Source organism: Mercurialis annua, linkage group LG2 (assembly GCF_937616625.2).
Source record: "Mercurialis annua linkage group LG2, ddMerAnnu1.2, whole genome shotgun sequence".
NCBI lineage: Eukaryota > Viridiplantae > Streptophyta > Magnoliopsida > Malpighiales > Euphorbiaceae > Mercurialis > Mercurialis annua.
In genome coordinates, this window is record NC_065571.1 from 39,376,900 (window position 1) to 39,521,078 (window position 144,179).

Consider the following 144,179-nt stretch of genomic DNA (forward strand, 5'->3'; position numbering starts at 1 on the left):
CTCGTTCGAGAATGGCTTTCTCGTTCGAGACTCAACCAAAAACTTCATGGTTCCCGTTCGAGAATTGTGTTTTTCGAACGGGAACAGCTCTTAACTGCACAAGTTTCGTTCGAAACTTTGTAATCTTTTCTTTACGACGTTAATTCCTTTGTCCGCAAGCTACGCTTTTACTCCAACGCTTAATCAACCATAAATTAGCTCCAAATACTCGATTTTCACCTAATTTCCTTTGAAACGCTAACAAACACTATCAAACATAAAAATGCCAAATAATGTATAAAATTAATACTAAACGTGATAAAAACCGAGTAAAATCGACCCTAATTATAGGAGTAAAATACTCCTATCAAACCTCCTCACACTTAACCTTTGCTTGTCCTCAAGCAAGAAATAAATTTTACTCTATAAAATATGTTAGAAATCCTTAGCATATAACTTAACAATAAATCAATCAAAGAAATCCCCCAACCTATGAACAATATGAACAATCAAAACTTCTAAACCCGACAACTAAATAATGATGCAATCAAATAACAATAATAATTTATGACATAATTCAATATAACAAAGGTTACTAACTCATTAGTACAAGGTCAAATTGAATCACACTTCAAGTTTCACTATCACTTGCGGGACATGGAAAATAATCGATTTCCCACTTAGGCGAATCATAGCACAATTTAGTAAAAACCGAGCTAATGGCATCAATATATCAACAAGTATGGTATATATATAAAAAAAAGCTCACAATTGAAAACATGAATACTCACCATTAGCTTGCTCATAGTCCCAGACTCTGCTACTTGATTCGGTAATTAACAAAAATCATATGGTCTTTTAATGGGGTTGTAACGTGGCTAAGGTAAAGGGTAGGTAAAAAAGGATAAATCAAAGGCTACATATCAACTTAATAGACTATTTATTACTACTATTAACTTCTAGGTTGATCTAACTCCACTTTTGCGTTTATATGAACTCATAACTTTTTTTCTTTTTGAATTACGCTCTACTCGTTGCTTGTTGTAGTATAGTGATAAGTATTCCCGCCTGTCACGCGGGTGACCCGGGTTCGATCCCCGGCAACGGCGCCAAAAACTTGTTGGCAAATAATCGCAAGTGTACGATATCGCGCAAGTAATATAACTTGGAAGACCAAGTATCGATCCCACAAGGAACAGTGAATTAAACAACTAATTTCTAGTATTCTTTAATTGGCTAGTAGAAAAATAAATGGATTTGTGTAAACTAATTAAAATCTAAAATAAATTAACTCAAGTAATTAGACTAAAAATCTGAAATCAAACAAATAAATCGAGGTTTAAACAATAATGATAAAAAGCTCAAGGATTGATAATTCCAAATAAAGCAGTAAAAGAATGGATTAAAACTTATTTAGTGATTTTATCGCGAATCGAGCTATTCTAAAGCACCGAATCCCGCCCTCTCAAGCCTTAAAGATTCAAATAAAATCACAACCTAATTAACTAATCAATTATTAACTTGCTCTCATAATATTAAAACTGAATTAAATAACTTAATTATAATTATGAAGCAAACTCAACGACTACCTAAATTCCAACCCGCTCTCACGGCGTTTTCCTCTATGTTTTTAATTACCTATGTCTATTTTATTAACAATCTCTGAATTAGTTAATTAAACACAAAATCATAAACTAAATGATCAAATTAATTCAAGCATTAGTCCTAGTAATTAAAATACAATTTTTCTCACTTAATAAATCCTAATCCAATTCGAAAACTAATTTAAGTGTTCATATCAATCCCCGAACAAAGGATTTAGTTACTCATGCTTAAGCTTAAATTAAACAAAGAAAAAGATGAAGAATTAAACATAATTAGAACAATAAATACCGGAGTTGTCAATTTCGGAAGAATCGTCTAGATTAAACTTGAAATCTTCACAATCGTTCTTCGCATAAACTGATAATAAACTACTTATAAACTGCTGAGAAACAGAAGCTAAAACGCTATTTTAAGAGAACGAAAATAAAACTAATGTATTGTAATTCTTAAAACTAGTCTATTACAAAGTCTTTATATAGTAGAGGAAGCTCTGGAATCTTCTAAGTCGATTTATAAATAAAATTTGAAATAGGAGTCACGTTTGGAGTCGTAAAAGGAGATTAAGTCCAAATCCAATTCTGATTAGGCAAATTCAACTCTTTCTCGTTCGGGAATTAGATTCTCGTTCGAGACATATGCCAATTTTCCATGCTTCTCGTTCGTACCTCACTTTCCCGTTCAAGACTCTAGGCAAAATTGCCATAGTTCGTTTGGTCTTTGAAGTCTCGTTCGAAAAAAATAGTTTCCGAGAGCAAAATCTCGTTTCCCTCTTCTTGGTTTCGAACGCCACTTTCACCTTTTCACTTGAGTCTCGTTCGAGAATGGCTTTCTCGTTCGAGACTCAACCAAAAACTTCATGGTTCCCGTTCGAGAATTGTGTTTTTCGAACGGGAACAGCTCTTAACTGCACAAGTTTCGTTCGAAACTTTGTAATCTTTTCTTTACGACGTTAATTCCTTTGTCCGCAAGCTACGCTTTTACTCCAACGCTTAATCAACCATAAATTAGCTCCAAATACTCGATTTTCACCTAATTTCCTTTGAAACGCTAACAAACACTATCAAACATAAAAATGCCAAATAATGTATAAAATTAATACTAAACGTGATAAAAACCGAGTAAAATCGACCCTAATTATAGGAGTAAAATACTCCTATCAAACCTCCTCACACTTAACCTTTGCTTGTCCTCAAGCAAGAAATAAATCTTACTCTATAAAATATGTTAGAAATCCTTAGCATATAACTTAACAATAAATCAATCAAAGAAATCCCCCAACCTATGAACAATATGAACAATCAAAACTTCTAAACCCGACAACTAAATAATGATGCAATCAAATAACAATAATAATTTATGACATAATTCAATATAACAAAGGTTACTAACTCATTAGTACAAGGTCAAATTGAATCACACTTCAAGTTTCACTATCACTTGCGGGACATGGAAAATAATCGATTTCCCACTTAGGCGAATCATAGCACAATTTAGTAAAAACCGAGCTAATGGCATCAATATATCAACAAGTATGGTATATATATAAAAAAAAAGCTCACAATTGAAAACATGAATACTCACCATTAGCTTGCTCATAGTCCCAGACTCTGCTACTTGATTCGGTAATTAACAAAAATCATATGGTCTTTTAATGGGGTTGTAACGTGGCTAAGGTAAAGGGTAGGTAAAAAAGGATAAATCAAAGGCTACATATCAACTTAATAGACTATTTATTACTACTATTAACTTCTAGGTTGATCTAACTCCACTTTTGCGTTTATATGAACTCATAACTTTTTTTCTTTTTGAATTACGCTCTACTCGTTGCTTGTTGTAGTATAGTGATAAGTATTCCCGCCTGTCACGCGGGTGACCCGGGTTCGATCCCCGGCAACGGCGCCAAAAACTTGTTGGCAAATAATCGCAAGTGTACGATATCGCGCAAGTAATATAACTTGGAAGACCAAGTATCGATCCCACAAGGAACAGTGAATTAAACAACTAATTTCTAGTATTCTTTAATTGGCTAGTAGAAAAATAAATGGATTTGTGTAAACTAATTAAAATCTAAAATAAATTAACTCAAGTAATTAGACTAAAAATCTGAAATCAAACAAATAAATCGAGGTTTAAACAATAATGATAAAAAGCTCAAGGATTGATAATTCCAAATAAAGTAGTAAAAGAATGGATTAAAACTTATTTAGTGATTTTATCGCGAATCGAGCTATTCTAAAGCACCGAATCCCGCCCTCTCAAGTCTTAAAGATTCAAATAAAATCACAACCTAATTAACTAATCAATTATTAACTTGCTCTCATAATATTAAAACTGAATTAAATAACTTAATTATAATTATGAAGCAAACTCAACGACTACCTAAATTCCAACCCGCTCTCACGGCGTTTTCCTCTATGTTTTTAATTACCTATGTCTATTTTATTAACAATCTCTGAATTAGTTAATTAAACACAAAATCATAAACTAAATGATCAAATTAATTCAAGCATTAGTCCTAGTAATTAAAATACAATTTTTCTCACTTAATAAATCCTAATCCAATTCGAAAACTAATTTAAGTGTTCATATCAATCCCCGAACAAAGGATTTAGTTACTCATGCTTAAGCTTAAATTAAACAAAGAAAAAGATGAAGAATTAAACATAATTAGAACAATAAATACCGGAGTTGTCAATTTCGGAAGAATCGTCTAGATTAAACTTGAAATCTTCACAATCGTTCTTCGCATAAACTGATAATAAACTACTTATAAACTGCTGAGAAACAGAAGCTAAAACGCTATTTTAAGAGAACGAAAATAAAACTAATGTATTGTAATTCTTAAAACTAGTCTATTACAAAGTCTTTATATAGTATAGGAAGCTCTGGAATCTTCTAAGTCGATTTATAAATAAAATTTGAAATAGGAGTCACGTTTGGAGTCGTAAAAGGAGATTAAGTCCAAATCCAATTCTGATTAGGCAAATTCAACTCTTTCTCGTTCGGGAATTAGATTCTCGTTCGAGACATATGCCAATTTTCCATGCTTCTCGTTCGTACCTCACTTTCCCGTTCGAGACTCTAGGCAAAATTGCCATAGTTCGTTTGGTCTTTGAAGTCTCGTTCGAAAAAAATAGTTTCCGAGAGCAAAATCTCGTTTCCCTCTTCTTGGTTTCGAACGCCACTTTCACCTTTTCACTTGAGTCTCGTTCGAGAATGGCTTTCTCGTTCGAGACTCAACCAAAAACTTCATGGTTCCCGTTCGAGAATTGTGTTTTTCGAACGGGAACAGCTCTTAACTGCACAAGTTTCGTTCGAAACTTTGTAATCTTTTCTTTACGACGTTAATTCCTTTGTCCGCAAGCTACGCTTTTACTCCAACGCTTAATCAACCATAAATTAGCTCCAAATACTCGATTTTCACCTAATTTCCTTTGAAACGCTAACAAACACTATCAAACATAAAAAGGCCAAATAATGTATAAAATTAATACTAAACGTGATAAAAACCGAGTAAAATCGACCCTAATTATAGGAGTAAAATACTCCTATCAAACCTCCTCACACTTAACCTTTGCTTGTCCTCAAGCAAGAAATAAATCTTACTCTATAAAATATGTTAGAAATCCTTAGCATATAACTTAACAATAAATCAATCAAAGAAATCCCCCAACCTATGAACAATATGAACAATCAAAACTTCTAAACCCGGCAACTAAATAATGATGCAATCAAATAACAATAATAATTTATGACATAATTCAATATAACAAAGGTTACTAACTCATTAGTACAAGGTCAAATTGAATCACACTTCAAGTTTCACTATCACTTGCGGGACATGGAAAATAATCGATTTCCCACTTAGGCGAATCATAGCACAATTTAGTAAAAACCGAGCTAATGGCATCAATATATCAACAAGTATGGTATATATCAAAGAAAAGCTCACAATTGAAAACATGAATACTCACCATTAGCTTGCTCATAGTCCCAGACTCTGCTACTTGATTCGGTAATTAACAAAAATCATATGGTCTTTTAATGGGGTTGTAACGTGGCTAAGGTAAAGGGTAGGTAAAAAAGGATAAATCAAAGGCTACATATCGACTTAGTAGACTATTTATTACTACTATTAACTTTTAGGTTGATCTAACTCCACTTTTGCGTTTATATGAACTCATAACTTTTTTTCTCTTTGAATTACGCTCTACTCATTGCTTGTTGTAGTATAGTGATAAGTATTCCCGCCTGTCACGCGGGTGACCCGGGTTCGATCCCCAGCAACGGCGCCAAAAACTTGTTGGCAAATAATCGCAAGTGTACGATATCGCGCAAGTAATATAACTTGGAAGACCAAGTATCGATCCCACAAGGAACAGTGAATTAAACAACTAATTTCTAGTATTCTTTAATTGGTTAGTAGAAAAATAAATGGATTTGTGTAAACTAATTAAAATCTAAAATAAATTAACTCAAGTAATTAGACTAAAAATCTGAAATCAAACAAATAAATCGAGGTTTAAACAATAATGATAAAAAGCTCAAGGATTGATAATTCCAAATAAAGTATTAAAAGAATGGATTAAAACTTATTTAGTGATTTTATCGCGAATCGAGCTATTCTAAAGCACCGAATCCCGCCCTCTCAAGCTTTAAAGATTCAAATAAAATCACAACCTAATTAACTAATCAATTATTAATTTGCTCTCACAATATTAAAACTGAATTAAATAACTAAATTATAATTATGAAGCAAACTCAACGACTACCTAAATTCCAACCCGCTCTCACGGTGTTTTCCTCTAAGTTTTTAATTACCTATGTCTATTTAATTAACAATCTCTGAATTAGTTAATTAAACACAAAATCATGAACTAAGTGATCAAATTAATTCAAGCATTAGTCTTAGTAATTAAAACACAATTTTTCTCACTTAATAAATCCTAATCCAATTCGAAAACTAATTTAAGTGTTCATATCAATCCCCGAACAAAGGATTTAGTTACTCATGCTTAAACTTAAATTAAACAAAGAAAAAGATGAAGAATTAAACATAATTAGAACAATAAATACCGGAGTTGTCAATTTCGGAAGAATCGTCTAGATTAAACTTGAAATCTTCACAATCGTTCTTTACAGAAACTGATAATAAACTACTTATAAACAGCTGAGAAACAGAAGCTAAAACGCTATTTTAAGAGAATGAAAATAAAACTAATGTATTCTAATTTTTAAAACTAGTCTATTACAAAGTCTTTATATAGTAGAGGAAGCTCTGGAATCTTCTAAGTCGATTTATAAATCAAATTTGAAATAGGAGTCACGTTTGGAGTCGTAAAAGGAGATTAAGTCCAAATCCAATTCTGATTAGGCAAATTCAACTCTTTCTCGTTCGGGAATTGGATTCTCGTTCGAGACATATGCCAATTTTCCATGCTTCTCGTTCGTACCTCACTTTCCCGTTCGAGACTCTAGGCAAAATTGCCATAGTTCGTTTGGTCTTTGATGTCTCGTTCGAAAAAAATAGTTTCCGAGAGCAAAATCTCGTTTCCCCCTTCTTGGTTTCGAACGCCACTTTCACCTTTTCACTTGAGTCTCGTTCGAGAATGGCTTTCTCGTTCGAGACTCAACCAAAAACTTCATGGTTCCCGTTCGAGAATTGTGTTTTTCGAACGGGAACAGCCCTTAACTGCACACGTTTCGTTCGAAACTTTGTAATCTTTTCTTTACGACATTAATTCCTTCGTCCGCAAGCTACGCTTTTACTCCAACGCTTAATCCACCATAAATTATCTCCAAATACTCGATTTTCACCTAATTTCCTTTGAAACACTAACAAATACTATCAAACATAAAAATGCCAAATAATGTATAAAATTAATACTAAACGTGATAAAAACCGAGTAAAATCGACCCTAATTATAGGAATAAAATACTCCTATCAATAAGCGCAGCCAAACTTCATCTTCTGTCATGTTACTGAGCTTGAATGTACTGCACACCTCCAGGAAGTTTGAGAGATGCGCATTTGGATCTTCATTTTGTAGCCCATACCACTGACATCGGGCTTCTAACAACTGAATGATACTGGTCATAATCTCGTAATGGTTTGCCCGCACAGGATGTGCAAAGTAACCATGAGTAGTACTTTCTATATTCTGGTGAAAGAATTCCATCAATGTTGGTTGTCTATGCCTGTTGTTATTCTGTCCTTGCAGATCCTGCTGATTCAGTGGGATCACTCTTTTATCCCCCTCATTATTCAATCCTAGCGTATTACCATCTTCGTCTGCCATATTTAGATTCTTTTATGCTGATTTTCTGATGCTTCGCTCAAAAGTTGTGAGATCCGGTTGAAATGTTTATAAAGGTGGACCTTTGCGACGTGTATTATGCATACACTATGAGAAGAGTACTTGTATCAACAAAAACAACAAAACCCACGCGTAAACCAAGAAAATAAAAGACTAAAACAAGCCGAGCTATCCTAACTTAGATGTTAAAGATATGCTTTCCCCGGCAACGGCGCCAAAAACTTGTTGGTTAAAAATGCTGCAAGTGCACAGTGTCAACTCGTAATATAGACTGTGAAGTCCAGATATCGTACCCACAAGGAAAGCAACTAAAATACACCCAATTAAGATACTCAATTTGGATAGCCAAAAGGATAATTTGGTTGAAGTGTTTTTAATTTAAATAAACTGAATTAAGCAGATTTAATTTAGAATAAAATTAACCTTTTAATAAAAAATGTTTTTAAACAATAGTATGGAAGATCGGGGATTATTAATTTTCTTTATGTCATTAATCTCATGGGATATGGATTATGTTGTCAATTTATGGTTCAGGCTAGTCTAATTCATCTATAACTCTCTCTCAAGCCGCTATAGAAAAAAATACACAAATAACCAATTAATAGGCAAATTACTCACTCCCGTGTTATAAAATACCAAATCAAGTGATTAAATGATATTTATTAAGCAAACCTCAAGAACACGTATTCATTAACTCACTCTCGTGTTATTAATTCATACGTTGTTGATTAACTGGTCTATTTTAATTAAGCTCTCTCAAGTCAGAATTAAAACATAGGACAGTGAATGAATTGACCAAAAACATTCAAGCATTATGAGCATTAATCAACACACAATTTTAACAACAATCCAATATCCCAATATGTTTAAGTAAACATAAGTCCAATTAATAATCCCCGAAAATGGGTTTAGCTACTCATATCTAAAGGAAATTCAACAATGACATATGAGGAATTCATGATTAACAAGAACACAACGGTAATTGATCTCTCAATAATGTTGTAACTTAACTCCGAAATTCCAATATGTTTTGTGTAATAATCCCAACCGATAGAGTAGAAATGATAAACTAAACTCTAAAATAGACTACCTCTAATGGCTTAGTCTATGATCTAAGAAGATGTAAAAGTTGTAATCTCTAAGATTAGATGTCTTTTCTCTACACAAATGCAAGCTATTTATAGAGTTGCTAGGAGTGGAGCTCAAGTCAAGAATCTCTCTTCTCTTCATGGAATTTGAGTGATGATCAAACTTTGTATCTCTTCTTTCCATATAGAGCGGAGTAGGGAGCAAGTTCTTCCATAACCATCTCGAGTGAATCATGGTTCCCTTATCTCATTTCCAACGATGACTTGATTCAATCTCATCTTGATATATTCTTTGAGTGCTAATCAAGTTGTTCCATAATGAGCTTGAGAGGATCAAGGTTGACTTATCTTATTTCCAAAAGAAGCTTAAGTGTATCAAAGTAGACTTATCTCATTTCCAAAAACGGATTGATCTAAGTCAACAATGATTTCTTCTTCCTTAATGATCATTTTGTCAACATTTCTTTCTTTGAGTGCAAGTCAAAGAAGATCTCTTTGAGTGTGAACCCAATATATGTTTCTTATGGAAGGTGTATGAGTGTGTTTGCTAAGAATCCCAAGCGATTTTCCAAGAATCAGAAGACGTTTCTGAATCCAGAAGTCAACCGGCCCTTGGCCAGCTCAAAGTCTTCAGCCGGCTGAGCTGCTGCTTGTTGCTCTTTTTCCGGTTCGATTCGTTTTGATTCGGTTTGACCCGAAACTTGGTTGGCTTTCTTGAACTTGACTCGAATTCTTCTGGCTCTGACTATTTTTGAATTTTAACTCTGTTTTATTCCTAAAAACTCCAAAAATATTAAATATTAACATTTTTTATAAAAATTAACAAACAAGTGAAATTAACTAAATAAGCATATATTTTACATCATAAAGTACTAAAAACTAGTAAATAAATGACCTCTAAATGACGTAAAATATACACTTATCATGGTTATAAGCTTTGCAACACCAAGTGGGCTGATGTTCTTTTTCCTATCAACTACGGAAAAGAATGGCATTAGATTTTAGTCCGTCTGAATTTTATGGAAAGGTGCATCAATGTTTATAATTTGTTGAGATCGGCGAGACGCGACCAATTAATGAATGAGTATGTTGAGTGCTATTGCGTGTTGCTTCCACTATTCTTTGAATCGTTAATGTTATTTGATTTTCGAGATGCTATTGGTACTACTACCGGTTCTTATGAGGGAAAGTGTTTAACCAAATCGTTCAAAATAGAAATTGTGAAAAACTTACCTATTTAAAATGATCTGCAAATTTTTTTCTTTCTATAGTTGCAGCATATAACAAGTTAATTGTCAATTCATGTCAACTCAATGTCAATCTTATGTCAACTTTGCATCAGTAATATATTTCTTACTAATTTCTTTACCTTGTTTTTTTAGTTCTAGTGACTATGGAGTTCATATATCTTGCTCTGCTGAGTTTTTTGTTGATGGAAAAGTTATGGGAGATGATTTTGGTATCATTTGGCACCGAGCTTCTTATGCTTTCTTTATTGTATACATTCCTCGTTTAGAAGGAAGAGTCTGTTATTGTTTGTGATAATGAAACTCCTCCAAAAATCAAGAGAACCACTTCTTAGTCGTTGTTTTTACGGTTGTTGATGTGGTTTTTGGATTAAAACTGTTTTTAGGTTTTTCTTAGTATTATACTTTGAATTTGATGGCTTTAGTATGTTTTTTTTTACCTTTGGCTTTTCATACTCTTTTATTTTTACTTTGGAAATCAATTATGAGCTAATCAATTTCATAAGTGTGTAGGAACATCCCGTAACACTCAAAGATTCGAAAGCCTTCTAGTAAAAAACGAGTTTTCTTCATTCTATAGAAACAGATTTTTTATCGTGCCCGTGACATAATGAAGTCACGGGCCCGACCCTCAAGCCTCTAGGAAATCCTAACTTCTTGAAGAACACCACGGGCGCGACGCACATGGACATTGAAGACCCAACATATATGTTTGAAGACCCCCTATGAAGTGATGACATGTGGCACTAGCCGTTAGAAGAATATGTCTGCTAGCTAGGTCGCTGGGGCAACACATAGGGTCACAAGCGCGACCCTTTTCAACCAGCAAAAAACTGTATTGTTTGTTGGCTTTGTTTAAGGTGTTGCATGGGAAATAGGTTAGCTAATAAACCATTAAAACAACAACAGTCTCTTTTCTTAATTCATATTTGTTGTTGTAGATTTGGAGTAAGCTTGTAAACTCCTCACTTTTGTAGGTTCTTAATTAGTCCTAGAGAATCAACTCCTTGTAAGTTAGAGTTTATCTTTGAGAAAACTCACATTAGTTTGTGTTTAACTAAAAAGTACTAAGTTTGAAGTTAGCTTAGAAAACTTCTTGTGAATCCTTATTAGTGGATTCTAAATCTTAATCTTTGATTGAGTAGTGGATGTAGGATCGTTTTGTGATCCGAACCATGCACTCTAAATCTTTTGTCTCAAATCTCCCCGATCTCTAATTTTCTCTAAATTGTTTATTCTGATTTTAATAAAATTTCAGTGTTTCATTCACAATCTCTTATGTTGCCTATTCAGGTTTTTCTTATACCCGGTTTGGAATTTTAATTGATTTAGAGTTTAATGCTCTTCTTTGTGCTTAATTGCAAGATTTCTCGATAAAAAATGGCAACCGAAAATTTCTTCATCACTCTCAAAACGTTTCTTGATGGATCCAATTACACTAATGGGAAATATAAAATGGATAAGTTTCCTGATATTCAAAGGGTAGATCTTTGGAATGTCTTTCTCAATGGATTGAAGCATTCGGTTAAAATTGTTAACAAAGTTGAAGTTCCTTTAGAAAGATGTGAGTGTTCTAATGATCAAATTAAGGAGAATGCTTAAAATAGGAAAGCCATCAATACCCTCCTTTTTTCAATCTCAAGGGAAGAAATGGGTAGAATTCAATATTGTACATGTTCTAACCAAATGTGGAAGACATAGGAGAATTATCATGACGACACTACCCAAGTCAAAGAGAAGAAGCTTGAGTTGCTTCTTAGAGAGTATGAAGGCTTCACATGCTTGCCTTATGAAGATGTATCCATGATGACAACAAGGTTCCTTGGAATTTTTTACAAGCGTTGAGTCTCTTGGAAAGTTTTTTAAGTTAAGGGAAATAAATGGAAAGTCTTAAGATCCCTTCCTCTTCAATTGCTGCAACCCAAGGTGACCGCAATAGAAGAAGTTCGTGACTTGTCTACCTTGAGGACCGATGAGATGATTGACAAGATACTCCTCTATTAGATGTCCTACATCAAGAGCATCCAAAAGGAGAAGCCAAAAGGTGTCATTTCTTTCAAGGTCTCCACAAGTGATCTTCAACATGAAGAAAACAAGAAGGAAAGCAATGAGTAAGAGATCGTGAGGCTCACCAAACACTACTAGAATGTTGTGATTTAATGTATGATTAATATTCAATTTAATCAAAATGATGAGAGTTTAATTAATACAATAACTATTCAAAATGATTAAGAGTTGGTATAATGAGAAACAAATATATTACACATTTTATGCGGAAGCAAAATCTTACACGGTGGAGACCTTTGACTACTACATTAAGGAGCTGGACAATAAAAATAAACATTTAAGACCTTATTTAAAATCTATTGGATATGAAAGATGGACCATTGACGACTAACATTGTCCATCTCCTTAATGTAGTAGTCAAAGGTCTCCACTATGTAAGATTTTGCTTCCGCATAAAATGTGTAACACCCACATTTGAATTACATAAAGTCATGCTCATACATTTCTATTTTGAAGGTGAAAAGTACATATCGTTCATAAGGATTTACGTGAACATTTAGCGTATGATTGATATTCAATTTAATCAAAATGATGAGAGTTTAATTAATACAATAACTTTTCAAAATGATTAAGAGTTGGTATAATGACAAACAAATATATTAGAACTAAATTGGAATGCAAGTACGTCGCTAAACTTAGTTGATTTGGTTAGAATGAAACAAAATAAACGAAAAGGTTTAAGTTAGATTTTGATAATACTTCAAGGACTATAAAGAGATATTAGTATTTAAAATGATTCCATAACGCCATCACTATTTAGTAGGATAAACCATGACTATATGTTAAAAACCGCCTCGTTAGCCTTTTCTTCATCAAAAACAAATCGTACAAGTAAAAGAGAGAAGAGAGAAAAAAGAACTGAAAATCTAAACCTAATTCATGACAAAATATTAAATTATACTACAATTAAAGTTGTGAATCAAGCAAGAGGATATTTGGTAAGTAATTTTAAGTGTTTTGGTTGATTAGGTTAGAGTTCTTCATGTTTAAGTATGATTTCTGCATAAATCTGAAATATTGATCTCTATTGTTTATGAATCATGCGCATACTTTACATGTTGACCCAAAATCCCATATATACAACCAACATACATTATTGGCCTGAATCTCCCTTTAGGCAACCAATAACTCAATCTTACATCGTTTGCCCAAATCGACATTTTAGGCACCCAACAACTATTATCAATTCTCATTGAATATCCAAATATAAGCATGAAATAATTCTTACAACCAAAACATGACTCACATGAAAAATTTAATCATAATTACCAAGCACATTTACATCTCAAATAAATAGATACTTGCAATTTTAAACAAACGTATATACCAAGTATGACATTATCTATTCACTTACTCAATTCACTGAGTCTCAAACCCGTGAAGTTCCTAGCTTATCCGTCGTATTTTTTTTGGTCTATAAGTACATATTCACATATCTAAATTAATTCACAAGATATACTATATTTATAATTTACATAAAGAAATAAATTAGTAACCACAATCCCTTTTATTAGACAGATTACATGTACTGACTTCAAATTGGGATAATTTTTAACACACACATCATCTATGCACAATATTGATATACGTTCTTTGTATATGAGTCTACTTTAATTTAAATTTAAAAGCACATCAATTGAATTATTAAAAAGCAAATTATGCAAATTTTAGTAGAGCAAGGTCAAACTGTGTGGGCAGCTTGAGCAAAAATATGTTTATTCATTTTACTAAATCTAAATGGAAAAATTGACCTACGATTAAAACTAATATGTTTTAGATGATATCCTATATATTCTATTGAATCAAATTTGGTATCATTTGGACATGTATAACTCCATTTATCAATTTTACAAGTAGATAAAGTTGTAGTCATAATTCTACATGTTATCCAGAATATATAACCTATGGTAAAAGTGATACACACTTAAATATAAACATAATTTCAAAACATCCTTCAGTGGAGTTGTAGATATACGAGTGGAGAAGATATAAAAAAAAAAGAACCAACTCAATTAAATATCTATATAATGAGTTATTCAGGTGTTAGTGACACACTATCAATCTGTATTGGCAGACAAAGCAACATAATGACGTGGACAATTAGGCTATCCTAATGACTGCAACCGATGAAACACAAAGAATAACAATTGTATTAGCCTTACTATAGTTTCCGTAGACTCAAGAATCAATCAATTTGGAGTTGTACTATTGGTTATGATTATTACTTATGTTGAATGGATAATCGCTTGAATTATATTTTAGTTACTTGGAATGCTTACGAATGTGTATGTTTAGTATACATATATCTATTTTCTTATTAAGTTGCAGGCTCAATCATCTACGTTATTTTTCAAGATACAAAGAGTTGTATTGAGTCGACATTTGTATCTAATAGACGTTTCAGGTGGGCTAATGGAGAGTTTATGGCACATGCATCTTTTATAATAACTTTGTAGTATAAATATGTATAGTGTGAATAAAAGTTTTTTGGGATCGCTTTTTAGCATGTTTTTTACAAAGTGTTTAAATTGAGATAGTATGAATGTATATGAACATGTTATAAGTTAAAACTTTTTTGTCATAACATGACATGTATGAAATGATATATTTCATGGTAGTATAACAAATGCAAGTTATTGTTCTTATTATTATTTTGTGAGTAAATAATGTTTTAATTAAAAGGGTGTCACAAAATGCTTCTTTTACCTTTTTGTTGACTTCTTAAAGTGTTTTTTAGATAGCTGTACAAATGGACTGTGCATAATGCATGAGTAACTTCACGGAAGACGATAGTGGTTTCTTTATAGATGTTGTCATGTCGATTTGACACTATACACATATCAATTCGCATTTGAAATGCATCTCAAATTCTTCTCATAAACTACTCCAATGATACACATTTTCAAAATCAACTATGCAAAAAGTTAGAATAAATATCTTACCATTGTTGTCTTGTGCTATGTGTTAAAAGTGTACAAAAATAGGCTAACGTAAGTAAAGTACCATCAACAACAACCACTGAAATGCAGAACTCCTAGCCTTTTATAGATGCATTCAATGTCAAAAATATAAAAGAAGCTGTTGCCATCTTTCACTTCTTATTTAACAAAAGAACCGAAATTTTCAACTAGTAGAATAAATGCAAATGAGTCTTTTGGTCTTCCTCCCACTTTTTCTTGAGCTTTCCCTAGTGATCTCCAAGCTTTTAAGTAGGTCAACTTTATTTGAGTCAATTCCATATAAAATCACCATCTTTACATATTTTTTTAATTTTAATCATGTCTTTTAAAAAGTGTCAAATAAATTCACCAGCTTTAATTTTTTTGCAAATCTATCACGAATGTGAAATGTTCGGTGTATCTTTGTTGACTCGACAACCGGACTCAATAAAAAAAGAGTAAATGGAATATTTTTTTTTTGTGTTAATTAGGGCATTAGACATATTAGAACATTTATTTAGGGGGAAAAAGACACCAGATTTTCTCGTTGGTGATAGATTTGTAAGAGAATAAAAGATGGTGATTTTATTTGACACTTTTTAAAAAACGTGATTAAAATGAATAAACGTATAAAGGTGGTAATTTTATATGGAATTAACCCTTTTTATTTTGTAATCATGTTTCATGACCCTCAAAATATCAGCTCGCTGAACAGTTTTGAGATTGATGTACTTCAATTTAATGTATTCTGCAATTACATTTGATGTTGCTTGTCTCTGACCATTTGTTCTCACATGCATTGAACAATGGGGTTTGATATTTAGTTTTCATATGAGAAAAATTTGTATTTTTAATTTTCTTAAAGTATTAAGTTTCCATGTGCAACTTGAATCGAAACAGTTTAAAAATATTGTCTTTCACAGGATATCAAGACCTCGAACTTAAGAATAGTTGTTGATTGCATAAAAGCTCAAAACTGATTTCAAAACCTCTTTGCCTTGGTAGCAGTGTTTTAAAAACCAAACTGGTGGCCGAACCTGTGAGTCCATCGGGTCTCGGTTCAACCGGTTGAACCGATTCAATGGCCGGTTCAACCGATTTAATAAATTTTAAAAAATTTAAAAGAATTGGATTCACCGGTTTTTTACCGATATAACCTCCGGTTCGCCGATTCAATACCGGTTTTTTACAGGCTCAATCCGGTTCGATTCGATTCAACCCGGTCCAACTTGGTTCAACCAAACGATCCGATTTTTGCTGTTTTAGACCGGACCACTGGTCGGATCCCGGTTCAACCGACCGGTCCGGTTTTCAAAACACTGCCGGGTAGTACTGTCCTTCTATGATTTTTTTGTGTCTTCGTCTGTTATTACATCTATATTGTTGCTTTCTATTTTATCTTCATCATTTATGATCTCGTTGGTGAATAATTTATCATATTTAACATAGTTTATTTCTGTTTTTCACTTGGTGATCCAACCTCATATGTTGATATTCATGTCACTGCTGATTGTGTCTTATTTGAATAAATGTATTTGACACATTGAAAGTTGACTCGAAGAGTATTATTTCTTTCCGGTTTATGTAAATGAAATCATAATGGGCACATCATGCAATCTACTCCATTATTTTTCAACTTCAAGCAGAATGACAAATCATATTAGTTTAAAGGTTATAGTTTTCTTATATTATTATGATTTTAGTTTATTTTAAATTATGAGAGATTTATGTAAACTTATTTGTTAAAATTATTACTGCCATCATCAAATTTCTGAATAAAAATAATAAAAGACGTTGTTTTGGGTATTTATGTAGATAGTCCTATTTAGAAGCTCCTCCATCGAAGAATAATCATAAATCAAATAGATTTATTATTTTGATAAATAAACCGAACATTGCCTTAATATTTTTCCAATGTGCCTATCGTTTAGTTTTTGGCTCTTCAGCTTTCTCTGACTCTAACTTGAAGACATCACCATGCTATCCGCATAATATTTTGATTATTTAGAGTAATGCTATATAACCCTCCTTTTTAACCCACCTTCTTTAACCCACCTGACATGGCAACAAACTAGTGGATGTATTAAAAGTTGTTTTTTGAGATATACACTTTTGGAGGGGAATTGGACGAATTAAATGCTGCCACGTAAGGAGGGACAGTGAAGGAGCTACAAAATGGTGGGTTAAATAGCATTTTCCGATTATTAATTATCAAAAAGAAATATATGATTATTGTCGACTCCACTCAAATTAAATTTGATTCTCATATCTTCTATTAAATGGTTATATTTTATTGGTTTAATTGATTCAATTAGGTAGACCAATCTATACATAGCACCGTATGAAGTAACATTCTTAAAATATGAATACAATTAATAAAATCGATCAAAAAACACCAAACACTTGAATCATTTTAAAGTTATTATACTTATGAAAAAGGGGATTCTAGAAGGTAATCAACAAATTGCTTTGATATAATCAAATATGGCTGGAACAGAGAATTGTTATCATAGGATTCTGAGATGAAAAGAAGTGTTGTCTTGTAGCCCAATCCTGTCCAAAATACTATAACTCAACATAAACTAAACTGTTACACTTCAGTTTTAACATGTTCAATTCTCAAAAGCTTGACGATAATTTAACCTCTACTACTAAACATCAAGTAAACATTTATTCCTATCCCCGTTTTGATGATCCACTCTACCATATTATTCACACTCCTCCACTGCAAACATGCTTGCAAGAAATCGCAAAGCTCGACGAAATCACCAACGGAATCCAAAAACCCGACAAGACAAATCAAGATCATCAGTTTTCCTCAACATCACTTCAACTTCTGAAAAATTATAGCCAAGGGATTAAAAGACTGAGCCTGGAGAGAATCATCAAGCCAAGTATTGATGATATAGAAGCTCCGAGTGCTGAGGAATTATCAACTGAAAGAATTGTGAGGATAGCTGGAGAGAGATTTATTCAATGCATCACTACAACAGTGGATGTCGTTTCGATGCTTAATAATCCTTTTCATCTTTCTCTCTCGAACCTTTCTGACGATGACGCGAAAAAGGTGGAACTTGCTGAACTATTGCTCTTTTCTGCTGAGAAAGTAGGCAATCAGCACTATGAACGTGCAAGAATTTTGCTCAATCAATGTGATCTTTTTTCTTCCAGCGATGGAACTTCGGTTGAACGCGTAGTTCATTATTTTTGTAACGCTCTACGTGATAGGATCGATCGCGAAACAGGAAAGTGTTTCACAAACCGACTGCCGTTGTTCAATATTGAAGAAGCAATTATGGCTCCAACCTCAAATAACCTCGCAATCTACCAAGAAGTTCCTTTCTCTAAGGTTCTATTTATTTTTGTTAGACAAAATATTCTTATATACCCACAACTATGCTTAGTTTTGTAAATAAATCACGATTTTAAAATTGTGCCAGTTTGATTCATTGTATATATAAATGATATTTGTCAAAACGTCACTGTTTTGGGATCATTTATCTTATTATTTGAAGCTGGAAGTATATTTGGCACATGTCAAATAATAGATATATTAGGAACATGTCAAAATCGTGGTAGATTTGACAGTCGAACATTTTACCTTTTTGGTATGGTCGACGGTTCGTAGCCTATTTCAAATTGTACTCTAATATGTAATAAATTGACTAACAGGTTGCACATTTTGGTGGAATCCAAGCCATTGTAGAAAATGTGAGGGATTCAAAGAGGATTCATGTGATTGATCTTGGAATCAGAATAGGTGTGCAATGGACAGGCCTGATGCAATCCTTGGCGTCAGAATTCGACTCTGATCTCGAGCTTTTAAAGATTACGGCAGTTGGTACTACTTGGAAACAATTGATTGAAGAAACTGGTGAGAGATTAAAAAGTTTTGCTCACTCCATTAATTTACCATTTTCTTTTAACATAGTAATGGTATCAGACATGTTGAATCTCAAAGAAGATCAATTCGAGATTGATTCTGATGAAACAGTAGTTGTCTACTGTGAATATATTTTACGGAGCCTCATTCCATTGCCCGATAGACTAGATTCTATGATGAAAGTCATCAGAATCCTGAATCCAAGTATAATGGTGGTCGTTGAACCCGAGTATAATTCAAACTCACCGTGTTTCCTAAACCGTTTTGTCGAAGCTCTTTTCTATTTCAGTGCGTATTTCGATTGTCTAGAATCCTGTATGGGCGATGATCCGAATAGGACGATTATCGAATCTTTGCACTTCGGCGAGGGAATCAGAAATATCGTAGCCACCGAAGGGGAAGAGAGGAAAATCCGAAATGCGAAGCTTGATGTGTGGAGGGCATTCTTTGGGCGTTTTGGGATGATGGAGACTCAACTCAGTACATCATCTTTATGCCAAGCTAAGCTAATTGCTAAAAAGTTCGCCTGTGGAAATGCTTGTACACTTGATTTAGATGGTAAGAGTCTGCTAATTGGATGGAAAGGTACAGCAATGCATTCTCTTTCTGCTTGGAAATTCATGTAACCACAATTACTATGTATCCACACTATTGTTTCCTTCTATATTTTAATTTTATATGACAACAACTGAACTCTTTCTTTATATTTTTTATTTTAGGTAATTTTAATTTTCTTACGAGGGCAAAGTAGTACTTTAAACCTATTTCATGGGTGATAGTAATTAAGGTTTTTTTAACAAAAATACCTATTTCCATCTAAGTGTTTGCAAAATTAGTGTAAACTGTAAACACCTATTTTCCGGACAGGTAAAAAGTGATAAGTAATTGAAGCGTCCAATGATGATTTTCAAAGAAATTTGCCCGGGTGACGAGCTATCGATTCGTTTGTTTGAATTCAAACAGACGTGATTAGTGCACAGTTGCGAACTTGAAGGGTTAAAACATGATTAGCCGTAAATAACCCATAAAAGTCCAAAAAAATTGTAGTCTAAGTTTAAGAAATTGGACTAATTGCAATATCTTAGAAGTTTATGTGTCAATTTGTAAGTTTGACGGTCTAAAATTGACCATACCCAAAACCTATAGGGCCCTAGAAGCCAATTTTTAACTCTTGCACGCACCAAAAATGACTCTTAATCATAATTTACTTAGCCTGCAAGATTAAATCCGAATTTAATTAATTAGATGGTAGTCTAGCCTAATCCTAACTCTAACCCATCTCATCACTTCACACTATTTCACATATCTACAACTCTAGCTAATAGTAACCTAAACTAACTTGGACTATAGGAATTCTAACCTTAAATTCACCTCTATAAATAGACTCCTTAATAAACTGACCGAGGGTGGCACCAGCACATATAGAAAAGCACAATCAAACACTAAAAACCCCCAGTTGGCCGAACCACACAACCAAAAAGCGCACGCACACAGTCGATTCCTAGTCTAGAAAAAAAAAAAGCTATAAACGCTTTAATTACTTAAGAATGTCCTACTGCACACTGATCCAAAGTTGGATTCTACATCCAAATCAATAGAAAAAAAAAACAAGCTAAAAACTCATAACAGTACTTCTAAAGATCCATAATATTTCTTTGTCACTTTTATGCTATTTTAGTTATAACTGCTGAATTATGTGTATTTAGGATGCATATTTAGCTTGTTTGACTACTTTTGCCATAAAATTGCTATAATTGACACAACCGCTAATTTCAGCATTCTTGCCATGATTGCCATACAAATTGATTAGAAATATGCTATTATGATGTTTTAACATGTTTTATAAGCCATATCATGTTTTTGTTTGATTCTGACGCTTAAATGCATGTTAGGATATATTTTAGGCAAAACTCATTCAAAGGCTCCTGTACTATACCATTTTTGTTCGAGAGGCCCATACCCCAAAGTTGCTCACGTCTGGATCCCTGTACATACCAAATCACGATTATAACACCCTTTACGTGGACGGAATTCAGCATGTGTATCTCACTCTCCGTTAATAAACAGAAAAAATGATGTGGCTTTCTTTTCCATTTATTGAGATCCATGTGGCATTAACTTTAAGGACTTGTCTTACACACAATTACATTTTAATAAAACTGTGTGAAACAATATAAATTTGATGACTAAACTATTATTTTGTTTCGTACCAACACAAATCTGATGGCAAATTGTCATTTTGACATCATCTTCTTCCTCTTTAACAACTTCTTCCTCCTCACCACCCAGACAGCATCTCATCGACGTCGCAATACCACAGCATCACCAATATGATTTTTTTCTCCGGTGTCGCATGACCATTCTTGCAGCTTTTCACCATTATGATTTCTTCATCTTCATTACCCGTCATGTTTCCAAATTAATTGACAAAATCAGAATGATGGGTCATAAAATTAACATCCCAATCATCAAATTCAAATGTTTGGACATGGTTCTGTCGCTAGATTGGGGTTAAGATTATTCACCACTGTTCTTGCTCAACCATTAAAGGAAATCTTGAAAGATCATCTTCCTACTCCGCCTTGCTTGAATCGAGCGAAAAATTCTCCTTTTTGAGTTAGATCATCATAGTATGATGTTGCTTTGGCTTCCTCCATTTATTTACCTGTTTTCAGATTTTGAGCTAATCCCTCCAAAATCTTTAACAAAAAAACACACAAACTTGATGGATCTGCAGAAATTGAAGTAATTTTAGACTTAGATAACATTGGCGCTGGCAATTTTATTTCTTTTGGTGTTTGTCTGTTTGCTTGTCCGATTGCATTATTTTAAGGGGAATCTTTAGAATATGGCCCCAACTTTTTCAAAGTTTCTCTCATTTGTAATGGAACAATCTATGGATAAGACTGACCTCAAGTAGATCCACCCGCAAGATGCACAGACCAAAGAAGAGAACCGGGTCGTTGCACTTTAGCTGGAAGACGACAGCGAGGAATGGTTGTTTCTTACGAGCAATAATGACGACAAGATGGTTGTTGCTCGACGATGTGGCGATTGAAGGAATACTGACAGAGCCACCTGAAGGAACTAGACAGAGGATTGAGCTTCGGGCTGATAAACTGATTCATGTTGGACCGGTCAACCCGGCTAAGTATCCGATTCCTAAAACTAAGCTCATTTTTAGTTTTTGAGAGACAATCTCCATCTTAGAGCCAGAACTAACACGGTAATGTTACCGTTATTCGTGATTGCTGCTTATGTTTTTCTAGATTGAATGGTTTGAAAATGTTTTAGGCATTTTAATTTTGGCTTAAAGTAAACAAAAGTTATGAAATTTTAATTCTAAAATTTCCAGGTAGCAATGTTGTTCTTAGGTGTGGAATACTGGTTTTGGAGTAAAGGGCGGAGAATAAAAGGAAAAAGTCTACTTGAGGTCCTCTTATTTGATATGTATTTTACACATTGTATATGTGGATTAAAAGTTAAGAAAACTAGGCAAATTTTGTTTTGCTCTCTCATTTAACGGAGAACGATACACACAAGTTCCATCCACATAAGGGTGTTATAATCATGATTTGGTAAGTACAGGGACTCAGACGTGAGCAACTTTGGGGTAGGGGCCTCTCGAACAAAAATGGTATAGTACAGGGGCCTTTGAATGGAATTTGCCTATATTTTACGCTTTTATGCCATGAACGTGTTCTTGCTCAAATTTTCATGATTTCACATCAAAAACATGTTTTTTAGTTGATTTAATGTTTTTTATCAACTGTATTTCACTACATGCCAATGTGTTTTCTCTTCGTTTTTGTGTTTTTGACTGTTTTTTGCACGAAAACCGAAGAGAAACGACAAAACTACTAAAAATGACAAACCGACACCCCTGGGAAGGAATGGAGTCGTCGCCACTCCCTTTGGCATTGGGATCCCCCTTTTCACCCCCACATAACACTTTCCAAATCACCCCAGACTTCAATCTGACCTTGTTTTCGTGTTTCCGGGTTCGTTTGAACTCAGAATTGTGTCATGTTTGAGCCCACAGATTTTTATTTAGTTGTAGAATTATAATATCTGTTGTAATGGGCCAAATCCAATTATTTCAAGCCTCGAAGCCCATAATTGTAATATGCCAAGCTAGATGGGCCTCGAAGCCCACATCCAACGAAACTAGCAACTTCCAGAAGCCATTTCGGGTTTGTTTGAACTCATAATCAACCGTGGTTCAAACCAGTGGATCTGTATTGATGAGATGAAGAACTTCCATATTTTGAGCGAGTTTCGATTTTGACCACCTCGACAGAAAAATCCCATCGAGTGCCAGACACTCCGGTCTACAAGGTTAAAAAGTATTTCTAACCTTGTGAGTTTATCACATGTCCTATGTGTATGTAGATAATGTTTAAAAACTTTCTAAGAACATGTCAAATCCAATCATTAAAAGGATAAAGGACTAATCGCGTTAACTTAGCCAGCAAATCACCTAGAAATCTTAGGGCTGCCATGAAAATGTAAATAGAGGTTGTATAGGTTATTCAAGATGACTAATAATAAAATCAGCCACACATAGACATCCGATTTTTAGGCTTTGTGCATGTAAAACGATCCAGACCATCCCTTATTTGTTATTTAATAGACACTACCAAGGTTAGATGTATGCCTATGAGTATTTGCTACCTGTCTCACATGCCAGATCGAGTTATATACGCGTCTTATATGGGTCCCTTTATTGCTTTCATATGTGTTTAATTTCAAGAAAATTATATTGTTAATTGCATGAATTTGGAGATGAGAATAAAACAAATATGTTTAGTAAATAAACATACCCGATAAACTAAGTACACGAGTTTCGATAGAATATCCACGAACCTAGTCTTTTGGTCTAGCGAACGATAATCTCACCCATAAGCGAGTGAGGTTATCCAGTCAGTAGAAAAGGCCTTTTCTAGATAAGCTAGGTGGCGATTTCACATTTTTCAATCCTTTCCAAAATAAAAGTCAGCCATAAGCCTGGGCGAGCATCCCCTGAACCCTGCTCTGCTCACAAATATGCTCTAATCTTTTCTGTTGCAAAAATACGGTCTTGACAAATTATTGGTAGATTATTGGTAGATTATTAGTAGATTGTTGGTAAATTGGAAAAAATAGCATATTTTTGCAAACAAAAAAAGTATTTTTGTAAAAGCAAAACGTTAGAGCGTTGTTTTTTAAAAAAGATTCAAAAAGAAGCGTACAGAGCATAATTTCCTCTAGTTATCATCCCAATGAGTTAATAGTTAAAATGGCAGGCATTATTGTAGACACTTATTTTCCAGACAGGTAAAAATTGATAATGGGCTGTAGCGTCCAACGATGATTTCCAGAGAAACTTATCAAGGTAACGAGCTAGCAACCCGCATGTCTGAATTCAAGCGGGCTAGATCAGCGCACTATGACAAATTTGAAGGATCAAAGCGTAACTAGACACATATAGCCCATAAAAATCCAAAGCGGTTATGATAAAATTCAAAGAAACTAGAATAATTAGAATGCCTTAGAAGTTTATGGGCCAATTTGCAGTTTCGATGGACTAAATTGACCATACCTATACCCTTATGCCCTGAAAGCCTTTTTCATACTTCCAAGCACTAAATAGGCCTTCTTCCACCTTTTTCATAGCATTCATCACTTACTCCAAATTTAATTTGTTAATTATCCTAATTAGTATGCTAAACCTATCTAAACACACACCTGTAGAGTAAACCCTAAGTTAATCATATTCCAATGTAAATACCATTAACTAATTAATCAGGGGGGACCGGGTGGAAAATAATCTAACACAACATATAATACAAACAACAAAAGCCCTAAATTCTACTAAGGCATAGCATAACCAGCCCCCACCACACACACAAAATATGTTCGATTCTATACCAGAAATCAAGCTAATGGGATTCAATCAATCAAGCACACGCTGTTGCACTTCAATCCAAAGCTGGATTCAACAATTGGAATCCCAAAAAATCGAGCTAACTCAAAACTGTGCTTTTGAGGATCCAATCTTATTCCTATCACATTATTGGATGCTTGGAATTCATGTAACCGCAATTACTATGTATCGACCCTATTGTTTCCTTCTATATTTTAATTTTATGTGACAACAACTGAACTCTTTCTTTAGCATTTTAATTTCATGTAATTTTAATTTTCTTATAAGGGCAAAGTAGTAATTTAAACCTATTTCATAGGTGATAATAATTAGGAATTTTTTACAAAAATACCTATTTCCATCAAAGTGTTTGCAAAATTACTGTAAACACCTATTTTCCGGACAGGTAAAAAGTGATAAGTGATTGAAGCGTCCAGTGATGATTTTCAGAGAAATCCGTCCACATGACGAGTTATCGATTCGTTTGTTTGAATTCAAGTAGGCGTGATTAGTGTACAGTTGTGAACTTGAAGAGTTAAAACGGGATTAGCCGTAAATAGCCCAAAAAATCCAAAGAAATTATAGTCAAAGTACAAGAAACTGGACTAATTATAATATCTTAGAAGTTTATGGGCCAATTTGTATGTTTGATGAACTAAAATTAGACAATACCCAAACCAATAGAGTCTTAAAAGCCTTTTTTTTAACTCTTTCAAGCACCAAAAATGACTCTTAACCATAATTTACTTAGCCTGCAAGAATAAATCCAAATTTAATTAATTAGATGGTAGTCTAGACTAATCCTAACTCTAACTCATCCCATCACTTCGCACTCTTTCACCTATCTACAACTCCAGCTAATAGAAACCTAAACTAACTTAGACTCCAAGAATTCTAACCCTAAATTAACCTCTATAAATTGACTCCTTAATCAACTGACTGAGGATGGCACCAACATATATAGAAAAGCACAATCAAACACTAAAAACCTCGTGTTGACCGAGCCACACAAGCAAAAAACACACACACAACCGATTCCTAGTCTAGAAAACAAGGTAGAAACGCTTTAATTACGTAAGAACGCTCGACCGAGTTTAACCTATACCAAGTGGTACAGTTCTGGGATAGTTCAACTGAGTTTAACTGTACCATTTCTTATATCCAAACGATCAATCGAGATAAATCACGGGATATTTCCGCCGAGTTAACTCTAGATACAAGTCCCGCGATAATTCTACCGAATTCAACCTTTTATCTAATCAAACGAGAAGAGTACTCTACAAAGCTATCGAGACTAATTTTATAATTTAACCGAACAAATGTGATCACACAGTCTATTGACGCCCAATAGGTAGCTTGTTACCCCCGGATCATATACTAGTTTTCACAAGCTAGATATTCAATATTTCGATAAACAAATTCATATATAACGATAAAATAATATAATTTGCGAAGCAGTTTAATACTTATACATACTATATCACAAAATAGCTATTGCATAATAATATACAAAAGTAAAGTGTAACTCACGACTTGCTATCCATTAATGTAATACCCCAAAATATTTGAAGGTAATTAAGTCGTGCCGCGTGTCGAAATTTCCGATAAATTAAATTAAAGAGAATTTAATTTTATTATATCGGGAATTTAGAATAAATTTTAATAAGTTAATTAGCGGGATTTGAGGATTTAACTTCGGAAATTAAAATAAAATAAATTATAAATCCCGTAACGATAATTATTTCGCCAAAGTCCGCGAAATAATGTATAGTATTTATGATAAAAGTTTCGAGTCGATCGGAGATCGTTTAAAATTTGCACGCGGAAAGGTATTGGACTAAATTGATAAAGTGCAAATTAACCAGAATATATATAATTTCCTTCAGATGAAGGAATCACCAGAACCTTCATCTTCTCCTTTTTCATTTCAACGATGATATCATACGATTCATCACTCGATTCCGTTTCTCGTCCGTTTTCGACAATCTATAACTCGAAACTATCGTATTTCAGTGGCACGGTAAGCTTGACGTATTATCGTTTAGACGGACATATTTTTGAGTTATATCGATTCAAAGTTTTAGGCCACGAAACGATTTTATCGTTTTATCGATTATAGGATTGGTTTATAGCGTTTTGAGTTTAGAATACGCGTTTTGGTTGAGTTTGGAGCGTTTTTACGCAAATAGCATGTCGGAAGCCCCGGAAAAGGATTCTGGGGGATCGTGTACGACAGTGCACGATCGTGCACACATGGTGCACGAACGTGCACCATCAAATGTGCACGAACGTGCACCATCAAAGGTGCACAAACATGCACCTATACATGGTGCACGACCGTGCACCCCTCAGGCATGAACGGGCACCCCGATCCTCGTACCCTGATTGAATAAGTTTAATACCTGTGTATGTACACGTGCTGAATTGGAAATCGAATAGCAATTGATCGATTAACGTGAATAGTTAACCTAATGAGGTTAAAAGAAAATTGAATTAGAAAAGATATACGATCCGTAAACGAGTTAGATACCGTTTAACGGGATATGCGTGAGAAGCACGACGGTTAATGAAAGTATAACGTATCGTGTCTCGAATCTAGAGTCAATCTTAGAATAGGAATTCTAATTTGAGTCAAATATTTTGAAATTTTTTTAGATCCGACGAGGCAGGAAGCAGCTGGACCAGGAGCTCGGGAAGCTTGACGTTTTAAGCCCCGAAGTATTTTTGGATAAGCGTTTTCTGTGAGTTTATACAAGTTTACTTTTAAAGTATTTACGCAAGCAATTATTTTATATTGCTTTATGTTTGATTTGCATGTTTATAGTGCAAAATCTTTATATGAATTGCATATACCAGTGATTGGAAACCAGTATTGATACGATGGTACGTGCTACCTATTGAGCGGCAATAGGACTGCGTGATCACCAGTTTTGATTTGATACAGCTGTGAATACAAATAAGAATACGAATTTCAAAGTTGGATATACGAACGCGATACGAGAGTGAACACGGTTACGGTGTAACCTGAGCCCCGTATCTAGTAGGTTGGACCTACCAGTGGGTTGGACCCACCATTGGAATTAAGAGTTTTGTCGCGACTGACGTGGTAGAGTGTGAATACTCCCGGTCGGCCTATTGAATAAGTTTTTCTCTGAGTACATACGTTTAGCGTGCTCGAGGATTAGGGTTTCAATCGGATCTTGTACTTGGTTGCATATGATTGAATACTGTTTTATGTTTTATTTGAATACTTATTAGTAAACATATGAACTCACTCAGTATATTCTCATATACTGACCCCTCACAAATTTCCTTTCAGGTGAAAGACGCTTTTGAAGCAACGGACTTCTATGCTACTTCCAAAAGTCTATATTTTTGAAAGTATGTAAAGAAACAGTACTTTACTCTTAGAGCTGCAGTAGAAAGGTGTTTTGTAAGTCAGCTTGTAATATATGATTTTCTGTAAATATAAATTAAATGTTTTAAAGATAATAATATTTTACGGTTGCTGCATTATTTACATTGTGATTGCCAGAGGATATGTATGCCTGGTATGTGTGTTCAGCATGACACGTGTTATTGTCTGTCATGCATGACGTCTATGTTTTGCGAAAAATTATTTTACGTTTTAGGCTTGCTACGGGTTTTGGAGCAACCACTCCCATTCCCTAGCGCCAGTCTCGGCCCATGATATTGGGTCGTGACAATGTTGGTATCAGAACATGGTCCAATTACCATTGCTTACTTTTGTTAAGTGCTATGTGATTAAGATTTTCCTAGGAATTCTACTGCAGCACATAGGACTCGAGTCTTGTCTTTTCTTTGTTACGTATTCATTTGACTTTCAAACTTTCAGCTTTCCCTCTAGGATGTGAGTCTGTCATACGTGTGTGTTCGCTTGTGATGAGATGCGCGCTTAATACGATATACATTGTGATGATACTTGTTTATGCGGCTAAGCAACGCTGTTTGTCTTGGTCAGGATGTCTGACCAACGACAAGAAGAAGAGCGAGCTGCCACTGCAACACGAAACGTTATATAAGGGGCACATGACGTCCACCCAGAAGCTCAAGATGAGACTTCTGTTCATGGCGGAGGTGGTGGCCAAGAGGCTCAGGCGCAGGCACCTGGAGTGCAAGCGCAAGCCCAGCAACCTAATGTTGTGGGTTTTAATCTAAATCAGTTTCTTACGGGAATTGCGGCTATGCAAGCTAATCAAGCGGAGGTGCAGAATATGCATCGTGAACAACTACAGCATCAACAGCTACGCAATGTTGCTTTTACTGACCGAGATATCGTCTTGGCTTATATGCGTCTTAAGCCAACTAAGTTCGACGGCTCTGACGATGCTCTAGACTTTTTGAAAGAAGTAGAACGTAATGCTCGACGTCTGCAAGCTAATGAGAGACAGACCATCATCATGGTGGAAATGTCTATGAGAGGACCCGCGAAAGACTGGTTTTAGCAGCACATTCAGCCAACCATGGACACTATGACTTGGGCTGAATTTGTGAATCGTTTTAGAGAATTTTTCTTACCGTATGCGGTGACGGAGAGTTACGTAATCAGTGGCTGACCCTGAGTTGAGGTAATCGGTCTGTGAAAGAGTTTGTGACAGAGTTTACCAGAGTGAGTAGGTTTGCACCTGACCTGACTGCGGACCCAGTCAGAGTGAACTCGAGGTTTGTAGAGGGTCTAGGAGCCGAATTTGTGAGCCTGACATCTGATATCGGAAGAACTCTAGTGCAACTGATTGATAACGCCAGACAAATGGAAGTTTCTCTGATTCGTTTTGGGAGAATTCCTGACCCTTCTAGTATTGCACCTGTGAGAGATAATATGTTTCGCAGTGTATAGAGCGCGCCTACCCAGTCATATGTTGGGAATTATTCTCGATTCACACCGCGTCAGCGAGAATGCAAGAGGCCTTGACGTGGAACGCGGGTTAGTGCCTCAGGCGCGGGATTTGGTGCCAGATCTACGAGTAACATGGGAGGCGGAGTTCCTATATGTCTAAATTGTAATATGAGGCACTACGGCGCGTGCCACATAACTACTGGAGCATGTTTCAACTGTGATCAACGGGGTCATTTTGCTAGAGATTGTTCGAGGCAGATGCCCCAGGGCTCGATGACTACTGTGATGCAACCTTCCCATCAGCAGCAGAGGACTGCGCATCAGGCAGCGTCAGGATATGATCAGACAGGAAGTACCTTCACTGGCCAGAGAGGCCTTGGTTATGCAAATCGAGGAGGAAGAAATGGCGGAGGTCGTGGTACTGGCCAGACTTCGCAGGCTGGTGGGAGTCAGGCTAGGGTCTTTGCACTAAATCCTCAAGAGGCTCAGGCTTCCAATGTTGTGGTGTAAGGTACCTTTCCTATCGCTTCTCAAGACGCATTAATTTTATTTGATCCGGGCGCTACGCATTCATTTGTTTCGCCTAGCTTTGCTAGTAAGTTAGGAGTAAAACCGGCGTATCTTAGGAATCCTTTGTCAATAGCTACCCCATTCGGTGAAAGTGTGGAAGTTAGTATCGTTTATCCGTCTTGTCCTGTGAGAGTTCAAGGACGAGATTTATTAGTTGACTTGATTTTACTCGAGGTATTGGCTTTTGACGTCATATTAGGAATGGATTGGCTAGCACAACAATACGCCAATGTGGATTGCCGGAAAAAGACGGTAACGTTCAACACACCTGGGATTGAACCAGTCTCAATACAAGGTGACAAGATGGAATCTCCTATGAGTATTATTTCAGCTATTAAAGCTTGTCGCATGTTTAAGAAGTGGTGTCAAGGATTCCTAGCGATAGTACGAGACGTGGAGAAGAAAAGTGTAAATTTAAATGATGTACCAGTGGTGTCAGAATATCCAGACGTTTTTCTAGAGGAATTACCTGGATTACCCCCAGATCGTGAGATTGAATTTTGTTTCGAATTGGCTCCTGGCACGAAGCCGATATCAATACCTCCTTATCGAATGGCACCAGCAGAGCTCAAGGAACTTAAAGATCAGTTAGAAGAATTGTTTGATTGCGATTTCATCAGACCGAGTGTATCCCCGTGGGGTGCACCAGTGTTATTCGTAAAAAAGAAGGATGGATCGCTTCGACTATGTTTTGATTATCGACAGCTGAATAAGGTGACGATCAAGAATAAGTATCTGTTACCTAGAAACGACGATTTATTCGATCAGTTACAAGGAGCGAAGTATTTTTCCAAGATCGACCTGAGATCAGGCTATCATCAGCTAATGATTCGTGATGACGATATTCAAAAGACTGCTTTTCGAACTCGATACGAACATTACGAATTTCTCGTTATGTCATTTGGATTAACGAATGCGCCAGCAGCCTTCATGGATCTGATGAATAGAATATTCAAACCGTACTTGGATCAGTTCGTGATTGTGTTTATCGACGACATTTTGCTTTATTCACGTTCAGAAGAAGAACATGCACATCATCTGCAGATAGTACTACAGACGTTAAGAAAGCATCAGCTTTACGCCAAATTCTCTAAATGTGAATTTTGGCTAACGGAAGTGGCGTTCTTAGATCATGTGGTTTCACAAAGAGGTATCAAGGTTGATCCAAAAAAGATCGAAGCTGTGATAGAATGGAAGCGGCCTGAATCAGTTACGAAAGTTTGAAGTTTCCTCGGTTTAGCGGGATATTACAGACGATTTGTATAGGACTTTTCGAGATCGCTATACCCTTGACAAAGCTAAGTCAGAATAACGTGAAATTCGACTGGACGGACCAGTGCGAACTCAGTTTTCTGAAACTGAAAGAGTGTTTGACGATAACACCAGTCTTAGCACTACTAGAAGGAACTGAAGGATTCACAGTTTACTGTGATGCATCAAGAGTTGGACTAGGATGCGTCCTAATACAACATGGTCGAGTAATTGCGTACGCTTCGCGATAGCTTAAGAAGCACGAAACAAACTACCCGACGCATGACCTGGAGCTAGCAGCAGTGATTTTTGCGTTAAAGATCTGGAGACATTATTTATACGGCGCCACGTGCGATATCTTTACATATCATAAAACTTTGAAATACATTTTTGATCAACGGGAATTGAATCTCAGACAGCGAAGGTGGATGGAGTTATTAAAAGATTACGATTACACGATACAATACCATCCGGGCAAAGCCAACGTGGTGGCATATGCATTAAGCAGGAAATCAGCAGGAAGTCTCGCGCATGTTACAACAACATGGCGGAGACCATTAATTAACGAGATTTACACGATGTTTGGCCAAGGAGTGAAGTTGGAGATTTCATCTCTCGGAAACCTAATGGCTCAGTTAACGATACAATCGATGTTGATAGATCAAATCAAAGAATTTCAAACAGACGACCCTCAGTTAAAGCATTTAATTGAAGAAGTGCAATAAGGAAAAAGTCAAGATTTCAATATCGTCAACGGAATACTGAAATATGGCAATCGAATGTGCGTACCAGACATTGGTGACTTAAGACAAAAGATCATGGAAGAGACTCATGGAATGATCTATAGTGTTCATCCTGGTTCCACAAAAATTTATCATGACATCAAGACAATGTATTGGTGGAGCGGAATGAAGAAAGATATTGCGAAATTTGTGACTAAATGCCCGACTTGTCAGCAAGTCAAATTAAACATCAGCGGCCTTACGGATTTCTGCAACCGTTACCCATCCCGGAGTGGAAATGGCAGCAAATCATGATGGATTTCAATGTCGGGTTACCCAAGAAGCAAAAAGGTTTTGACTCCATTTGGGTAATCGTGGATCGTTTGACGAAGTCAGCACACTTTATACCGATCAAGACGACGTATTCTGCAGCAAGGTTAGCTCAGGAGTACATTGATAAGATCGTGAGTCTACACGGAGTTCCAGTGTCAATTGTTTCAGACAGAGGTTCCGTATTTACCTCTCACTTCTGGAAGAGCTTGCAAGAAGCATTAGGAACGCGATTGAACTTCAGCACTGCGTTTCACCCTCAGACAGACGGCCAATCTCAGCGAATGATTCAAACGTTAGAAGATATGCTTCGATTATGCGTGTTAGACTTCGGAGGTAGTTGGGATACGTACCTACCTTTAGTCGAATTCGCCTACAATAATAGTTATCACTCGAGCATCGAGATGGCTCCATACGAAGCGTTGTACGGTCGCAAGTGTCGATCCCCTATCTGCTGGGATGAAGTCGGCGAACGGAAGTTAACTGTAGCAGAGATTATCCAGATTACGTCAGAAAAAGTACCGTTGATAAAGCAACGTCTGAATACTGCTATTAGCAGACAGAAGAACTATGCAGACCCCAAGAGAAAAGATATCGAATTTCAAATAAGAGATTATGTGTTTCTCAAAGTATCACTGATGAAGGGAATTATTCATTTCGGAGAGAATGGCAAGTTGGCTCCGAGATACGTCTGACCATACCAGATCGTGGAGCGTATAGGCTCTGTTGCCTACAAGCTAGACTTGCCACCAGACATGTCGCAAGTTCATCCTGTCTTCGAAAATATATACCAGACCCTTCTCGAATAATTCAACCACAAGTGGTGGACGTAAGCGAGGAACTAACATACGAAGAACGGCCAGTGCAAATTGTCGATACGCAGATACGACAACTGCGGACAAAGAGAATTCCGATGGTGAAAGTCCTATGGAGGAGTCAATCCATAGAAGAGTGCACGTGGGAAACAGAAGAAGATATGAGGCAGAAGTATCCTTACCTTTTCATTCAAGGTACGTAACTAAAATTTTAAATTCGAGGACGAATTTATTTTTAGGGGGGGTGAATGTAATACCCCAAAATATTTTAAGGTAATTAAGTCGGGCCACGTGTCGAAATTTCCGATAAATTAAATTAAGGAGAATTTAATTTAATTATATCGGGAATTTAGAATAAATATTAATAAGTTAATTAGCGGGATTTGAGGATTTAACTTCGGAAATTAATATAAAATAAATTATAAATCCTGTAACGATAATTATTTCGCCAAAGTCCGCGAAATAATATATAGTATTTATGATAAAAGTTTCGAGTCGATCGGAGATCGTTTAAAATTTGGACGCGGATAGGTTTTGGATTAAATTGAAATTTTTGAAAAGTTTCAAGGACTAAAGTGCAAATTAGCCAGAATATATATAATTTCCTTCAGATGAAGGAATCACCAAAACCTTCTTCTTCTCCTTTTTCATTTCAAAGATGATATCGTACGATTCATCGCTCGATTCCGTTTCTCGTCTGTTTCCGACATTCTATAACTCAAAACTATCGTATTTCAGTGGCGTAACACGGTAAGCTTGACGTTTTATCGTTTAGACGGATATATTTTGAGTTATATCGATTCAAAGTTTTAGGCCACAAAAGGATTTTATTGTTTTATTGATTATAGGATTGGTTTATAGCGTTTTGAGCTTAGAATACGCGTTTTGGTTTAGTTTGGAGCGTTTTTACCCATATAGCAGGTCAGAAGCCCCGGAAAACGATTTCGTGGGATCGTGCACGACAGTGCACGATCGTGCACCATCAAAGGTGCACGAACGTCCACCTATACATGGTGCACGAACGTGCACCACCAAGGTGCACGAACGTGCACCCCTCAGGCATGAATGTGCTTCCCGATCCTCGTACCCCGATTGAATTAGTTTAATACCCATGTATGTATGCGTGCTGAATTGGAAATCGAATAGTAATTGATCGGTTAACGTGAATAGTTAACCTAATGAGGTTAAACGAGAATTGAATTAGAAAAGATATATGATCCGTAAACAAGTTAGATACCGTTTAACGGGATATGCGTGAGAAGCACAACGGTTAATGAAAGTACAACGTATCATGTCTCGAGTCTAGAGTCAATCTTAGAATAGGAATTCTGATTTGAGTCAAATGTTTTGAAATTGTTTTAGATCCGGCGAGGCAGGAAGCAGCTGGACCACGAGCTCAGGAAGCTTGACGTTTTAAGCCCCGAAGTATTTTTGGATAAGCGTTTTCTGTGAGTTTATACAAGTTTACTTTTAAAGTATTTACGCAAACAATTATTTTATATTGCTTTATGTTTGATTTGCATGTTTATAGTGCGAAATCTTTATATGAATTGCATATACGCGTGATTTGAAACCAGTATTGATCCGATGGAACGTGCTACCTATTGAGCGGCAATAGGACTGCGTGATCACCTGTTTTGATTTGATACAGCTGTGAATACTATTAAGAATACGAATTTCAAAGTTGGATATACGAACGCGATACGAGAGTGAACTCGGTTACGGTGTAACCTGAGCCCCGTATCTAGTAGGTTGGACCTACCAGTGGGTTGGACCCACCATTGGAATTAAGAGATTTGTCGCGACTGACGTGGTAGAGTGTGAATACTCCCGGGTCGGACTATTGGATAAGTTTTCCTCTGAGTACATACGTTTAGCATGTTCGAGGATTAGGGTTTCAATTGGATCTTATACTTGGCTGCATATGATTGAATACTATTTTATGTTTTATTTGAATACTTATTAACAAACATATGAACTCACTCAGTATATTCCCATATACTGACCCCTCACAGATTTCCTTTCAGATTAAAGGCGCTTTTGAAGCAACGGACTTCTATCCTACTTCCAGAAGTCTGTATTTTTGAAACTATGTAAAGAAACAGTACTTTACTCCTAGAGCTGTAGTAGAAAGGTGTTTTGTAAGTCAGCTTGTAATATATGATTTTCTGTAAATATAACTTAAATGTTTTAATGTTAATAATGTTTACGCTTGCTGCATTATTTACATTGTGATTGCCAGAGGATATGTATGCCTGGTATGTGTGTTAAGCATGACACGTGTTATTGTCTGTCATGCATGACGTTTATGTTTTGCGAAAAATTATTTTACGTATTTAGGCTTCCTACGGGTTTTGGAGCAACCACTCCCCTTCCCTAGCGCCGGTCTCGGCCCATGAGATTGGGTCGTGACAGTAAACTTCAAAAATAAGCAAAGCAATGTCACACTCCTTAAATTTCGGACCGTGTCGGTAGTTACGTGGCCGAGTCTATGAAAACACGAGAACATATCGAATTATTAACATTTCAAGTTAACTTTAACTTGTCCAAAAACTATTTTTCTAGCCAACTTCGGTTATAAAAAAACGTTTATCTAAAACAGCCTGTTTACCAAACAAACTTAACATTCCTATAGTCCGCAATACCGTCTACAACTTTCATTTAGACCCGAACTTCATTCGGCATTTCTTTAGCCTCCAAAACTGCCCTTAAAGTCGACTTATAACAACATTTTTATCCTTTTTTTAAATTCATGTTTTTCACTCATTTTCGAGCTTTAAAAACAACCAATCTGATTAAACAACAGCTTGGTTAAATTTTCCAAATTTAATCTATACAATATCGTCTATCTAATACCAATTACTTCCGAGTAAAATTAATCGCAATGTAAGATCAGAATTTGGCCCGAAATAGCCCTCCTTGGCTGTTAGGGACTGTTCAAAACAGTCCCCCTTTTACCTCCATGGATTTTTCTCAATGAGAAGACTCCACATCTGCTCGTGGAGTAGATTTTCATCTGTTGTACGAGCAGAAACGCATTCTGCTCGTCGAGTAGTTCATTTTTGCTCGGCGAGCAGAATGTTTCTGCTCAGTTAGAGCAGCGATGTTTCTGCTTCTTGTGCTGAAACTAGGTCATCTAGCACCTCAGGTTCCATCCCGAAGTACTTTCCTCGACACACATACAAAATCGTATCTAAAACTTCAAAGAATCCATCACAATCATGAGTTTCTAAGGTTTAATCAATTCAAAACTTAAACTCATATGGAAATCTTAGCATATCTCAATAAATACTTAACAGAAATTGAAACCGAGCATCTCACCTTGCTCGTATGTGAGTTATCTAGAAAACCGAGCTTGAATTATTAAAATCGGTCGTCGGAAAATGGAGATATGGATGTTGTCGTGAGTTGTGCGCAATAGAGAGTAAAAGAAGAAGATGATGATCTGTTGATGAATTCTGAAACCCTAACTCAAAACAATCCATGCGGTGGGTTATAAGGTTTATACTTTCTTATGGGAACTTGCTCGATCTGCTTCTTGTATTATTATACTTTGTATACTTCTTTTATCATATGCTAGTTGGTTTACTTTTCTTCTTTTGAGGTGCGATACTCCTACCCCTTTAGGATGCGATGCAATTTACATTAGAATTCTCGTTTTCCTTTCACTTCATAATCTTTCGTTTACCAGTTTGGTTTACAACCAAATGGGATCGACATACTTGTCGTTGAATTCTTATCTTAATAAGATAGCATATGACTAATACTTCAATAAGCTCTTCATGCTTATACTCCCTTTTTCACTTATTTAAATGAGGTCTTTAATCCTTTTTCAATTGTTCACATACACCAGAATGTTCTTTGGTGGTGTTGCTACTTGCATTGCGCTCAATCTTCGTGTTCATACTTTGCATATCTTCCGATATATTCGATAAATCCATTTACTCATTTCCAGTGAGACTCCTCGATCTTTTCAGCCTTTTTCGCCATATGTTGCCTATGGCAGTATCATCACTATTATTACCTTCATCACACTTACTTATCTCATTCATCTTTCATCGATCATCGGGTCCATTAACCCACTCTCATATCTATTCAAATTTATCTTTGTACCCTAGCGGAGATCCTTGGCAATTCTTAAGGCAAGTAAAAACATTCTTTACAATCTTTATGATATGTTGATCCTTGTGATCACTACTATATTCAAATCCTTATTGTCCCCGTATTGGCATTTACAATCTATTCACATCATTCTCTTCTCGATATTTTCTTTCCTTTTATTGAATTCCTCATTATTTGCCTTAGTATGATTTCCTCCTTTGGGACTTCAACATCAATCGTAGTATCAACTCTTAGATTATACTCATCGTTAATCTCTCATTCACTTCTATCTCATCTTATATATACCCATCTTGCTCTTTTGTCATCTTTTGACATCATTCATCTTTAGATATTCAATATACGTTTAACATTCATCGTTACAATTCAATCATTTTCCATATATCTTCTCTTTCCAATAATCGATTTTGGTTTGACTCTTAATTTTCCAAACTATCTCTGTTGCTATCACATAGCTTTATGTTCATCTTTCATTACTATTCATAATATCTTTCTTTTATCTTTGTCGTAGATGTATTCTTCACAATTTCTTCTCTTCATCTATGTTGTAGACGTATTCCTTACGATCTTCCTTAAACTTTTTATTCTTAAATATCCACTAGGATTAGTAGCATCGGTACTATAATCCTACGGAACTCTTTTCTTATACTTCACTGTTGTTTCTATCATGTTTCTTGATCATCTTCTATTATACTTCTTGGCTTCATTTCCATCTTATCTCATTCGTCTCATACTTCTTATTTCAACATCCTCAACATCAATTATCGATAGAGGGTCGCAATCTAGTCTGTTTGAATTCCTCGTCGTACTACATTCTCAATCGCGTGCATATCCTGTTGGATTTTCTAGGTTCATAACGCAGCGGAATTTCAAAAATTTATCAAAAACTCAAACCAAGATCCATGTAATTCGAATAAATAGATTAATAACATAATTAATACTTACTTGTATGTCGAATTCAAACAGCAATGTACACTACTAGAAAAATCACTTTCGACGGATATTTGCGACGGACGCAAATTCCGTCGCAAATTACAATATATAGCAATGGATTTGGCGATAGAGTTTTATTCTGTCGCCAAAACGCCAATTTTTGAGGCGGGATAGCTCCCGCCAATTTAGCGACGGACGTTCCGACGCAAATCCGTCACTAAATTAGCGGGAATATGGAGGGAAATGGAGGGAAATAAGACCGCCAATTATTTTGCGACGGATGAAAACCATCCGTCGCTAAATAAGAGTCTGCACCCAAACGCACTGTTTTGGTTATCACAATTAGCGACGGAAAGTACAATCCGTCGCGAATTGTGATAACCAAAACGGTTCGTTTCATTTAACACAATATTTGCGACGGACAATAAAGTCTGTCGCAAAAATTGTGTTAAATGAAAACCTGAGTCGGTTTCTTCTCCCACTTTTTCTTCTAAATTTTTTTCCGCCGTTCCTCCCTATCTTTTCCGCCGTTTCTCCTTCCCCCGCCGTTTCCCTCCTCCCCCGCCGTTTTCCTCTCTACTGTTTCCGTCGCCAACTGCCGCCGTTCAGTTCTCCCAGCCGTCGTCCGTTCCTCTCCTCCCCGGTAAGTTTTCTGATCTTTTTTTTACATTTAAATTTAATTTCAGTTTTTTATATATAAACTAATATAAATTAAATAACTTGAAAAACAGCCTCGCTCCACTGCTGCCTCCGCTCCCATTTTTGGTAAATTTCAGTTCTATTGTTTATTATAAATTTGGATGATTTATTAAATTTATTTAATATATTTGGTTAAATTTCGGTTTTATTGTTTTTTAGGTTTATTATAGGTTAAGTCAATTATTAAATTAATTATAGGTTTATAATAAATTTGGTTATTTTAGTTTTAGGGTTAACTTTTTTATTTTAGGTTAATATGGTTAATTTTATGTTTTGAAAATAATATTAGAATTAAGTTGAATTGTTATAATAAAATATATTGATTTTAGTGATATTATATTGTTTTTTAAGGAGTTTTTTAATATTTGATTAAAATTGTTAGTTAGATATTTCTAGGTTTAATTGTTTAATATGTTGAATAATGTAGATGGTTAATATTTTTATAAATATTGGTTGATTAAATTAGGTTCATTTGATATGTATTAATTATATGTTGTTTAATTTTAACAATTTTATTAGTTTGTTATTTAATATTAGTTAATTGGATTAGATAATAATTTAAGCTAATAAATTACTGTTTATATTATTTGCGTTAAAATTGGTGGTTTTGTGTATTGTGATTTGACTGCAGGACTTCCCTGAAAAATGGGTGATGCTCATTTTTAGGGGAAGTGCTGCCGAATTTTTATTAACTTTTTTTTATTAATACGTGTTTTGATTTACTATGATATATATAGGTCTGATAGTCGCTGATAGCCTTTGATAGCCCGCGCACCGTGGTTCTGATTGATCCGGACGTTTCACCTTCTCTTTGCGGTTCTGCCCTTCAACAAGTAGGTTTTATTGCTTATTTTGATTTATTTTAGTTGGAATAGGTTTTATTTGCAACATTCAACCTAAATGAATCTCGATTTTATTCCCACCGAATAAAATTGTAAACATAGCCATAGAGTTCCCGTCCCATGTGTTCAAGAGATTGAACGACACGGGATTGTACAGTTTGTACAGTTCGCAAAACTTGTGCTTTCGTAACTCGATCACGAAAAAACATATATGTCTAGTAGCGGTAAAAAAATATTTGGTTGTTTTCTAGGGTTTGTTCTCCGGGTGGATGTTTAGTATAAGTTTTGTAACGCTTATTCCTCGAGGAATATATAATTAGCGTTACAACTCATATACTAAATATCGCACTAAGGGAGAACGACGCCGGAAGGCTGCCGAATATTTTTCTCCGTTGCTAGGCATATATCATGGCCGGGTTACGGGGCACCTGTTTTGCGAATGGGATAGGGCCCTACCTTTTCAGCAGTCAATTACATTGACTTTGCTTATCTCGAGTGAAAACCCCAACTCTAATTATCCGCGCTACAGAAATTGAGACAGATCGCAGTTGGATGTACAGGAGCCACACAAACGGGTTGCTAACCACAGGGTACAAGGATCATGTGAAGGAGTTTATCCGATTTGCATTACGGCATCCGGCTTGTATGAGTGGAGTACATATAAAATGCCCCTGCCCTAAGAGAGGTTGTCGAAATACAAGCTATCGGGATGTCGATGAGGTGGAATTCCATCTATTGAAGAATGGGTTTGTGAAAGGTTACCAAGTATGGGTTTTTCATGGCGAGAGGAGCGTTTTGAATCCCCCTCCCCTTGCACAGTTACCAGAGCAGGATGTTGAATTCGATTATGAAAATGAGGGGCCAGGTGAGTTCAGTTCCGCTCAAAGAATGATTCTTGATGCGGCCGGTCCAGAAATAACGTTTCTTGAAGATGAGCTCCCGAATGATGAAGCTCAAAAATTTTATGATATGATGCGTGCGGCTGAAGAAGACATATGGCCTGGGAATAGCAGACACTCTCCATTTTCTGCATCTGCTAAAGTGATGGAGATCAAGTGTCGACATAAGGGTTCAGTAGCTTTAGTTGACGACGTCTGCGGATTGATACAGGAGCTGCTCTCGGAGGACAACAAGATGCCAACGAATTTTGCTAAAATTAAGAAACTGGTCAAAGGTTTGGGGTTGCCGGTTGAGGTTATTGACTGTTGTTTCTATAACTGTATGATTTATTGGGGGGAGGACGCGGATCTAACGCACTGCAAAGTTTGTAATTATGCACGGTGGAAACCTGTGACCCATGGAAAATCCGCAAAAAGAAAGGCTAACGTGCCATATAGTAAAATGTTCTATTTTCCAATAACTCCGAGGCTAAAGAGGTTGTACGCTTCGAAAGCCACTGCTCGGCATATGACGTGGCACGCAGACCACGAGATGGATGGTGATAAGATGTGCCACCCGTCCGACTCTCCGGCTTGGAAACGTTTTAGTGAACTGCATTCTGAGTTTGCCGATGAAGGGAGAAATATTCCTCGTGGCCGGTCATTTTGACGCCGTACAATCTCCCCCCAGGCATGTGCATGAAGGATGAGTTTATGTTTTTAACGGTTTTGGTACCGGGGCCTAGAAACCCGAAACATCTAATGGATATCTTCCTACAGCCGCTGGTTGCAGAGTTGAACCAACTATGGGAATGTAGAGTCCAGACATATGACGTTCATAAGCGTCAAAATATTCAACTAAAGGCGGCTCTTATGTGGACAATAAATGACTTTCCTGCCTATTCTATGTTGTCTGGTTGGACCACTGCTGGTAGAAAAGCATGCCCGTACTGCATGGAAAACACCGATGCATTCACACTGGATAAAAGCGGGAAACAATCGTGGTTTGATTGCCATCGCAAGTTTTTGCCTCCGAATCACCAATTCCGTCGAAATGTTACTGATTTTCATAAGGGGAAACGAGAAATCGGCAAAAGGTTTTCAGGGGTGAGAACTGGAGATGAACTGTTAGCAGAGATTGGTCGACAGGGGTTTAAGAAGGCATTTGAGCCTGGTGCGAAAGTTACTAATGCATTACTGTCAAAAGATCATGGGTGGAATAAAAAAAGTATCTATTGGGATTTTCCTTATTGGAGAACGAATGTAATACGTCACAATCTCGATGTCATGCACATTGAGAAAAATGTCTTCGATAACATTTTTAATATTGTTCTCAATGTCCCCGGGAAAACAAAAGACCATGCAAAATCTCGTGAAGAGTTGAACGACATCTGTGATCGGCCAGGGTTAGCTAAAAATCCGGCAACTGGGAGATTTCCAAAGGCAATCTATGCTTTGGATAGGGATTCAAAACGAGTTTTGCTTGAGTGGATTCAGAAAATAAAGTTTCCAGACGGGTACGCGTCAAACTTGTCTAGATGTGTTGATCTAAAGGGGCTGAAAATGCATGGAATGAAAAGTCATGACTGCCATATTTTTATGCAACGACTTCTGCCAATCGCCCTTCGGGAGCTACTTCCGAAAAACATGTGGGAGCCTCTAACAGAGTTAAGTATCTTCTTCAGGGAGTTAACTTCCACGTCACTGTCACAGGAAGATCTAAACAGTATGGAAACTGAGATCCCAAAAATCCTGTGTAAGTTGGAACGTATATTTCCACCCAGCTTTTTTGACTCTATGGAGCATCTCCCCGTGCATCTTCCGTATGAAGCTATGATGGCAGGACCGGTTCAGTATCGCTGGATGTATCCATTTGAAAGGTAATCAATTAGTTATGGTTTTTTCTCGTATCCATCTGTTCAATATATATATGATTATAGGAAATGCTTACTAATATTAATATCCGGTTACAGATATTTGAGGAAATTGAAAAAAAAGGTCACTAATAAAGGCAGGGTGGAAGGGAGCATTAGTAGTGGATATCTGCAAGAAGAAATCGCTAAATTTGCATCCTATTATTTTGCTGAAGGTGATCCGATGATACCCGTGCGTTTGGGAAGAAATGAAACTTGTGATATGGATATCGATGACGATGTTGACAGACTGGGAATTTTTAAACCTAAGGGAAAGCCGTTGCGTGGTAGCGGTATGAGATATCTTGAAGACAATGAGATCATCGCTGCTCGAACCTATGTTCTTCTGAATTGTTCCGAAATCGAAGATCATCGAAAGTATGCATTTAAATATAGTATAATATTTCACATATTTGCTAGAATTTGATGTAGTTTGGGCCTCTTCCATTGAAAGGGTTTTTGTGGCCGGGTTGCGCGAAAGGAACAGTGACATAAGTGAAACAGAAATTGAAAGAGTGCTGGAAAGTGATTTCGCCTCTTGGTTTGAACAATATGTACGTATATTATAACAATGGACTATCATTTTTATAATAAGGTTTATAAATCTTACAAATTTCTAACTCCCCACAGGTGAAAGATCCAACTGTTTGTACTAATCCGTTTATTCTGAGTCCCGCAAAGGGACCATGTAGAAAGGTCACCACATATAAGGGATACTATGTAAACGGCTTCAAATTTCTTACTCAGGAATATGGGCAGGATCAACTTACAATGAATAGCGGTGTCTGCGTAAGGGGAACGGAATATGTTGAAGGTGAAAATGACTTTTATGGAGTGTTAACGGACATAATTGAGTTAGAGTATCCAGCTCTACCAATGAAGCAGAACGTCATTTTTAAATGCGAATGGTTCGACCCTACGGATACAGGCACAGACACTAGCAATCGATACAACTTGGTAGATGTTAATCACAGACGCATGTACAATAAATACGAACCGTTCATCTTGGCAGAACAGGCTGACCAAGTTCATTACCTTCCATATCCAAGAAGAAGACGGGAAAAAGTAAATTGGTGGGCAGTTTGCAAAATTAAGGCATGATCAGAACTTGACATGCCCGATGCGATTGTCCCGGCCTTTCAAGAGGTCATTGAAGAAAATCCCCTCATAGTTGAAACGGACGACAATCCCACAAAATTAGCTGACCTGAATGAGGTGGCCGACGAAGATGCGTTGCAGATCCCTCCTACTGAAGATGAAAAAGAAGAATTTCCGCCATCCTCATCAGACGAAGATGAAGAACAACTTGACTGACGTTTTAGATATTTTTGCAGTTTTTGTTAGTTCTATTCATTTATTATTGTAATGAATTAGTTATATTAAATGTATTAGTTAATTTTAATATATTAAATTGTTAAAATGTATTTTCTTATAATGTATTTTTCTGTAATGTTTTGTTATAATGTATTCTTTAACAATGTATTAAATTGTTATATGTGGAACAAAACGTCTTTTAATGTCTGCAGGTATGAGAGGGTTAGGTGGTTCAGGTGATCCGACTAGAGGTCGGGGACGTCGGGGTAACCCAGCTAGAGGTCGTGGTCGTGGTAACGCGGCTGTGCGTGCCCCTGTTGAGGACATCCCTATTCAGGGTCAGCAGCAGGAGGTGGAGGCGGCACCCCCTGTTCAGCCCCGACAGCCAGCAGAGCCCCCTACAGAGCTGAATGCCCAGGGGAGGGCACTGTGTTCCCCAGATGCCAGCAGGTAAGAATGTAAATTTTTAATTTAATTTTTTTTTTATCGTTTTACTATAGAAAGTAAAAGTTTGTTGTAACCTCGCAGGGAGAGGCTGTTGAACTCTGGACCAATCTCCCGATCTATGCGGGAGATCTTTAGAAAGTGCTGGTTCGAGAATGGGCGAGCCTGGGGGTTTCTGACTGCAGAGCAGACAGATTTCTATTGGGAGGAATTTAAGGTAATAAATTGTTAATTTTTAAGTTTGAATTTAGACTAACGCAAAATTACTAACTCAAACTTGGTGTTTATGTTTTGCAGAAGGAATACTGGTGGGATACGGCGGATTACAACGACGACGTCATCAAAAGTGTATTCATGACGCATGCTGCCAACCGATACAAGGACGTTATTCACAGAATGAGAGAGAAGGACGAAAAACATACCTCGATCAGCCAAGATATCTGGGATTCCTGGAAGGCCTTCTGGGCGTCAGAGGACGAGAAGAAGAAGTCTGATGTAGCTCGCGCTAATCGGATGAGCGAGCCTGCTGGAGCCGGTTCCGGACCAGTACGCCATACAGGGGGATCCCGTTCCGCCATCCGACATATGGATGTGTTGGTTTCTATCTAGAATTCTTTTTTATTTACAACTATCTTTTATTTTCTGATTTTCTGATGAACTAACAAATTGTTTATTTTTCTTTTAGGCTGAAGAGCTCGGCCGCAAGCCTACCGCAACGAAGCTGTATACTCGGATGCACTCCACAAAAGCTGATAAGGGTGTCATGGTCGACAAGAGGGCCCAGGACATGAGTGTAAGTCATCAACCTATATAATTTTAGTAGTTGTTTTACTTTACTCAAGTGTTAGATTAAATTAGTGTAAAATGTGTTTTAATTTAAATTGTAAATGCTAGATTAGGTGTGTTAACAGCCGGTGGGTTGTATATGAAATGTATATGTTTGCAGGATGTCCCTGAAAAATGGGTGTTGATCAAATTATAGAGGAAATGCTGTCGAATTTTCGTTAGGAATTATACTTACATTTCATATGTTATACGTTTTTTTAGCCGTTATGTGATATGTTTTTCAATCTTTCTGTAGGATGAAATTGCTCAGAGACTTGCTGCTGCATCGCAGCTGCCGACCAGAGATGGTGGTTCTTCTAGCACAGCGGAAGTCGACGAGACCCGGCTATTTCTGGATATCGAGGGCGTCAACAAGAAGCGGCGTGTCTATGGGTTGGGTTCAGCGACTAGTGCGTACGTGGATACGACGACGTCTAGTAGGGCGAGGTCCAGGTCCACACAGTCACAACGAACTGAGGAGGAGATCGAGCGGCGTGTGCAGGCAAGGTTCCAGGATGGACTGCGCCAGATTACCACCGAGGTGGAGGATCTCCGTGCCCAGCAGGCGAGAGCCAATGAGAGGATGGCCGAGATTATTCAGGCTGAGATGGCGAAAATGATGCAGACTCTTCCTCCGCAGTATCGCCCACCCCCACCCCCAGGTCCTTCGGACGATGACGACACTCCGACTTTGTAGTGTCATGTTTGTATTTCTGACATTTTGTATTTTGTCACTGTATACATTTTGTATTTTTTTGCTTTATACATTTTGTTACGATATGTATACTACAACATGTTTTTATATGACAGCGTTCTTTTTCGGAAATTGAGTTATAATGTGAATTGCAAATAGTAGATTTTACAGGTTATAATCGTCGTTAATAAAATAGGGAAACGGACGAAAAAAACAAATTTTCTGTCCAAATTGTGACGGATTTTGCGACGGAAATTCTGTCGCAAATTTCCTTAAATTTGTCTCCAAACAAGGCAATTTTGCGACGGAATGTTCCGTCGCAAATTGTTGGAATTTGCGACGGAATTCTTTCCGTCGCAAACTAACTGAATTTGGCAACGGACAATTTCCGTCGCCCATTCAATTAATCCGTCGCCAATTCGTCTCCTTTTTCATTTTTGGGGAGACGAAATTAGCGACGGGTTTTGGATGTCCGTCGCCAGTTTTGCGACGCCCTGATCGCTATTTTTTTAGCGACCAACCAATCTGCGACGGAACAAATCCGTCGCAATTCCCTCGCAAAACCTTGTTTGCGACGGAATACTAGTTCTTTGCGACGGAATTTTCCGTTGCAAAATCGCTGCTATCTGGTAGTGGTAGGAAGGAAGGAGGTGGTTCACTTTGGTGATACCTAGCCTCGGATCAGAAACACCTCCAAAAGAACGTGTCCTCTACGAGTATCCACACGAACATACCTTAGCCAAAACTAGTGCTTGTGTGCTAGCACTATTGCTTCACAAAGTAATTTCAAATTATTTAGTGATTGTGTGTCTTGTGTTTATTTCGAAAAACACACATGTCAGAACCCTAGGCTTAAGAGTCTATTTATAGGAAAATATGACATCTAGGGTTTTCACAAAAACGTGTTTTGCAATCTTATGCAAACACTACGTTTTTTATAACTCTTTTGAGTCCATGTCTATCAAAAACTCCTTTTTGATAATTACACATATATATTAATTATTACTATTATCTTCAAAAGATAATACCTTAAGGAAAACACTTATCCTTAAATTGCGAATTTCAATTAATATATATTTATATATATATATAACGAATTACATATATATATATATATATATATATATATATATATATAATAATCTATTAAACACTTAATTTCATTGGGCTTGTACAACCCATAATTGTTTTGGGCCTGTTCTTAGTGTGCGACCCTGTAGGTTCATATAACGTTGGCAGTGGTCCGAAATCCCTATTTCGACCCACAAGTCATAAGTGGCATCTAGCAAGACATCATGACTACTCAAGTTATATGAATATCGATTATCTGATTTAACCATTTACAATAATATTTTAATCCCTTTTTCTCACGATATCCTGATTAAATATAAGGCATAGTTATCTCATCCTTATAATACTCAATCATTAGTTTCCTGATTCCAAGTAGACTGAAAATGATAACTCTTTATCAATTCATTTAGCATGGCCATGCATTTCCTTCAGTCTATCTTCTTCAAGCCCATAGATACCTTACTCAAATAAATGAGGGACAAATTCCTTCTCAGTCACTCACATTTCTCACATAGTTACTTTCATATCCAATGACAAACTATTTCACTATCCTGTTAAAGATAATGTAAGACTGTATCAAAACATGAAATAGTTATGTAGAAATCCATGGTGATTTCAAGGTCAAAGGATTATAATAATAGAACTGTAATGAGAATTACTTATGACAGTTATCTATGTAGTATTCTCAAGGTGGTTCATCCAGTGCCTTATTTCTCCAATAGCACCTATGATTTGATTTTATATCTCATATACATGATTAGTAAAACATAATCATCAGTCAACATCATACTAGTCTCAATGTTCTATTAAAACTAGGGATAGATGGAATATAATTCTTTATAAAATCTAAGGGTTCTACTATCAAGTCACATACTTGATGACCTTAGAAAGAATTAACCATTCAAGTATATAATCATAATACAAAATGATAAAAACTGTCAATCAATAAATAACAAAATGATAAAGTCAATACATGGTCAAATATGATTGACCTAGTGCATATCACTAACATATTAATCTATTACATTCCTACTGGAATCTCGACTACCAGCAAGGCCGATCTTATATTCATGTAAAATCTATTCCTTTTTTGGTTCTATGTGTCTATGACTACATAGTGTTCGATCCATCTTATCTTCTCGTTAACTTTCTGTGTAACGCTCTCATTTCTTTTCCTCGATTATTCTTATCGAGTACTATACGATATACACATATTATTCAAACCTTCTCAATATCGATTACTTTAATTGATCTATTTGTATCCTTTATTTACCTTTGGATTCTTACACCTTCTTATATTTGAATACCTCTTTATAGGTATCTTACTCGCATCTCTTATTTCTTATCTCGATCTATCTGATAACACTTATTATATATATCAACGTCTAAAAAGCTCGCTAACCTTAACGATCACTTTCTTTATTCTCTTATCTAAAACGCTATCGATCTATCGATATCGATAACTATTCCTCTTATCTCGGGGTGACTTGTATCCTCTATACGATTTCTATCCTTGTAAACTATTCTTACGATATATACAACTATGTTCATTATTAAAACAAATTCTACACGATATTCGCATTTGTTATTGCTCTTTATTACGATTTCATTATTGTTGTCACAAAGATTTTCCACCTGATTTCCCTTACATTTCAAATCATTTTCAATTTGCCCGTCGGCACTTTCAAAATGTTTTCTTTCAAATCAAATACGATCTCATTCATATCATTTCAAAACTTTTAGGACAATTGCGCATCAGAGTGATGACATCTCTCATCACCAAAGAGTTTCTATCTCAAATCTTTTTCTTTGCTAGTATCAGCAAATATATAATGCATGTTCTACATTTTGTAAAATCGTCGTTTATATGAAAATACATATACATATATGCCGATACTATGATGCATTTCTATCATGTTTTGCATGGCATGCCATATGCTGGGTCTGCGCACAATTGTACTTTCAAAAGAAATCACAAACTTTATTTCTTTTGCAAACATAGTAAGTCAATTCAGATCAGAAATTATGTGACATTTAACTTTTCTTTAATTAGGGTTTTGATCGATCTTACTGGTGTGTTCTTTTCTTTTCTATCTTTTCGTCATATACTATTGATCTATATATAGGGCATAGCTTATTTTGTTCTTTATGTATGTTTGAAATTTTCATAGGGTATGTCAAACCCTTTCTATGTGTACTCTATTTCATGCTTTCTATGTTTTCCATTTCCTTTCTAAGGAATATCTCAAGATTTTGCATATAGATTCTAAATCTACCTAGTGCATCCTATGCTCGATAACTATCGATTTCTTACGTGATACATCTATAATATCACAACTTAATCTTATTGATATGCATAAGCGTAGACGCATCTATAGTGTTATACTTGGGGGCACCCGACTTGACTCACCCCGCTCTCGGATTACTATCCCTGGTTAGCGACTTCTAACTTGCCTCAGATCACTTCTAGGTACTTCTACTGGATTGAATCGTCTACTTGGTCCAGAAGCACCCAATCGGCGTTCGGGAGATCGTGATCTCTCTCGATGATAGAAGAACGGTCGAACAAGATTACCCTCGCGCTCGAGAGTTTCAGCAATCTGATGTGCCCTACCAGCAATGTAGGAGAAATTCTCAAACACGTCTTCAAATAACTCGCTAAACTCGGGTCCTAGACCCTTCACAGTTATTTTGTTGATCTCCTCACTCCTTCCTCTTGTCAGTTTAGGTATCTCTTCGTTCATTTGAAGAAATTCTATAGCATAAGCTCCTACTAGAAAAAAGCCTCTGGCAAACGAATTCAAATACTCTTTAATTCGATTAAAGCTTTCTTCAGCCATTCTCTCCCTTTGAACGATATCTGATCGAGGACTCTTATAGCTCTAAATTTCTTCCCAATATCGATATATCCTTATATCTTCGCTATTTGAATCCTCAAGCGGTTCATCATCAAAATTTCTGTCTCTCAGGTGTCAGGGATCCTTCCTGAATTCTTAGAAACCATTCTGATATACAGGAGGTGCTTCCTCCTCATTCAATATAGCATGATACTGAGCTTTACTTGACCCAAACATGCTGAAACGGAAACGATCTTAGCGTGAGATTCCATCTCCCCAAGCCATCTTAATATGCATATCGCGCATGCATATTCTATCAAAAAAGAAACACGCATTTTTAACTTGTACATGGAACAAACAAGGGTTCACAATCAAACGATCATAATTATCACAATACAAACGATCCAAACGACTAGGAATAGGCAGGACTCAATTCTATAGTTGTAGTAGTTCCTAGGTACGCAAACCATACAATACACATATACATTACACATTAGCAATGATAGCCATCACATACTAGCAGTAGTAACTGGACCAACTACTCTGATACCAACTACGTCACGATCCAAATTTAGAGTCAAGACCGGCGCTAGGGAATGGGAATGGTAGCTCCAAAACCGATAGCAAGCCTAGAACCACTCTAACTTTTTTGCGAAAATATGAACAATGCAAGCATGCAAACATATAAAAATGCAGACACATTTGCAAATACGACGCGTTACCATATATAAACACATCGATGCAATAATAGTCGGCATTTAACTTCCGTAATATTTTACGTACTAGCCCATATATCGATCTATACACAAAAGTTGTTAACATAAAACATCGTCCAAAATGATTAGACGATCTAGCGTAACCTAACAAAAGATATATACCACATAGAAGGTATATAGATATACATACCATGTAAGGACCCTGCTATACTAGGCCACAACTGGTCACTGAATACTACTGCGGCTTTAAGGGAGGTCATACTTTGTACAAGCCAAAGGACTCCCGACACAAAAGAGGATGTCTGTCTAATCCGACTCTAATCACCTAAAAGGAGTAAACATCAACGGGGTCAGACTATGCTGAGTGATTATACACATTACTAATGGTACTACTCAAAAATAACATCGCATTTAAAAAGCAAACATGTATAAATGAACATAAAATATCTTCCAAGTATTTGATCATATCAAAACCCTAGTCCCAAATCCAACCTAGACTAGGGTAGAACTTCTAATAGTAATGAGCGCATAAGATTTATCAAATCCTTTTGGCAAGGTCCCAAGATAGTTCGACCGAGTTTAACCTATTCCAAGTGGTACAGTCCCGGGATAGTTCAACCGAGTTTAACTAGTACCATTTCTTATATATCCAATCGATCGATCGAGATGAGTCAAGGGATAATTCCACCGAGTTAACTCTAGATGCAGGTCCCGAGATAATTCAACCAAGTTAAACCTTGTATCTAATCAAACGAGAAAAGTACTCTACAAAGCTATTGAGACTAATTCTATGACTAATCCGGACATTAATAATCACACAGCCTATTGGCGCCTAATAGGTAGCTCGTTCCCCAGGATCATATACTAGTTTTCACAAGCTAGATATTCAATATTTTGATAAACAAATTCATATATAACGATCAAATAATATAATTTGTGATGCAGTTTAATACTTATACATATTATATCACAAAATAGCTATTGCGTAATAATATACAAAAGTGAAGTGTAACTCATGACTTGTTATCCATAAACTTCAAAAATAAGAAAAGTGACGTCACACTCCTTAAATTTCGGGCCTCTTCGGTAGTTACCTTGCCGAGTCTATGAAAACACGATAATATATCGAATTATTAACATTTCAAGTTAACTTTAACTTGTCCAAAAATTATTTTTCTAGCCAATTTCAGCTATCAAAACACTTATCTAAAACATCATGTTTACCAAAAAAAATTGATAGTTCTATAGTCCGCAATACTGTCTACAACTTTCATTTAGACTCGAACTTTATTCAGCATTTTTTTAGCCTTCAAAACTGCTCTCAAAATCGGCTCATAACAACATTATTATCTTTTTAAAAAACTTCATGTTTTTCACTCATTTTCGAGGAAACAACCAATTTGATTAAACAACACCTTGGTTAAATTGTTCAAATTTAATCAATGAAATATTGTCTATCTAATACTAATTAATTCCGAAAAAATTCATCGCAATTTAAGATCCGAATTTGGCCCGAAACATCCATCCCTTGGGTGTTAGGGACTGTTCAAAACACTCCCCCCCCCTTTTACCTCCATGGCGTTTGCTCAACGAGTAGACTCCATATCTGCTTGTGGAGTAAATTGCCATCTGTTGTACGAGCAGATTTCTTTTGCTCTTCGAGCAGAAGATTTTACTCGCCGAGCAAAAAACTCATTCTGCTCGTCGAGCTGTTCATTTCTGCTCGGCGAGCTGAATGTTTCTGCTCTCTTAGAAGAATTCATTTCTGCTCAATTTCAGTAGAAACGTTTCTGCTCCTTGAGGAGAAACTAGGTCCTCTAGTACCTTGCTTTCAATCCTGACGTACTTGCCTTGACACACACACAAAACCGTATCCAAAACTTCAAAGAATCCATCAAAATAATGAGTTTTTAAGGTTTAATCAATTCAAAACATAAACTCATGTGGAAACCTTAGCATATCTCAATAAATAGTTAACCAAAATCAAAACTGAGCATGTCACCTTGTTCGTATGTGAGTTAGCTAGAGAAGCGAGCTTGAATTATTGAAATCGGTCATCAGAAAATGAAGATATGGACGATGTCGTGAGTTGTGCGCAATAGAGAGTAAAAAAGAAGATGATGATCTGTTGATGAATTCTGAAACCCTAACACAAAATAATCCATGTGGTGGGTTATATATATATTGGCTAAATTTCACTTTAGCTCAAGCAGCTTAACCACGTACTTTAACTCAATTCTCGAATTATCGTCTAAAACCAATTCTAATACGATTTCATAAATTTACGAAATTTTGACGATGATTTTTTAATAATAGATAACGGCCTTTTCCATATTATTTATTACTCCGGGATCTATATTTTATTTTATTTTAATTCCTTTTGATAATTGAGGTCCCGTTCAATCTCGTTTGATAAAATTATCTATGTCTAAATTCCATGAAATTTTGACCATAGCTTCTTAAAATTATTTTACGAACCTTGACATAAAATTTATTAACTCTGAACTTACAAATTATTTTATTTTAATTTATGGTCTTTTCTTAGTCCCGTTTAAACTCGCTAAAACGAATAATAATTTCCAACTTCAATTATTATTTCGCAATAGTTACAATAGACCCAGTTTGGTTTAGGTCCTTATTATTTTAACTTAATTTGGACTTCCTCAATTTAATTACCAAAATTAGGACGAGTGACACAGTATTTAGTACTTTTGGAAGTACGGGGTATTATAGGCTTGTACTTGGTTCAAGAGTACTAAAACGAGGTGCAGTCAGGATATCGGATCTGGAGGGAAACGAATTCACATAGCCAATCAACATTGACAAGATCAATCTCTTTGATGTATAAAAACAAAATCTTGATGATTTGATAATCCGCAAAGGACGTCTCATGTAATTAAAGATTAGGGATAACTTCAATGAGTTGAAAATCTGAAAAGGACGACTTACGAACAAAAGGCAAGAGAGGAAAAATAGTCAATTACGAAAATCCGCAAAGACTAGTTGACGACATGGGTATGCTCACTTGAAACGAAAAATATCTCAATTGTAGCGGTTATTTAATGAATCAATTAAATAGATTTCTTGTCAAACATGCATGTTATGATTATTGACCAGCGAATGTTCCCAAAAAGAATGGAGAAACGACCATAAATCCTAAAAGCATAATCCATGATGCAATGGAACAAAAAACAAATTATTAATAAATTTTGTAATTCAAAATTTTTCTTATGCACTTCCCAGTCGGGCCACGTAATTGTTGAATGCGAACACACTGTTAGTAGTGGTCCTACTGGGTCAACCAACAAAATACAGAACGGGCCAAGCAAGGTTATCAAACTCTTCATTAAATAATACAGCTCCCAAATTAAAAAACGGAATGCTTCAATGAGGGGGCAAACTAAATTCCTGAAACAACAGGAAACAAGGCCAATTCCATTGAAAAATTGGACAAACTTTTGCAAATTTGATTCACTAAATCCAGAGGTGTCGGGCCTTTACTACCTAACAGTAGGGGGCACCAGGTTCCCACTATCGGACACACAAGAGGCGTCAGACCTCTATTACCAGAACTAGGCATTAAGCCTCCATTACAAAAACTAGGCATCGAGCCTCTACTACCAGACACATCGGGGCATCAAAAGTCTGTTGCGTTTGCTGAATGGAGATAATTTACCTAGCCAAATATTCCACATATTCTCATATTTACAAAACAGTGGGTAATGAGGTCATAGAGCAATTTACTCTAGCTGAGACTATTAGGGTTGTGGATACTAAAAGATAGCGGAGATAGTTGGTGCCAATAGAGTGTTGTAAGAAACTCTGGGGTATCTGCTGGGTAGGTATGACAAACGGGGTTCAACTCATTCCAAATAAAGGACTCGTAAAATGATGAGGTGGTAAGAATGGCTGAGAGGCTATAGGGTATCCTGGCATTTCCCAAGAGTGACCCACTGTCGCATTACTACCAGATGCGATGGTACTTTCCACTAGATCCGTGAGTGGGGATACAAAAGAGCTCCCACCTGAGGGTAGAACCTCCACAAGTCTTCTATCAACTCCTCCCGTCACTCCTGGCGCTACATCAGCCTTAGAAGAACTGGGTATGATCTAAATCAACATGGGGTCTTCTTCTTCCATCACATGTAATTTTTCTCGCAATAGAGATAATGCTCAAAATGCTTAACCAAGAACAACAAAACCAGAAAACTTATGAACTAAGTAGCAAGGAAAAGGATTCCCACAAACAGTGCCATGTGATAAATCACCATATGAACCGGGATGATCTATGCGAGCACTAGGACCTACAAATAAGCAGTAGAGGTTATAAGGAACATCGGAAGAGGGTTTCCGGATGTTCTCTCTAACACCCAAATCAAGCTAATTAGTAGAGAAAGAAGAAAGACGATAAATAAGTGTAAAACATATGAGAAAAAAATAAGTACCTTAGAGTTTCCACGTGAGATGCCTTATATAGGTAGACCAATGATCGTTGGATGAGTCGCCCTTCTTCTCTCTCTACCAAATCTGCTGAGCTATACCGGTTTGTTATTCTTTTAGGATGTGTCAAGCACGTAGAATGCAGGAGATGCTTCTTGTGTTAGAGGATCTTCTGTGGTCCCTACACTCTGCTAAACGTGTGTCTTTTGAGCTATTTTCCATGCAGACATCCCGGGAAAATAGTAATCAATTGGTCGATGGATTATCCGTGATATCAACATCTCGTTATGATACCTGCGTATATGCTCTTCTGGGCAGTATTTCGCCTACACGTATCTCGGTAATCATTACATGTATGTTCCGTCCACTAATAGCTTGTCCATTGATACCTCAGTAAATAGTATGGCGTAGTACGAAGGTGTTTTGTTGGATTTAGTGACATCACATATTGTCGATTTTTTTTTGCTCCTATGTATCAGGTATCAACCCTCATCAAAGTCAGTGGCGGTTAAGAAGCATTCTTATGTGATCCAAAAGGATGTTGGACAAAGAATAAACTTGACAAAGAAATATACGAGGAATGCAATATGCTCGTCAGTGGTGGGGATACTTCTTTTTCACATGATGGTCTTTAAAAAGTTCTCATAGTTTTGATAGGTGTGTTTGGGGGCTGGTGTTGAGGGTTATCGGCATGAAGGACTGTCAATATGGTTTCTCCATTTATATCAATGTTGAACATATAGGCCAAGTCCAAAGGGTGATTAACATCGGCCCAAAATAAAAACAAAATTTTTTGTTTTGTTGGACCAAGAAAGTGCAGATCCTATAGCATAGTGCTTGGCGATAGGGATGCTATTTTGAAAGATGCCGATGAGGTCAGAGATTCCATTAGCCTTCTAAAAATATATGTATTGGCTTCCTAGATGGAAACTTGATGGTTCATAAAAAAACAGGGAGGGCTTATTCTTGGAATAGTACAGCAGTTTCACACAACTCACATGGCGAGGTCAGAATCGGCCCAACAACATAGTCATCATCATTTAGATCAGTTATTACCTCGAGCGTGGATGATGATGAGTTAGATCGTATTATTGAATCTTTCACGGACTTCCATTGTGATTTCTTAATCAACAAGAGACATAATGTTGTGAGAAGACAGATTTAGGGTTAACTTTGTAAAGTAAAATCATCCTGAGCAAGAATATTGTCAATTCGTAACAAGATAGAGTAATATAACTGGATGAACGATAAAAATTGACAAATAACAAGAAGGGATTTTGTAGAGGTTTTAGGTAAGTGGATTCAAAATAGGTAAAAATAATTCCTTATATAGCTTAGAAAATGACATATACTTCTTTAGAATAGTAATCATGACTAGTGAATTAATGTCCACTAACCCTAGTGGGAATAGGGCCTTGACTGAATGGGTTTTAGGAATAATATAAAATATTACCTCAGTGTAGAAAAGATATTAAAAATACCTCATGATTTTTGTCTAATTATTTTTGTACTCTGCGTGTCAAAATATTCAGAATTTTACTCTCATATAACTCTCTCTCTCTCTCTCTCTCTCTCTCTCTCTCTCTCTCTCTCTCTCTCTGGTTCTCTTTTCTCCATTTGTATTCTCTCCTTCTTCATTATTTCTCCGCCGTCGCCTCCTTCATCACCTCCGACATCGCTCCGCCATCGCCTCCGCCATCACCCTGCCATCGCCTTCGCCGTCATTCCACTATTATTTGAGATTTAAATTATCGATTCTGTAATTTTTATGGTTTATTTTAACTTACAGACCTAAAAAATATCGATCTTACAATTTTTCAGATTTCAGATCTAAAAATCTGTAGAAAAAAATAATTTTCATCTGAAAAAAAATAATTTTCTGCAAAAAAACGATTTTCTGTGGAAAAACAGTGTCTGATTATCATATCATTATCACTACGTTATCACGCCGTTATCATAATACTGCAGAAAATAAAAAAAATCTATGGAAAATAATGTTTGATTATCATACTTCTATCATAACATTATCATGGCGTACTTTGTTATAACACTATATTATCATAACATTATCATGACGTACTTTATCATAACAGTATATTATCATAACATTATCATGACCTACTTTATCATAATAGTATATTATCATAATATTATCATAACGTATTTTATCATAACATTTTGTTATACCTTATCATATTATTATCAAACGGTATCATATTATTATCATCAAATTTATCATATTGTTATCATAACATTATTTATCTTTTATCATAACTATATCATACTATTATCATAATATAATCATGACGTACTTTTATCATAACTATATCGTAATTTTTTATCATAAACTTATCATAATATTATCACAATATACTTTATCATAGCAGTATCTAAAAATATTATCATAACATTATCATGACGTACTTTATCATAACTATATCATAACTTTATCATACTATTATCATAATCTTATCATATTATTATCATTACCATATAATATTATGATATTGATATGATAACGTTAATGATATAGATATGCTAACGTTAGTGATACCGAAATGATAATCAAGCACTTTTCTTAATATAAAATCGTTTTTCGCTGCAGTGTTATGATAATGATATGATAACGTCATAGTGATAACGATATGATAATCAGACGTTGTTTTCTGCAAAAAAAATCGTTATTTCAGCAGAAAATTATTTTTTTCATCATAAAATTGTTATTTATGCAGATTTTTTAGATCTAAAACAAAAAAAATTGAAGAGCAATTTTTTCAGATCTGAGCGTTAAAATAACTCGTAATAATCACCACGACTTAAGAAAAAAATTGCTAAAATTTAATATAGAAGAGCGGCGGATTGGCGGCGAAACGACGCCAGATCGGTGAAGGATTGGAGAACGACGGAAAAAAAAAAGATAGAGAAGAAAAAGAAGAAAAGGAAAAAAAAAAGAAGAAGAAGAAGAGCAGTAACTGCTCTGAAAGTATAAAAATAAGTTATATAAGAGAGGGAGTAAAAATATAAATAAGTCAGGTAGTTATATTAAAAAAAGCTACGTCAGAGTAAAAACAGAAATAAAAAAAAAACGGAAAGTATTTTCCATAGTTTTTTTTGGTGAGGTAATCTTTACAATTATTTTCAAAAATGGAGTGTTTTCTCTAATTTTCTCGGAAAAGGAAAAGGCCCAGAGACTAGTTTATGGTTAAGGCCGAATGAAACATGTCCAGTATTTAAATATCAGACTTTTTGGAGACATTATTTACACCGGCCTTAAAGTTTAAGCCATATGCTGAGATGGGCCGACCTAGAAGATTGAACCATGTTCTGAAATTGGCTGACAAGGGTTTAAGGCCCATAAGCCGTAGTTACTTTTCTTTATTTTTATTTTTCTTATTTTTAGATATAACCAAATAAGAGGTTGATCTCTTAGAATATGTTTTTTTATGAGGGTTTGTTCCCAGTAAATAGTTAGAATTTTCATTATTTATATATACACAATTTATCAACAAATCAAAGCTCAACCTTTCTACTCCAATTCCTTGGATTAAAGTAAATTTTTGAATAGAATTGACTTTGATCTTACTTGAATTTTTTAACCTCTAAATTAATATAGAGATAATTAGAGAAATACCTAAATAAGAAAAAAATTAGCAATTACCTACCACAATTTTTGGACTTGACTTATCTACCTATCCGTGTCAGCCAATTATTTTTATACCCTATTTTATTTGTTTTTCTACCTAAAAATTACTCCACATGTTTACAGTGTCTTCTTCTTCTTCTTCTTCTTCTTCTTCAGTTTATTTAAAAAAAATAACAAATCAACAAATTAAGTCTAATTTTCAGCTCATAACATTTTAGAAAATTAATTTTTGTGATTTTATTACTATTTTTAAAGTTTTATTTCTAGTTTTAAATTTATTTTTCGATCCGCTCGAATTTTTAATTCCTAATCAAATCGCTTTAAATTTCACTTAGAATTCAAATCCAACGATCATAACTTTCTCCAAAAACAAAGAAAACTGATAATTTTTTATTTATTTGTTCATTTAAAAACGGTTTCTAACTGTTTCAAACACAGTTTCAAATGCAGTTTCAAACGGTTTCATACAATTTTTAAAAGACATATTTATTATCATTTAAAAAAATTATACAATGATTTCAAACAGTTTACAAGCATATCAAACAGTTTCCAAAAAAAATAGCTTCAAACAGTTTACAAGGGTTTCAAACAGTTTATAAAGGTTTCAAACAGTTTCATAAAACAAAATTTGCAACATTTATCTAAAAACAGTTCCAAACAATTTAAAAATGCTTAAAACAGTTTACAAAGGTTTCAAAAACTTTATAACGGTTTCTAAAAACACTTTAAAACAGACTCAAAAATAACAGTTTAAACCGTTTACAAATGTTTCAAGCAATTTAAAACAATTTTTAAAAAAATATTTTCAAACAGTTTAAAAATAACAGTTTCAAACAGTTTCAACAAAACAGTTTCAAAACCGTTTACAAAAGTTTCAAACAGTATAAAACAGTTTCGAAAAAACAGTTTCCAACAATTTCTAAAATTAATTTAAAAACGTTTGAAACCCATGTCAAAACATCATTATGAAGAAAAAAAAAATTTCAAAAATAAATTGAAAAAAATACCAAAAACGATACTATAATTAAAACAATATAGAAAGAATAAGAAGAAGATTCTGAAAAAAAATATCAATGATGGCGATGGCGATGACAAAAAACTTCGTTATTTCTTGAGACGAATTAGGTCGAATTTTTCATAATGTATTCTTCTTTATCTTGGATTTTTTGATAGAATTTGTTAAGAAATTTCATTAAAATAAAAAAAAAACGTAAAAAAAAGTTGCAGAGAAAGGAATGGAGAAGAAGAAGAAGAAGAAAGAGAGAGAAGAGATGAAAGAGAAAAGAAGAGAGAGAAAAAGATAAAAAAAACATAAGAGTGCACATGTGTCTTACATGAGTGGAGTAAAAATACTAATAAGTTAAATTTTTTATTGGGGTAGAGATAGAAACATTACAAAAAGAGAGTAAAAATATAAATTTTCAAAATTGAAGTATTTAAAACAAATAAATCTAAAAACAAAGTATTTTGTGCAAATTCCTCATTAATATATCGATTTTAGTTTAACTGTTATTCAAACTAAAGCCCATTTACTTTTTGTACTCGAGTTAATTAAAACATTAGAATCGGACGGGGCCTAACCATAAATTCAAGAGATGTTTACATAAATATTAGGAAAAGAATAAACATTTACAAAAATACTATCTAGTTCTTTTTTACAAAAATATAGTTTTTTAAAAATATTTACAAAAGTACGGTATTGATACAAACATACAATTTTGTATACATTTAGTACAAATTCCGTATATAATCCGAATAATATACACAACTCATTAATTTCATATATATACGAATTATATACGATTTAAAAAAATCAGATCTGGTATTTCAAATTCGGTCTCAGATTCGGGTAAGACGGCGGTGTGTAGCTGAGGTGGAGAACGACAACGACGGCGACTGTGGCACTCTTATGTCGTGATGATGTGGTTTGTTAGTGTTGGGTTTTGATGAAAGTACAAAAGAAAAAAATATTAGTGTTTTAAGATATGAAGAAGAGAGAGACAAATACTCCTTCCGTTTTTATTTAATTGTCGCTTTTGGGAAATCGCTAGTATTAAGAAAGTATTTTTCTCTTAAATTACAAATATAAAAACTAGTATAATCCTATTTATAAACTCCACTATTGAAAAATTTAGTTTTGAAAATAGAGTTAATCTACTATTAGATGATTTAGTTTTGAAAAATGAACTATCATTTAATGAATTGATTTAATAAGAAGACTAAATTTGAAATGCTACTGTAAAAATCATATAAAATTTTTAAAATTATAACTATTGATAGACAAAAATATTTATCTAAAGCGACAATTAAAAAAACAAAGGAAAAAGTATTTTTGTAAATAAAAAAGCTAAATTAGTATTTTTATAGAAAAATAATATAGAAGTTTTATAAATATATTATATTTTTATAATATAGGGTATTAATTTTTCTAAATTCAAAGATCCAAGTGTTGTATTATTTCCACCCCACTCTATTATATTTAGGGCCTTGTTACTTAAAAACCATTCACTTTATAATTTTTTTTCATTTATATCATGACTTAGAAAACTTTTCAATTGTACCCTATTTTTTATTTTTATGTTTCATCTCTATCCTAATGAGTTGAATTGACCTATTTTCTTTTGAAAATGAGTTTAAATTAGTCCTTCATTTTTAACCTATATTCTGATAAAACGTAAATATTAATAATTTATGTATCTTGTTTTTAATATTTTCATCCTTAAATTAATTAAATTATCAAATTTTTTAGTTTTGGGTACAAATGAAACATAAAAATCGAAAATAGGGTACAATTGAACATTTTTCTAGGTTATGGAATAGATGAAAAAAAGTTAAAAGGTGGGTGGTTTTTAAGTAATTAGGCATATGTTTAGTTGTCTATTCTTTCCTGCAAAGTGCGAATAAAAGTAAGAAAAATGTTATTTAACCCACCATTTTGTATCTCCTTCATTGTCCCTCCTTACGTGGTAGCATTTAATTCGTCTAATTACCCTCCAAAAGTGTATTTTTCAAAAAATAACTTTTAATGTATCCACTAATTTGTTGTCACGCCAGGTGAGTTAAAGAATGTGGGTTAAAAAGGAGGGTTATATAGCACTACTCTAAAAGTAAATATATTAAAGGAAGGAAAAGAAATTCCATTAGTAAAATTACATTATTCTAATGTGTCTATGATTAAAGCCACATAAACCATGTTGGGAAGCACATGTTAGGTTAACATAGACAATAATTTGAAGAAGAAAAAAAGGTTAACATAGACAATTGTTATCCAGCAAACTAAACCTTTAAAAAGCTATATCACCAAAACAACTCATTCTCTCTAAACAAAACAAATGGAAAGTTAATGTTCATATATTAAATATATATATTATTTATTGAAAATTAAAAAATATTTTAAATGTCTTATATTTAATTAATAAGTTTTAATAATATATTTTACTATTTAATTTATATTATTGAGTGTCATTGAATTTTTACTTCCACATAAATACATGAATTGTGAATGATTGTGAATGAAAAAAAAAGTGTGGAAAACTCCAAAGCATTAGGTGAGACATACAGCAAAAAAGATGCCATCTTGGCAGCTGTATGGCAACTATTTCTCATTTGCCACCCTGTGAATCTAAGTAAATAACATTCTGTTTCTCCATCAACCATCTATATATACAAATTTGCAGTCACAAAAATATCAACTTCTTGGTGATTCTAATCTTCTTATTCTTATTCTGTTAACAAATTTTAAACAATTTTCTTACAGAAAATGGAGGCAATGAAGGTATTTGTTGTAATTATGGTGGTTTTGATGGGTATTGAGATGGCAGCAGCAGCAGCAGAAGCACCAGCTCCCACCCCAACATCCCATGCCACTACTGTATTTGTTCCCACATTCTTAGCATCTTTGGCTGCTCTTGCTTTTGGCTTCTTCTATTGAGTAATGCTATTTAACCACACAAATTTAATCCAACTTATTGTACCACCTGACATGGCAACAACAGATCAGTTTAAAGTGGGAAATGGAAGCATACACTTTTGGATAGAAATTGAGCGGATAAAAATATGTCACGTAAGACGGTACAATAAGATGGGTTAAAATTGATGGGTTAAATAGCATTTTTTTTATTATATGACCAAATTATATAGCCTTTAATGGGCATAGGAACTTTAATTTATTTTGGGATTGTTTAGATTCTAATTAATGGTATTCATTTCATTTGTATAATATATATTTTATTGACTTGTGTAATTATTGTGCAATTTATTTTTATTTTTTTTGTCAAAAGGGTGATTAGAATAAAAATATGTGGTTAAGAAGAATTTGATTTGATGTATCATAATATACTGGCTTAATTTACTTTCTTACTTGTATTTGTGATTAATTCTTTGTATTTCTACATTTTTAATTCATTTATTGTTGTTTTGGAATGCCAATCTCCTAAATTCACACTCATATTCAGAGTTGAGCAAAGATTTGAAATAAAGAATTGTAAAATAAAGCTGTTGAATTGACATGTTTTTCCAAATTTTCTTTTGTTACAACACTATTAATTGGCACTGTTAGTGTAAACAGTGACATGATGATGAGCTGTGTCATTTGGCAGATTCTAATGTAGAGCTGTATGAAAGTGATGATTGAGGGACACTATTTTGTGGTTTTGGTTAAATTAAAAGAATTCACCCCAATGTATATAAATCTTAAAGCCAAATCGCATATTTGAATTACTAAACTTGTCAATCTTTTGATATTAAATCTCAAAATTTTAATTTGGCAATATTGAGTCATTAAAATATGAACAACGAATCAACGCGCCTCCTGAAGTTGTAACACATAGTCATTTAATTCAGTTTTTACTTTTTTGAGCTATTAGACCCAATACTATTCATTTTTTGGTCAGATAACCTCATAATTTATATTTTTATTGCAAAAAATAGGATTAGTATAATTTTATCGCAACAATTAGGGAATTTTTTAATTTTTTTTTCCGCATCCCTCGGCTCCGATTTGTATTTCACACGTTTTAGAAATGCAATTATGAGTAATCTGACTCAAAAATGAAAAGTTTTTGGGTTAGTTGCTTAAAAAGGTAAAAATTGAGTTAAATGACTATATGTTACAAATTCAAAGGGGGGTTGATCTTTTCTTCATTAAAATATATTGTGTACTTGTCAAGTGAATGAGACTGAAATAAGTTTTTTAATTATTATTTTTTCAAAAAAATTTATTAAATTCAATCCCTATACTTTTATAAAGAGTAACCTATTCTTAACCAGGAGCTAGATAAAATAATTGTGATTCATAAAAGAGTAAACTATTCTTGCCCATATAAATTGCATATACACTAGAAACAATTAGTGGAGTCTGTCTACCTTTTATAAATAACAATACCTTATGTACACAGAGAAGAATAAGAAAATGAGTAACAACTTCATTGTGGTGGAGTTTTCTTTTTCTTTTTGATAATCGGAGAGGAGAAGCATTTGTGGAAGCAATTTACTGCCTAGCGCTTATACCATTTGAATTAAAGCTCATTGATCATTTGTGATGGAGTTGAAGTTAGTAAACAAGCAAAAAGAACCAAAATCCTCACAAAAATCAACCATAAGAATACAACACTGAACTCTAACAAGGTCACATTAATTTAATCTATTGTAACCAACTGTCCTATTCATATACAATTTCTGTTAGATCTACCTATTTCTTTCTGGGAATTCCAAAAGTAGCCTACTCTTACATTTACAAATAATAGATTATATTCTACACTAAAGCATAAAAAAAGACGGGCCTGATAATACGAAGCTTTACTTAAATCTGTGACTTATCAGGCTGTGACGAAAGCTCCTTATCAGCAAAATGAAGCAGCCTTCTCAGCCTTAAAACCATGTCACAGTGGAACGGGAGTGCAGTTCGTCGCTCCAAATATGCTGGACTCACCGTCATCCACGACAAGGCATGAAGCTCTGCTGCTATAGACTCCAGAATTAAGTGTATCTCAATTTCACAATCCATAACATCCGAGCTTGAACTTCGCACACCTTGTTTCCCAATTCCTCTATTAGAATTTTTTTCTTGGGCGCCGCCGTAATAGTCGATAAGACTGACAGAAAGAACTGCAGGCCATTCTTCCTGTGAGTTGTTTCTATAGTCTTTCCTCATACAAGGAACAGCTTTGGATACCACAAAAGCAGTGGAGAGAGGAATCGCAGAGCCCTTACTATGAAGGAGATGCGCAAGTGGTGGTGATTCAGCAGTCAGACAAGTTGGAAGCTGATTAGGTGTTGGCGGAAGGAAGCGCATGCTGGGTGATGGTATTAAGAGGTAAGATGCACAAGAGGAACCCAGAGACTTTACAGGAGTGAAACCTTCCAAATAGTTTGATGCATTAATACCACTGCCACCCTGCATTCCCCCTGCATATATTTGGAGTCTATGTTTCAGTACAACAGATTCAAAACCAAAGATGAAAGCAAAACTAACTTATAAATCCTATCATAACTTATCATGATGCTATGTGATTGACGACTCTACCCAATAATTCTAGAGCAAAATGGCAACAAACTGTTAATTCATTGATGCAGGCAAGGCAGAGAACAAAGAAGTTTAGTGTTTGCTTTAACATCTACAATTTTACCACCCAAAGGCACTTTAGGAGCTTCTCGGGAGTTCTAATTAGTTTAAAAAAATTCTAGTTAGTTTTAGGTTAAATTTCTAGTTTCAGATTACTATTCCTAGTAGCATTAGAATCTCATTTCAGTGTGATTGCCTAAATCACTTCTAAGTGCAGCCCTTAGAAGATTTTCTATCTTTTCTTTGTTTTTTTTTTCCTAAAATCAAAACTGAAAACCAGATTTCAGGTTAAATTTCCACTATTCTCTGCAAATTTTTACCCATAGGGCAGTTTACCCTAAGCTGTCCTGCATTTCTGGAGCTTATAATTATTGTTCATTAGTTGAATTTCAAGAGTATAGAGCTATTCACATATTAAATCAAGAGAGAAAGAACATTCTAGTTGAAAGACCATCCAAGAGGAAATTAGTATACAATCCTTTGCTCAACCTCGACTTCACACATCCCAAACTATGCTCTACACCTTAAAATTGAACCTTAGGACGAGCATCACAAATTTCATGCAGGTCGACCAAAACTGACATATCTTATAACATGAATCTGATAATCTCCAGTCAAATGGGCAATTCACGTAAAAGTTGTCCAGTTGTAATGCGCCAAAACGCAGAATAAGAAATTAAGAGAGAAGTTTTTATTAACTACAACAAAGAACACTCTAATCTTAAAATAACAAAGAAGCGAAAATTCAATGTCACTCGCATGTACAATGAGTGAAAAATATGTTGAAAACAGAAAAACACAGCGCAGTAGAGAGGTTTAGCTTACCAGCAAATGGTGAATCCGCTTGAAAAACCAGATTCAAAGAGTGGTCAACTGAAATTGAAGCAAAACTGATGCTCTGCACCCACTGTAGCATTCCCCTTGAGTTATCAACCACGGTATGTCCACCTATAATTTGTTTTCTTACAGAAGATTGTCCTAGACCACCCTTCATAAAACCCGAGCCTTTTGAGTGAGAACTATACAGTGGACTGTGTGAGGAAGGAAGCGTTCTCTCTTGAATTAAACTCATTTCCTGTTGCTGCATGGTAGCTCCATTGCTGCTTGCAGACATCCCATCTGGCACAGAGCGGCGCAGTTGCAATGGCCATTTCTTCATCTCAGAACCTCCAACTGAATAAACAGCTTTCTGCCATTCTGTTAATATCATTGCAGGGGACAAATGTATCAGAAATATGCTTAGGTAATCAGAAATTGTCTTCAACTATTCAGATACAAGTGAGTAGAGTTTCTGTGACAGTGGATGGGGTTGTAAAATCATGCACTTTTTCTTCAATAGAGATTAATTACTTATTTATTGAGATGTCAGAACTGCTGATAAATTGATACTTCTCCATGATGCAAGTTCACAGAAAGTTCATAGTTCATACAAAATTAAGAAAAAAACCATTAATTCAAATAAACTGAAAAGTGCTTTTGTGACCCCAAACGGGCCTTTAGTTTAATTTTCCACATAATAAAATTTCTCATTCTGTAAAAATGTAGATTTCAGGCAATTGGTGCAAATATGTAAATTACATGGAAAATCTACTGTCCGAATATGCAATCAGCATCATTCTTAATATTAGACGGAAAAAAGGAATGGAGGAGACTAACATACCTAGGTACTCAAGTTCAAAGAAATATCCAATGCGTGTAATCACAAAATCTCTGGGCTTTGCAGCACCAATATCAGGAGAGGAGCAAGCCTGAAGTATCTGACATCCTTGCTGCAGAACTTGCACAAAGAGGCATTGCAAGCCCTTAGTGTCCTGTCGGCTGCTGATTCCTCCAAAAGGGAATATATGGCTATCAAGCAACTCTCCCCTAGCATCCGTCCAGATGCACACTAACCACCGCCAATCCTCTGTCCACCCATAGCAACAATGTAGACTTGGAAGAGCCTTTTGATAACCCCCTCCATGTCCATCTGGCTCAGATCCATCAAGTTGAGAGCTAGAACCAGTATCAGCAGTCACTGCTGAACTTTGCATGAAACCTCCACTGCTATCGTCAGATAAAGCCTTCGAAGATTCAGCAGTTGAATTGCCAAAATTTGCAGGTGCAGCTGCCTGCTCTAGAGAACCAGGTTCCGAAAGAATAAATAGTGGCTCAAACAGGTAGCGAAATTCATCTTGAAAAAAAAGATCCCCATTTCTGCTTGGATCACAGTTCAACCCTCCAACCCTTGTCGTCTGCCAGGAGTTATCCCAAGTACCTGGTCTCAAACCAGCATCATATTCACCCTCTCTTGGAAGTGTAGGCCCTCCAAGCCGAGGACCAACACAATCCTTCCACATAGATTGAATAGAATTCATTTGTGGCATTACCAAATGAGATCTTCCAGATGATGTTGATGATGGTACATCATTTAAAGGACCTTTTGAAATTCGCCTAGCCTTGTTGTATACAGTGAAAGCAGTTTCTTTAAGAATGACAAGCTCATTAAGAGCAGGACTTGCAACTCTGAAAATGGCATCAACTGTCACAACTTGCAATACTAGTTTGGGAACATTAAACCCAGCAACTACAAGAACATTTGATGTCGAAGCTTCATCCACAACTGCTGAGCAACTCAAAGCCTTACTGACCTGACTCAGCAAGGGTGGCCTCCTCTCTCTATCTGATGAGAGAAATGTCGATCCAACAGCAACACAAGATTCAATGACAGTTTGTAGAACTGCAACAGGCTCAGGAAAGGGGCACACCACATAGATAACCTGAGTTAAAAAAGAAGAAAAATTTTGAATCAATTCTATTCAAATAGTACAACCTATGTTATATTCTCAACACGGGTTATACCAACTAAATAAACTACTTGCCCAATATCTGCTAGTACCAAATTCAACCATAAGAATGCTTTACAGATTAAATGATAATACAGCACCTTAACAAATCAAAAGTTACCAGCAGCTTTTATCATAAATGGAGAGTTATTGCCATTAAAGCCACATCATGGAAAAGCTCATAAGAACATTAATATCTCTTGAACTACAAGTTATCAGGAAAAGCAATTCCATAACGATGAAAGAAAATAGGAACCTGCACCTACCATACAAGGGCCAGCATTTCCTTCTTTTGGATTAGCTGATAAACATGGACCAATTTTTAAGGCTTTAACAGCCTTTGAAAGAGACTTGAGATAGCTTGTCATGTCCCAGCCATTGGACAGAGAAAGAAAATAATCACTTATTGAACCAACAAGAGATGTATTACTGCTTTCTATTTTCATTGATTGTGGGCAGTCGAGCAGCACAAAACCAGAATATGAATGTTTCCCTGTGTCTATGTCCATTTGATTCCCTAAACTCTGAGGTTGATGAGTTCCCAATTTGCAAGCCTCGTAAACTGGAGGAGAAAAGCTCATTGTAAGACTCAGAATGTTAATCTAGTTAGTTTATATGCTGAATAACATCACCACACCAGAGCTAAATTTGAATATCACCTTGCATAGTGCAACAACAAAGCTTTCCCCTTTGACATGAAAACATTATATAATTGCTACACATATTACTACTGGTTTGTATGGTTCAAATGCATTCCATAAAACTTTATGGAATCCATTTATACATAAACATAATTTGTGTTTGGTTTAATTAAAATTTAATTAGGAACTCTACTTTTCATTTTTGTAGAATACGTCATGCTTAATCCAAATAAATTCCATTTCGAACGGAACAAATTATAGACTAGAATTGAACTAAATCAGGGGTAAGACATAAATAATTGCTACTCACCAGTACCAAGTTGTTGAAAAAAATCAGCAGCAGCAGAAGTCAGGGGGTCAATGTCTGGACATATAACACAATAAGTAATCTGCAGCAATTAGTGAAGAGTAAAGTTGCAATATCATTCACAGGTAGAAAAAAATGCAATAAAATCAGACATGCAGAATCTATATCAATGCTTAATAATCTTACAGGTTTTGGTGAAGCATATGGTTCAAAAGGAGCCTTTTCCCAGAGTTGTAGAGAGCTTGTAGATGTCTTAAGCCAATCATCCTGATACCTATAACGTATACAAGTTTCTTGCAATTAGAACAAAATGAAAACCAAAACAACAAAAGAAGAGGAGATGTCAAGGAAAATATATGGGCATTCAATTCTAGGAGTTTTCCCCTTATCTCTCATGCACAGACTAAGGGTTGTTTATCGATACTATTTATGTCATTCCCAAACAGCTTACCACCACTAAAAGCAATCAGATTAGAGTTATAAGGATTGGAAGAAAATAAATTTTGACGAAAATCTATCAGGTGCTCATGTGAAATTGAAGTAACCGCAATAAATACCCAACAAGTATAGCAGGGGATGGGATAACCAAGACTGTTGGCTTTCGGGAACATAATTGCTGTTCTGACTCTATTTCTTGGCTCAGTCTCCTTTGTGTAGAGTCGTCTGTCTTTGTTCCATCAGCTGCTGTGATTGCTAAGCCGTAAGTCACCTATAAATTCCAGAACCAGAATAATTAATCAGTATACCTTTAAGGTAAGAAGATGCACATGCACCAGCAGAAGACTGGGCTGGGTTTATTGGTTCTCCAGCAGATAAACATACAGTGCTTGAAGAATCCTTGCAGTCGCTCAAGGTAGACTCAGCATAAGATCCATCGACTGTGGAAACTCCATCACCTGACTGACTGCGGCCTCTGCACCAATCAGTGACAGATAACGGGCCATCCAAGTTCCCAAAGGCAGATTTTAAGGCTGTCTTAATTTCAGTTTGAAGCAAGCTAACCACAGAGGACGCGTGAATCTAGCCACAAGAAATTAAAAAGAGAAAAAAGTATTAATAGGTGAAAAAAGAGAAGAGACAAAATACAAACAAGGGGACTTTGATCATTGTGAGAAGAAGTCCAACTTGTCCAAGTGTGTAGCATCTAATTGACCATATCCAACAAGAGTGTGTGTGTGTGTGTACAAAAGAACAGCTTACATCAGAAGAAAGCGGATCCACTAACTGCATGCCGGCAATGTCCAAGGAATGGCAGGAAGCCAAAGACCCACCACAGCCTGCATGGACCATGAAAGGCCCACAAGAAAATCCGCGCCTCCAATGCTCTTGTAATGCAAGCCAACCAAAAGGACCATCTCCACAATCTGCATCCAGAGCCACATCAACAAAAGAAGTGGCTTGCTGCACAAGTAATGCCATTCCATCAAGTAACTCCTGTAGTGGCTGTCTATGTTTATACGAAAGCATTCTTTCATCATTCAATGGATGATGGGGTAAGGATGGACCAGCTTCAATACTAGGTGAATTACTAGGTTTGTTTACTTTAGGAACTGGAACAGAGCGCCAAACACCAACAGGGGCATGGACGTTACCATCTAGCACTCCCACATCAATATCACCAGCAATTCTAACAGGTATAGATTCTTTCTTCCTCACCTCATACCTGCTAGATAGATTGTCTGTCATGGTACTTCCCTCACCCGGAAGGTCACTCAAAACAGAGCTGCTGCTTAACCTACTTAAGCTTGTAGGTATGTGATTAGACGAAGACACCAGTGTGTGCCTTACCCTGCACATGGAAGCTTGAAACATGAGAGATTCAACTTCAGTTGCCAAAACAGTCTTCGAAGTATGTAGGAAGTTTTCTGATCCTGCGTCAGATTCAGCAATTTTCTTTGGCACAGATTTAACTGCAGTAGTAGAATTGAAGGTGGAGATTGGAGATCGCACTATCCCATCAGAAATAGCAAGGCTGCTAGGTCGGGCCAATGATTTTCTATGACCGTGATCCTTCCCACTCTCCATATGAGTGTAAAATTTCTTCGTGTCTTGCCGTGCAGCACCTGCTTTTGAATTCATATACATGCTATTCTTCTCGTCTGATCCATCATAGCAAGGAGAAGAGGGTGGAGTTGCACCATAAGTGTAATTGTTCAGACTTGAATTTGAACTCTCAACTTGGCGAGACATTGGACAATACGGACTTCTGAAAATTGATGAGGACGACTCACTTACATGGGTTTCAACAGATCCATACTCAGGAGCAAAGGACATAAGAGCTTCAGCTTTGATCAAATGCTCGAACTCACCTGTACAGCATAATGAAGTCTTGTTCACTGGACCTGATGTCAGAGACTCAAGGGTGCTTTCTTGATTCTTACTGATGCACTCATCAATGGGTCCTGTGGGAGGTGGGTTAAAGCTCTCAAACGATGAAAAACCCACAGGCAAAAGCATTTGATCTGCAACATCTATTACCCCGATAGGACTGCTAACAACTTCTCCGCAATCTGGAGCAGACAATATAAGAGCCTGCGACTCTGCTGTACCAGGAGGCTTTACAACATCAAAGCAAAGATAGGGTCATGATTAGATTCAATAAGAGCTGGACAAATTCAGCTTTCTGTTCTCCCTATATAGTACTATTTACTTTGTTTATTGGAGCCAACTAAGCTATTTAAATTTCAAAAGTATGAGTTTAGGAGAAGAACGAATGTTGCACATATGTTTTATGACAAAGAATATTGAAACATTAACCCAAGATGACTGGATTCTCAGACAATGATAAATAATGGTTATGGCCATTTCTATTCTATTACTGAATGATTTTCTTATTTTAATTATTCAACCAAATAAGAGAGAAAATCCCTGAACCTTAGGGAAAAGGGGATTAGACAAAAAATTCAGAATTTATAAGTTGCAATAGAATGGAAAAGACAAGGATAAAGACTCACTAAAAGAACGTGGTAGAAAATCTAGAAAGGAAAAGAGAAAAAGGAAAAAGCATACTAGTAAAAGTAAAAAAAAATATAAGTTTCTATATTTGTGCTGTCCAAAGCAATCTTTAAAAATTCAGATTATCTTTTCCTGATCACCACTCCCTTTAGCAGCATTCACTGGTTTGGACCTTAATTTGAAAGCCATATTCCAAATGACAATGAATGTCAAGTACTTTTTGTGTAGCATATTTCAGTCTGAACTTGCAAAACCAGTGAGACCCTCTGTTGCTCACACATCCTATGAATAAGGCAAACCCAATGGAAAGAAAAATGTTTGAACTGAATAACTTCTTGTTTAGATTAGGTTCAAATATATTTTCCCATGCTATTCAGCAGCTTGTATCTGTTTTGGTGTCAAGGCTGATCAATAAACAAGTTTCCACTACATAACTGCCAATTGCAGTCATTTCGATGTGTGATAATCTTTGTCTACTCTATACCATCTATACTTTCCTCAGATCAACAGTAAAACAATTTTCAATGCTATTATAGCTTTCACAGAATATAAAAATTACCTCTCCAAAAGGCAAGGCGTCATTTTCAAAGAAGTCGTGAAAATCACCGAACTCTGACAGAAGAGCTTGGATATTAATCCCTACACCTCTGTCATCATCATCCCAATCCAAATGACAGTCGATTGGATCATTTCCAACTCCTGTGATGGAAGCATGATCAAGGGAACCAAAGTCAGACTTGTAGGAACCTTGCATTGTGACATTTTTCGTAGAACCCATTTGACCAAATGACTCTGGCATCCCTGAACGAGGACGCTTAGAACCCTGCAGTAGCATAAAAAAAAAAACTTAAATGTTTCTTTCATTAACAGAAAAGAATTCTTAACATGAAAAAGACACAAATACCCGACTGCATTACAAAAAAAAACAAATCATGAGACTTTTTCCACCTCAATTTCTTTTGCAAGCTTAATTTTGATGAAACAAGAAATGCATGCACATGCACAAATATTCAGGGAGACATGGAGACAAAATGTACATTAATAAATGCACTAGTGCGGGATTAATATTTACAAATTATATAAATGAAACCATAATAGCACAGCCAAAGTACAATATCAGATTATTAAAATAGCAAGCTCAATTATCTCAGCAATGTGACGTTACAATGGCAGGACCACTATTCACGCATCTAAAGAAGAATGCAAGCCCACTGTTGCTCGGACTATTAAAAACTTTCATATTGATCTTATATCCAAACATCAATTTTTGCACAGCAGGGTAGCATTTGAAGCTCAATCTGACAAGTTCAATTGTTTTGTAACAGCATATGTAACACAAGCAATTTACACGAAAAAAGAAGAATATATAGATGATAAAAGTTAACAATACAGATATATAAAATTGCAATACCGATTTGGAGCCATCAATTTCCATGCGATCATTAGATGATAGACCAGACTGTCTACATGATAATGAATCTGCATCTGCCTCAAGGTCACCAGCTTCTCCAGTCATTTTGAGGTCACTATCACTAGAGCTGCTGCTTATGGAACCAATACTGCTACTATTACTATTGCTACTACTATCATAGCCATGTCGTATACGCATTCCAGTAGATGCAACCCAAGATCCTTCGATGTTATCTATATCACCACCCCTGAATAACAAGAACATTTAGAGCCCATAATGAGGATTCAAGACATAACCTAGCTTTCAACATTATCATGCAGTCATCCTAGCAGTCATCTTCTTCTAGAAGTGACTCACACTATAATAACTTTCTTACTGAGCTGTGGATTCATAACTTTACACTGAGTTTCATATGGTTTCCCAATATTCTTTTATTTTTTCTTATAACAATTGTATCAGCATAGAGAAAGGAGAACCCAGAATAAAATAAGAACTTGCAGAAAATTTAAGAATTGATGTCAGAATGTCCAAAAAGAATAGAAAAGCACAAACCAATGCATAAAGAAAGATGAACCAAGCAATGATGGACCTATCCAATTTTGGAGCCAAAATCTGCAACAACAAAAAAAAAAGTAAAAGGACCCATATTAGTTTAGGTCACATGTACCAAAACATTCAATTTCAAACAAACAAAAATAGGGACAACGAAGAAGTAATTTTAGACAAATACCCAGAAGCAACACAAAAACATGCAACAAAAACCGTTCAGTTTAATAATTATCCACATATGCAAAAGTAAAGGAAAAAGGAAATTGATATTCTATACACAATCAACCTGTATATGTTAGGTTGGACCAGGATAGACGATTCAGAATACACTTCCTTTATTTTATATATAAAGACATCAGTGGATCAAATGCACAAGACCACATAGGGGCAAATTTTCCAACATTCCAACTAGAACACCTTGAACCAAATAGGGAATTAGTTAGAATAGAAGTCAATGTAAAAATACCTTTTCAGAGAAGATCTAGCATATGATGCTTGCAGGACTGGAACAACAACTGCTTCCGCTGGATAAATAAATGTTCTCTCGTGTGTTGATGAACTGTCCAGTGATCCCTTTTGATCACCTCTTCCCACAGATGGGGATTCCACAACATGATATTTAGTTAAGTTCCTGCATGAATTCAAGTTCGATAACAATCCCTTCTCACTTTCTGATCTAGGACAACCAAGAGTCACTTCAACATAGCAACTTTGACCCCTCATCAAGCATCCAGGCCCTTGAGAAACATGATATGGTAAACCTTTAGATCCATCCGACGTCCTCGACTTTCCGGAACTGCTAAACAGAACAATAATGTGGTAGAAAAGTATTAAATCAGAACTCTCATCATCTACTAGCATGACTACCTCATCCATTTTTTGACAAAAAAAGGGGGCTGAGTATCAAAAGGCAAATTAAGGAATAAATCACCTAAGATAAACTTGCTTGACAAAATCATTTGGAAAATATCCTGTCAGCCAACCACGCATTCCATGAGGAGAAACAATCACTGCAAAAAACAAAATGACAACATAGGCAAAGGTGAGGAAGAAAAGCTGCATTGCTGGACTTTGAGAATCATGGTCATGCAGGAGCCAAAATTTTAATAAAGCAATGTGGAGGGGAAAGGGGGCTTGGTCAACCTTAATAGCTCCCCAGTTAGTAGCATTGCCAAATTGCATTAGAAAAACTACAGATGAAATGATGTTCACAGGTTGAGCAAGTCTCAAAACCTATATCTGCTCAAGTATAGCTATTTCTGTGAAATATTTGTGAAACGTCCCATTGAATAAATGGACTGCACATGGAATACTTGGTATTGGCGCATATCACTGATTGGGGTACCTTTTCCTAAAGTATTATACCCAAGAGAAGACGAAACCTAAACCTTTTACACAAAAGTATTAATATGTTGATCATTCTCTCCAAATCAAATTATCACCTCAGATATGAAATGCAACATCCATTATCTCCTACAAGGATAATCATAAAATAAATTTGTACTTGAGGAAAATGAGTTCTAAAATAATAATCCTTTCAATTTCAAGGTAGCACTTCAAACCTCAATGTAAGAGTCGCAACAACCCATATATTATCCATTTGAAATAGCACTGCATGCACCAATAAACTTGTACCCCAAGAGCAAAAGAGTAATGCCATCCACCAACCTGAATGGCACTCATGTCTACCTGTTATGGTTCTTATTTCTCTACCAGGTGTAAGTCGCACATCTCAAAATGTTATACATTTTTGACAGGATTTTGTACTCCCTTGAAAAAACCGAAAGGAACTGTTATTGAAACTTGGTTAAGCGTGAATTTCCTTGAACATACATCAATCTATCATGATATTTTCTAGCACATCAAAAACTTCTATTCTTCTAAAGCTAGAAGGTTGTCATGGGTTTGAACCCCTGATATCTTATGTTTCAAGCAGTTAATAATTGGACAGCCTTATGGCAATTTCTATTCTTCTTTTATGACTGTAATTAATAAGGCTTAATACGGTGGAAAGCAAAATAAATGGATGAAGAAGAGTGTCAAAACAGATCTTTTTGATATGGGTTAAACAAACATACATCATCTGTAATGATCCAACAAACCATATTTTAACTTATACAGAATACCCGCATAATATTACAAAGAAAAAACCTGGAAGTCTGTAACCAGAAGTATTCGTAGAATGCTTTAACACTCTTTCTATGTCATCACTTGAAAGTGCTCGGATATGCCTACAAATGATCAAGACAAATTAATAATTATTTTGACGTGCTACCACTATTCCAAATATTTTTACTACAAAAGCAACTAAGATATGTAATTTCACCAACTTCGCAGATATTATAACATGCACAAAGATTGCCTCTTCTGTGGCAGCAAAGATGAACTCAACTGTAGGCCGTCTTCTGCAAAAAGTACCAATGGAAAAATTACTAAAAGAAAATAGTGTCATAAAACTAAAAAAATAGATTGAACTAGGAGACAAAAACAACTATTTAAAAAGCATAAAAATCAGCATATAAGAGAGAGAGAAACTCTGTAATAAAGCAGCTAAAAAATTATTACTTAGGCAAGCACATTTTTGGCACCTATATATAGTTCTATACAGGTGGTTTGCTCATTGATTTAGGAGTAACTAAAGTTTTTCCTATTCAATACAATTCGACTACTACTACAGTTTAAAGGTAAAACTAGGTATTGAACCAAAGTTGAATCATTAATAACCATCTATGAGATGCAATACTAGTAAAGCTGTCTTATGAGAGAGGGCAACTTTAAATATAGATTAAAAAAGTTAGCGGGCTTGTAAAGCATATAAAGGATAACCAAATTGTTCCTTTTCAGATGTCTATGGATAATTCTTATGATAATAAGCAAACACTTGTCACTTTCTACAAACCATGCCTAATCACTCCTGCGCTAGAATAAAGGGTTGCAGCCCAAAAACAGAAAAAATCAACTTTCTCAAACAAATTCTCTATGCAACCAAAAATAAAAGAGAATATTCCCTTATCAGACTTGGAGATCATTTTTTTTCTTCACTGGAATTCCTACTACCCATATAATTTTGGTATCAGTAAAGGATCAGATGCAAATATGAGTGCCCAATTTCTCCTTCATGGAACCCAACTACCAGTACAGACATAAGTTAATGTGATATTATAACACCCTTAAATTTTTGTTTTAGCTACAAGGAAAAGAAGTGTTTCATTGTAGCAACGGTCGCACGTGATAATCTAAAAGTAGAAATTTCCCCCAACTCCAAGTATGAAAATAACTTATTTCAGAGAAGGTATCAGCAATTATAACCCAGAATAATTGCAAAGAGAACAATTCTAGAAGCATCTTGTCTTACATTAAGATTAGTTTTCCAACCGGTGATCTCAATCTTGTATAGCCTCTTTCTAAAGGGATAAAAACAACAATTTAATAAAAATTCCTCAACCCCAACCAGTAAATCTACTTTGAGATGCTCCTTTAAATGTGATAACTCATGGCATCCCAAATAGAAAAAATTTAAACAATTCACCAGACCAGAATCCATAATAGAGGCCAAAACCCCCTGCCGCTTTATTATCAAAATAGTCATTTGTTTACATGACATTTGACTAAACTTATAATTATTTTAATTCATAAAAAAACTCATATGACTAAAGCGTAGTTCTGTAGAGAGGAGAGGAACATTTGTTTATTTTAATAATACATCATTTTTTAGTATAAATACCAGATTTAAATGCTTTTTGAAAGAATCGTTTTGCTTGAATTCGGTTTCTGTGAACACATTCTCACAGCCTAATTTATTCTTAACCGCAATTGGACTCCATTCGTTGAGACCCTCAACATTTAAAGCCACAATAATCTCTTGCCAGAAAATATCTCTGTACCTTAGACATTAAAAGTTGCTATTCCATAAAGCATTTTAAGTAAGGGAAAATGTCATAAAAATTCACGAACTTTACATGTTTTCTCATTTTAATCATGCACTTTAAATTTTCTCATTTTCATGCACGAACTAACACTTTTTCTCAAATTCATGCACGGTGCTGAAGTGTCACGGCTCCATTGGTGTAATTCGTTGAGGTGGAGGTTATTTTACACCAATGAATGAGTGCCACCACCGTGTATGAATTTGGGAAAAAGTAGTAGTTCGTGTATGAAAATGAGAAAATTTAAACTTTATGATTAAAATGAGAAAACGTGTAAAGTTCGTGATTTTTTTTGACATTAACCCTTTAAGTAATAAATCAATGGGTGGGGGAAAATCCAACTAAAATGAAAAGAATGCCACAGCATGGTTGCTCAATTGCTTGTGTTTTTAATTGCAACTCGATATGTGCTCCTAATCAGCAAAATGCAGTTTACAATACCACAGGAATGCCTATGGACTGGGTGGGTCAAGCATACTTCGAAAGGAAAGCTATTATAAATAAACAGAAAGTTAAAAATAGATTCCATAAGTTCTAAAAAAATGGATTGGCCGATTGGGTACATGCATATTGAGAATTGAGCAATAATAAATGCTTAACCAGGAAACTCAAAACTGTGGCATTATTAATATCATTGTCATTAATACTAATTAGTACTATATAAAACTGATCAAGTTATATACATCAGCCTGACTACTAATCTAATATCTACGAAGTAGAAGCAACTCATTCTAACCTGACGAGTGCTTCACTTTGAGATGGGTGATACTTTGTGAATACACTTCCAAATCTCATATAAGAAAGTCCAGCAAGTGCTCTGCAAGTTCAGTAGAGAAATTTTCAATAAAACAAATGATGAATAACAAATATTGCCTAGAATATAGAACAGAGTTTACTTTTCTATAGAATTCCTCAAAGATTGGGAAAGGGCTGCAGCAACTTCTTCAGAGTCCCCAGGAGCCGCCCAAACTCCAGATGCAATGACTTCAAATAATGCACAAAAATATCAAAATATTAACAAGATTAACATAGACCATGTTAGTAAATATGATGAAAAGAGCATATCCCAAAAGAAAATAAAGGGGAAAGTTTGAGTAACAATTGGGTGGGTAAGAGCAAGAACATCCATATCCTAATAGACAAACTACAGAGATGCAGAGAGAAACTACTAAGAAGTTGAGAACAAATGTTACCCCTTAGCCTAGAAACTGCAGCTTGAGCACTCTCAACAACAGATGAGTGTGACCCGGGTAGAAAAAGCCAAAGTTTGATTTTCTCATCTGTCAAAAGGTCATAATTAAAACACAATAATTATAACTCTAATTAGCTTTTCTCAGCTTCTAATTCTACATAAAAAGAATCGTCCAATATCCGGTAGATAACCAGTAGGTGTAATCCTTACCAGGATTGTGCAAACCCTGAGACGGATCCCAAGGTCCAACGAAGGCATTGGTCCATGAGCTGAGAAATCCATCTTTCTGCAACTGTGAATGAGACCAAAGCACGAGCCATGTGGCAGCATCTTTCTGTTCTAACTTTACGCTGTCGAAACTCAAAAGACATGCATTTTAATCAGTGATCCCATGAAAATTCTTTTCTAGCTCCAACCGAAAAGAAAAAAGAAGACAATGAACAGACAATTGCAGAAGAATTAACCTCTTATCTGGTAAATTGTTCAACTCCGATTCGTTGGGGATAAACTGGAACCATGATAGTTGATTAAGATTTGCCTGGAAAAAACAGGTAAAAACATAAAGATTGAATGTTCCTAATAAAAATGGTAAAAACAAAAAGATTGAATAAAAAGAAATAGCATACAAGTCTAAAAACATTTGTCCACATCCCTAATAGCTCCGCACTTGCAATCTACACCCTCGAACGCATATCTTTCACCTGCAAATTTAACTGTGAGAGCCATAAAATCAGACGAAAATTAAAATTTCAAAAGAAAACCCCAAGAACGAGAGAATCAAACAGCAAATGATAAAATTTGAGACCAAGAACTAGCGAAAACCCTAATTTTGAATTTTACCGTTGTTGTGATTTACTTACACTCAGCTTACAAATTGAATATTTGCTGAAAATGAATTCTGGAAACTGAAATTTGAGTTAGTGAGCTTTTTATTCTCTATGTAAACACTTTTGCTGGTTATTATCAGGGTTTATAAAACCGGACTGGTCGGTCGGACCGTATTAACCGGGACCAGCTGGCTGTCCGATTAGAAAATTGTTCCAACTGCCAACACCTTATTTTCCACTGAGTTTATAGAACTATAAAACCTCCACTTAATAAACATGAGCAAGTTGCAATGAGCCGCTCACATTTGATATGATTGCCATTTAAGTCTCTCTTGTTTAAAAATTAAACTATATGCCTCCTCACATTTGCTTTCGTCAACAGTTTAGTCTCTCCATCTATATTAGTTAACGAAGTCAAAAAATTTAGGGGTAAATTAATTTTCAAATCCGAGGGAAGAAATCGTTGACAAAAACAAAAGAGAGACGAAATCGTTGAGAAAAATAAAAGTGGGGATCATATAATTTCGTTGACTTTGTTGACTAACATCCGAAAATGGACGAAATGACTAAATCGTTGACAAAAACAAAACAGAGGGACTATATCGTTCGATTTTAAAAAAAAATAGATTAAACTGTGAACTTTGCCAAATATGAAAGATGTCATAGTAATTTGCTCAAAAAAACATCATGGATCTATTTGGTTCAAATTATTGTAGAGCTTCTTACCCAAATAACCAACATTTAACAGTTTTTTTACTTTTATAGGGCTCTAACTTTGACATATTGAAACTACCATATACGGACATATTTATTACTCCCTCCGTTTCAATAGAGTTGTTCACTTTGAAAAAAAAAATTATCTCAAAACTCTTGTCCACTTTTAAAAAGTAACCAACTTTTACACTCAATTTTTCTATATTACCCATATTTAAAATCCAGTAATGAGTAAATTAAAAGTAAATTGCAAGTGGACCCTATATTAAATAGGGATATGACAAGAAAAAAAAAATATAAAACTCATAAATAATAATTGTTTTTCTTAAACTTTGTGATAAAGGCAAACTGGACAACTTTATTGGGACAGGGAGTACTTTTATACCATCACCACATACAACGCTAAAAACACAAACAATCATAACTTCAATTATTTTCTCTCTCTTTCTCATTTAATTCTCTCTTCCTCTCAGTTCAATTTTCTCTCTCTATATTCATGTTTTTTTTCACTCGCAGGTCACCTCTTTTTTACCGTTCTCCATTTCTCTGCCCTACCGTCTTCCGCTGCAACGTTTTCTGTTCCTCCGCTCCTCTGTCATCGTTTTCATTATCGTCTCTGTCGTCATCTTCGCCAATGCCATCATCTCCTTCGATCGTCGTCGTCATCTATTTTCATTTCAGATCTACAATTTATTCATTGTTCTTCTTCTTCTTTTTTATTTTCAGATCTACAATTTTTGTACTGTTTTTTCACCATAATCCTTGGAATTCACTTACAATCTTCATAAGTCAAGAGGATAGCTTGACCTAGCGTAAATGAGATCTCCTCTCCATAAGATCGCTTCATGGTAAAGGAAATTATGAACTTACCATAACCAGATAAGGATGGGTAGGCAAACTGGATTAATATAATGCTAATTTTATGTTATGTAAAATAAATATGTGGTTTTATGGAATAATTTTTTGTTATTTCTGCATTTTTGTGTTCGGTTGTATTTCTGTGTTTTTATTCTGCATCGCGATTTGTTGATGACGGTTGATTGCTGAATTATTGTAATATTACAATGTTGTTGATTGTATGTTGACTTTATGTTGATTTTGTGTTGATAATCAGTTAGTATTTGCTTGATTTTCACATTAGAAAATTTTATTCTAAAAAAAATATTGGTAAATAAGATAATTTTTTCAGTGAAATAAATTTAAAAAAAAATTAACTGACACTAGATAATGATATGTTAGTATTATCATGTTGACATGTTGTTGATTTCTTGTTGATATTTTTGTTGATTGCACAGTGTTTAAAAAATATATGTTTTATTTTATTTTTTATGTTGATTCGTTGTTGATTTATTGTTCACATTATGCTGTAAGTATTTCAACTCTTATTCATTTTCATCTTGTCCAGGCTAAAGCAAATAATACACCAATAATAATACAAGATAATGATGCTTTGGCTTTCTACTTTCAGATGAAAGGAAAAGAATCAAATCCAACACAATTTCAATTTGCATTGAAATTGAAAAAAGAAATATGTATCATTGCATGTATCGTCATCGAAACAAAACTTCAACATAAATGCAGAAGTTTGTGACTAGCGAGACTACTCAATAAATGTTGATAAATCAACTAATGTTGATAAATCAACTAATGTTGATATTTCCAATTCAGTATCAAACATGTTTCATTATGAAACATATATGGGATGGCTGTTGACATGCAAATCGGCGTTGTCATTACTGATGGAGTCTGCCTTCTGATCCGGTGAATGAGACATGCAAAACAGGGTAGAAACTAACTAGACGGTGGTTATCTGATTAACTCTCTGATGCTAAAGTTAGTTTAGAGCTTTCAGTAGTATTTTTAATATATTAATGTAGTTGTGTGTTTAGGCATACCTCATACTCCTTTTATAGTAGATGATTGCATACCTAGTAGAGTCGTAATAGGAAGGGTTTGACCCTGATTAGGAGTAATCTACCTTATTCAGACATGAGTCCTATTTAGGAACGTCTTCGTAAATAGTCTCGTCTTTCTTAGTTATGGCTTATCTTCCTAAGTTGGAGTTCGCATCCAAATAGGAGAGATACTTCGAGATTATATAGTAGATCTGGTAATCTATCTGAATATCAGGGTCGACGCGCTTTGTCCGAGTCCTCAGGGATTCGGTTCTGGCGAGTCGTTTTACATCTCCAGCAAGATTTCTATTTTTCTTTTCTTTTCCACCTGTCGCTTGCTGATTCTTTGTTGTAACTTGATGTATGTTCGTGTCTTGTTCCTCGTATTTAAACTGTTCATGTCTCTTCTTCCATTTTTACTTATCATATTTGAAATCATTCCTTTTTCTCTAAAATCCTTCTTATTTTCCTGCGATCTTCCTGTGTTTGATTATTCATTCTTCAAGTTTAAGATTCCAGGTACTTGTGGTTGAATTAGAGATTTAGAATAACTCCTTTGCTTCTTTCGAAATCTGCATTTTCTGATTGCTTGTTGTTTTTTAGATATTCTGGGTAAAACTTCCTTTAGTATTCTTGGTGTTCTTGATTATTTCCTTCGTTTGATCTTGTTTTTTGTCAAAATTTGAATAATTCTTGTTCCTGCCTAGAATGTCGACTAGTATGGCGAAGGCGGCATATGCTTAAATGGCCCTTACCGATTCCTAGCTTAGTGAAGATGAGGTCCGAGATATTTATTATAGATACAATTTTCCTTCTGAGTATAGGGTAAAACTTACTGGTTATGGGAAACCTGCTTTCGGGTCTCCCGGTTTGCCTTGTCGGGCCATCATTTTTTAGGAGCAGCTTGTTGCTGGTCTTCGGCTCCCCTTAGATCCCTTCTTGATAGAGTTGTGTGGGGACTTAAAGATTTCTGTAGGACAGCTTCATCTTGGGACCATTAGTGTCCTCCTCGCTTTTGTCGAAGCATGTAGGCTTCGGGCCAATCCCCCTCTCTTAACGTCTTTTATTATTTCGTAGAGTTAAAGAAGTGTGATGCTTGTTTTATCTTTGCGGTTGGTCGTAAGGGTCATTCGTCAATTTATTTGCCCTGTTTGGACAATGGTTGGCGAAAATGCTTCTTCATAGTCACTCACAACTTTACTTTTCTTCACTTTCCTGATGGCTTTTCTATTTATCGTCTTTCGAACTATCCTTCTCCTTTAAGTTTGTCTGAGTCGATCCTTGCTTTTGATTTGTCATTTCATAGTATTTTCCAGCGTCCGATTTTAGATGTTATAGTTAATAGTTTCCATCGATGCCGATGGCTTCCTTTGGAGGATCTCTCGCGTGGCTTGGCGGATCTTTATTATACGTTTCTTAAAGGTATTTATTTCTAACTTTGTTATTTTCCTTTTCTTTTGTAGGATGTCTTCTTCATCTGATGATCTGCTTTCCGGTTTTAAAGTAGATTTGGACGTTCCAATGGACGGTCCTGAAGTAGATGTTGTTGCCGAGCCGATTCCTGAAGATGAGCTGATTCCTGTAGACACCTATTTTTCGGACAGGTAAAAAGTGATAAGGAACTGAAGCGTCCAATGATGATTTCCAGAGAAATTCGTCCGGGTGACGAGCTTTCGATTTGCTTGCTGGAATCTAAGCAGGCGTAGTCTGTGCCCAATTGTGAACCTGGAGGATTAAAACGTAATTAGGCGTATCTAGCCTATAAAAAAATCCAAAGAAATTGTAACCTGAGTCTAGAAATTGGACTAATTGTCATATCTTAGAAGTTTATTGGCCAATTTGCAAGTTTGACGGACTGAAATTGACCATGACCAAACCTATCGGATCCAAGGAACCTTTTTTAACACTTTCGGGCACCAAAATGCACTTTTACTAACCTTTTACTTACCCACCAATCCTTAATACGAATTTAACTAAAACATTAGAGTTTAAAGCTAATCTTAACACCTAATGACTTATCACTTCACACACTTTCACCCTAAAATATTCTAGAATATTCTAGAAGATTTTAGAATATTCTAGAATATTCTAGAAGATTCTAGGAAACCCTAGGTCACCCCTAACCAATATAAATACAGCCTTAAGCCAGCCTGGCTAAGGGTGGCACACAATCCCTAGAAATTAGACAGTAGAATTCGGCGACACCACACACACACACTAAAATCGAGTCCTGAAAACACAGATACGTGTTAGTTATCCAAGAACGCAACATCCGCACGGATTCAAAGCTGGATTCCGCATCCACTTTGCCAGCAGACGAGCTAAGGACTCAGACCGGTAATTCTGAGGACCCTCAATGTTATTCCTTTGATTTTTCCATTAAACTGTATGCCATAAATATCATAATTGCTGTGATTGTGTGTTTTAGGATATGTGTTAGCTTATGTCTTAATTTCAGCCAAAAAATTGCCATAATTAGCTTAATCATTAAAATTGCCAAATTGCCATGAAATCGTTGAAAAAGCATGTCAATAACTGATTTAATGTGTTTGAATCCGGAAACTCAGTAAATCATAGCTCGTAGGATGCATGCTAGATGCATTTTTAAGCTTATTTGCCATAAAAAAAAATCTATTTTCGTACTTACTAAACTGAAAAATAAATTTGTTTAAATGAGCTTTAAACACTCTAATTATGCTCTATTTGGATTCCTTGTTCGATTTTATGCGATTTTGACTACTTTTGCATGAGAAAGAGAGTTGAAACGAGTGAGAACGAAGCAAAACAAAACGACCCCTGAAACTGCCGATGAACCGCCGCCACGTCATCCTGTCGGCGCCAGAAGCTTAAGCTGGCGTCGTGCCCCTCCTTTTCCAACTCCCCAGATTCGCTCTCAGATCCTCCAGACTCCAATCTGAACTTCAAAACGTGCTTCTGGACTCATCCGGACTCCAAATCAGGCCCAGTTTGAACCCAGACGTAGATAATTTTGTGTAGAATAATATTCTGTATTGTAGCAGGCCAGACCCGATGTAAAACAGACTCAGAATTCCAAATATGTAACATAGTGTATAAATCGGGCCCACCAAACCAGCGACTTCCTGAGCCGATTCCGGGCTAACCCAAACTTGGAATCGACTCCGATCAAGCCAGTAAAACTGGATCGACGAGACGCACAACTCTCGTAATCTGACCGAGAGCCCATTTTGACCAGACCGATGGTCAAAACCCGCGCGAGTGCCAGGTACTCAAAGCCAACGAGGTTGAAAAGTATCTGTAACCTTGTATGTATATCCAATTGCCCCTGAGCATGCTAGCACTGTTTACTGCATTCGAAAAAGCATTCCAAATCAAATAATAACCAGTTAAAGGACTAATCACCTAAAATTGACCCATTAATGCAATTTCATCCCATCACTTAGACATCGTAGGACTAATATAAAAATGTAGTAATGGTTGTATAGGTTTTTTCAAGGCTCACCTCATAAAATCAATCAATCACATTTATACATCCAGTTTTAGGCTTTGTGCATGTAATCAATCTAGACCAGCCAGACTTTTGCTACTTGCTAGAAACCTCTAAGGTTAGATGAATGCTTAGGAATACCTGCTACTTGCCTCAAATATTAGTCCAGATCGAGTCATATGCGCGCCAAACGTGTTTACAGCTTTCATACTTGTTTATTTACAGCTTTCATACTTGTTTATTTACATCTTTCATATCCTGTGAACTGTATATACTGTTGAGATGAGATATAAAATGAATATGTCCAGTAAATAAAGCCGGTAACTGATAATCCAAGCACAAGAGTCTCGGGGAGGTCCACGAACCCTAGTCTTTGGTCCGATGCACGATAGTCTTACCGGAGACAAGTAAGGCTGTCTAGTCGGTTAAAAGGCATTTCCTAGTTAAACTAGGTGGCAAATCCATTTTTCAAACCATTTCCAAATCAAGAAGTCATCTATAAGCCTTGGGCGAGCGGCCCCTGAACCCCGCTCCGCTCATAGTAGGTTTCGGCGATCTTGGAAGCATGCTTAAAGCTTCCTTGGCGATCTCCAACGCGCTAGGCTGCACAACAATGTCCTCTTCTTCAACAATGGGAATTTGAATGGAAGCATCCTCTTCCCTAATTTCAGTGGATTATGTTCCTTTCGACGACTCCACTGATTAAGCCGTTTCAACAGCAGCAACATCATCGGTATGCCTAGATTCCGCTACTTCGTTGTCATTATCATGGTTTGAAGTTTCAGAATCAATATCAGCCGACAAATGGCTTTTTCCGGTCTATGACCAACAGGCTTACGCCCCATATCAACAAACAATCAACAACAGCCTGAATTTACAAATTCAAACACAATGAATCACTGCAAAAAAAATAAAAAATAAAATCAATAATAACATAAACATTAACATATCCAAAAAAGAAACTAAATCAATTTACAAATAAAATCACTTTATAAACATGCATCATATATGAAAATCAGTTTGGCTAGTGAAATCAAAATTAAATTAAAAACCTAAAACATGTACAAAACCTAAATCGAATTAATAACAAATACATCAACACAAAATCATAAAGAAAAAACATCAATTCACCTACTAAAATTAAAATTAAATTGAAAACCTAAAACATGTACAAAACCTAAATTGAATTAAAGACAAATACATCAACACAAATACATGTAACAAAGAAAAATCACATTTCAAATTTTAAATATCAAATGCATGTCACAACAAGAACTGAAAACAGAAAAAATAAAAAAACCACACAGCACTTACAAATTAACATAATTAAAGGTGAAAAAAAATTATTACAAAATCATAAGATAAATCAAATTTACAATGTTAAATAACAAATGCATGTACCAATAACCACTGAGGACAAAAAGTTTAAAGAAAACAGAGCTATTACTGTTATATAAGCACGAACAGATGAGAAAATGGAGAAATAAAGATGAAAAATTAGAGTAATAATGGAGTTGTGGAGAACCAATGGGAAAATGGAGAAGAGAGTTAGTTTTCTTAGGATTGTGATGGGCGACAATGGCGGAGAAGAAAGAAGAAATCGCCAAATCAAAGGAAAATCAAAAAACAGATGAAAAAGAAATAATTTCAAAAAAGAGAGTTAGTTTTCTTAGGATTGATGGAGTTTTCTTCAAATTGATGGTGTGGTAAGTAAACATTTGGGTTGGACCATATAAAAGTAAGAGAAAATAACAGAACTATTACAAAAATCCTTTTACTTTAAAAAATGCTAAACACGCTGAATTATATCATCAGCACGTGAAAGGGACAAAAGTTTACATTTTGTACGAAGTCATTTAGAATTCGCCACGTCGCACATCCAGCTCATTAATGTGCTGAGAGTCAAAAAATCAACACCGCCACGTGACCCAGCATTTTGCAACTTCAATTATAAAGCACGCTCCAATTGAATTGCGACACATCACCATAAATCCCTACAATAATGCGTGTAGTCGAAGCATATCCTCCAACGTTTGAATCGTCCATTCAGACTGGCCGTCTGTCTGAGGATGAAACGCAGTGCTGAAGTTCAATCGCGTTCCTAACGCGTCTTGTAGGCTCTTCCAGAAATAAGAGGTAAATACAGAACCTCTGTCTGAAACAATTGATACGGTGACTCCGTGTAGGCTCACGATCTTATCGATGTATATCTGCGCTAACTTCGCCGCCGAATATGTCGTCTTGATCGGTATGAAGTGCGCTGACTTCGTCAAGCGATCCACGATTACCCAAATGGAGTCAAAACCTTTCTGCGTCTTGGGCAATCCGACTACGAAATCCATCGTGATTTGCTCCCACTTCCACTCTGGAATGGGTAACGGCTGAAGAAATCCGTAAGGTCGCTGATGCTCTAGTTTGACTTGCTGGCAAGTCGGGCATTTAACCACAAACTCTGCGATATCTTTCTTCATCCCACTCCACCAATACGTTGTCTTATTGTCATGATACATCTTTGTAGAACCGGGATGAACGCTATACATCGTTCCATGCGTCTCTTCCATGATCTTCTGTCTCAAGTCTTCCACGTCTGGAACGCACATTCGATTGCCATATTTCAGTATTCCGTTAACGATACTGAAATCTTGACTCTTTCCTTGCTGAACTTCTTCAATTAAATGCTTTAATTAAGGGTCATCCGCTTGCAATTCCTTGATTCGATCTATCAACGTCAATCGAATCGTTAGCTGAGCCATTAGACTTCCGAGAGATGAAATCTCGAATTCTACTCCTTGGCTGAACATCGTATGAATCTCGTTAATTAATGGTCTTCGCCACGTCGTCGCAATATGCGAGCGACTTCTGCTGACTTTCTGCATAAGACATCTGCCACGACGTTGGCCTTGCCTAGATGATATTGTATCGTGTAGTCGTAGTCTTTTAGTAGCTCCTTCCATCTCCTTTGTCTGAGGTTTAGTTCTCGCTGATTGAAAATGTACTTTAAGCTTTTATGATCTGTAAAGATCTCGCATGTGGCGCCATATAAGTAATGTCTCCAGATTTTCAGCGCAAAAATCACTACTGCTAGTTCTACATAATGTGTCGGATAATTCGTCTCGTGCTTCTTAAGCTGTCGTGAGGCGTACGCGATTACTCAACCATGTTGCATAAGGACACATCCTAATCCCACTCTTGACGCATCACAATAAACTGTAAATCCTTCTGTTCCTTCTGGTAGCGCTAAGACTGGTGCCTTTGTCAGACACTCTTTCAGTTTTAGAAAACTGAGTTCACACTGGTCCGTCCAGTTGAACTTCGCATTCTTCTGAGTTAACTTCGTCAAAGGTACGACGATCTTTGAAAAATCTTGTACGAATCGTCTGTAATATCCCGCTAAACCAAGGAAACTTCTAACTTCTGTAACCGATTCAGGTCGTTTCCATTATATCACAGCCTCGATCTTCTTTGGGTCAACCTTGATACCGCTTTGTGAAACCACATGACCTAAGAAAGCCACTTCCGTTAGCCAGAAGTCACATTTAGAGAATTTGGCGTAAAGCCGATGCTCTCTTAACGTCTGTAGTACTATCCGCAAATGTTGAACGTGCTCCTCTTCCGTACGTGAATAGATCAAAATATCGTCGATGAACACGATCACAAACTGGTCTAAGTATGGCTTGAATATTCTATTCATCAAGTCCATAAAAGATGCTGGTGCATTCGTTAATCCGAATGACATAACGAGGAATTCATAATGTCCGTATCGAGTTCGAAAAGCAGTCTTCTGAATATCATCGTTGCGAATCTTCAACTGATGGTAGCCTGATCTCAGATCGATCTTGGAGAAATACTTTGCTCCTTGTAATTGATCAAACAAATCGTCGATTCTAGGTAACGGATACTTGTTCTTGATCGTCACCTTATTCAACTGTCGGTAATCGATACAAAGTCGAAGCGATCCATCCTTCTTTTTCATGAACAACACTGGTGCGCCTCATGGGGATACACTTGGTCTAATGAAACCGCGATCAAATAACTCTTCTAGCTGATCCTTAAGTTCCTTGAGTTCTGCTGGCGCCATTCGATAAGGAGGTATCGATATCGGCTTCGTGCCAGGAGCCAATTCGATACAAAACTCAATCTCGCGATCTGGGGGTAATCCAGGTAATTCCTCTGAAAAAACGTCCGGATATTCTGACACAACTGGTACATTACTTATATTTGTACTTTTCTTCTCCGCGTCTCGTACTATCGCTAAGAATCCTTGACATCCCTTCTTCAACATGCGACAAGCTTTAATAGCTGAAATAATACTCGCAGGAGATTCTGTCTTATCACCCTGAATTGAGACTGGTTCAATCCCAGGTGTGTTAAACGTTACCGTCTTCTTCCGGCAATCCACATTGGCGTAGTGCTGAGCTAGCCAATCCATTCCTAGTATGACATCAAAGGCTAATGCCTCAAGTAAAATCAAATCAACCAACAAATCTCGTTCTTGAATTCTCACAGGACAAGACGGATAAACGATACTAACTTCCACACTCTCGCCAACTGGGGTAGCTACTGACAAAGGATTCCTAAGATACGCTGGTTGCACCCCTAGCTTACTCGCAAAACTAGGCGAAACAAAAGAATGCGTAGCGCCCGGATCAAATAAAATTAATGTGTCTTGAGTAGCGATAGGAAAGGTACCTTGCACTAGAACATTGGAAGCCTGAGCCTCCTGAGGATTCAGTGCAAAGACCCTAGCCTGACTCCCACCAGCCTGCGAAGTTTGACCAGTACCACGACCTCCGCCGTTCCTTCCTTCTCGATTTGCGTAACCACGGCCTCTCTGGCCAGTGAAGGTACTCCTTGTCTGATCATACCCTGATGCTGCCTGATGCGCAGTTCTCTACTGCTGATAAGAAGGCTGCATCACAGTAGTCATCGAGCCTTGGGGCATCTGCCTCGGACAATCTCTAGCAAAATGGCCTCGTTGACCACAGTTAAAACATGCTCCACTAGCAATGTAGCACGCGCCGTAATGTCTCATATTACAGTTCAGACATATAGGAACTCCGCCTCCCATATCACTCATAGATCTGGCACCAAATCCGGTGCCTGAAGTACTGACTCTAGTTCCATATCGAGCCCTCTTATTTCTCTGCTGACGTGATGGGGGTCGAGAATGACTTCTAACATATGACTGGGTAGGTGCGCTCTGTACGCTGCGGAACACATCACTCCTCATAGGCGCAACATTGGAAGGATCGGGAATCTTCCCAAAACGGATAAGAGAAACTTCCATTTGCCTAGCGCTATCGATCAGTTGCACTAGGGTTCTTCCGATATCAGACGTCAGACTCACAAATTCAGCTCCTAAACCCTCTACAAACCTTGAGTTCACTCTGGTTGGGTCTGCAGTCAGGTCTGGTGCAAACCTACTCACTCTGGTAAACTCCGTTACAAACTCTTGCACAGACTGATTGCCTCTACTCAGGGTCAACAACTGATTACGATAACTCCCTGTCACCGCATACGGTAAGAAAAATTTCCTAAAACGATTCACGAATTCAGCCCAGGTCATATTGTCCATGGTTGGCTGAATGTGCTGCTGAAACCAATCTTTCGCGGGTCCTTTCATTGACATTTCCACCATGATGATGGTTTGTCTCTCATTAGCTTGTAGACGTCGAGCGTTACGTTCTACTTCTTCGAGGAAATCTAAAGCATCGCCAGAGCCGTTAAACTTGGTTGGCTTGAGGCGCATGTAAGCCAAGACGATGTCTCGGTCAGTAAAAGCAACATTGCGTAACTGTTGCTGCTGTAGTTGTTCACGATGCATATTATGCACCTCAGCCTGATTAGCTTGCATAGCCGCAATTTCCGTAAGGAATTGATTCAGATCAAAACCCACAACATTAGGTTGCTGCGCTTGCACTCCAGGTGCCTGCGCCTGGGCCTCTTGGCCACCACCTCCTCCGTGAACAGAAGACTCATCCTGAGCTTCTAGATGGACGTCATGCGCCCCTTCTATAACATTTTGTGCTGCAGCGGCAGCTCGCTCTTCTTCTTGTCGTTGGTCAGACATCCTGACCAAGACAAACAGCGTTACTTAACCACATACTCGCATATTATCGCAACCGTATATCGTATTAAACACGCATCTCATCACATGCGAACACACACGTAAGACAGACTCACATCCTAGAGGGAAAGCTGGAAGTTTGAAAAACAAATGAATACGTAATAAAGACAAGACAAGACTCGAGTTCTATGTGCTGTAGTAGAATTCCTAGGAAAATCTTAATCACATAGCACTTAACAAAAGTAAGCAATGGTAACTGGACCATGCTCTGATACCAACATTGTCATGACCCAATCTCATGGGCCGAGACCGGCGCTAGGGAATGGGAGTGATTGCTCTGAAACCCGTAGCAAGCCTAAAAACGTAAAATAATTTTTCTCGAAACATAAACGTCATGCATGATAGATATAAACATGTGTCATGCTATTATCACATGCCAGGCATACATATCCTCTGGCAGAATTAACATCAAACGCAGCAAGCATAAAACATTATTAACTTTAAAACATTAAAGTTATATTTACAGAAAACTATACATTACAAACATTTATATACTGCAGCTCTAAGAGTAAAATATTGTTTCTTTACATACTTTCAAAAATACATACTTCTGAAAGTAGGATAGAAGTCTGTTACTTCAAAAGCGTCTTTCACCTGAAAGAAAGTCTGTGAGGGGTCAGTATATTGGGATATACTGAGTGAGTTCATACATTTACTAATAAGTATTCAAATAAAACATAAAACGATATTCAATCATATGCAGCGAAGTATGAGATCCAATTGAAACCCTATTCCTCGAATATACTAATCATCTATCATGCAACCTAATCATTAATATCAAGTTGTGAGTCCAACTCACTGGTGGGTCCAACCCAGTAGATACGGGGACTCTAGGTTACACCGTAACCGAGTGCTCACTCGTATCAAAATCATACCTCAAATCTCGAATTTCATAATCATAATCAACTCACAGCTGTATCAAATCAAAACTGGTGATCACGCAGTCCTATTGCCGCTCAATAGGTAGCACGTTCCATCAGATCAATACTGGTTTCAAATCAAGCGTATGCGCAATTCATATAAAAATTCCGCATATAAAACATGCAACTCAAACATAAAGCAATATAAAATAATTGCTTGAATAAATACTTTAAAAGCAAATCGTATAAACTCACAGAAAACGCTTATCCAAAAATACGTCGGGGCTTAGGAACGTCAAGCTTCCCGAACTACTGGTCCAGCTGCTTCTTGCCTCGCCGGATCTAAAACAAATTTTAAAACATTTGACTTGTATTAGAATCATATCCTAAGATTGACTCTAGACTCGAGACACGACACGCTGCACTCATTAACCGTCGTGCTTCAAACGTAATCTTTTCCGATAAACGAATCATAGTTCTTCCGATCTTAATACTTCTCGATTCAATTCTCAATATAGAATATAGGTTTTCTTAATAAAACCAATTGATATCCATAAACTAACTTATTCCAAACAACTAGTCATAATTTACTCGTTTTACGTCCGAATCTCGCATTTTCGGAGTCCGGGAGTCGATATCGGGATGGGGAATCATCAAATAGGTTATTAGGATCATTCCCCTTCAAAAGAAGGGTGGTGCACTTCGTGCACCCCCTAGTGCACGTCGTGCACCTCATTTGTGCACGTCGTGCCCCGTCGTGGGCACGACTCCGACCACTGAAAACGGCCATTCCGACGTGCTAAATCAATCCCGAACTCATCCAACATCCACATAACATCCTAATCTATCCAAAAACACATTAAAAACGTGTAAAACGAATCGAATACGGTTTCGCGATACGGTTTCGCCGTAACCAAATTTTCAAATCATTTTTCCATCAAATATACTCAAATAAACGACAAAACAACGTGCTTACCGTGATTACCCGTTGAAATAAGATATATTCGAGTTATTAAACGTCGAAAACGGACGAGAAACAGAATAGTACGAAGAAAACGTAAGAAACGAATGAGAGAAATGAAAGTATCTGATGCTAAGCTATGGATCCTTCCTTCTCATCTCATTCTTATATATATATATATATATATATATATATATATATATATATAACGGATAATTTGCACTTTAGTCCTTGAAATTTTTCAAAAGTTGCAATTTAGCCCAAAACCTATCCGCGTCCAAATTTTAAACGATCTCCGATCGACTCGAAACTTTTACCATAAATACTATAAATTATTTCGCGGAATTTGGCGAAATAATTATTATCTCGGGATTTATAATTTATTTTATATTAATTTTCGAATTCATTTCCTTAAATCCCGCTAATTCTCTTAATAAAAGTTATTCTAAATTCCCGATATAATTAAAATAAATTCTCCTTAATTTAATTTATCGGAAATCTTGACACGTGGCACGATTTAATTACTTTAAAAATATTTGGGGTATTACATACATACATGATATATAAGTAAAAAAAGAAGTAATAACAATATAATGTCGTCATAAGATTTATTATTAAACATTACAGAACACCATCCTAATCAACAACTCTATCTTCCAAATATCAAGCCCACAAACACTGCAATACATAGGCTATACCATCATCATCATCAATAAATTATATTAATATAAATCTAACTGAGTATAAATTATAACATAAAATAATAATTGCACTTACACATAACGTTGAAATCGCTAATTCAAACAACTCAAATTTACAAAATAATATTTTGTAATATGAATGCATTAAAAGTAACAAATCTAACATTGAACAAAAGAATTTATGTTATATAAACAAAAGAATTTACGCAACATGATGCAAAAGTTAGCAAATGATAATTTGCTAATTTATATTATAAATATATGATACATCTTTAATACATAAATAATACAGGATCATGGAAAATATCAAAGTGTAAACAACATAGGTAATCATGAATCTAAAACTCTAATTTTTTTCCGAATGAGCAGCATTTCCCAAAATCCTTCTGTTAAGCCATTATATAGGAAACATTTTTCCTTAAGAGCATTATCACATGCTTCTCCGAGCAAAACATAAGAGAATTGTATGAGTGGTAATTGCGGTAAATATCAAAATAAGCAAGCAAATGGTTGTTGCCTAAGCATTAAAATGTAAAAGCTTAATGCCATCATAAAAAAACCAAGCTTAGAGACATCTCAGATACATCTCAGAGACATCTCAGATACATCCTCACACAAATTAGATAAAATTTTATATACATTTTAATGTGTGTGAAGTAGGAGGATTCGACCCCGACTCTCCGCAGCCAATTATTTGACCGATTTAAATGAATTAAAAATTGGTACTAATTAGTCCTTTCTAAATCCGGTAACACCTAAACAAAAATAATTCTATTTTAAATAAAGAAAAATTGGTCAATACTTCAATAGCTCCTCATAAACACCCTTAAATGAAGCCAACCACATGAACTTCAGTTTTTCAATCAAATTCCATCCCCACATTTCAACTTGTCATTTTCCTCCTTCCCCGGCACTTTGAATTTCATGGCGTGGCTGGCATGTCCATATTTACCAAAAACAGAAAACAATTAAAAAATAAAAGGAAACATTATATGATAAAATAAAAACCAGACGATAACACATTTTGTAGAACTCAAAAAGATTGAACCTTTTTGCATCATTATTTTCAATTTAACAACTTTTTCTATTTCCGTCATTTTCTTACAAATTTCCCCAAATGTACAACCCCTTTTACTACTACTACTCTTAAATGTTCTAAAATAAAATAGTTGTAAGGTTAAGCCTTTTATTTTAGAAAAGATCAAAGATCCAATTTCGGCATCCAAAAATTCATTTAAGTATTGCAATTGGAAAGATGAAATAGACTGAGAAAAAAATGGAGAGATAATAAGCCTTAACCTTACAGTTGTTTTGGAAGTGTAAAAATAAAAACTTTACCATTCTTGAAAACATACTGACTTTCTTATTAAATCCTCTGTATTTTTCAATCTTTGCCTTCATAATCTTAGCTTATTTCTTCATCAAATGGCTGACTTCCTTCCCGGTCGCCACCGGGAAAAACCCACCTCCTTTACCGCCAAAACTCCCAGTTCTCGGAAATCTCCACTGACTTGTGATGTTCGTCCACCGCTCTTTATTACCACTATCTCAAGGCTACAAGGAAAAGAAAAAATGGGAGTTAAAACTCAGAGAAAATAGAGGTTTTGAGAGAGAGAAAGAGTTGATCAAAAAGGAAAAGAAAAACATCACCTCTGCATGTTAAAATATACCTTACACGGAATATGGAATTTAGTGCCACATGTATGACTAGGATTAATTTCGTACATTTTGTAATAATTTACCGTTTTCAACTTTTATTTGTAATATCAAATTAGCATTCAATGAAAGAAATAAGATGAGTTAGCATTTTTGAAAAGTCTTAGCGTTTTTAGTATTTACTTGTAATTTTTCCTAAAAGTAAAGACTGGTCCAAATCCGATATTCCATATAAAAAGCCCATCACTAAAGTCAGATGGGCCTGATCTTCCTAAGTGATGAATGTAACACGGTCAATATATTTTGAGAAAATTACCCTGATTACTGGCTTAGACCATTTTATTTTGAATTTTACTAGAGCAAAAGTCCATTTTGAATTATACTACTCCCTCCGTCCCAATAGAGTTGTCCACTTTACCTTTATCACATAGTTTAAGAAAAGCAATCATTGTTTATAGTTTTTGTAAAATTTTCCTTACTTTTCTTGTCATACCTTTATTTAATGTAGGGTCCACTTGCAATTTACTTTTATTAATGGACTTTAAATAGGGGTAATGTATGAAAATTAAGTGTAAAGTTAGTTACTTTTTAAAAGTGGACAAGAGTTTTGGGACAAAAAAAATTCTCAAAGTGGACAACTCTATTGGGACGGAGGGAGTATTACCAATTTTTTAATTTGAATTTAATGATTTTACTTTACACAAAGATACTTTTTAAATTAGCAAAATACAACTATTCAAAATGGTAACCTCCCATGATCCTCTCATTATTGGTAACCTCTCACAATTGATTTGTATGTTTCCATTTATCTTAGATTTTCCATATATTTTTGCCAGATTTCTCTCCATTACTCTATTAACCAAATCTTTCCATTTATAAAACAAACCCAATGGCAAAATCAAGAAACCTTTGAAGTAGCAAAATCAAAATCAAGAAACCCTATGCAATTACCGCCGTCTGAAAAGATGAAGAGATTGTCGTCGTCCAATCCGAAGATATGTCATCCGTCTCTTCATCTCTCTCAGCCCTTCTCTGACGCAAGCCCTACCCGTCAGCCACTATTTTGTCTCAAGTCCGCCGCTGCCTCGGCGCCGCCTTGTTCGTATCGGTCATCTTTGCTTTTTTTTCCTGCTTTGTTCCGTTTCCAGAAAAGTGTAAATGGAATACCTCATGTCGCCATGATGAACAAATAAGAATCGGGGATCAGATCGCAAAGCAACATCAGTTTTTAATTTGTAATTTTATGGCTTAATTTTTTTTTGGTTAACCAATGGTGTACTAATGGTACACCAATAATTTTGTATTTGAGTACAATGATGGTTAACCTTAAGTAATCCGTTGGCTTTCCTCCAATGATGCTCTTTAATTTTCTGATGTAATTTTTTTTATTTATGTATTTGTAATTGTTTGTTGGTTAACATGATATTTTTTAATGAGTAGTAGTATACTATTAGTTAACTGAAAGTAAACCCAATGTCCACCTAAAGAAATCTTTGAAGTTGTAAATTTATAGATAACATGAGAATGGATTACAAAATAATATTCTACTAGTTTACTGTAAGTTAACTTTTATTTTTCAACCAAATGTTAAGTTATTAGAAACAAATTGATGTTTTTAATGAGTAATAGCATACTATTAGTTAAGTGCATGTTAATTTCATATTAACTTCATTTTTCAACCTAATGTTAAGTTATTAAGAATAAATTGATATTTTTAATGATTCGTAGTATACTATTAGTTAACTGAAAAGTAAAACCAATGTCCACATAAAGATCTTCCTTCCATACTCCGTCATAATAAATCAAAACTTTCAATGTTATCATTCTTGCATTTATAAAATAAAAAATTTGTTAATTTTCATATTAGTTAACCATTAGGTAACTATTAGTAAAATTTTATTATTTTAAAAAAAATCAGATCGTTTTTTTGTTGAAAAAATAATTACAGCTGGTTTAAAAAAATTGTTATTTGTTTTTTAAGAATCATGTATTTGAATAGTCATGTATTTGCCATTATATATGGGAATTACATTTGAATTTCTTATTTTGCTGGATTTTTTTTGTTTCTCAAATACTTATTGTTTTTATTTTTTAAATCATTTTATTTTTTTGGTTTCCCTTTTGCCGTTTATAGCATATAATTCAAATTATCAGTTACTATAATTAAGGATTATTAAAGATTCTTGAATATTAATTGCTACAGTATATATTTATGTTTTGAAATTTTGTAGAAAATTTTGATTCTTGTAACCACTTCCTTCCTTTTTTATAGTTGTAATCCTCAAATATCATAATGTTATTTGTACAATTTAAAAACTTAAAAAGTATGTCACCAACTTTTTTTGGTAAACAGTAAAAATCTAATTAAGTATAATCATGTAAGGCACTTATTTAAAGAAGCTATATATTTTTCTACCACAAGGTCAATTTGTTACGAAAACACTGTTGACAAATAATGTTGTCAGTTACCATTGATTATACCCCAAATATAATAGAAAAACATAATTATTGTAATAGAATCAAAATAAACTCAAATTTAATTTATTTATAATAAAACAGTTAAAATTAGTTTTTACTCAATCTTGATTCTAGTTCACATGTAAAGTGCAACTAAATGAAACAATGGCAACAAAGATGCCTAATACTCCAGCAACTTTCAATACAGGAACCAAAAAATGATGCAAAATACTTATTTGACAAGTAGAAAACTTATTTCCTTTAATATTCTCTTATGAAGGAATAGAAACTTGTCCCCAACTTAAAAACAAGAATTTGTGAAGTTCAAAATGTGTTGCTGCCCTAAAATAATAATTTGGAAACCCTACCTAAAATTGCACCGTAAATTATGTCGAAACAATTGGGTGTGAACAAGCAAACCAGCCAAAAACTACAACGCGGCCGATAAATCATTATTAATAGCTCAAGTCAACTGAAAAAATATCCATTTCTTCTTATAACTACATCCCTATGGTTTTCTGAAACTTTTGGATCTGGTTCAGGAATATCCAGGTCATCTGCATATGGAAACATTCAACAATCACAACCATGAGAAATTGCAAGTATTTAAAACAAAATTGTAATCTAATACAGTATAGAACTTTTATTTCTTTTAAATTAATGTTTAAACTTTTAGAAATACAAAATAAGTTTTTTTTAACTATTTTCAGTCAACGATGTGCTAAAAACAATTACGTGATATTAACCAAAAAAATAATAGTGGTATGTAAAAAATGATACACCTGCCTATGGAAAATCAAAATAGCGAATCATTTCAGCAGATTTGGAATTTATTTTTAGTTTCGTTAGTAGCTTGGTAAGCGAAAATTGAATAAAATCGCTTATTTAAATAAACATTTAAGACACTAAAATAGTAGATTTGAAAAATTTCAGACACGACACCGCTGATCTAATTTTTCCTTAAATAAAAAAGAGAGTATTAGAGAGATGAGTACCATGACATGGGGAGCAATTCTGACACAGTACACAGGGAAGCCTGTGTAGAATTTGAATGGTCCTCCAGCCTTAAGAGTCTTCATGGCACAATCTAAAGAGCCAGTGTAAGGATATTTTCCTTGTGCATCAGGTTGCATTTTCTGAATTTGAGTTTTGACATAATCAAACGGAAGACTGCAAGCCGCAGCAAAGAAACCTGATACAGCACTTGCACCTGAAAGCATAGCAGTTTGTTAATTCCAAAAACAACATGATATAAGCAACACAAATTCAGCATTGAGAACAGTTAAATCTCATGATATGGCAACTCCTTTTAGAAGTTCGACAACATGTTTAAGATTTGTCGTAATTGATAAAAGATACAAAAGTTTGAATTTAGAAAATGAAATTCAAAATTTTGGACATATCCCTTAAGTTTAACATTTAGTATTTTTCCCCAAAAAAATTAATAAGATAATGCTAATGGTTGTATTTGATTGCCAAGTGTTCTCAAGAGTCACATCACATCAACAAAATATTCTCACATATAGTGGTCCCAAGAAGTATTCTAATTTGTCCTCAACTATGAAAAAAATCCATGAGATGATCCTGGTCTAGCCTTTTCCAACTGTTCAAATTAGTTCCTCACACTAGTTTACACTAAGGTTAATACATTGCAAAACAATTTGAAACTTGGGTATGTTTCACAGCTAGTAGAAGCACTACAAAAATCTCTAGTAAAAGGACACAGAAAATATTGCAACTTTCTTATTGCAAAATATTTAATAAAGTTTAGATTAGCACAAAAAGGGGAAAACTCAATCACGCAGTTCACGGTATACATGCTCATGATTACAAGAAGCTTTCCATTAGACATTTGACAGGTTTGCCAGTTCAGAATTTACTCGCCCTAATAATTTTACCTCTACCAATGGCACCATGATGCAAGATACTATATCGATTAGTAGCATCTATAGCATTTCAAAAGGATGTAGTACACATAGATTAACAAAGTAGACACATCAAATATTTCAAGTACTTGAACGAGTTCTAAATTCCAAACCAATTCAGCATGTACTTGTATTAATTTTTAAGCCGTGTTTAACTGTTACTCGAATCATGTATGTAAAAGCTTGGAGAGGCTTAAGAAGCATAAGAAAAGTTGAGTTTAACATTACTGTATCCAAAAGATTCTTGAATGCTATAGAAAAATAATTTATCAAATTGACAATTACTCATTTATCATGTTGACAACAGCATGCAAATTTGTAAGGAATCTTACCAACCACGGTAGATGCTTCACTCAAACCAACAGAATCTCTGAAAAACTCAACAGTTTGATCATATGAAGCAAGCATTCCCATGTTCAAGGCCATTGCTCTCACAACAGTTGGGCCTGCACCTTTCCAAAGTGCCAAAATTCCTTCATCAGAGGTGATACGGTAAAGCGCATGGAAGGCATTCTTGTAATTTCGACGTTGAGCAGCAGCAAGAGTAGCATCAGCCTGCATACGGATAAGCGCTAAATCTGCTGGACTGCCAATTGTTGCTCCAATAGCACCAGCAGTAAGTCCACATAAAGCCTTCTGATAAAGAGGTAGAGGCTTCCCATCATTGGCTTCAATAGCTTTGCTGGTCAAAATTCTGAGGAAAACAAAGGAATTACATTTTCATGAGATCATAAACATTAACTTTGAAAACAAATAATGATAATTTACGATAGAATGCACGTAGCCATAAATACAAAGCAATTAAATGATAGCCGAGTATCATAATACTTGTCAAAACACTTACTTGAATGATCCAAGTCGGGCAGTTGTATATGTGGCTTGCCTGAGTAGTCCAGCAGACAGTCCCTGCCAAAAATAATATCATTCGGACACAGTAAATACATTAAAATCTTGGCCAAAAGACACAGATCGCATCCCAAGTTAAGAGAAGCAGATATTTCAATACCAATATACTATATGATGTAAACCGAGGTGTAAACTGTAGAAAATACACCTCGGTTTGTATGACATTCACATTTAAAACGGAAACGTAGAAAATGTTGAAATAGAAAACGCTGAAAGGAGATACGGTGACACAACATTTTTTTTACTGGAATAGTTTACAAATACAAAGTTTCAGGAGTTTTTCCGTAAACAAAACAGCGAAATCTACAAGTTTCCGTGCAATATAGCTGTGAATTGAATAGCCTATAATGTGCTCCATTTAACAATGTTATGATTAGCAACCTCAAACTCTACACTAGCAAACACTACGCGAATCAAGCACCGTTTAAAGACCAAACCTTTAACATAAAGATCTCATAATAAACATAATCCAAAAACAAATCAGCAAACCTTGTATAGTGCACCAAAACCCTCCTCTTTAAGCATATTCCTCGTCACCTGAACAGCTGAACCCTGACCCAATTGGATCCTCACCTGTAAAATACAAAAACAGCCCATTAAAGCAAAAATAACAAAAAAACTAAAAAAATTAATCAGCTATATCTCAAATGGTATAAGCGCTCGTCGTCGAAATAAAACGAAAAACTAAATCAGCACACAAAAAAACCATTGAAACCCAGATCCAAAAACACAAAAAGATTGAAACTTTAAAATAACAAACAAAAATGAAGAACAAAGAGACTGATCTACAAGATAGAGAAACAAATCTAGGCGGAGCATACCTTGATCATATCGATGGGTTGGATGACACAGGTGGCGAGCATGCCAGAAGTACCACCATTGACAAAAGGTTTAATGGTGGGCCAAACACCGACTGATGGCTGAGATTTCTTCTCCTCTCCCATTTTGGTTATTGTTTTTGTTGGGTGTTGAGTGAGTGAGGGAGAGAAGAAAGTATGTTAGATGTATAGTTAGTTCTTGTTCTTCTTCAGGAAGGAGGCGTGCAACTCTAGGGACCCAACACAACTCACAAATAAAATGTTATTTTATTACTTGGAGTTTCACATAATATTTTTTAAATATAGTATTTTCTTTTTATGTAAGATAAATTACTTTGAAATATGTGATATGGAAGTGTTATTACTTGATAAATTTAGATAATATTTTATGATTTTATAGTGTTTTTTTGTGTCAAAAATAGTCTACTCTAATTGTTAGCGGGAGTTAGCGGAAGTTAATGTTATACATTTTTTAAATAGGCACACTGCCCGTGAGTGTTGAGGGCCGAACCCTCAACCTCATACACATATCATTAGAGTTTGGCCAACTGAGTCAAGCCTTCAAATATTATGATTTTATAGTTAAACAAATTGTTTTTATGTTTAAATACATAAAATCTAATAATATTATTTAATAAATAATAGTATTAGATTATGATTCTTTAATTTACAATTAGTTTTTTTTAAAAAAGAGAAATATTAATTCTCACTTAAAAATAAAAATAATATGTATGGCAATTGGTTGGTTGAAGTCATGATGCAACCAACTTAGAGATATAACAAGAAGTTTTGGTGGACTTTATTTATTGGACTATTTTGCCTTTTATTTATTTGATAAATGAATGATAAATCGTTTATTTTTATTGTAATATTTGAAAATTTCTTTTGTTTTTATGCTTTTATTGAATGGTGTAGCATTTTTCCTACCATGGCTGGCCTTTGCATTTATTCCTTTAATCTTGGCCAAACACATATTTAGGTCCCTGCACTATTACTCTTTTCCAACTTAAGTCCCTGATCTATAAAACGTTTAAAATAAGTCCCTACACTATCAAAAACATCTATTTTAAGTCCCTATCATTGCGCAAGTTAACGGAATGTGGATGACGTTAACAATTATATATCAAAAATGCTATTTTGGTCTCTGCACTATCATTTTTTTCCAAATTGGGTCCTTACACTATTAGAAACATCAATTTTAAGTCTTTCTATCACATAATTTAAATAATATTAATAAAAATTTTATTTTATTTTATTTTTTAATGTTATTAATTTTTTTTAGCATTTCCAAAGCTAGAATCATCTCCGACCATTAATAAAAAAAAATTCATTTTAATTTAAAATTTTAATTATTTAAAATTTATTAATTTAATTAAATAAAAATAATTTTTTATTTTTATAAAAAATTAAATATATTAAAAAACAGTTCGTCTACCTCGCAATCTTTAAAATATCATATTTTTAAAAATATTTATTTTAATTTAAATAAATAAATTTATTTTGAATTAATCAATTTTGAGTAATTAAAAATTTAAGTTAGATTTATAGTGCAAGGACTCAAATGGCAAAAAAATTATAGTGTAGGGACTCAAAATTTTAATTTCATAAATTTTAACTACAACCAATCTCAGAGTCAAGCGTTTGTATCTCACTCTCTAACGGAATGACACGGAGGGACTTAAATCAGAGACTTTTAATAGTGCAGGGACTTATTTTAAATGTTTTATAGTTCAGGGACTTAAGTTGGAAAAAAATGATAGTGCAGGGACCCAAATATGTGTTTGGCCTTTAATCTTAGTAATTCTTTTCTTTTGAAAACTTGTTTAATTAAGAAAAAGTGAGGCACAATTCTCAAGAGAAAAAGTGAGGTATAACTTAAGTAGGGATAATTATACAACACAACTACCGTTCCTCCATATCATTTATGTAACTAATCAATTAACCATATCCCGGCAAAAAAAAAAATTAACCATATAAAAAATTAAATGATAAAAAAATAAATAATAATTAAAAAAATTAATTATATATAAAATCACCACCTTTAGACGAAATTGTAAAAATAACACGATCTTTAAAACGTGGCAATCTAGAACATCACCTTTCATTTTTTTTTCAAAAACAATATGGGCATATTTTTTGTGGCGTTTTTGCTGACGTGGCATGACACGAGGCACTCCCATCGGATATCCAAGTCAGCAAGATTTTATATAAAAACGTGTCCATGTTGTTTTTGAATAGAAATGAAAGGTGATGCCCTGAATTGAGACGTTTAAAGGTCGTGTTATTTTTGCAATTTCATGTAAAGGTGGTGATTTTATATGTAATTAACCCTGATTAAAAGATTTTCTATCACAAATGCTGATTGACTTGATATAAAAATGACATGACGCAACGGTTGCATGGGATAAATACCTTCTTAAGGATTAATGATATATGACCTTTCTTTTTAACCCACCTGACGTGGCAATAAAAGAGTGGATGCATTAAAAGTTGTTTTTAAAATATACATTTTTGGTGGGGAATTGGACGAATAAAATACTGTCACATAAGGAGGGACATTGAAGTTGGTACAAAATGATGGGCTAGATAGCATTTTTCTAACTTAAGTCGAGCATGATTTAAAACTCGTACCAGATGGTATAATCGGTTTAACAGGAAGCTGGAGACCAGCCCGGTTTAATTCCTTCATAACCTGAATTTTTTGTTTCAATTTTTGGAATCGAAAAAAATCCTTAAAAATTAGAAAACCGAAACAACCGGTTTTTCACCAAATTCAGTTGAAAAAAAAACGCGACATGGTTAAATTTGCTTTTGCAGATAAGTGGTACAAAAAAATATGACCATCGGCTTCGCAATTTGAAATGTCAACACTAATGCATGTGCTGCCTTTGTTTTCTGCAGTATCGCCAAACATTAACATACCAAGTGCAAATTTCAATTTAAAAATTGTCTTTAGTTCTTTGATCGATCGAAAGATTCGTGTATTATATTATTGATTGCAAGATATAGATATATTATGAATATGAAAAATTTCTAATATTAACTAAGATAGGCTTCTATAAGATAAACAGTCATCGCCGAAGATTGTAAGGAGTGTGTGAAATTGAACATGAAACCTTATTAGATAAATTGTGTGAGCGGAGCGGGGTTCAGGGGCCGCTCGCCCAAGGCTTATGGCTGACTTCTCGAACTGGAAATGGTTTGAAAATGGAGTCGCCACCTAGTTCAACTAGGACATGCCTTTTAACCACCTAGATAACGTTACTCGCCTCCGGTAAGACTATCATGCATCAGACCAAACACTAGGGTTCGTGAACCTCCCTGAGACTCTTGTGCTTGGCTTATCTGTTACCGGCTTTATTTACTAGACATATTCGTATTATATCTCATCTCAACAGTATATACAGTTCACAAGATATGAAAGTTGTAAATAAACATGTATGAAAACAATAAACACGTTTGACGCGCATACGACTCGATCTGGACTGGCATTTGAGGCAAGTAGCAAGTACTCCTAAGCATACATCTAAACTTAGAGGTTTCTAGCAAATAGCAAAAGTCTGACTCGTCTGGATTGATTACATGCATAAAGCCTAAAACCGGATGTATAAGTGTGATTGATTGATTTTATTAGGTGAGTCTTGAAAAACTTATACAACCATTACTATATTTTTGTCTTAGTCCTACGATGTCTAAGTGATGGGCTGGAATTGCATTAATGGGCCAATTTTAGGTCATTATTCCTTTAAACGGTTATTATTTGATTTGGAATGCTTTAGGAAAGCGATAAACATTACAGGCATGCTCAGGGGCAGTTGGATATACATACAAGATTAGAGATACTTTTCAACCTCGTTGACTTTGAGTGCCTGGCACTCGCGTAGGTTTTGACCATCGGTCTGGTCAGAATGGGCTCTCGGTCAGATCACGAGAGTTATGTGCCTCATCGATCCGGTTTTACTGGTTTGCTAGGCCTCGGACTCGTGGGCCCAGTTTATACACTATGTTACATATTTGGACTTCTGAGTCCGTTTTATAATGGGACTGGCCTGTTACAATACAGAATATGATTCTGCACTAAATTATCTACGTCTGGGTTCAAATTGTGTCTTATTTGGGGTCTGAATGAGCCCGGAAACACGTTTGGAAGTCTGGATCGAAGTCTAAAAGATCTGGGAAGCAAATTTGGGAGGCTGGGGAATGAAGAACATGGCGCCAGTTTGTTGTGATGGCGCCGGCATGTTGTATTGGCAGCGGTGGAATGTTGTTATAGCTGCGCCGACAGGTTGTTTGTGGCGGCGGTGCCACTGCGGGCAGCAGCAACAACAATTTTCCAGCATTCGGTATCGAGCGTTTTTAACACATTACAACCGTCAAATTGCATCAGGCAAGAGTTTGTTTTTCTGTCGTTCCTCGACGATTTTTCATGCAAACACGCTCAAACAAACACCAAACGCATAGGAAAACAATAAATACATTCTGAAATCAATCTAAGATGATTAAACAGGCAATAGACATCCTAGATTATGCTTTCTATAGCAGTTTTGATGGCAAAAAGGTGACATGCACACCAAGAACACAATAAGAGGCAATTAACTCTAATATGCTTTCTAAGTAAAGAAAATCATAGGTTTCGAATATGATTGAACATAAAAATTAGGGCAGACCTAAAACATGCTTTTTCTATTCCGGTTCCATGGCAAAGACATACAATTTAATTAAATTTAACTAATATGGCAATTTCAAGGCAAAATTAGCAAATAATCTAAACATGCAACCTAAGCATTCAAATTCAATAAGCATGAATATGACATGATAAAAGTGATAAAAGAGGGTCCTCGAAAGTACCAGTCTGAGTCCTAGGCTCGTTTGCAGGTGAAGTGGATGCGGAATCCAGCTTCAAATCTGTGCAGGGCTTGCGTTCTTGGAGAATCAAAGCGTATTTAGGTGTTTACTGGACTGAAATTAATGTGATTTGTGTGTGTATTGTGCTAGGGGGTTCGGCATATGCTAGGGTTTTTGAGGGGGATGGTCGAATTTTGCCATAGAGTTTTTTTATCTTTTTGGTCCGACCCTCAACTCAGCTGACTAACAACAGTATTTATAGGGGAATGGTATGACCTAGGGTTTCCTAAAATCTGCTAGAATATTCTTGAATATTCTAGGGTGAAAGTGTGTGAAATGATAGGTTTTAAGGAATTAGGATTAGCTACAAACACAATATTTTTAATTAAATTCGGATTTTGACTTACTAGTTAGGTAAAAAAGTGTTAAAAGTGTATTTTGGTGCTCGAAAATGTTAAAAAAAGTTCCTTGGGCTCTATAGGTTTGGTCATGGTCAATTTCAGTCCGTCAAACTTGCAATTGGCCCATAAACTTCTAAGATACATCAATTAGTCCAATTTCTAGACTTAGATTACAATTTCTTTGGATTTTTATGGGCTATTTATGTCTAATTACATTTTAACCCTCCAAGTTCACAATTGTGAACAGACTACGCCTGCTTAGATTCCAGAAAGCAAATCGAAATCTCGTTACCCAGACGGATTTCTTTGGAAATCATCATTGGACGCTTCAGTTCCTTACCACTTTTTATCTGTCCGAAAAATAGGTGTCTACAAATTGTTAATAAGATGTTGAGAAAAATACACAATTTAAAAATTTATTAGCGAAAAATACATTAGGATAAATTATTTATTTTCCCTGCATACATATTAAAAAAATTATTATTTTGCTTCAATTATTATAGGAGCTGGAAATAACATAAATTGACATGCATGGTTTTTTTATATTTTAGCCACGCGGATGTCTTTTTGTATTTTAGCCATATGGGAGTCGTTTGGTATTTTTTTTTCATTTTATGTCTAAAATCGTAATGAATAAGTGAAACAGTGTGTGTTAAAATGTAGGTTAATGTCGTAAAAATTCATCAATTTTACACGTTTTCTCAATTTAATCACGTTATTTAAAACTTTTTATAAAAATACACCAACTTTCATTTTTTTTTTCCAAATTCATACACGATGCTGACGTGTCACTCATTCATTGGTTAAAAATAACTTATACCTCAGCAAATTGCACGAATAAATGAGTGCCACATCAGCACCGTGTATGAATTTGGGAAAAAAATGAAAGTTAGTGTATTTTTATGAGAAGTTTTAAAGATGATGATTAAATTGAGAAAACGTGTAAAGTTGGTGAATTTTTATGACCTTATCCCATAAATGTATGAAACCATGTGAAACATTGGAAAACTAGTTAAAATTAACTTTTGTGTATCCATATGTTGAAGTGAATCCATATGAAAGTTTTGTGAAACTACATGAAACTTTGTGAAACCGCATGGAACTATGTCATATTATATGAAACTATCTAAAATTAAATTGAAATTAAGTTATATAGATTTATATGAAACCTTTTGAAACAAATTAAAGTAGCATGACATAATTAAATTAATTGGAAGTAATCTATATGAAACATTTTATGAACATGTGAAATTTTATGAAACTATTTGAAGCTATATGTAAACCTTACGAAATTACACAAAAATAAAAATACTACTCCCTCAGTTAGCAATTAATAGGCTGTTTTGAATTTACACACATATTAAGGAGTGTAGTTATTTTAGTTAAAATTCTATTAAAAGTCTAAAATACCCTTATTAAATAGGTGATTTACGTTTAATGTTATTTTATTAGAATTGACAGTACATTTTTGAAACAAAACAAATATGGTAAGTATGATTGTCCCAATAAGTCCTAATTAGTCTCGATTAATTCTATTGTTGAAAGCAATGTTATTTGCAACAATAACAGCGCAACACCATTATTATCAAGAGCATTAATTGATGCTATTATCAAAAAGTTGAACCAAAATTAATTAAACTGATTAAGTCATTATGAGTGTTTTAGAATTTTTTTATCTAACCAAATTCTATAAAAGGATCAACTATAAAAAAGGAATCAACGTATCAATTGCAGACGGATAGAGTAATAAGAAAACAAAAACAAATCACAAATTATTAATCTATAAATAATCAACAATAAATACAAAGTTTATCTATAGTATACATATTAAAAAAATTATGAAATATTATAAACTTTTAATGAAATCTTATGAAAATATACAAAAATTCGTTGAAGCATTTTATCGAACATATTGCGTGCAAAATAAAAAATGATATAAAAACGAGATTACAAACAACTAAAAAACCAAAACACATTATAAAATAAATAATTCATAAGAGATAAACAACAAAATCCAAAACAAATAACAACAAAATCGCAAAAAAAATTGATGTTACGACATCATCTCTTGTAATTTTCGTCGGTGACTTTTAGAAAATCTAATAATAATTTCATGCACGATAAATTAAAATGAACATTCTTCTTCACATCCTCAAAATAAAACTGGTGAATGGAGATGTGAGCGGAAGCGGGGGTTTTAGGGTCCCGTTTGCCCAGATATATGGCAGGACTCTATTCTGGTATCCAAACAAGTGTGGAGTCGCCACCTAGCTCAGATAGGAAATGCCTTTTGCATCGACTCGATAACCTTACTCGCTTATGGGTAACGTTACCGTACGCCGACCAAAGACCGGGTTTGTGGACCTCTCCGAGACTCATGCACTTAGCTTATTAACCTCTATTTTCTTTGCTTAATGGATGTATCTATATCATCTCGACATACATTTCAATTCACAGGATATAATGCTGATAATGTAAAGAAATATGAAAACGGTAAACACGTTGGAAGCGCATATGACTCAATTTGGACTAGCAAGTAGCAATTACTCCTAGCATTCATCTAAACCTGGAGGTTTCTAACAAGTAACAAGTCTAGTCGGTCTAAATATATTACATGTACAATACCTAAATCATATGTCTAAGTTTGACTGATTTTATTAGGTTATTCTTGAAAAGTCTATACAACCTCTAATTACATTTTGCATGCAATGCTTAGATGCCTAGGTGATTGGCTGGTTTTAATTTGATTGCTAAATTAACGTGGTTAGTCCTTTAGCCTACTAATATTTGGATTTGCATGCTTTTGGAAAGAAACAAATGGTTTCAACATACTCATGGCCAGTTGGATAGACATACAAGTTGAGGAATACTTTTAAACCTCGTTGACTTGAACGTCTGGCGCTCGCCATGTCTTGACCGTCAATGTGGTCAGAACTAGTTCTCGGACAGAACACAAAAGTTTTTCGTCTCGTCGATACGTTTCTAATAGTTTGAACCGGGGTCGATTTTGAGTTTAGGTGGATTCGAATCTGGTCTGAAAGTTGCTGAGTTTGCTGGTTGTGGGCTTATGGGCCCGGTTTATACTATCAGTTACAAGTTTGGACTTCAAGGTACGGGTTACATTGGGTTTTGCCCACTACAGTGCATAAAATTAAAGTACATCAAAAAACTCTAAATTTAGGCTCAAACTAGACGTAATTCCAAAACGATTCTAAAAATAGGGGAAGGTACGAATTGGGCGCCGGTTCTAATGCCAACGCCGCAAGTTAAGATTGGCGGCAGCGCCAGTCTACACCGCCGCTGACATTGGCACCAGTTTTGTCAGAGGCAACAACTTGTCATTTTCTCGACAGTGTTTCATGCAAACACACTCAAACATACATTAAACGCATAGGAAAACGGTATATATATAATCTGGGAATCAATCTAAGGTGATTAAATAAGCAATAAACACCCAAAATCGTCCTTTCTAAGGCATTTTTAATGAAAGAAGACGACAGGCACGCCAAGAACATACAAAGAAGTAGTTGTAATTCTAACATGCTTCCTAAGTGCCAGATTTAAATAATTTTGAATTTAACACATTTAATATATTAGGACAGACCTAATACATGCTCCTAATCCAATTTCATGGCAAGAATATTAAAACAACAATTATTATCGATACACATCATTTATATCAAAAACAATCAGAATCAGCCTAAATATACAATTCTAACATGCAATTTTACATATATGATAATGAAAGTGAGGTAGACATGCATAGGGTCCTCAGAAATACCGCTCTGAGTCCTTGGCTAGTTTACTAGCTAAGTGGATGCGGAATCCATCTTCGAATTCTGTGCAAGACTGTGTTCTTGAGTGATTCTAGCGTTTTAGCTTTTAGTTTGATCGACTGGTGTGTGTGTGTGTGTGCAAGGTGTAGGGTTCGTCCAATACTCTATTTTTCTAGGGTTTGATGTGTGCTTTGGTAATTTGAAATTTCCGACCTATGGCTAGGATATCTAGGGGTGGTATTTATAGTGGTGGCGGGTAACCTAGGGTTAGCTAGAGGTAGTGTTTGGTCAGGAGTGTCCTAGTGTGTGAAGTGATAGCTTTTACAGTGTTTGGATTAGGAAAAACCTTTTTCAGATTGATTAAATTCGTAATTATTCTTTAAGGCTAAGCAAAGTGTATCAAAACGTCCATTTTAATGCCTGAAAGTACTTAAAAAGTCCCCTAAGGTCCTATAGGTTTGGGTATGGTCAATTTTAGCCTGTCAAACTTGCAAATTGACCCATAAACTTCTAAGACATTGCAATTAGTCCAATTTTTGGACTTAGACTACAATCTCTTTGGATTTTTATAGGCTTTTTACGACTAATTATGCTTTAATCCTCTAAATTTGCAACTATCACTGATTATGCTTGCTTAGATTCCAGCAAACAAATTGATAGCTCGTTAGCCGGATGATTTACTTTTTACACTTTTTACCTGTCTGGAAAAGAGGTGTCTACAGTTTGCACCCTCTTTAACAAGAACTGACAAAGTAGGTCGATTCTTGTTAAATAAGTAACTTGTTGTTAGACAAGTGACAAGGATACTACCCTCCATTGGAGGTACTCGCTCGTCGATGGTTTGGTAATGCCCTAGTTTGAGCATTACCCATCGTGGTGCATGACTCTGACCTCATGCCCCCTGGTTCTGGTCTACTTTGCATGTGGCTGGGAGTAAGTCTTCTCAGTTGTCCTAAAGGTCATCCATTGAGCCTGAACTTGCTGTTGTGTGCCCCGTGGAATGGAGCTATAAACTCTCAACTGTCTTGAGAGTGATCCAATGGCTTGGACCCCTGGTAATTATCACGTCCGATACTTCTTTGATTTGTCAAAGGGACAACATCCCTTTGGCCGTCCCAAGGGCCACCTATTGTTTAGGTGCCTGGTAATTATCTTGTTTGGTGCCTCTTTAGATTCATAGTGGGAACAACATCCCCTTGGCCGTCTCAAGGGCCACCCTATTGCATAGGTGCCTGGATTCCGTAGTTAATCCACAACTATTGGAAATGTTTGAAGTTTATTTAAATTATTACAGACAATATCTGTGTGTCTTCTTGACTCTAGATTCTCCTCTGTCCGGATTATGGAACGTAGGGTTAGACCGTCGTTATGCTATTCTGGATGTCGCGTTATTCATATACCGGATGGCGTGGCGATGTCTTTTTATAGTTGGCTGCTTTAATCCTGTCTTTTGGGTAATTCTTATGGTCTTATAATCTGTCCTCTAGGGCAGTTGTATTTCTAATCCGATCTTATGGGGTGGCTGTGTCTCTGATCCGAACCTCTGGGGTGGATGTAAATTTAATTCGGTCCTCTAAGATTACTATGTCTCTGGTCCAAACCTCTGGGGTGGCTGTATTTTTAATCTGATTATCTGGGGCATTCTGTGTTTCTAAGCTGGTCCTCTTGGGCATTATGTGTTTCTAAGATAGTCATTCAGGTCGACTGTGCTATACTATTTTGTCCTCTGGGACATTCCTTCAGTTGGTCTACTGGGGATTATTTGTTATCTAATTCTTCGGGGCGTCTGTGCTTCTAATTTGATCCTACGGGGCATTTGTATTTCCTAATTTGACCCTCTAGGGACGACTGTGCCTCTAATCTAATCCTCTGGCGAAGTTGTAATTTGTCCTCTAGGGAATTTTATTCTCATGAATTAATCCTCTAGGGTATATTCGTTACTCTAATGCGGACGGAACTTCGAGGTCAGGAGAGTGATTTTGACTCTGGTATGTCATTTTCGAGTATATGGTATTTTTGTGTTTTATGATCTTGCCCCATATATAATGTCTTAAAAGAGAGATTTCTTACTTCATTTTCATTCTCACTTTCTCTCTGGTCTTGCATTTCTCTCAACTAGCAATCTGATTTATAGTATGGTGCCATCTTGGAGATTTTAGAGCCATGAAGGGATTCTGACTGGCAAGCTTCCCGGGATTTAGCTCTTCATGAGGTGGGCCAAGAAGTCCCCCTTTTGCTGTGCTTGGAGTGTCATATCTGTTATGGATTTTAGCCTGAGGTACGTTTTTCTAAGCTTTTTTACGCTTCGGTAGATAGTTTGACTATTTGTATGTTCGAAATGTGTCTGAGTTTTTCTTGAAAATGGGTCGGACCTGTCAAAAATGGAATCTTGGGGGAGAAAAAATAGTGGCGTCGGCGCTAGTGCACTTCAGGGCTCTAGTTTGGCTTATTTTTTCCGTTATTTCTGCATTTTCTTGCAATTCTAACTCTGGTATTGATTTTCTTTGCATTTTTAGTGTGGAGATCCGTTCGGTACTTCCGAGAATTTTATAATGCTCGGATTTGGCACTGTACTTTGCTCGAGGCTGTTCGGATTTAAGTTGACGAGACGGGCTTCGGCCGTTTAGCCGGTGGGTTGTATACAAGGACGAGAGTCTATAACAACACTTTGTTGCTTGCTCTGATGGAAAGGTGGATGAACACCACTCATACTTTTTATCTACCGGTGGGGGGTTGACTCTGACTCAGTTGGACTTTTCTCTTATCACAAGGATAACTTTTGATGGTCAGTTGGTACCTTTTGATGGTGGTTTGGCCAGTTTCCGCCGAAAAGAGGCGTACATCACTAAGATGCTTTGTTTTGTACCAAGGATGAAGGGGAAGACCCTTAAGTATACGCCGTTATGGGATCACTATTGGGGATACGTTCCTCGTAACAGGGCTGAGGTATATCTGTTTGCCCGGGCTTTCATATTCTATCTGTTGTGGACTACGTTATTTAGTAACTCTGGCTCCACCTTGCCCCTATGTGTATTTCCTTCTCTGGAGGACTTAGATCGGGTCGCGACTTACGATTGGGGATCTGGTGCTCTTGCCCATTTGTACCTTTGTATGGATCGAGTTGTCCGTGGAGGATCCCGCCTTTCTGGGATGTGGCATGTCGTACATGTGAGTCCATTCTTCATTTTTTCTAGCTTTGTGCTCTGTATTTCTGCTTTTGTGTTATCTAACCAGTTATGTGTTTTACCTTCTCAAATTTGGGCTGTTTAGATGGGGATTCTGACCTGATTCAGAGACCTTCATATGTTGGATTTTCCACTTCTGAGGTCCTAAGACTTCTCTCAAACTCTGTCACAGCATCAGTCAGCTGAGTGTAGGAACTAATTGAAAAATCTAGTGGGAATCGATGTAAGTAACTATCCCTTTATCAGTCGAATAACTTTTTGAATTGTATTGCTTTCTCATAGCAAGTTCTTCTTTTGTAGATTTATTCGTCGTGGAATACTCCTCCGGGGGAAGGTTGGCCTTATTGGCTACAAGGAGCTATTGAGAGGTCGGGCATGCGTTATTTGATGCATGGCTCGAATTGCCGATCCTGGTTTCTAGGAGAGCGCGTGCTCTATTGGTGGGTCGCACCCAATGCTCGCATGGTGACTAGGGAGCCATCGTCGTCGATGCTTCATGGTAGGGACATTGTGACGCATGCCCTCCATTCGGACCTTAAAGGCTATCCAGCAACGGAGTTTGTGTCTGCCTCTTGGCGGAGTTATTTGGACAACCTGGTGAGACCCCATCTTTTAGGTAGGTTGCCAATGGACGGTGTACCAGGGCGGAATGTTCCTGATGTTGTTGGTGCTCAAGCTCAGTGATAGGAGTAAAATACTCATATGTATTGAGTTGTTTTCCGCATGCTTTTGCTATGTTTCACCGTGCTTTTTGGTTGTTTTGTATACCTTATTGCGCGTGTATGTGTTATAGGAAAAATGGAGCAAAACGGATTCCTTTTGGCCTAAAAGATGGAAGAATCAACGAATCTAAGAAAGGGCGAAGTCTTGGAACAAAAAGATGCCGAAAGCACATTTGAGAATCTGACCCCGCTGCACTAATTGAAGATTTTGGATTAGTTAGAGGCTTCTAGAGAGTTTGTGTTCTTCACAAGCAATGAAGTAGACATCCTAAACTTTCCAGGGGTTCAAGATCCAACTCATTTGGACGTTTCTACACCGAGTTATGAAGGTTCGAAGTCAGCAATTGTGCAGCAGAAAATCAGCAGAGCTCGATCGAGCTCCCCACTTATGGGGAGGGCTCGATCGAGCCCTTTGGCAACAAATGAGCAGGTAACTTGTGAAGAATGCAGGGCTCGATCGATCCTTAGTGAAAAATGTGGCTGGGAGCTAAAATTAAAAAGAAACAAGACTTGGGACCACTTCCTCTTTTGGCTAGACACAACTTATACATGGTTGTCTTTATTTCCTCCTTTGTATTGCCTATATAAGGCACCTTATCTCCAAATTAGGTATAGACTTGATATAGAACATTTCACCTACTTTTTAGTTTCTTTTTTAGTTAGGAGTAGATTAATTTTAAGGCCTTGTGCCTCCATCTTTTCCACCATTGTTGTGGTGTTGGAGCTTTACTTATTGTAAGAACAAGATTTATCTTTGAATGCAAGTGCTTAATTTCAATCTTATTCTTCCAAGTAAGTATTTCTTATCTTTTATTTCTCTTTATTTAGGAGTTAATGTGATGTTAACATGATTGGCTACACCCCCATGTTTGGGGGTTGATATGATGGTTGAATAATTGCTAGACTGGGTTAGGGTTTGGCTTGTGTGTTCTAATTAATTGCTTAATGCCTATTCTAGATTGATCACCTAGTATTTGTTGCTAGATTAATTTCCACCTTGAGAGAGGGTTTATTAATTGGAATTAATTAATTAGATGCTTAATTAGTAACACCATGAGAGTGGGTTAGTAATTAGGTGGCCTACGAGTTGTGTTTAATTGCTAATTGCCTCTAATTGTGTTTAGTGCTACGAGAGTAGGTTAAGCTTAATTAGTTGTGGTTTTGTAAATCTTTGAGGCTCGAGAGAGCGGGATTTGCGACTTAGAAAAAACTCGGTTCGCGTTTAGAAGCCATAGCCCGACCCCTTGATAGTAATTGGTTAATCGTAGTATCAACCCTCAAGCTCGTTATCCATAGTTTATCTTAATCATTCAATCACTTGCTTATTGCTTTTTGCTAGTTAAATTATTTAGTAATTGTGTTTGCTTTAGTTAATGTTTTAATTGTTCGAATTCCAAATCAACTATTGTTGTGTGCTAACCGAATTGAGACTTATAATCGATTCATTCTCATCAAATCCGTTGTCCCTGTGGAATTCGACCTCGGTCTTACCGAGTATTACTAGTTGCGACACCGTACACTTGCGGTTTTTGCCAACAAGTTTTTGGCGCCGTTGCCGGGGATAGTGCGTATTTGATTGATTAAGAGTATTCTAAGTCTTGGTCGAGTTAGTTTTATTTTTTATATTTGTGTTTATTGCTTCTACCGTTTGTTTTCGTGATTTACGCATGGTGTTCTTGTTTGTGGTTGTTCAGGAAAATTGTGTGTTTGTTGGTTCCTCTTCAAATATTATTTTTATGGTGAATCTATTCGGACAAGAGTAATGGCATGGGATCCAAATTGTGAGATTTGTGGGGATTTTAATCATACCGGAGCCGAGTGTCCTACACTCTATAATTGGAATGACCATGTCAATTATGTGGGTGATCAATGGCAAGTTAATGACCCGTATTCCGGCATGTATGATCCGGGGTGGGACAACCCTACAAACTATGTTTGGGACAACAATTGGGAGAACCTCAATGAAAACTTGAACTTCAATTCAAGTTATCACCCATATCAAAACCAATGGGACTTCGACTCCAATTTTGGCAATGAACCACAACAATCACATGAATTTCAGCAAAATGGAATGTTTGATGAGGGGAGTAAGCTTGACAAGTTGCTAAAGAAGATTGAGAAAATGGAGAAAAGAAAGGAAAATTATTCTGCCATTATTCATCGTCTTGCGGTGCAAATTTCTGAATTAAATAGCTTTGTTCAAGGTAGAACCCAAAGCGGTTTACCTATTACAACCGAGGCTATTTCGAGGGAGAAACTCACGGCCATTGAACTTAGAAGCGGAAAAGCTCTTGATGACCCTCATGGCAAGAGACCTATGGTGGTTGAGGATGAGCCAAGTTATAGTGAGCTAAGTGCTAGTGAGGAAGTGCAAGTTGAAGCTCCATATGTTAGACCACCACCCCCACCTCCTTATGTACCAAAGGTCCCTTTTCCGAGTCGACTCAAGAAGGCTTCGGACAACCAAGTGAGATTACTAGCCGAAATGGAAGCTACTCCAACACAACATGCTATGGCCATAGATTTGAAAGATGATGGTGCTTTAGTAGAACATCCTCCCACAAAGGTTCACATAGAGATTGAAAGAGAAAAGTGTGAGGATATTGAACTTGAAGCTCCAATTTCCAAACCATTTACTTGTCCCAAGAGCGTAAATGATGAAAATGAGGAGAAATTTGGTATTACGGTACTCTACAAGGAATTCAACAAATCCTTTGATTATAAAGATCCATTCTTAGAGGGGTTTGATTCCGAGTATGACGAAAATAATACCAAGTATATGAAGATGCTTCATACTCCTCATGTTCATTATTTTAGAGTACAAGCATACTTCATATCACATGAGCTTTATTTGAAGGAGCCAACAAGGCAAAAGAGGGAGAATATGCTACCAAGACGGCTCTCGCATGTTAGGTTGTATTTTTAAAAACCTTACGCGAAGAGTCTAGCTTTGGACTCCAACTAAAGCGCACTCGGGAGGCAATCCCGAGAGGTTCAATTTCTTACTTTTGCTTCTTTACTTTTAGCTTTTGATTTTATGTTTGAGTATTTTAGTTTTTTTATGTTCAAGATAATGTCGGGTATGTTCGTTTTTGATATGTAGGAATCAAGGTTAAAGAAAAAAAAATTTCTGCTTCTTTTAAGCCTGAGGGCTCGATCGAGCCCTGCCTTATAAGTGAAGGGCTCGATCGAGCCCTATGAACAAAAAGAAAGAAATTTTTTTTGAGGAGAGGGGCTCGATCGAGCCATGCTTACAAGGGGGAATTTGAATTTTTTTTATTGGTTCAAAGGGGGAGCACATAAATTGGTGAAATGGCATCATCTCTATACTTCTTCTTCTTCAAGTCAAATTCCGGCCACCACCCTACACCGTCTTGGAAACCCCGGCATTTGACTAGCAAGATTTGCATTTTTTAACTCTATCTCATACAATTTCATGTTTTATTTTATTTCTTGCTTAGAGACTAAGCTAGAAATAGTGTGAGGAGGGTTGTGAAATTATATCTCGCTTTGCCATTGTGTTTTTGTCGCTTTATTTTATGTTTGTGTTGTTTGTGTTTAGATTGTTTTAGGTTGTTTTTATGTGTTTATGCTTTTATGTCGTTTTTTATGTTGTGTTGTGTCGCCTCAAACCAAAAATTCGAGCTCCAAACTTGTTGAATGCTTTTGTAAGGATTTTGGTTTGATGGATTTTTATTAGAGTAGGATGCCTTGTTAGGTAGTTTTTGTTGTCTCCCTTTGATCACTAAATCTTTGGCTTGTAGTGTGATAAGCTTGATTAGTGATTTTAGCATTTTTGAAATTTTGTCAACAAATGTACTCCCAGTTTAATAAAAATGTTGAATGTTTTCATCTTTTATCAACAACTAAAAGTGTATGCTTGCCTAATGAAAGTCAATTTATGTGACTTGTTTTGATGATATTAGGGTGCTACCATTTGTTAAATTTTGACCAACTCTAGCACGATTATAGAACATGAGGCGGATGCATGACATGTGTTTCAAATTGTCAAATTTGTGTTAATTTCAAAAATTTGTGGACATAATTGGCATGTTTTTCATAGGAATTAAATAACTATATGCATGACACTTCTTTGATTGATATATTCGAGCCTATTGTTTTTGTGTATAAGTGTCGGAATTCCTAGAACTTGCTCGGTGTCCGTTTGAGATTATATGGTTGAGTGTTGACAACTTAGATGACTATGGCATTAGGATCACACAATTCAAAAGACAACTTAAAAGCCTAGCCCTTTTCCATTAGTTAGCACAATTTTGAGCCTAAACCTCTTCTTGACTAACCACACAACTACACATTTAACCTTTCAACAATTTACCTCTCTAAACACCCGGATTTAACTTGAATAACTTAGGATTAAGAAAAATATGATACTAGCTCGATGTATTAGAAAGAAAAGTGAACAAGTGCTAAAAATATAAGTTAATGCCTTGAAGAAAAAGAAAGAAAAAAAAAGAATAAAGAAAGTTGAAAAATAGAAAAAGAAAATGAAAAGAAAAAAAAAGGAAGATAAAGGCATATGGAAAAAGAAAGTAGTTCACTTATAAAAAGTTTCGAGTGTAGATCATTGTTAGTGATTGAAGCATTTTTGTTGTTCAAGTTGAATCTTAGCCAAGTATCCAAATTACCTACCCAAACCCTTGATTAAGTTACAACCCTTCAAAAGTCCATATGATGACTACTCAATTACCGAACTGAGTAGTGGAGACCGAACTAAGAGCAAGCCTATGGTGAATTCCCGCATGTTTTTGTGCTTAATTTTCATACCTGAAACACTTGAGCGTTAGAGTGAAACCTTGTGAGAAAATGGTTGTCTAATGCCTATGAATGATATGCCATGCTTGCCGTGTTTTGAGTTAACCAAATGTTCGCATGTCCCGCCTATGATTGCAATGTTTGATTGTTTTGAGTAGCGCTTTATTGACACGGTTGTAGCCTCAATATCATAGGAACACGTCGCTATAATTGAATACATCATTTGGTTGCATGCCTTTTAGTTGTTGGCATTAGATGTTTTGCTTTCACGTTTTCATCGGTCGGGAGTATGGTTGTGACATTTGTTCAAGCCGTTAAGGTCGCTAATCTTGTAGCTTTAGTAAGATTCATTTCTTGCTTGGGGACAAGCAAGGATTTAGTGTGAGGAGGTTTGATAGGAGTAAAATACTCCTATGTATTGAGTTGTTTTCCGCATGCTTTTGCTATGTTTCACCGTGCTTTTTGGTTGTTTTGTATACCTTATTGCGCGTGTATGTGTTATAGGGAAAATGGAGCAAAACGGATTCCTTTTGGCCTATAAGATGGAAGAATCAACGAATCTAAGAAAGGGCGAAGTCTTGGAACAAAAAGATGCCGAAAGCACATTTGAGAATCTGACCCCGCTGCACTAATTGAAGATTTTGGATTAGTTCGAGGCTTCTAAAGAGTTTGTGTTCTTCACAAGAAATGCAGTAGACATCCTAAAATTTCCAAGGGTTCAAGAACCAACTCATTTGGACGTTTCTACACCGAGTTATGAAGGTTCGAAGTCAGCAGTTGTGCAGCAGAAAATCAGCAGAGCTCGATCGAGCTCCCCACTTATGGGGAGGGCTCGATCGAGCCCTTAGGCAAAAAATGAGCAGGGAACTTGTGAAGAATGCAGGCTCGATCGATCCTTAGTTAAAAATGTGGCTGGGAGCTAATATTGAAAAGAAACAAGACTTGGGACCACTTCCTCTTTTGGCTAGACACAACTTATACATGGTTGTCTTTATTTCCTCCTTTGTATTGCCTATATAAGGCACCTTATCTCCAAATTAGGTATAGACTTGATATAGAACATTTCACCTACTTTTTAGTTTCCTTTTTTAGCTAGGAGTAGATTAATTTTAAGGCCTTGTGCCTCTATCTTTTCCACCATTGTTGTGGTGTTGGAGCTTTACTTATTGTAAGAATAAGATTTATCTTTGAATGCAAGTGCTTAATTTCAATCTTATTCTTCCAAGTAAGTATTTCTTATGTTTTATTTCTCTTTATTTAGGAGTTAATGTGATGTTAGCATGATTGGCTAAACCCCCATGTTTGGGGGTTGATATGATGGTTGAATAATTGCTAGATTGGGTTAAGGTTTGGCTTGTGTGTTCTAATTAATTGCTTAATGCCTATTCTAGATTGATCACCTAGTATTTGTTGCTAGATTAATTTCCACCTTGAGAGAGGGTTTATTAACTGGAATTAATTAATTAGATTCTTAATTAGTAACACCATGAGAGTGGGTTAGTAATTAGGTGGCCTATGAGTTGTGTTTAATTGCTAATTGCCTCTAATTGTGTTTAGTGCTACGAGAGTAGGTTAAGCTTAATTAGTTGTGGTTTTGTAAATCTTTGAGGCTCGAGAGAGCGGGATTTGCGACTTAGAAAAAACTCGGTTCGCGTTTAGAAGCCATAGCCCGACCCCTTGATAGTAATTGGTTAATCGTAGTATCATCCCTCAAGCTCGTTATCCATAGTTTATCTTAATCATTCAATCACTTGCTTATTGCTTTTTGCTAGTTAAATTATTTAGTAATTGTGTTTGCTTTAGTTAATGTTTTAATTGTTCGAATTCCAAATCAACTATTGTTGTGTGCTAACCGAATTGAGACTTATAATCGATTCATTCTCATCAAATCCATTGTCCCTGTGGGATTCGACCTCGGTCTTACCGAGTATTACTAGTTGCGACACCGTACACTTGCGGTTTTTGCTAACACTCAGCGTGTAGCTACAAGGCCATGGTATGTACCACTTCTCTTGGTCTTTTATACTTCTGGAGTTTTATGACTTTTTTGACTTTCTGTCTGATAATCTCTCAAGGAGAAGATAGGTGTGGATTCTGTGTTTTTTATGCTAGGATAGATGTGTATGGGTCCCCAAGTCAGGTTCCGGTTAGTAGACATAGTTCTGGGATGATCTCCGGCTTGCTGCTTTAGATGCCAGAGAGGTCGGTCCGCTATAGCTTGCTGGTTTTCTTCTCTTGGAAGGTGGGAAAATGTGCAACTCTCAAATTTGATCAATAAACTAGTTAATTGGTCGTGGTAGGGCTTCAGCCTTTCCTCTCTCACTTCACATTCTCCTTAGGCCTGAAAACTACTAGGATGGAATCTCTATATATTTGTACATTCTTAGCGTTCACGGCTTTCAGCGCTTCTATCTCAAAGATGCAAGCCTCGTATTCATCCATGTTGTTAGTTAATTTGAAATCAAGCTTCTTTGCTAGTTGTATGTGTTCTCCTTCAGGTGTGATCAGGAGAACTCCTACTCCAGCCCTTTTCTGGTTGACCGCTCCGTCAAAGTACATCGTTCAGCCTTGGACTGAAATGGCTGCTAATCCTTCGTCGGGGAAATCCAAATCCAAGGCTTTGTCACCCTCTACCGGATGTTGCGCTAGGAACTCGGCTACTGCTATGCCTTTTACTACTTTCTTGTGGACATACTAGATGTCAAATTCTATCCAGAAAATGAGCCATTTTCCATTCTTAGGAGGTCTCAGAATTGGTGGATTGATTAGATATTCTCTTATTTTGTCGAATTCCTTTTGGCATTGGTCGTTCCATTCCACCGGCTGGACCTTTTTAAGTAGTTTGAAAATCATATCGCACACATTTGTCAGTTTTTCAATAAATCGGATAATGTATTACAACCTCCTGATAAATCCTCTTACCTCAGATTCTGCCTTTGGTACTAGAATTTCTCTGATGGCCTTAGCTTTGTCTAGGTCAATCATGATCCCATGCCTGCCGACTATGTGACCGAGCAGCTTTCCTTCTGTTACCCCGAAGATACACTTCTTGGGGTTGAGCCTCAGATTGTAGCGTTCGGCTCTCGTTAGGAATTTGTCAAGAGCTTCCCAGTGACCTTCTTCTGTGTCTGATTTCACCATCATGTCATCAACGTAGACCTCGACTTCCTTATGGATCATGGGGTTAGAGTTTAGTGGTTAGGATTTGCGTGTAGTTGGTTTGTGGTCATACCGTTTGTGGTCGGTGGTCCTACCGACAATGGTCAGACTGCCGATGGTCGATAATCGATGGTCGGACCGCTAAAAGTTGATGGTCCGACAATAATAGTTTGTAGTCCTACCAACAGCTGTGGCCGAAACAATACTCATCAAATATTAATTAAATAATAAAACACCATTTTTTCCATATGAGGTTTGAACTCTTTACCTCTTTGTAAATGAACATGTGCTTTATAAAAAAGGCAAAGGCTTATTGTAATACCCCATATGTTTTGAGGTATTAGATTTGGCCACGTGTCTTAATTTTTGATAATTGGAGATAAGGAGGTCGGGAATAAGATAAAATATCACGGAATAGGACGGTAATGGGTCTATTATTAATAGTCATAAATAATAGTTGTGTTTGGAAATTATTATTCGTAAGGGCAGCTATTAGCAAGACTAAGTAGAAGTCAAGAAAATTAATATACAATAAAGTATAGGTCTCGTGCTAATAATTTCTACGACAATGTTCCTAAAATATTTTAAAGTATTTATCGTTAAAGTTTTGTGAAATTTTGTAACTGTTTTAAAATTAGATGCGGACGTTAATTAAGAAATTGAGTTAAAGTGTGAGTTAAGCCACTTGAGTCAAAGTGTACTTTGACCAAGCTATAAAGCCCATTCATTTCAATTGAATTGAAATCCAGGAAACCTACAATCATTTCCACTTTTAATCTTTTCTCACGCAAACTTCAATCAAGCTTAGGGTTTGAGTTATTGATATGTTTTTTTACGTTTCTTGACTCGAAAAATTCGCATTTCAGCGGGTAATCAAAGTGAGCTTGATGGGTTGTGTTTTGTTTGAGTGAATTTGGATTTATTTTGATGTTTAAGGTTAGGGATTTGAGAATTTGTATCGATTTGATTTTTTTGATTCAGTTTTCACGTTTTGAATACGTTTTTGGATTGATACGTATATTAAACTCGTTCCGATAGCGGAATTTGCAGTTGGAGTAGGTCGGTTTTTGCTCGGGAGTGGAATGAGGTTGTGCACTGCATAGTAGAGCTGTGTGGGCACACAAGAGTGACTGTGCGGCAGCCACACAACAACTCATTTGGCGATTCTTTAACGTATTGACCCGATATCGACCCCTGAACTCTGAAAATGTGAATTTTGCACGTAGAATATGACGAACAGGATTTGGGTTTCGGACTGAGATTGGTATGCAAGTGATGGTTGGTTTACTTAGAAAAACCCATAGACCGTATCGAGTTGTGTATCGAATATCGATGAGAAAGGAATGAGATATGTTTATGTGTATCGAGAGAGACACAAGCAGAATATTACGGGTTTTGTTTTACGATTTTGATGTGTCTTGTGTCTAGAGTTGTCTCTAGAATAGGATTCTTATACAAGTTGTGTTTTGAATCCTCATAGATCCGATGAGGCAATCACCAGCAGGACCCGGAGCTCAAAGAGCTTGATCGGAGTTGCTTGTGTTTTATGGATAAGCGTTATTTTTGAGTTTATATATTTACTTTTGAGCAATAAAAGTGCATTGTTTTAATCACAACTATTTTATATGAAATGCATGAGTGTGAAATTTGAATCCAGTATAGGTCCGATGAAACGTGTTTTCATATTGGACGACAATAGGAAGGTGTGGTCACCAGTTTCAATTTGAATTATGTATGATAGCTATGAGGTTAACTTGGTGGAACTATCTCGGAACCTGTATCTAGTAAGTTAACTCTGTAGAATTATCTCAGGACTCACAACTTGGAATGAAGTAATGGTAGTGGTTAACTCGGTAGAATTATCTCGGGACCGTACCACATGGATCGATTTGATCGATATGATATGAAATGGATATGACACGAATGAGATGTGAATTAGATTATTTGGAATTAGGGTTTCAATCAGAATCAATATTTGATTGCATATGAATGAAATGTTTATTGCACTTGTTTATGTTTTATAATACTTAACTTTAAACTATGTGAACTCACTCGGTATATCGGACCCATGGATTCAAATATTTCAGGTGAATAATATTTTAAAGAAATAGACTTCTATGCTTGTTCTAGAAGTCTATATTTTTGAAGCATGTAAAGAAATCATACTTTACTTTATAGCGCTATAATAATCCATAGAAGGCAGACCTTAGTTGATGGTTTTGTATCAAATGGTTTTATACCATCATACTCTGATATGCATGTATAGTTTTGTAAACTGCGCTTATAAACCGTTTGTTTGGCCATTTGCTATGATTGAACTGGGCTATATGATAGATTTTGTATGTTTGAAACAAGGTTATGGTTGATATGTAGTATCGCTTTGTAAGATACTAGTTTTGATGTTTCTATGCATCGGTTTTCAAAAAGTAATTTTGATAGATATTATTGTAATGTGTAAAGATGTTTTCCGAAAACGTTTTGTGCATGACGATGTGATTGTTTTGTGAAAGGTTTTCAATGGTTTTGGACTTGCTATGGGTTTCGGAACTACCATTCCTATACCCAAGTGTCGGGCTTGACCTAATTGTTGGAAAATGTGCTCAGTGGTCTGGCCCGCGATGGTTGGCGGTCGTTGGTTGAACTCATGATGGTTCGTGTAAACTAAATATAAATTCAATGTAAATTTTAAAATAATTAAAAGTAAATTCTTATATAAATGATTATATATAAAAGTAACTAAATCTAATTAAATTATTTTATTAAAAATTAATAATATTGAAAAAAAAATATATTGTCAAATAAACTAATAGCAAGCCAAAAGTAAACTATTAGAGATTTTTCGTGGTGGTTGGTGATTAAAGTCTGAATGGTCGGTGTAAACTTGAAGTAAACTCAATATAAATTTAATGTAAGATTAAGGTCAATGGAAAGTACACTGATGCAAAGTAGATTTTTAGTAAACTAACTATGAATTTAAAATGCTTAATACATCATTTAACCCCTAAACTATACACTTTTATTTTCAGAGACTCTTAAACTAAGGGGCCGTTTGGTTCGCCATAAAAAGGGAGAATGGGAATGGGTATGGGAATGATTCCCATTATTTGTGTTTGTTTTGTCAAATTGTACTAGGGAATGGGAATGTGATTACCCCCTCAATGGGAATCATCCATTCCCCCCTTACCCCATGGGAATGGACTTTTGGGAATGAGAATCAAAATTTTACAAAATATTTTAATAATAAATATATAATTATTAAAAAACTATTTTTAACTATATATTATAAAAAATATACTAAAATAATAAAAAAAACTTTTTAAATATTTTTCTTAAAATAATTTTTTAAATTTTTTCGAAAATATTTTTTAATTTTTTTTTAAAATAATTTAAATAATTTTTTTAAATTTTTTTAATAATTTTTTTAATTTTTTTAAATAATTTTTAAATAATTTTTAATTTTTTTAAAAAAATAATTTATTTTTCTATATAAATAATAAAAAAATATTTTTAATAAATAATTTTTTATTAAATTTTATCCATTCCCATTCCTACACTAGTTTTAAACCAAACAAAATATGAAAACAATTATTTCCATTCCCATTCCTTCTCATTCCGATTCCGATTCTCATTCCCAACCTTGAACCAAACGGCCCCTAATTTTATATTCTATTGGATCTATTAACTTTATTTTTTGTGCTATTTAATCCGTCAACTGCAACTTTTTTGCCGATCTAACCTTTTTCCTCCAATGTGGTAAAAGCGCGTGTTTTCAAACGCTTTATAGCGCATGAATGATAATAAAAATGCATAAATTGTTCTATTTAACCCCCTGAATTACATTATTTTGTTCTATTTGACCCATAAACTTATTTTATTTTCCTATTGTGCCTTCAAACTTTTAATTTTTACCCATTTAACCTTCTCGAAAATACAATTATTTAATCTTACACATTTAATTTTCTAGAAAAATAAAAAATATTGAAATTTAGTCAAATAATTACATAATATAACTTATTGTACATGTAATATTTGTTTACATTTCAATAATGATAAATGGAGTTTGTCTGTTTTTAACGATATTATTAAATATATAAATTTACTATACTGTGATAATATTAAATAAAGACTAAGTTTTTTAAAAAATTATAATTTTTAGTGTGTTTCACGAATTTCCAATTTTAAAAATTTTAATACACCAGCTTTTAAATTTTTGCAATTTCAAACTTTTCAAATCAATTCTGAATTTTTAAAATTTGTGTTAAAATTGGAAAACACGCTAAATTTCATGATTTTTAAAGCCTTAAATGATTTTTCAAATAATATGTAAAGTACATCACTTTTTATTTTAAATTATAAAAAAAATTAGGCTTAATATATTTTTTGATCTCTAAACCTTACCCTTTTATTCCCTATGACCTCTAATCTATTGTAGTGTTCCATTGGACCTCTTAACTATTTTTTTTATTCTATTTAATCCCATGTCAGCAAAGTCATGCCAGCAATTTTATCCACGTCATCGCGGGTGGTGTGCACATTCCGAATGAGGGGTTAAATTAGAAAAAAAAAGAGAGTTAAGAGGTCCAAAAGAACACGAAATTAGTTTAGAGGTCGCAGAGAATAAAATGGTATAGTTTAGGGGTCAAATGATGTATTAAGCCAATTTAAAATTAACTAGTTCTAATTAAAGTCATTTATTAAAAAATTATATTATCAAAAATAAACTTATAAAGTGACAAATAAAAATTATTCTTTCCAAGGGACGTCTTCCGAGACTTTTGAAAAAAGAAAGATGTCACGACCCAAATTATTGAGCCGAGACCGGCACTAGGGAATGAGAATGGTAGTTCTGAAACCCGTTGCAAGCCTAAAAATCAATAAAAAAAATTCGTAATTCAATCAATTAACAATCATATACCGACCCTCTAAATGGAAGCACTTCAACCAACCTACATTTATACACTAGTGAAAATAATACAAGTTACTTCGAGTTTTTCATTTCCGTATCTCATACGTACTAACCCGACATACATACTACTAATGTCCAGGGTCATATTACGGGAATCTACCTCCGTGGACAAAATATAATATCATAGCCATATATACATGTACAATATGACAATAGCTATAAACAAATGAAAATGTGTTGTTGTGCTAGGCTACGACTCTGGTCTGAGATACGCTACTGCAGCAATTACGAAAGTCGGGACTGTACATGCAAAAATTGACTTCCAGTCAAAAGAAGGACCTCTAGCCAAGTCCTCAGTCTAGGCACCTGAAAAATATTTAAATCAATGGGGTCAGCTATAAGCTGAGTGAGATATACGCTACTTAACATATTATCAAAATAAGCATCGCATTTTAAAACATTTTTCAAACATACAATCACATCGATTTCTATCAATTCACTTAGGCAAACGATTTGATCATCTTAATCTTTATCCCAGACAATTCTTAACCTAGTCATCTTCCTAGACTTAGCGAAAGTACTGCTTCCTCATGTCCTTTTAGGTATAGTACAGGGATAGTTCGACCGCGTTCAACCTATACCCAGTGATACAGTCCCGGGATAGTTTCACCGAGTTCAACTTGTATCACACTCAAATTCAATCGATACAATGTGAGTTCCAGGATAGTTCCATCGAGTTCAACTCGCTACACATTGGTCCCGAGATAATTCTACCGAACTCAACCTCGTGTCTAACGCGATATAAGTTAGTCTATTTCGATATATTTCGATCGTCTAGACCGACTCGACTTTATGATCAGATAACTAATTCGGATCGTACACAAATTCATGTTTTGCAAATAATCGCCAAATAAGAAAAACAATACAATCCAATTCAAATATAATTCAATCCAATATATTCAATCCAATCCAAACAATTCAATATAATCAATCCAATTCAATCGAACAATTCAATACTATTCAATCAAATCGATATCTGATTATTCATATGATATTTTCTCAAACAATTTTTAATACGATAATACAAGTAAGTAAAATATACTCACTCCTTGCTATCCAATTTTTCATAATTTCAATGTCTTGGCCAAACCCTCCAAGTCAAGACCGTCAAACCTGGAGCTCATCGATACCTTTGTCACAATAACAATTTAAATACGTTTAAATCTAATAAACGTATAACCAATAATCATAAACCTAAATTATAGGTTTAGGTCGATATCTTTTTGATTTCAATACAACCTTTAAGTTTGATATTCTTTAAATATCAACTTTAGCTTTTTAAGCTTCGACGGTTTTATTTAAAAATCGATAAGGTATTTAATAATTTAAATACGTTTAACACAAGTCTTATTCCAACCTTTATAGCATATCCTTGATGGTTATAACAACCAAATAACATCAAACGTTAAAAGTCATTCTATCAAAATTTTACGTCAAGATTATGGTTTATGTTTTAATCTTGAAACGCTTAATTCATAACTCATTTTCTTAGCGTTTTAATCGTTTAAAAGAGCCTACAAATATGCCATACATTTACATTTGATAAAATCTTAACTCATTTGTTCGTTTTCAAAACCTGCGTTACGATTGATTTCTAGCTGTGTAACTTAGCATTTTACGTAAAAATCAATCTTGTTAGGACCTCGGAAAGGGTTGGCATACAGCCCTTTCCTCTATGGCCGCCCTCCCCTGTTTTGATTGGGGGATGGGCTGCTCAGTTCATATGCTTTGCATCAGAACCGTGGCAGTTCGGTGCCACCGTGCTTTCAGCACGGTGGTGCGCCTGCTAGACTGTCGTGTCCAGCAGGTCCGGCCACCATGGCCTCCTCCGGCCAGCCACTGCCTCCTTCGGCTAGACACATATTGATCAAACCCTTAACATACAACCCATCACAACTCTCATACTTCTCACACTCAACACTTAAACTCAGCCAAACTACTAAAAACAACACATACACACAATTTCTAGCCTTAAAATCATCATCACCATTTAATCACAATCAAAACCGAAATAATGTTCAGAAAACCTAACTAATATATGATTATTTTTACCTTGATCCGCATTACTATATGTGTATAGCTCGTTCCCCTTGTTCCGTGGCCGCAAGAATCGCATCAATCTGACCTCAAACGAAGGAAATATCACACTTTGAAGATTTTTGCATGTTAAGTTCTAAAGGTTGATGAAGATGAAGTTTGACTTGCTGAAATCAATTGATATTATGAGTTTGAATATCAAAATAAATGCCTTATTTATTTATGGTAAAAGTCTCTTTTGTTCCTTAGAGAAATCGACTTAAACCGTTTCGATTTCTAACTTTTAAATTGTCCGTTTTCGCCGCTGAACGCTAAATTTTTTAGGTCTGACAAATTCTGTATTATTTATTTTCAAATAAATAATATTAGGCCCATATCTTATAATTTTATTTTCCGATAATTTATTTTGACATTTTTGGCAAAAAATTCTCAAATTCCAATTTGAGCTAAAATGCACTTTTTTTCACATTTGCGCCCATATTTTGCTTTAATAATTATCGATAACCAATTTATCGATGTTATTTTTATAAATACTAATTCCCGTAAAAAAAATTAATTTATATTTTCCTGAAATTAAAAGTTTATTTTCCAATTTTATGCTAAAGTGTACTTTTAGCCACTTTCTCATATTTTTATTTTTATCCAATTTCATTTCTTTATGAAATTTTAATATTGAAATTTTCTTATTAAAATTTCAATGTCGACCTACTTGGGTCCTCTTTTATTTAATTATTCCGCTCAGTTTCTTATTTTTCTCATTTTAACAATTTAAAATAAGATATACTGCTTATTTTAAAATATCCAAATTTCAGGGTATAGTAAAAGAATATGGCAAAAATAGCATAAACTTCGACAATTAATAGTCTGATGTATGTGTTATTGCATAATAAAGCCATAAAAATTGCTAATGCGGTTAGTGAGACTAACCGATTTCAATACAACACCGGATGATCATTAAAGATATCTTTAAGTACTTGTGAAGGAATTAAAAATATAGTCTTAACTAATGGATTACAAGATCTTTAAGTAAATGGTTTTATAGATTTTGATTTAAATTAAATATGGATGGTAGAGAGTGTATCTCCGAATTCATATTTATCTATAATGGAAAGTAATGAGATAGAATTGTTCTAAGCAAGAACCAACTCTAGATTTCGTCTACACAAACAGCTAGACGACAGACGAGTGTCAAACACTCCAGTTTTTCAAGGTTAAAAGTATCTTTAACCTTGCATATTTATAAATTGTAAATGAGTATGTTTAAATTGTTTATCACTTTCGAAAGCATGTCCAAATCCAGCATTAACATGATTAATAACTTAACCACGTTAACTTAGCTCTAAATCCAGCAAATCACCTGAAAATCTTAAAACTGCCATGAAAACCTAGTTAGTAGTTGTATAGGCATTTAAAGTGACTAATTAAAATCAATCTCACTTAGACATCTGATTTACGCTTTATACATGCAAACGAATAAAATCGACCTTTGTCTACTACATGATAGAAACCTCAAGATTAGATGTTTGTTTTGGAGTATATGCGACATGCTCACATGCCAATCCAGATCGAGTTATATGCGCGTCTCACATTTTCTAGTTTTCTATCTACCAGCTCTTCAGACTTGTTACTTTCGAGCACAATATCATGTGAGTTGCATGTATGATTAAGATGATATATACCAGATATGCCAAGTATAAGAGTTTTGATAGTGTCCATTGAATCCAGTCTTTTGGTTTGATGCATAATGATCTCACGCATAAGCGCATGAGGTTGTCTAGTCTTATAAAAAGCATTTCCTACCTTAGCTAGATGGCGACTCTATTTTTTAAAATCTAACCAAATACGAAATCAATCATAAGTTCGGGCGAACACCCCCAAACCCTCTCCGCTCACAGTAACCCATTTGTATCACTGAATATATCTAGCTGAAATTTTAAATTATAATTTATTATTTCGAGTAATTTGTAACTTAATGATAATTCAAATTGATTGATTTTAAATTATCAAACCAAATTAAACAATTATAATGCTAAAAAATCAATGAAATTATTAAATAGGGTTATCAACAACACTCTTAATTATACTCCCTCAGTCCCATAAAAATAGATCAACTTTCTATTTAATATGGCCAAGTTTCTATTTTAGTCGGGTTAATTCAGTTAAAATGTCAACTTTACTCTTTGTTTTTTTGAGAATACAAATAAGCTTTTGAAAAATTTAATAGTAATTTTGATATTGAATTAAGTGATAATTAATGATGATGGCAAAAATATAGTGTATATATATACATACTATATTTTTGCCATCATCATTAATTATCACTTAATTCAATATCAAAATTACTATTAAATTTTTCGAAATATTATTTGTATTCTCGAAAAACAATTAGTGTTTTAAAATATAAAATTTAAATATTTATAATGTCTAAATAATTAAATTAAGAATGTAACAGAACGTCGGTTAAATATAACTAATTTAAGTTCTATTTTTAATCATTTTGCAAATCTAAATATACCTATTGTTATGGGACGAAGGGAGTAATATTAATACTATAAGAATTCTATTAATAAATGATGGAATCAACAAATAAACAAAAGGAAAACAATAGAGCCATAAAATCCCACATCAACTAGGAAAGAAAGAAAAGACAAAACACGCTACAAACACTATAAAAAGGACATAAGTTCATAGGTGGGGGGACACGTAATCCGGATGAACAAGCGCCCATTATACTAAACTACCACCTTATTAAAAGCCCTGAAACAGATCTGAGGTCTAATACTCAAGATCCTATATCCAAGATCCCGAATCCTTTTCTCGTTTGTCCGTACCCAAAATTCAGACTCGCAAGTCTGATATCCGGATCAATCATTTGGCGCCGTCAGTGGGAACCTATTCTCGGAATAAATTTCACTGATTGGAGGACGTCAGTAAAGATGCTACAGGACAAACAGCAAAGGAAAAAGGCATTTTGCCATGAGGACAGGGAGGATCGGCCGAAGACAGTCCTAGAACCCCCATAGCTCTGGGGGCGGCCGGTAAATCTGGAATCTTCTTCCAGGGCTTTGGCAGTCCAACGCCAACTCCGGAGTGCGGATCAAACCGAGACTTCCAAAAAGCCATGGACCGCATGATGGACGGTGCGATGGGCCATTTCCGGGAAGAAGTGGCCACCATGGTCAAAGAGGCGACCAGGTCAATCATCTCAAAAACACCCAACGGCAAGAACCAAGATGCGGTCGGAAGGCGAGTGAATGAAGGAGAGAAGACACCCAGCGAGGATGAAAACCCGGAAGGAAAGGAACCAGAAGTGCTTGAAGTAAGAGATGACAAGAAGGAAGAAACAGGCACACCCGCTCCCAGACGATTAGAAATATGAACAGAAACTGTAGATTTGAAAAAGGTGCAAAGGCTCATAGCAAAAGCGATGCAGAAGGCCGTTGAAGAAAAGTCAAGAGAACATGTCCAGACTAGCAACATGACAGAAGGAAAGTCACCTTTGGCTGGGACCGTGCTTTCCGAGAAGTGGTCGGAGAGGCTCAAGATACTCAAGTTTGATAACTTCGACGGAACCGGTTGTCCAAAAATTCACGTCAGAGTTTTACAACAAAATGATCATATTGGACGTCACAGACGCAATACTCTACAAAGCCTTCCCAACCACACTGAGCGACACAGCGCAACGATGGTACAATGGGTTGAAAGCCGGGTCGATAGCCACATGGAGATAGCTGAACCGAGAATTTGTGAGGTTCTTCATGAACATTCCGCCCAAAAGAAGCTCAGAAGAACTCACAGATGTAGGCAAGGCGAGGGGGAGACAGTCAGAGCGTATGTCAAAAGATTCAACAATGAGGCCATGAAGATTGAAGACTTGAATAACGACACGGGTGCAAGCCTTGAAGAAGGGTACACGAATGGGAGTGCTAAGGGACAAGCTAAGTTCAAAGAAGCCAAAGACTTATCAAGAAGTGATGGAAGTAGCACAGAAGTGTATAAATGTGGACGACGGGAGAAGGCAGAAGACTAACGACACGCCAAAAAGGAGGAAAGCAAGGGATGTACCTCGCAAAGACAATCATCACACTCGCGAAAAGATTATGGTACGAGCCACCGCAGCTTCAGCAGATACACGTTGTATAAGGATAGTAACCATTGGAGGAACGATAACAGGTACACCATTGACTACAAATCAAGGTACAGCGACAGGGCTGAAGCATTCACGCTACTTAACACAACAAGGGCGAATGTCTTGATATGGGTTAAAGAAAAACGAACGTCGGTGACATCGCCCAGAAAGATGATCCACGGGATAAAAACGATATATGAAATAAGATATTGTAAGTCATATGAGGACTACGGGCATAGCACAGAAGAGTGCTACTATCTAAAAAAGGAGATAAATAAACTGATAGAATCCGGAGCGTTAAGAAAGTTCACAAGTCACAAGAAGGAAAAAAACAGTGGAGAGAAGGAACCGATAAAGAAGAAAAGAAGGAAGAAGAAAGGGGAAGGAAGAAAGATATCGCGGTAGTCATCAACGTCATCATCGGAGGAAAAAGCATGAGAAAAGGGAGGAAAAAGCTAATGGCTGAAATAATTCAGGAAATGAAGCAGTTAGGAAGAAAGATAGAGGTAACGAAGATGATCACTTTTTCGCCCAACGACGTAATACACATGAGGAGGCCACATAACGATGCGTTAGCGGTGGAGGGAATCATCAACAATTTCTTGGTCATGAAGCTGCTAGTAGACAAAGGAAGCACGGTGAACTTGCTAATGTGGGAGGCGTACAAAGGAATCGGAGCAGAGCTAGGAAAACTCAAGCATTGCCCGGTACCGATAGTAGGACTTGGAGGAGCACCCATCCAACCCAACGGCTTGGAAAAACTGATGATAAAATCCGGAAGAGGAAGGGAAACGAAAGAAATCAAAACATTGTTCTCGGTCATTGACATACCGCTGGCCTACAACGGAATACTAGGAAGGCCTTTTCTGTACGATTCAGGAGCAATCATCAGCATCCGCTACCTGGTAATAAAAATACAACCCGCAGAAGGAGTTATCAGTATTAAGGGAGATCAAGAAGTGGCTTCTAAATGCAATACTATCGCAATGAAAGAAACAGAGGAGTAGAACGTCACAACAAGAGGGAAAGTCAAGGACCGAAGGCCAAAAAGATAAAGATAATAGCCTTCATTTTTGTTATGATTAAATCTCCATGTCAATTTTAATACAATCAAAGTTCTCGTTTATAAAAGTAGCAAAATGCAAAAAAAAAAAAAAAACAATAGACGGAAGATGCAAACAAATCCACACAAACAAGCGACAAAAGAGATACATATCTCATAAGGCAACAACCAAATAAAAAGAGATACACGTCTCCTAAGGCAACAGCCAAACAAAAGAGATACATATCTCTTAAGGCAATCGCCAAATAAAAGAGATACATATCTCTTAAGGCAACATCCAAACAAAAAGAGATACATATCTTCTTAAGGCAACAACCAACTAAATTAGAGATACATATCTCATAAAGACAACAACCAAACAACATAAAGATGCATACCTATTAAGACAACGACCAAACAAAGGAGGAATAGAGTCAACAAAGAAAAACGACAGGCATAAAAAAAACACGTTCCATAAATCAACGATCAAGCAATAAAAAAGTGCAAAACGAAATTAAGCAAAATACAAGCAAGAAAAAGGCAAACCAGATAACAAGCCAAATATAACACAAAGAAGTGTTATTAAAATATGTGTGCTGCACATAAGGAGGCCACACTCTCCAGAAAGTACATAAAAAAGAGAGCAAAAAACAAAACAACACACAGAACAGTTAGAATAACCCTCCATCAAGCACCACCGGTAGAAGAAGGCGGAGAGCTGGTCACCAAAGACGAGGGGACCAAAGGAAAAGGTAGTAGAAGAAAGGGAAAGAGAGGTTGAGTCCACAACCAAGGCCGAAACCGGAGAAACATCCCCAGGAGAAGGGGAAGCGATGACCGGCGGCTCCATTGCAGACTTCTGAGCAGCTAGAGCGAAAAGGCACTGACTATAAAACCGAGCCAGATCAACGTAGAGGAAAGAAAGATTCGTCATCAGGTATTCCTTCAAAATAACCAAGCTAACAGACCGGAATTAGTGTTGAAACATCAAAGGAATTACCTCAGTGGCCTCCTCTAGCTGGATCTCCAAATTCTGGCTGTGCAACTCCAAACGCTCGCGCTTTGCCTCAACCTCTGTCACGACCCATTTTCATGAATCGTGACCGGCGCTAGGGCATGGGTAATGTAGTACCAACACCCGTAGCTAGCCTTCCTTATAACATACAATTCAATTAAACCTGCAGAAAACCAATGGTCGGGGGCAACCGAGACTTCAGCCTAATTCTAGCAGTTATAGTATTCAACATTTAAATATAACATGCTTTCCAATACTGAATTATAAATAGGCGTAACATAAAATAATTATATAACATGCCAAAGCAATAATCCAGTCGGACCAATCCGACAACAACTAGAATAAAATACAGACGTCTAGTCAACTATTGCGGTATAAGAATAAAACAGTTTGGTAGTTCTACTAAAATAAACGAAACCTCCGAGAAAAGTAAAGACGGAGATCACCAGAATCTCTCAGATCATAACCCTGGAAAAAATTGTGAAAACAACGGGGTCAGATATACTGAGATGAGTTTATACCACTATTTATATTTATCAAGTGGAAAACCTTTAAAACCGTTTAAAACATTTAATAACGATATTATGAATAATAGTTGGAACCCTAATCCACAATTCTAAATAATAAACATAATCCAATAAGCCTGGTCCCGAGAGTTGAGTTACACCGAGTTACCACTGACCACACTTTTACCATATTCAAAGTCCCGAGAGCTGTGCTACACCGAGTTACTCTATTTGGTCCCGAGAGCTATGCTCACACCGAGTTACCACATTTTCATATATACCTTACCCAGATCATTACCGGTGCGCACGCAGTCCTAATGATGCCCATTAGGTAGCATGTTCCAACTAAGAGCCATAATATAAAAACAGTTCGCAATATACGTACAATATATATTTAATATTAAAATAACAATATACTTAATAAAGCGGTAAGTAGTAAGTACAAACTCACTGCTTGATAATCCACGTGATAACCGGCAAGCAGCTAATCCTGGTTCGCCTCTGAAGCACGAACAGTAGACGGGTCTAGACAAATAAATTAATTATTAAAAATAGACCCTAACTCTAGAGAGTACTAGACACCACATAGGACTAGCTCAAATAACACGTCGGAATAAAACAATCCAGAACAACACAAAATTACCAAATAGGTAGAAACGCTCAATTAATACAAGTCTATTGAGTTCTCACTTTAAAATCCAATTTACAAATATTATTTAAAAATATTTAAATAATAATTAATTTCCAAATAGTGGGTTAGCCGAGTTATCAATAACTACCAAGCTAACCTCACTTGTCGGGTGACCCAAGTCTAACCCGACTCAAAACATTTTCAAATATAAACCCGAGTTTATATTTATAAAATAATTTGATAACATAATTAATCATTAAAACAGAACTCAATAACTTCAAATTCAAGTAACCCAAGTTACAAGTCAAGAACTTAACCATTTTAAGTTTAAAAAAAGTTCAGGGACTAAACTGTACTTTAGCCAATTTAGGGACTAATCTGTACTTTAGCCAATTTGATATTCGAAATCAAATTAATTCCTTATTTATAATTAAAAGTAAAATATAAAGTTACTAATCAAAAACTTACTTAAGTAAGTTATAAAAACGTTCAGGGGCTAAATTTTAATTTAGCCACTTTGATATTCGAAAGCTAATATAATTACCCGAGTAATTATATTAACCTAAATTTATAAAAATAATTATCGTTTTCAATATATTACTTATAATCATAACGAAAACCAAATATTAACAAAACGAAAAGATCAAACTAACTTAAAGTATTTAATTGATTTAAGTAAAACATTTTGGTGATCAAAACGGCAATTAACCATCTTCCTCCTTTAAACATCAAAATCCCCGCCATGCCAAAGCCAAATGCAGAATTCATCAACTAAAAACATTCATGGATATCAAAGCTTCTTAATTCAACCCAGAAGCAATAATCAATCATCAAAAATAATAATCAAACTCAAAACATCACATCGACGTAAACTTTCATCTCGGAGAATATGAAAGCAACGAACTACGTCCGGACCGAGGAGACAAACTTTAAAACTGAGCTTAAACGATAATAACTAATCATACAAGAAGGTTGATAACCGTTAATCAAGCAAACTCATGGCCAAAAAGGAAAAGAATTGTTCGGCTGCCACCAATTCTAACAAAACAGATTATACAAAACTTAAAACGGAAACCGTACGACGATTTAAACGAGGTCGATTACGTACCGTTCAACGAAAACAAGATGGGGAATCGAAGGTACGTGAGTCTAGAATCTCCGGGATCAAACGGAATCATTTCGATCTAGAAACAAAAGAGAACGATCAAAAATACGGAGTTGACGTTGATAAGCCAAATCTGAAATCAATAACCAACTTACCGATGTTTTTCTGTGATCTTTGAGAGGGATTTTGATCAGTGAATTCTCAGAGAAATAGCAAGATAATGGAGGCTAAGGATTGCTTGCAGCGTGGGGAATGATTTAGGGTTAGAAAATATCGTAAAAATAGGGAGTAGTTAGGTTAGAAACGAAGACGAAAATGCCCCCTGCATTGGTAAGGCTGGTCTCGTACGAGACCAGCAAAACAAACTGAGTTCTCGTTCGAGAATTGGAATTCTCGAACGAGACTCGGCTCAAACGCTGGTGTCTCGTTCGAGAATTCCAATTCTCGAACGAGACTCACATAAATGAGTCAGGTCTCTTTCGAGACCTGATTCGAAGATGGTGGTTCAACCTTTGGTTGAACCACAAAAATAAAGGAACCAGACACAAACCTAAAAATTGAACCGAACCAAAATTAAACTACGAATCGAACCGTCAAACCGAAAAAGACTCAAATAATTTCCGAAAACACATTAGAAAAATTTAAAAAGTTTCCGGGATATTACAACCTCTGCCTGGTCCAGACAATCATTATTTAGAGCAGCTTCTAGGTCCGCAATGTGATTATTTTGCGATCGAGAAGAACTCTGTAACGACTCCACCTGCTTGCCCCGCTGATCGAGTTGCTTTTCTAAGGAGGTCGCAATCACTGTCTTCTCATGAAGTTCAGTCTTCAAGATACGCTTGACGCTTTTAAAGAAACGATCTCCTCCGCCTGACGTTGGCTCGACTCGCAAACCCTCTTCAAGGTTGCGGACATTTGATCAAACTAGGAGTCAACCTCTGACCGAGAATTTGCATAGGCCAAAAGGCGGGTCCGGTCGTCCTCTAACCGAAGAACATCGTCAAGAAGATGAAGAGCGCTGGCATAGAGAGATGGCACACCTCCCATGCCAAAAACTTGTCAAAAGACGGGCAGCGGACATTGACTATGAAGATAGGCAGATACGGAATTTCAAATATGGTTAGAGTCAAGCGGACCTTGGGAAAAATAAAACAGTCTCGGTCAACAACACTACCCTAAAGAACAAAAGTAGAGCGAGGAACGTCACGACGAGGGCGAGAGTTAGGCTCCAAAAAGGAGTCTGGAGGGCCTGTAGTAGGACGCTTCTTAGTCTCATCCAAAGAAACTGAAGGAAGAGAAGCGGAAGACGTAGCAACAGGAGAAGATATCACTACCACAGATACAGAGTCAGTAGTGATGGAAGAAAGGGCCCTAGAAGAAGCAGTAATAAGCATGACCACCGGGAGAGAGGCAGAGAAGCAGCAGCCGTGGAAGGAGGAAGATCATCGACAGAAGCGGAAGGCCCATCCTCATTATCCGACAAAAGGGAAATAAAAGGCTCGAGCGGTCGATCAAGCAAGGGAAGGCTAGATATAACGGTGACCTCATCATCACTCAGCATACCCGCATCTATAGCATCGAAGATGTTCTTGGCCATTCTGATGAAAGAAGAAAAACTAAAGCAAAAGGAAAATGAAGAGGAAATCCCAAAAGAAGTAAATAATTGAAATGACAAAGAATGAAACTATTTATAAGATTTCCTTGGAAGAAAAAAAGAAAAAACAAAAGGGTAAAAGAGGCAAATGAAAAAGTAATAAATAGCAATAAAGTAACCGGAACCATTGCAGCGCTAGAACCGAAGAGGCACAAGCAACTCAACCGTCAAAAGCAATCAACAGAGAGAAGCACGAAGCACGAGTTAGTGTTGAAACATCAAAGGAACTACCTCAGTGGCCTCCTCTAGCTGGCTCTCCAAATCCTGGCTGTGCAACTCCAAACGCCCGCGCTCTGCTTGGTCCAGACGAACACTGATTAGAGCATCTTCTAGGCCTGCAATGTGATTCTCTTGCGACCGAGAAGAACTCTGTAACGACTCCACCTGCTTGCCCCGCTGATTGAGTTGCTTTTCTAAGGAGGTCGCAATCCCGGTCTTCTCATGAAGTTTAGTCTTCAAAGATTCGTTTGAAGCTTTCAAAGAAATGATCTCCTCTGCCTAACGTTGGCTCGATTCTCGAACCCTCTTCAGGGTCGCAAAAATCTATTAAACTAGAAGTCAACCTCCGACCGAGAATTTGTATAGGCCGAAAGGAGGGTCCGATCATCCTCCAACCAACGAACATCGCAACAAGACAAAGAGCGCTGGTATAGAGAGATGGCGCACCTCCAACGCCAAGAACTTGTCCAAAACAGGGCAACAAAAATTGACTCTGAAGATAGGCAGATACGGCATTTCGAATATGGTTAGAGTCAAGCGGGGAACCCTTGGGCAAAATAAAACAGTCTTGTCAACAACACTACCCTTAAGAAAAAAAGTAGAGCGAGGAACGTCTTGACGAGGGAGAGAAGTAGGCTCCAAAGAGGAGTCTGGAGAGCCGGTAGTAGGACGCTTCTTAGTCTCCTCTAAAGAAAACGAAGGAAGAGAAGCGAAGACGTAGCAGCAGGAGAAGATACCACCACCACTGATAGAGTCATATTTGACGGAAGAAAGGGCCCTAGAAGAAGCAGTAACAGGTATGACCACCGGGAGAGAGGCCAGAGAAGCAGCAGCCGTGGAAGGAGGAAGATCACCAACAGAAGCGGAAGGCCCATCCTCATTATCTGACAAAAAGGAAATAAAAGGCGTGAGCAGTCGATGAAGCAAGGGAAGGCTAGATATAATAGTAACCTCATCATCACTCAGCATACTCGCATCCATAGAATCAAAGATGTTCTTGGCCATTCTGATGAAAGAAGAAAAACTAAAGCAAAAGGAAAATGAAGAGGAAATCCCAAAAGAAGTAAAGAATTGAAATGACAAAGAATGAAACTATTTATAAGCTTTCCTTGAAAGAAAATAAAGAAAAAATAAAAGGGTAAAAGAGGCACATGTAAAAGTAATAAATAAAAATAAATTAACCGTAAACCAGTGTTTTAAAAACTGAAACGGTGACTGAACCGGTAAAGTCACCGGTCAACCGGTTCAACCGGTGGTTCAACCGGTTGAGAAAATTATACTATAGAAAAACTTTTTTGTGGAACAGTAACACACGTCTCCTTTTTTTCCATATGAGAGAGAGAGTCTTTTTTTCTTCTGCAATATTACAAAATCTAATTAAGTCACTATTTAAAGCCTTTTCTTTTTCAAGAAATAATTGTTGCCATTTTTGATAAAAGTTGACCAACGTATCCACTAATTGACTTTTCATAAACTTCTTCTTTCTTTCTTTAGCCCTGTCATTATAATTTCACCTCCATTTTCATTTTCTTCCATTTCTTTCAATTAATTATCTGCATCTCTCTTGAAGACCATTTATTATTTTATATAGTTACCCTTTTCGAAATTCATATATATATATTTCTTTCTTTTTAGTGGCTGATTTGTTGCTCATCCTTGATGATCAGTTTCTTTCCTTTTTCTATTTCTTTTCTTTAAAGTAATTTTTTGTTTTCTCTTTTGATTTCTTGCAATTAATTGTATGATCATGTTTATAAATATTGGCATTTTCTGTTTGCGGGAGTTTTTATATTCTTTAAAATTATTCTATTTGAAAATTTGTTTTTGAGATTGCTTTTGATCTATCTTTCTCCTGTGTGTCTTTTTGTTCAAACTTGATTGTTAAATATTTTTCTGTTTGATAGTGAAAATTTTGACTTCTGGGCCAATTGAAGTTAAAGATTGGTATGAATCTTCAGGGAAAAATCCTTTTCCAATTCAAAAAAAGTATAACCGGACGGTTTTAAAAAAATTGCCGGTTTTCCGGTTTATTCCGGTTCTGGCGGTTCTGGCCGGTTCAATCCGGTAGAACCGGATTTCCGGTTCTTTATAGGTAGTTGGACTGAATAGCTGACCGGTCTCCGGTTGAACCGGTTGAACCGGCCGGTCCGGTCCGGTTTTTAAAACGCTGCCGTAAACCGAAGAGTCACAAGCAATTCAACCGTCAAAAGCAATCAGGATAGAGAAGCACGATGCACGAAAAATGAGGGAAATTCAAAAAGACGTGAAAATTATAACACACTACCCCAATGCACTATAAATACAGGAGTAAGGAAGAAGAAAGCCACACGTAAAGGAGGTAGGATAAAATATGGGGTCTCACTAAGCCTCTTTATAGCCTGTTTTGGTTGGGTTAAAGAAAACTAGACAACCAAAACATGCTACAAAAAGCACAAGAAGAACCCTGAAGAAAAAAGAAGAAGAAATAGATGAAAGCCATACCAGCCGCCTCAGATGTCCAAAAGAAGGTGGAACAAAACCTTGAAACAAAGCAAATCATCAAAGGCCAAGAGGAACAAACGGACGAGGCAGCATTAACAAAAGAGGAACAGAATAAGACACGAATGGTAAAACGACATAGATTGCAATGATAAAAAACTCGGCATAAATGCCCAGCCATCGCAATAACTCGTAAGGGGGGGGGGGGGGGAATTAATGATAGAATCAACAAATAAATAAAAGGAAAACAGTAGAGCTACAAAATACTACATCGACTAGAAAAGAAAGAAGAGATAAACACGCTACAAATAATATAAAAGGGACACAAGCCCAGAGGCGGGGGACACACAATCCGAATAAACAAACGCCCATTATACTAAACTACCACCCTATTAAAAGCCCTGAAATAGATCCGAGGTCTGATACTCAAGATACCATACCCAAGATCTCGAATCATTTTCTCGTGTGTCCGTACCCAAAACTCAGACTCGCACGTCTGACATCCAGATTTATCAATAAAAAAATATTATACATAAATTCATGTCCTTTAATAATTAAAAATCAATTAAAATAAATGAATAAAATTTAGATATTTAGAATTATTAATTTATTGATTATTTTTATTCAAATAGGTGTTGATAACACAACCAGTTATATATAAACCCCATTTGATAAATAATTAATATACATATTTTAATTTACAAATATTTTATAACACTTTTTTTGGTATATACCCCGAGATTTTATTAAGCCCAATCACCGAATAAAACAACCAAAATCAAGTCTCGGCGACCTGTCAAGAATGAACAACAGGGGCAAACCCCGCACAAGCAATTGCATATGTACGCCTATTTATAACCAACAACAACAACAGACCTACGCCTATTACAACTAACATCAAAACAAAC

The 144,179-nt window shown here is 35.8% G+C and overlaps 4 protein-coding genes and 2 non-coding genes across 12 annotated transcripts; 4 read left to right on the forward strand and 2 right to left on the reverse strand.

The window, feature by feature from the left end:
- Window positions 1–1,015: 1,015 nt before the first annotated feature.
- TRNAD-GUC (transfer RNA aspartic acid (anticodon GUC)) lies at window positions 1,016–1,088 on the forward strand. The gene has a single exon. It is a non-coding gene; the product is annotated as a tRNA-Asp (tRNA).
- Window positions 1,089–3,410: 2,322 nt separating this feature from the next.
- TRNAD-GUC (transfer RNA aspartic acid (anticodon GUC)) lies at window positions 3,411–3,483 on the forward strand. Its single transcript has one exon. It is a non-coding gene; the product is annotated as a tRNA-Asp (tRNA).
- A 14,241-nt stretch (window positions 3,484–17,724) lies between these two features.
- Window positions 17,725–19,806, forward strand: LOC126670064 (scarecrow-like protein 18). The gene is made up of 2 exons (XM_050363719.2): window positions 17,725–18,591; window positions 18,915–19,806. The coding sequence occupies exons 1-2, from the start codon at window positions 17,851–17,853 to the stop codon at window positions 19,749–19,751; spliced, it is 1,578 nt and encodes a 525-aa protein (XP_050219676.1). The 5' UTR covers window positions 17,725–17,850; the 3' UTR covers window positions 19,752–19,806.
- A 20,915-nt stretch (window positions 19,807–40,721) lies between these two features.
- LOC126668486 (uncharacterized) lies at window positions 40,722–41,717 on the forward strand. Its single transcript, XM_050361677.1, has one exon. It carries the CDS (start codon window positions 40,722–40,724, stop codon window positions 41,715–41,717), a length of 996 nt encoding a protein of 331 aa, XP_050217634.1.
- Window positions 41,718–64,525: 22,808 nt separating this feature from the next.
- LOC126670076 (mediator of RNA polymerase II transcription subunit 13) lies at window positions 64,526–80,370 on the reverse strand. 7 transcript variants are annotated; one of them, XM_050363733.2, is made up of 23 exons: window positions 80,173–80,370; window positions 79,939–80,013; window positions 79,777–79,850; window positions 79,523–79,662; window positions 79,314–79,400; window positions 79,017–79,104; window positions 78,857–78,937; window positions 76,525–76,599; window positions 76,346–76,425; window positions 75,126–75,204; window positions 74,661–74,990; window positions 74,198–74,257; window positions 73,646–73,892; window positions 72,794–73,057; window positions 70,480–71,835; window positions 70,026–70,299; window positions 69,837–69,960; window positions 69,466–69,553; window positions 69,283–69,361; window positions 68,598–68,893; window positions 67,167–68,265; window positions 66,332–66,703; window positions 64,526–65,349 (listed from the first exon to the last, which is right to left on the reverse strand). In XM_050363733.2, the coding sequence occupies exons 2-23, from the start codon at window positions 79,960–79,962 to the stop codon at window positions 64,745–64,747; spliced, it is 5,922 nt and encodes a 1,973-aa protein (XP_050219690.1). In that variant the 5' UTR covers window positions 79,963–80,013; window positions 80,173–80,370; the 3' UTR covers window positions 64,526–64,744. The 7 variants fall into 7 exon arrangements, with proteins under 7 accessions (XP_050219690.1, XP_050219687.1, XP_050219688.1 ...); XM_050363730.2 differs by having other exon boundaries at window positions 74,661–74,993; XM_050363731.2 differs by having other exon boundaries at window positions 74,661–74,993; window positions 79,939–80,025.
- Window positions 80,371–99,195: 18,825 nt separating this feature from the next.
- LOC126669302 (mitochondrial dicarboxylate/tricarboxylate transporter DTC) lies at window positions 99,196–102,875 on the reverse strand. Its single transcript, XM_050362743.2, has 6 exons — window positions 102,629–102,875; window positions 102,297–102,380; window positions 101,746–101,807; window positions 101,234–101,595; window positions 99,972–100,186; window positions 99,196–99,533 (listed from the first exon to the last, which is right to left on the reverse strand). Exons 1-6 carry the CDS (start codon window positions 102,749–102,751, stop codon window positions 99,477–99,479), a joined length of 903 nt encoding a protein of 300 aa, XP_050218700.1. The 5' UTR covers window positions 102,752–102,875; the 3' UTR covers window positions 99,196–99,476.
- Window positions 102,876–144,179: the final 41,304 nt, after the last annotated feature.

Coding starts and splice junctions, on each gene's coding strand:
- LOC126670064 (XM_050363719.2), top strand. CDS start 17,851: ATGTTCAATTCTCAAAAGCTTGACGATAATTTAACCTCTACTACTAAA. Junction 18,592..18,914: donor AAGAAGTTCCTTTCTCTAAG/GTTCTATTTATT, acceptor ATTGACTAACAG/GTTGCACATTTTGGTGGAAT.
- LOC126668486 (XM_050361677.1), top strand. CDS start 40,722: ATGTACAGGAGCCACACAAACGGGTTGCTAACCACAGGGTACAAGGAT.
- LOC126670076 (XM_050363730.2), bottom strand. CDS start 79,962: ATGTGGACAAATGTTTTTAGACTT. Junction 79,851..79,938: donor GGACAAATGTTTTTAGACTT/GTATGCTATTTC, acceptor TGTTTTTTCCAG/GCAAATCTTAATCAACTATC. Junction 73,058..73,645: donor AAATTGATGGCTCCAAATCG/GTATTGCAATTT, acceptor ATGCTACTGCAG/GGTTCTAAGCGTCCTCGTTC.
- LOC126669302 (XM_050362743.2), bottom strand. CDS start 102,751: ATGGGAGAGGAGAAGAAATCTCAGCCATCAGTCGGTGTTTGGCCCACC. Junction 102,381..102,628: donor AACCCATCGATATGATCAAG/GTATGCTCCGCC, acceptor TGTATTTTACAG/GTGAGGATCCAATTGGGTCA. Junction 101,596..101,745: donor GCCCGACTTGGATCATTCAA/GTAAGTGTTTTG, acceptor TGTTTTCCTCAG/AATTTTGACCAGCAAAGCTA.